Raw genomic sequence first — 109,865 nt, 5'->3', positions numbered from 1 at the left:
ACTCCTTTTTGGAACGTGACCCTTGTTTGTAAGGATCATGTTTAATGACTTGCTACCAACCTCGAATTTCTTCAAGGTGTCCTTAAGTAGCAAGTTTTCTTTTTGGAGAGTTTCTAGATCATGGCATTTTATGCATGGGCTTAACTTATCATGATGTTCAGCACTTAACTTATCGAAATTACAAATAAGACTATCATGCTCCTTTTTTAGCAATTTGTATTTACTACTAATAGTCTTACACTCATCAAACAGTTCATGGAAAGCATTTAATAATTCATCGAAGGATAAATCTGCATCTATTGAATTTGTTACCTCATCTTCGATGGCCATTAAGGCGTAATGAGCAACTTGCTCGGTGTTGGACTCCTCTTCCTCAGATGCGCTCGAATCATCCCATGTTGCTTGGAGCGCCTTCTTCTTTGTTGTTCTTTTCTTGACTTGGGGACAATCACTCTTGTAGTGTCCCGGCTTTTTGCATTCATAGCAGATTACTTGGTCCTTTTTGGGTTCAAGTTTATTTTTTGCATCATTCTTAAACTTGTTTCTTTTAAAGAACTTTTTAAACTTTCTTGTTAGAAGTGCCAAGTCATCATCACAGTCCTCATCACTTGAGTTTTCTCTCAAGTGGCATTCTGAAGTTTTGAGTGCCATATCCTTCCTGTTCTTTGGAAGGATGTCTTCTTGCTCTTCATGAGCTTTACAAGTCATTTCGTAGGTCATTAATGACCCGATTAGTTCTTCAAGAGGGAAATTTCGCAGATCTTTTGCCTCTTGAATAGCGGTGAGTTTAGGATCCCAACTCTTAGGAAGGGATCTTAGTATCTTATTAACAAGCTCAAAATCCGAAAAGGTCTTTCCGAGTCCTTTTAGACTGTTGACGACATCCGTGAAACGGGTAAACATGTCGCCAATGGTTTCACTCGGTTTCATCCGAAAAAGTTCGAAAGAATGTAACAGCAAATTGATTTTTGACTCTTTTACTCTACTTGTGCCCTCATGGGTCACTTCGAGCGTGTGCCAAATATCAAACGCAGTTTCACAAGTTGAAACACGGTTAAACTCGTTTTTATCAAGTGCACAAAATAAGGCATTCATAGCCTTTGCATTAAGAGCGAAAGCCTTCTTCTCCAAATCATTCCAATCGATCATTGGAAGAGAAGACTTTGAAAAACCATTCTCGACAAGATTCCAAAGATCAATGTCCATAGAAATAAGAAAGATTCTCATTCGGGTCTTCCAATAGGTGTAGTCCGTCCCATTAAACATGGGTGGACGTGTAATGGAATGGCCCTCTTGGTTTCCGGCGTAAGCCATCTCTCTTGGGTTTTAATCCTTTTGAGAGTTAACCGGGCTCTGATACCAATTGTTAGGATCGAGAGCACTAAGAGGGGGGGGGGTGAATTAGTGCAGCGGAAATCTTACAGCGATTTAAAACCAAAAGCTGCGTTCGTTCAATAAAAACTATTATGATGCAAAAACTAATTCTCAGTTTGTATCTAAGTGCAGTTTGCGTCTAAGCGCAGATTGCGTCTAAGCACAGTTTGCGTCCAAGCGCAGTTTGCGTCTAAGCGCAGTTTGCGTTTAAACGCAGATTGACGTCTAAACGTAGTTTTACGTCTAAACGCAGATTTACGTCTAAACGCAGTTTTACGTCTAAACGCAGTTTTACGTCTAAACTCAGTTTACGTCTAAAACGTCTAAACACAGTTTGGACAGTTTTACGTCTAAACGCAATTTTACGTCTAAACGCAGTTTTACGTCTAAACGCAGATTTACGTCCAAACTCAGTTTACGTCTAAAACGTCTAAACACAGTTTGAGCAGTTTTATGTCTAAATGCAATTTTACGTCTAGATGCAGTTTCAAAGGGAGATGAACTTTTAGAAACTGGTTCGTAAGAGCGCAGAAGACAGTTTTGCAGAATCAAGGCGTAAACGTAAACTGCAATGTAAATATCGTACGAAAACACTGGTTTACGTCTGAAAACAGATTCGGACAGATCAGCACTTAAAGACTTGTTCGTGAAGGCGTAGAAGACAGTTTTGCAGAATTAAAACGTAAGCGTAAACTGTAATGTACGAAAACACCGATTTACGTCTGAATGCAGATTCGGAAAGAACAGCACTTAGAACTTGTTCGTAAAAGCGCAGAGAGCAGTAGTAATGAAGGAGGTTTGCAGTAAGGATAAAGTGCTCAAAAGTAAACGCAAACCAGAGATTTAGAGTGGTTCGGTCAGTCTTGACCTACTCCACTTTTGGCTTCCTCCACCGACGAGGTCACCGACGTCAACTAGGGGCCTTCCTTCAATAGGCGAAGGCTAAACTGCCCTTTTACAGTTTCTCTCCTTTTGACAGGCTCAGGAGACAACCTTTACATACCTTTCTCTCCTCACTTTACAACTGAAAACTTGAAGAACAGAAGGAGGAGACTTAAAGGCTTTACAACACTTTTGAGCTCTTAGAATCACAGAAAAGATCAAGATTTCGGTGTTGGTCTATATCTTTTCAGTGCTGAATGGGTGGGGAATTTATAGGCCCCAACCCAATTCAAATTTGGAGCTCAAAACAATCAAATCCCGGAATTCTGGGATCAGGCGGTTGCACCTCTTGACTGGAGAGGTTGCACCGCCTGGCAGAGCTCGAAGACTGAGCTCAGGCGGTGCCACCTCTCTGCCAGGGAGGTTGCACCGCCCAGTCTTGCTCGAAGACTGAGCTCAGGCGGTGCCACCTCTCTGTCAGGGAGGTTGCACCGCCCAATCTAGCTCGAAGACTGAGCTCAGGCGGTGCCACCTCTCTGCTGGGGAGGTTGCACCGCCCAGTCTCGCTGGAAGGCCTAGCCCAGGCGGTACCACCTCCTGGCCTGGGCGGTTGCACCTTCTGGTGCAATCAGGGTCCGAATGGTTCATTCCATTCGGCCCAATTTCAGTCTTTCAGGGGCCCAATTGCCCCAAGATTAAGCCAATGGGATCACCTCCCATTTTCCAACTTAATCAACGTGCTAACTACGATTAAATCTAAGACAATTTCTGCAGCTTTGCTTCGGTGCGTCAATCGCTCCTTCCGGCGAACTTCCGTCGATCATCCGATGAACCCTCGGTGATGCTCCTGCGGACTTCCGGCAAACTCCTGGACTTTGCGACGATCCACTTGGCAAGTTCCGACGAGCTTCGCTTGGCAAGCTTCTGGACTTCTCGGATCTGTTCTCGCAGAACCTCCGACGACCGTCCGAACTTCCGTCGAACTCTCGAACTCCCAACGTGATCATGAACTTGACTCCGGCGTAACTCCTGCTGCTTGTCTATCTTTCATCGTAGTTAATCCTGCACACTTATCTCAACACATAGATTAGACAACAAATGACAATTGACTTCATCATCAAAATCCGAGATTCAACATATGTATCTATATTCTTGATTTTAGCCCCCTTACTTAGAATTGAGGGTGTATTTTTTATTTAACTTTGGAGAAATAGAATATTTCATAGAAATTTGATAGGGGAGGTGATTTATAACCGACTCGAATTGCCCTTTAGACTCCTACGAAATATTTCTATAAATATTTTATGATAGAGGTGGTTTGTAACTTACCCGAGCTACCACTTGGACTTCTATCTATGCGGGCATGCAGATGGTAGGTCATCTGGGCCTTTTTCTCCTACGGACCTCACGTGGCGCTTAGCATGATGAGTGATGGTTTGTTGATTATATATTTTCTACCATTTTTCCACCCCCGTAGGAGTGCTTCGGGGACCCTCATAAGAGGGGTTTGAGGCGCGTTGTTTAGTTTATCCATTGTGAGAGCATTCAAGATCTTATCTAGTGGGTCAGATTTTCCTAATTTAAGTATTTCGAGCACATAAGGCCTGTGTTTCTATCTTAGTGGAATTCTCTTGGCATGGGTCGAATTTCTCCTATAGTGGTATCAGAGCTAGGTTGGTCGTACGAAAGATTGATATGCAAAATCTGTAAAACAGAAAACTACGTATATTAAAGATTATGTTACTTAGAGAGATTATATATCTTTGAATCCCTGCAGATCTCTAGGAGAGAGTGAATGAAGTCAAGGGTCCTCCTCTCTAGTGGTGATCCACACAACAGGGTTATGACTACGACGATGCTCCTCGAATTTCTAGGCCTGCTATTTGAGGAGGAGAATGGGAGGAGAATAGGAGATGATAATTTAAAAAGGCTCTAACTTATGAACTATTAGTTCTCTCCTATTTATAGAGGTCCCATGTCAACTTAACCCTAATGGATCCTGCTTTATTAATTATTAGATCTCCATCCAACTACCCAAGCCTCTTAAATTAGTGGATCTCTATCCAATAATCTTTCATTGGCTCTTATTTGATCTCATCCATAGGATCCAATAATTCAGAGGCTTATTGGATATCCAATAAGATAGGGGCTCCGGTGGATCTCTCATATTTGAACTTCTACTTGTCGCAACGCATGTATGTGACTCTTTATGCCAAATATCAAGATAATCATAAGTCATACCTGTCAGAACACCTTCTAACTCAGTGAATTATTATCTTCATAATAATTCACTTGACTCATCGACTACGGATGTACTAGATTACTACGCCGCAGTCCTTAGACGATACAGGGGAATCCAATCTATTTGACATGTTTATCCTCGGTTACCATGTACCTATAGTTTCTCATCCATCTAATATCCCAAAGACCATATACCAGGTATGATACCGTCAGACTCATACGGTTTCTACTTAAGTCTCACTCTAATCGGATTCCCCTGGAGAAATCTTTCTCTCTTAATCCTAATGACCCTGGTTAGAGATTTATTTGCGCTAGAATATATGAGATGTTCCTCTCATGAGACTGAAAGCGGATGATCCTCTATTGACACTCAATAGTCCTCGTAAGTTTGGCTACAACTCCCGATGACTGGTTGTGCTGGATCTGGAACCTCTAGACCTATAAATCTGGTATCAAAGAATAGAGTACTCATACAGGACATCCTTTATATCTCAAGTCTAAGGACCAGATACACCAATAGGACTACAGAATCGTTGTTTGACAATAAGGCATCATCAACAATCCAGCATTCCGTAAGCGGATTAATCAATGAACTCATTCTCCAATGAGCACTTGTACTGTATCCATAGTGTCCCACACGAGCAACTATAAGACTAGCTGCATTCATCATATGAACGGATATATAGCACATCAATCTATCTGGTTATCTCGATGTCCCTCTCGAGTAACCTATGACTGAGATTATTTAGAATCTATATTTAAAGGTGAATCGGTCTCATTAGTGTAATATCATCATGATCTGATTCTCATTGCATAGATCCATGAACATCATAATATAAGGAACAGATACACCACTAGGACTACAGAATCGTTATCTGGCAATAAGACATCATCAACCATCCAACATTTCGTAAGCAGATCAATCAATGAACTCATTTTCCAATGAGCACTTGTACTGTATCCATAGTGTCCCCACATGAGCAGCTATGAAACTAGCTACATATATCATATGGACGGGTATATAGCACATCAATCTATTTGATTATCTTGATGTCCCTTTCGAGTAACCTATGACTGAGATTATTTAGTATATGTGTTTAAATGTGAATCAGTCTCATTAGGATAGGGATTAGTGAGGGTCCCCCCTACCCTTCTCATCATGGGCCATTAAATAGAGGTGGCTTATCAGCATGTCATTTTGAAGGCGACGTTGACACTAGGTGATCGTGATGGCGGTCCCTTTCTAGCCTTTTAGTCGCTTTGAGTCAAGTAAGGAGTGGTCCCTCCTTTAGTCATCCGAAAGTGAGGTGTGGGGGAGGTAAGCCATGCCATCGCTATTAATGTAGGGGCGTGACCCTTTCTTCTGTCAACGAGGAATGGGTCTTGTAGGCTCTCTTTAGGAAGTTAGGATAGGCAGGGATTGTGGGCTGATCCCCTGTCGGCGACTACAGAGAGTTGGTGGGAGTTCTCATATTTTTTGCTTAGGTAACCTTCTCGATCCCGGTGGTAGGATGAGTTAGTAGTATTAGTACTTTCCCTATCATTCGTCTCCCTCAGAAGGCGCGGTTCAAAGTTGATTTGTTGCCACCGTGCCCACTAGCTATAGAATTTGGCTAGTGCTTGTTTGTATCTCAAGGCTCAGAGATGCGCCTTGGCCCTTAGTTCTTTGATTATGTCTAGCCGGGCATGAAGTCCCTCCTTTGATGTGGCTTCATCAAATGCTTCCATTCGAGGGGTTGGCAAAATAACCTCAGGTGGGAGGATCGCTTCAGTGCCATAGACTAGGTTGAATGGGGACTTGCTCGACCTGGTCTTGGGGGTTGTCATGATGCCCACAAGATGCTAGGGAGCTCATCCACTGATGATCATTTAGCTTCAATTACCCTTCTCTTTAATCCTTTAAAGATGGATCTATTAGTAACTTCGACTCGTCCGTTGGTTTACGATTGTGCTACTAAGTTGAACTTTAGCTGAATCCCATAGAACCAATATAACTCTTTAAATTTTGAATTGTTAAACTGCGTCCAGTTGTTGGTGACAAGGGCTTTTGGGATCCTAAATCTAGTGATAATGTTTCTCCATACAATGCCCTCTACCTGCATTTTTTACATTATTTTCAGAGGCTCGACTTTGGTTCATTTGGTGAAGTAATATACTTCAACAATAAGAAATTTTTGTTGGTCAAATGCAGGTGCGAAGGGACCCAAGAGATCCATTCCCCATTGATTGAACGACTAGGCCATGTTTATATGGCTCAACGGGACCGTGGGTAGGTGCTGGATCTGTAAGTGTCTCTAACACAAGGCATCTTTGTACGAGGGTCGAGGTATCCTTCGGCATAGTGGGCTAGTAGAAGCCCTAGTGAAGCACTTTGAAGGTCAAGGTATGCACCCCTATGTGCTCCCCGCATATTCCTTCATGCACCTCAACTAAGACCCTATCGACCTCCCGAGGCAACAGGCATCGCAAGAGGGGTTGATTGTACACCCTTTGGAGTAGTCATCTATTCAGGATGCAATATCAGGCTTGAGTGTCTGATAGCTTTCGTGCCACAATGGGATCAGTGGGTAATGTCCCATCCTTCTAGTAGTGCAAGATTTCATCCATCTAGCTGTCTTCTGCCTCCAAGCTACCTATGTTCCTCCTTCCAATGGTTCTGGCAAGGATAGTTTCCACCGTTGGGTGGTCCTCTTCATTTGGGCAAGCGGAGGCCAACTTGGCCAGGGCGTCCGCTTATGCATTGTGGGTTGATGGGGTGTTGACTATAAACTTTATCGGCAAAGTCTTGGCACGAGGTTCTTCTTCGAAGATTACGTGGAGAGTCACCATCTCAAGAGGGGAGATGGAGTCCCTCATGAATCCGGTCAAGGAGGATGCCATCTAGTGGAGGTCGCACTTTGTCAACCCAAGCTTCCAGAAGGCATCAACATACAATATGTCGACTGAGCTGCCCGTGTCCACTAGACCCTCTTCACCCAAGCATCCAATATCCGAATCGAGATAGATATCGCATGTCTTGGGTAAGGTGGGCAGCTTCCTCTTCCCTGAAGAAGATTTGCGGTCCTCCCTCCATTCTTGAACATTTTATCCAGGCGGCCTAAGCGTACATCCTACATCTAAAGGAACTTTCTCTCTCCAAGGCGGATCCCTCGAAGATAATGTTGATTTGTTTCTCTTCTGGTCATAAGGAGCGGGGGTGACCATGGTGCCACGCAATTTGCTTCAATTCGCTAAGGGGCCTCCAAGAGGCCGGGCAAGGGTTCACCAGTCGAGCTTCAGGGGAAGGGGGTACCGACAATGGCTAAAGAGTGGGTCGCGGGTGTGCAAGGACTAAGGAGGCTTTGGACGGGATGAGTAGATATCCTGGAGGGGAGAGATCAGAGTCGTTGAATAAATACTAGTAGCATGCAAAAGTCTACGCCTAGGCGAAAGCATTGACTGAAAGGGGGACAGGTGCCCTCCTTCCTCAAAAGGGTCGAGCATTAGGGTTGTTTATCATAACTAGAGAGCTCATTGGTAAGAGTTGTGGAAGGACATTGTTGCGACATTTGACCCTCCTATCGCCAAAATGTTAGTACACTGAAGCCATCAACTGATAAGCCAACTTGGCTCAGTCCAACTCCGAAAGTGCAAGCCCTTCCTAGGGAGCTGACACGGATGACTGTTGTGGAGAGCTTGCCTGAGGCATGGGCATAGAGAGCTTCTCATCTATGGAGGGGGTGAACTGATCTTAGGAATATGGTCCACCTTATTAGTGGGAGTCATCTCGCAATGCCTCCTCAGATGCTTCGGGGGTCCTGCATGGCAGGTCAGCACCGAGGAAGGTCCTGGCATAGCCCCTCCGATACTTAAGTAAGAGAGATAAGGAAATAGTGATTTAACTATAATCAGAAGAGCGTGGAGTTCACCCGCTTGCCCTTGTTTGTCCTAAGTCTTAGTTTTTATACTTGGGTGTCGGGTAGCGAGGATAGGGATTGGTAAGAGTCTCCCCTACCCTACTCGTCAAGAGCCATTAAATGAAGGTGACTTATCGATGCGTTATCCTGAGGCCAACGTTAACATTGGGTGATTGAGATAGTGTTCCTTGTCCGACCTTTTAGCTGCTTTGAGTTAGGTAGAGAATGATCCCTCCTTCAATCATCCAAAAGGGAGGTGTGGGGGAGGCAAGCCATGCCATTGGCCATTAATGCGAGGGCGTGGCCTTTTCTTCAATTGTAGTGTAAGCGAGAAATGGGTCTTGCGGGCTCTCTTTGGGAAGTCGGGATAGTCAGGGATTGTTAGTTGATCCTCTATCAGCGACTACAAAGAGTTGATGAGAGTTCCCATATTTTTGCTTAGGTAGCCCTTCGATTCAAGTGGTTGAATGAGTTTGTAGTACCGGTACTTTCCCTATCATATAGAAATAGATTGATGACAATATAACAATATCATCAGATGCTGTAGATGAAAATATTATGAGATGATAGACACAAAATATAAAAGTTAAATTTATATTTAAAAGATGTATCTAGATCACCTTATTAAATGAAAATAATAATAGAGAGATCTTGAAAAAAAATTAAGAAATATAGGGATGGACAATATTACTTAACTCATTCCCTAAATACTAAAATAGAATTATATATTTCTTCTTCAACAATACATCAAGATGACTCTAAGTCTTTGAAATCGACTTATAACTAAAAATATCGTGATAAACAAATCTTAACATAAACTCCTTCTTCTACCTCATCTTGATCTTCGCTTACCAAATAGGACTCGAGTCTTCCAAATCTTATTGTTCAACTGATTAAAAAATTTATACCAAACTCACAAACTTCACCATAATAATATTTTTTAATATTATAATCTATGATTGAAAATAAACTAATTATTATTTTCATCAAGAAGATCTTCAAGGTACAAATCACCATTCTTATGGCTTAAAATAGTAAAACATAGTACGATCAGCTCAAAATCTAATATAAGACCAAATAAAAAAAAGAAACAATGGAGGCGAAATAAAAATCTTTATTGAACTTCTAAAAATATTTATAAGAATCTGAACTCCATCCGGTAATCCACTCAATTAGTTGTTGTATCGATTTATAGACATAAGATGACAGTTTAAACTAAGATAATCTTATCTTATTCACCAGTATTTGATCTTATTAAGACTCTACCATCTCATTTAACTAACTCTATCTTAATTGATGCTTTCAATTTCTTAGCCTCGAGTTACTGTAATCATAACATATTTCACATTATGGTTGTGTAAGATGGTCTACGAATCCCCGACATGATATCATCACAACTCGTCTCTTCTGCTTACACCGTCTGATCGACCATCAATTACACCGATGGGTAATCGACGGTGTCTGTAGCAACATTATCCTCTCTTCTGTGCACCTTCTATCACTTCATTCAACCATTCGATTGGATCTCAGGATAGAGTGCCACGCAATCCCACAGGAAATGAAAACACAAGCTTGCAGTAGTGCCGTGGTAAGTTGTTGTGCTTATCTCGTCTTCTCGATCTTGTCTCCACTCCATCTTCCTTGGTGGCCACAGGCTTCTGTGGTCGTACGGTGAAATTTGTGATCCAGAATTGAAGGTCGGACAGGGTGGAAGAGGTGAAGGGAAGAGATAGGAAGGCCACGCGAGGGCACACATGCATCATCCAATTCGAAATCACACTGTAAATATCTTACTGTACGTTTTCCTTCCTTTTGTTTGGAAGCCCATTCCTTGTTGTTTGTCTCTTGCACAGGTGAAGGTCCTCGAAACCGGTGGCTGGCGGACGTTGTCGGTGCGCTGAGACAAGTAACAATTGGCACGGAAACCGTGGAACCCTTTGCCTTGTTTAGTGGTGGACATTTACAAGGTACGAAGGTTGGAGCCATTTCATCGGGCAGCGGACAGGCGTGAGCCGCTGCAGCAAGTGGATCCACAGTAAGATGATGAGTGGGCTAATGGACGTCGCGGGTTATCACACGATCAAATTGTTTCGTCAACCTCGAAGCCTTCGTTGTGCAAGTCACGATCAGGTCATTCTTCAGAAAGCACGGGCGGAAGAGGAGCACAGTGGTCTTCCTCGTTCCATGTTGCTGCCATGGGGTCCTGCAGGCCATGTGGCCGCCCTTGGACTCTTCCCCACTGTCTAAACTTGAGGGCCAGACATCACTTGCAGCCTCGCGGACAACAAAACAAGACGTCTTTTTACAAGAACAACTGCTGATGGGACGAGGCGACGTCGACGGCGGCCGCTGTTCTAATGGGTTGGCGCACAAGACAGGATCCAATTTGCTTGTTTGCGGATTCTTTTTCTTTCTCTCTTCTTCTGTGATTTGTTTCAGCCCTGATAGAGAAGTCTGGGTAGGTAGCATCATGGAATCAAACATTCTGAAAGTAGCTTTCGGGTGCTCATGCAAATTTCACGAGGCGCGACCATCCTCGATCACACGCTGCGGAAGGGAAGCACTACTCGGAGACGGCAGCTGTTTCCGCCGTGTGTGGCGTGCTCGTCGATCGATCATCGTCACCAACGGTTCGCGAACGTTCCACGTCAGCGTCCCTGATGCGGATCAAGTACGGCTGAGGCCCAGATTTCATCGTGACCGTCGGTGCCGAATCGATGGAAGACGACCGCCTCCTGGGATCCGTGAAGGAGATGATGATGTGGCGTGTTATTACTGGATGGGTCTGATGACAGAGCGAATCTAATACCGGAAACGACGGCGGTTACGAGATATCCCTTATCATCACACCACCAATGATCTCTCATCTCCCACGTGATCGCGTGGCCCACCTCGACTTCTTTAAAGCTCCCACATTTCTTCCACCGAGCTGAAAGCTAGCGACGCCGGGAAGACTCGCTGAGGCTGTCAGAAGTTGCTGTTTCGCCCAGCATGGGTGAATCCTCATCGGCTTCCTACATCCGAATGGTAAGACAAACATGTTCGTCTTCACTCTTTTCTTTCCGCTGGAGTAGATTGATGCTTCATGGTCACCATGGTGCCTGTGTGTGTGGCTCTTCAGGTGCAACACTTGATCGAGCAATGCCTCGTCTTCCACATGAACAAGAACGAGTGCATGGAGGCCCTCGCTAAGTATGCCAACATCCAACCCGTCATCACCTCCACCGGTCTCTCTCTCTCTCTCTCTCTCTCTCTCTCTCTCTCTCTCTCTCATGTAGAAAGTTTGTTTGCGTAGCAGTTGATCTTGAGCATTACGAGCAAACGATAGCAGTTTCAAGAGCATGAAAGCATCACCGGATCGCACAGGAATATTTTGCATATCTGCACATATATACATAAAGGAGAATGCATAGCAAAATAGTGGAAAATTTTCAAGTAACCATATATATTTCGTTTGATTGTGTTTTTGGTGTTAGTATGGAAGGAGTTAGAGAAGGAGAACGAGGAGTTCTTCCAGACATACATGAAGGACCAAGAGGAGAAGGCTTTGGAGATGGAGGCTGTGGAGAGGAGGATACAGAAGATCCTCGCTGAGACGGCTGCAAAAGATTCGGACAAGGAAGATTAAGATCAAACTGTCCATTAAAATTACCTTTGTCCATCAGTCATCTTATATATGTATAGCCTCCTTAGATTCCAATACCACTTCATCTCTTCTTGTTTCTCCAAATCAAGTTTGAATGCTGCAATTTATAGGCTACAAAATGAAGGATTAAACTGTGGTGGCATTTGCATGGAATTTAGGGTGTGGTTGTGTGCACACGTGGAGGTGTGCATGGGGTTTTTGATCAGTCATGGAGAGTAGAACTTGGCGAGGTTTTGTGAGCTTATACGTTATCGTCATCAGATATGTCACGCTTTTCGTTGATTAGGACTTCAACGGTAGTTCTTCCTTCTTTTCCTCTCTCTCTCTCTCTCTCTCTCTCTCTCTCTCTCTTTCATATATATATATATATACAAAGTGAAATTCCATCCCTGGGTTAAAAGTAAAAGAAACTCTGATGAGACAAACATGAGTGTTCAACCTGATAATATATTATTGTACCTGTATTGTCTATTATGAAACATATTTATATATTTTATATGGTTGAAATATATGATTAGAGTTTAAGGTTTCTACATATGTCAACATATTTTTACTTGCGTTAACAAAGAAAAAGAATTAAATTTCATTACGAGAATAATAAAATATAAGAAATAAAACTCTTCACCGAGTTAACACAAACTCAAAGTCCCTATGCACTCTTTCACATAAATTCTGAAATTTTTTTAATCTTTTTTATACCTCCCTTAATCAAAATACTCAGATATATATATATGATATTTATTACACCAAATAATCTAGTTTTTCAAGCAATTTAGTTTTCTATTTAGAAAAATCCAATAGTACTTACCAATCCTAACAATATTTAGAAAAATCCAATAGTAATCTAATGGCCAATAACTTATTATTTTTAGAATCACTATATACTTCAACATGAATAACTAAGTTTACGATTTAGGAATAGCTACAGATATACTTCAACATGCACAGAAATGGCATATATATACAGTGATTGCAGGCTCTGACTTGTTTGTAACATATCGTGGTAACTGAGGACATAAAACTTAAGTTAGGAGTTATTAAGTCTTGAGTGTGTTGATCAGAGAGTCAACACGACCTGGTTGTGATTCAGGTATGAGACTGAGATAATAAATGGACTTTTGAGGTTTTGCTCGCTCGTGGTGATCGACTTGCAGTTCCTTAAATGTGCGGTTCATCTACCAAAGGAAGTTTGAAATCATTCCGAAGTGTGTCTTAGCCTAATCAGGGGATGGTTCGTGTCATCCCGAGATGTTCTTTGAATGCTTGGGAGTCCTATCAAATTGGTCACTGCTGGGAGACTTCTCGATTAAATCCCTCCAATGATTAAGTTAATAAAAAAAGTAACGACGATTTAGAAGGGCTCGAGAGAGATTTTTATGGTTTCTATTTTTCTTTTTTCGTGACTGGTTTCGGGGTTCGACTTTTATATCTAATTTGTCGATAAAAGGTGGCTAATTGCTTGTTCTCCTGTCTTCTGTTTTTCGTACCGTCGTGAGTTTATTTATATCAAAAGCTAGTGAACACAATAACATTAGGGAAGAATATGTGCCCAAAGAGTTTGGTCATATCATCAAGAATTAATGTTTTATGCAATTAATTATATGATCCCTTCTGAAATTTTGTTTTAATCAACAAAATGTGCAATCTCGGTCACAAGATAGTTCGCATTCAATACATCATAATGCAAGTGTGGTTAGTAGTGACAGCGTTTTGGATGGCCTCTCTCTCTCTCTCTCTCTCTCTCTCTCTCTCTCTCGGTTTGGCAGTCATTAAGATCTGCTCCAAGTCGAGGGGCACCTCTCCTTGTGATCGTAATAGAGATAGGAAAGGAGTGGTTTTCCATCAGTGTGGTCGATCCACATAGCTGTAAAGATTCTTCTTGCCTGCATGAACATTGATTCGTCAGCTGATGCTGCAAAAAATTCCAACCCTGCACTGTTTGTTGAAGAAAGCCTCGTCGTCCAATGGCCACTCGGTGCTTTGGGTCACACGTTCCTCTCTTTTGGAAGCAGAAACTTTGTCTTCCCTGACAGTGAACAGTCGCCTGCTTCTCTCTTGTACGAGCAGTTCACTTACTAAATATCTTCATTTTTCGATCTATTTTTTGTCTGTTGCGTCGTAGTCATTATTCTTCCAATTACCAGTATATTCCGACGCTCAAGTCAGAGTGTTCATCGTCCGATGCGGTGAACACTAAAAGCACAAGTTTCAATCACTGTGACAACATCTTTTCGATCTCAAATGGCAGCAATCACAAAGCTGGAGAAGGGCCAAAAGAGAAGTTGGTTGCATAGCAGAGTCATACGTTCAAGACTTGCAATTAACTCCAAGAAACACAGAGAGCTCGATCTATCGCTCAGGTAATCGTGGATGAGCTTTCTATAAGTTAGACTGTGGCAGAGAGAGCAAAACTTGGAACCAGTAACATCTTGAAGACAGTATGCACCATGAAGCTAATCATGGAATGCAAACAGTTCGATTGACCTTTAATCTATATAGCCATTTAAATGGCCGTAAGAAACAAATCCAAACATGTTCAGGGAATATTTCTTCTCAAACTCTCGAAATGTAATACCTTTCTCATAACCCCTCTTCAGATGTATCATCTAACAATCAAAACTCGGAACCAAACATTTATTTGAAGATAGAGAGTAGAGCATCGGCCACGACTTCATATCGATCACAAGGTCATGCTTTCTTGGGCACTCCGAGCCGGAGCCTGAAATCCTCCTCCATTAGGGGTAGACCTTGTCGTAGGGTGATCTTGGGCTCCCATCCTAGAAGTTGCTTTGCTTTTGTGATGTCAGGTTTCCTTTGACGTGGATCATCAGGGGTATTCTCAACAATTTCAATTGATATGGAGGGTTCAATTAACTGCAAAAAATATGGTAATGCTTGGTTAACTTCAAAAGGAGGTACAAATTTGTAATATTTAGTTATCTGGATGTCTCCATTGCTACTCTAGCCAGTATAATTTAAAGTCAAAATGAATGAATGATGTGTTGTACGGAAGTCTGCTTTGTCTTCCTTTCTACAACTAAAACATGATTAACCAAAAAAAAAGAAGTCAATGTTCATCTTTTTTTAACAGCAAAAAAAGGGGGAAAAAGGCCAACTTTCTGGCAGCAAGGATAGGAGAACTTACTTCCTTCACGATCTCAGCAAGTTCCATCATTGTAAATTCACCTTCAAATAATGAATAACCAATTAGAGATTATGATCAAGGCTGACAATTAACAATGGTAAGTATGGAATCACGATAACAATCAGGACTAGAAGATCTACGATGCACAGAAAAGACAGAGACAGGAACAGAGACACACACAGCATTGCAGATAGGTTTCTAAAGAAACAATATCAAATGCACCTCCTGTTTAAAACTCAAAAATCCATTTGTCCTAGCATGTTAAGGTTTCTAAAAATCAAGATCAACATTCTCCCCTCTTGGCTAGTAATATAGAAAGACATGGCAAACTGAAGCAGCATGTGTAATAAACAACTATAACAGCCAACCATGAAACTACAAGGTAATTATGGAAATTACCAGGGTTCCCTATGTTAATAGGGCCCGTATTATCTCCTTCCATCAGCCGAATTAGTCCATCTACCTGATGGTACATCAGAGAGATGTGTAACAAAACCAGATAAGACCTAAAAACTCTGTGCTCGGTTAAAAAGGCAATCAATGACATTTACCATGTCAGAGACATAACAGAAACTTCGAGTCTGTGTTCCTGGGGCTTGGACTGTTAAGGATTCACCACTGCATGCAATTATAACTAGATTAAGTAATCATGGTCAAAGAAATATGACATATATGTGTTGATGAAAGCACAGAGATTACCGAAGTGCTTGAGCTATAAAGTTACTGACGACACGACCATCATCAATGTTCATGCGAGGCCCATACGTGTTGAAGATTCTAGCAATTCGGATCTCTGATAAAGAATGACAATCCCAGATGTATGGTGAGAAATGGCCAAATTCTACGTTGTCAGTAATGAAACTAAAAATCAAATATGCGACTTAGATAACAACAATGCACCTAGGCCATGCTGTCTATGATAGTCAAACATTAATGTCTCTGCCACACGCTTTCCCTCATCATAGCAACTCCTCACTCCTAGAAATATTAAAATATTAAAAAATGATAATTTATAGAAAAAATATTTCATTGCTTAGACACAAAGTTAATGGCTACTTGCAAGAAAGAAACAAAAGTACCAATCGGGTTAACATTTCCCCAATACTCCTCCTTCTGAGGATGCTCCAGAGGATCACCGTACACCTCTGAGGTAGATGTCAATAAAATCCTGCAACATAGGTTAAAAGATGGTATGCACATTCCATATGCTTCCAATATTCTTAACTACACAAAAAGCAATTAGGCTATACCTTGCTCCAACCCTCTTTGCAAGCCCCAACATATTCATTGTGCCCATAACATTTGTCTTAATCGTCTATCAAAGACATTATTACAAGTTATTTTTCATTTCAGTTAAACTTTAAAATACCAAATGCACACAGCAAAGACAAGCAAGATGAACTAAAAGAGCAGCACAATATATGAAATGGTAGACCCATGGAACAGTAATAAAATCTTCTACAGCTAATAGGAAAATTAATTCCACGATTGAAGTTTCCTACCAACTTTAAATAAAATGGAGTATTAGTGTACTGATGTTGCAAAAACAATATGAAAGGTGTCACAAAAGAAGACTTGCAAGCCAGCTGAGGCAACAAAGGGTCACGTGTGCAGATATGATGACTTGGATAATATACTGAAGAAATTTGGCAAAAAAATAACTTAATCTCTTCAAAAAATTCAGGTATTTGAATTTCTAGGATATAGCACCATATATTGGTTTTTATTGATATATTCTTCAGCTAAAATCAGCAAATACGAGTTCAGTTACAGTTAACCGAAAAACTAGTGACTCTTTAAAATTGTTGAATTTACATAAATGGATTATTAGTGTTATGCAGGTATGAAAGACCATAGAAACCGACCCTTCTTCCAATGAAGAATATGAAACGTGCTATAATAAATAAATGGCATAGCCATAATATCAAGATAGGAATTTTCTATCATAGAAGTCAATTTGGACATATTCATGAAATCTCATCTATAAAATCTTCCCAAAATTCTCATATAGAAGACTTACCTTGACAGGATTGTGTTTATAGAAAATTGGCGAAGCAGGGCAAGCTAAGTGGTAGATCTGATCAACCTCCACCAATAGTGGTTCTGTGATATCTGACAGTATGGAGAACCAGGTTTATAGATATGAAGACAAGTTGTAGAAGTATTTGGGGACCAACTAAGTTTTTAATATACTAGCAGATTTATATTTCATCCACTAAAAATACAAAATTTAAACACATCGACCTAGTAAACCATGCTATACTCGAAAACTGCAGGAAAATGTGACATAAGTGAACTTGAACAAGAGTTCTGTAAGTAAAGAGGCTACAAAAAGGGAATAGTATTGCAGCATGGCTAAATTCTTTTTCATATATGGGAAAATACCATGTCGAATCAGCTCAAATCTTGGATGACCAATCCATTTCTTGAGATTGTCCTTTGAGCCAGTGAAAAAGTTGTCAGCAACGATTACCTGGCAACAAAAGGAAAAGCTCATTATTTGAGTACATGAAGTAAATAATTCAGAAAGTTTGTGCAAAATACTCAAAGGAAATACAGAAATATTTTTTTGACAAGGAAACAATTGAATGTTTAATTAATATTCAACAATTTTTTATTTAATAATGGATGAAATAGATAGAGTGGTCTATCAAAAGGGTCCAAGTGAAAGGAAAAGAAGACAAATTGTGCAAAAGGTTTTAGAAATGTGAGTTCTTCAAGAAAAACCAAGATTAGGATTGCTGTGAACTTGAAAATCTCTTTTATTGTCTTCAATCACAACGACAAACCCAAATATTGCAAAAGAATTGGCTAAAAGTAATCCAACCACATACCTCATTCTTCTCATTTTCCATCAACTTGTCCACCAAATGAGATCCAATGAAACCAGCTCCCCCAGTCACCAAGATTCGCAGATTGGACTATCAAGGAGAAAGGTCAAAGTCAAATTAGAATGTCTTCTACCATGGGGAGAAAAACACCACCACGCCGAAAAACCAAACAGCGTGAGATCTCAGAAATGAATCTCAATTTTAAAACATGAATCAAAATAAGAAATTTGATTATCCAATTTTGTACAGTGGATTAGACTGCAGAAAGCTAGATTCTTTGTTGACAAATGCTCTATAAAATTCAGTGGTGTGATTTTACTAAACATGGAAGAACTCTTTTACTGAAATCTAACAAACATAAGATCACGAGATAACTTCCTTATCTGAGATCTACCTATCTAGAATCCTCGGTGCTTAAAATTAAAACTAAAAAATGATTCCAGCCAGTAATGCAAAACGAAACAAAGCAAACCAGATTTTTATTAAAATAAAAAGAAAAACAACCTGAAAGAATTTGGAATTTCGCAGAGGTGAAGGGGTCGGAGGCTTCTTCACCACCACATGATTGTTGCCGTTGGCTGCTTCCGTGGCCATTCCTTAGATCCCTTATAGCCTGCACCGCAGGCATCCAGATCTCATTGAACATAGATGTGGAAAATCGAAAAGAGATAAACCAACAAAAGCAGTTCAAATCAATGCTAACGACCATAATAGCAGAGTAATTAGAACACAATGTAGATCTTTCACTAAAAAGGAGAAAAAAGAGAAACCTTTTTCTTCTCCCTTCAAGTAACCAGATCAAATTCCTTGCTTCCCTTTAATTCACGTCACCTCGCCGAAGAAACCCTCGAGATCCAAAGACCTTATATAGATCCGAACCACCACCACCAACTGATGCAATCAAGCACGTAAATCTCCATCAATAAAAAGCAAGGCAGTAAACAACCATGATCACAAAACCTGCTTAGAATACACGCAAAGGAAGGATCCGAAGAACCTTTCGACAGCGAAATCCCTCCCATACACCAACCAAACGATCCCGATTCGAATCCATTATTATACTACAACAACATCAAAAAACAGAACCACTACAACACTATTTCACTAAAGGATCAAACTTTCGTGGTCATGATGCCCTCGAGGGGATTACCGTAGAGGTATCCGAAGAATCGATCTGAAAACTTCGAGTGGGAGTAGGGAATTGGAAGGGGAGGGGTTTCGGGGGAATTAGGCGAGCTTTAAGGAGTGCTCGCCTCCGAGCTCGGTATTTGGGGGATTCTGCGGTGCCGACTGGCCTGTGACGATGGCGGACGTAATGATCTTTGATCCCAACCGTACGATGAGTGGGTCCCGCGAAATCATACGGTTGATTGGCATCAATTTCCTCTCAGTCTTTTAAAATATATCTTAAGAGATTTATATATATATATATATATATATATATATATATATATATATATATATATATATATATAATAATAATATCAATAATAACATTATCATTCTCTCCTGTTCATTAGGAAATTATTATTTGCAGTCTTTTTTTATTTACAAATATTTTAAATATTTTAAAATATATCTTTGTTATATTTACCTTTGATTTATAATTTAATTATAATAAATCCTTTTCACTCCTTATCAACACCTTTATTTTTTTCTTTCTTCTTATTTTCCTCTTAAACGTTGGATATAATGTAAAATAATAAAATAAGATGAATTGAAGATGGAAAAGAAAGATATAAAAAATAACCTTTGATATTTATTGTAATAATTTAATATTTTAAGATTATGTATATTTTATAATAGTCCAAGTCAATTGTATTAACCCATATTCTAAGCCTTTACAAATTGTCCAATAATAAAGATAAAAATTAAATTAAAGGGGTTATGAATATTAAAATATTATTTATATTAATTTTTTAAAGAGTCTAAATAATAAAAAAAACATATTCTAAGTAATAAATTCTTTATAAATAAATCTATGTGTTAAAAGGGATATGTTAATGTCATTGGAATCTTTTGATAGATAGGGGAGCATAGCAAAGAGGATAATAAAATGAAAATTATATGCAATCTCAGCGGTTAAATTAAAACTATCCAACTAATCACAACCATTCATTTCAATCATCTTCTTATTTTATAAATATTATAAATTGATTTTGATGTATGAGATTAAAGAATATATTTAAGTGTTATTCATCCTTATATAAAATGATAATAATATATCGAAATATTCTAACTATTTGGGATAGCTATATTTTTTATTTATCATTATGATATATATATATAGATAATATTTTTAATTAAAATCACTACCATAAAAAAATATCTTTTAATAAAATCTTCTTGCATGGATCGTTACTTTTTTATATACCAACAGTAATAATTATGTCAATTAAGTTGATGATAATCTTAAACTACTATGTATCTTTTTTAAAAAAATTAATACTTATTTTTGTACACCAACAATAATAATTGGCTAACCCTATCATTTTTATTTTGCTTTAGGCATTTATTTTATATTAAAAATTTATCGAGATTAAAATTGATTTATAATGATCGGGTATACTTCGATTAACTTCAATTTAAACATTTTGAATCAATAATTTAAAATAAATAAAAATAATAAATCATTTATCTCATCTGAATTATGACATATAGATATTTGTATTGATTGATTCTCCACTTCACTGTGAACATAGAAAGATTTGAACTCAATAGGGCTGTTGGGAGAAGGAAATGCATACATGTAGCATGGAAGCAAGAAGAGGGAGATCATGAAGTGTTGATAGGTGGGAGGAGGCTTGGCTTGGGGCTTGGCTTCCTTATTCTCTCATGAAAGCTGTGCCACACCAACCCAATCACTTTCCCAACAGCAGTGTGGTGTGGCGCACCAAACGAGGTTGATGAAGCTGTCGTTTGAGACTTCCTCTCCGCCTGCTTGCATCTACTAATTTCCCCATGCAAAGTTCAACATGGTGTGAAGCAGACGAATGTTCATGTTGTTTCTTTCCATGTTTCTGTTGTTGTGGTTTGACTAACATAAATGCGGAGGTCAAACACTTAGACATCACCTGCAGTTGCAGAAATGTGTGTGTGAAATGTTAGCTAGTGTCTGTTGTTGCAGAAATCTGCTTTCTTTCCTGGAAAGACTGATAAGGAGACATCAAGATGATGATGAAATGAGAGAAGAAGATAGAGAAAAAACCAAGAAAAGAAACACCTATATATAACTTGGGATTGAGATACTTCGCAAAACCTAAATATAATATTTGTTTATGTGAGACGAAGAGATATGAATAAAAAGGATAGTTTCAAATTAAATATACTAAATTTAGCCTGTAACTCACAAACCTAAACATAAGTTGAATTTATATCAAACCTAATATAATATCGTGTATTTAGAAATATAAGGATGATTATAATACAAGAAAGGAGTTTTTCTTTTTAATGAGATATCGATTGATGAAAGGAATTGATGTCACTCGAGGAACTAAAACAATGAAATTGATGTAGGTTTTTTTACGAAGAACATAGTGTATGAAGGGCAGATAATATCTCTACCCTTTTTTTTATCTAAATATTATTTGGTCTCCTTAAAAAATATAAGAAACTAGGGACGTAATTTTGAAAAAAAATCCAAAACCTAAGATGTTTTTTCTACAAAATTATTATTATTATTAAGGATAGACGATGAAAAAAGATATTTAAGACTAAATATTTATGATAAACTATTAATAATCTTTACCGACTAAGTTAATTGATATATTCAAAATATATCATAATTTTTTATTCAAAAATTATTAAATTAAATTAATATTTTTTACTAAAATTAAATTAATTTTTGGTTCAAAATAAATAAGAAATATGTTAGAATGTTAATTTCGATTTCAATTGTTCTCGGAACATCTTCGGAGCCACGTGTCTGTTTCTCGAAGTGATTTGCTCTCTCTCTCTCTCTCTCTCTCTCTCAGTCGATGACCAGTCATCAGCCCCCTCAGTGACTCCAACCCACCACCTCTAAAGCTACCTTATCTTCAGGTGTCGGCATGTTTCTGTCACTCCTTTTCCTTCCCTCACCATAAGAACACAAGCAATAACACAAGCCTTGCTTTTCATTAAGGTTGACATTTCAAGAGAGAGCACAAATATTATGACATTATTCTTAATGCTGCTAATTATGCAATTAGGATTAAGTTGCTACCAGATGTGGAGACCGGAGCCGGTGGTGACGTAGCAGGCGAGCCGGAACCCGGAAACGAGCGACGCGAGCGCCAGAAACGCGAACCCCGCGAACCCCAGCGCCACCGCCACGTCCGCCAGCACGCAGAAGCCGCCCTCCGCCGCGCACGCTCCCCCCGCCCTCAGCCGCCGCGCGTCCGCAGCCCCTGCTGCCCCGGCCGCCACCACCATGTACGCGAACACCTGCAGCCAACAGCCTTAAACTAGCTGATCCCGAGAAGAACATATGGTGGCGAAGTCGAAGTTTCAGGAGCAGGCCTGGTCGTGGGTGAAGTCGAAGCAGAGTTGAATGGGCTCCGGGAAGAGGGTGGCGCCCTTGAGGATCTCGTGGACGGAGGCGCACATCTCGAAGAGGGAGTAGGCGGCCACGATCACGTTCGCGGCGAAGACGAACCTGCATGTACGTACGTGAGACTTCCATGGTCAACCTCTCTCCGCTGAGGGTTAGCGTCAGGAGAGGGGATTACCGGAAGGATTGGAAGCGGAGCCAGGAGGGGGAGGAATTGGTGACGATGGAGATGGCCGCGGCCAGGGAGAAGCCGAAGGTGACGAGGCGGAGGAGCAAGATGAGCAAGTTGAGGTGGCGGCGGCGTTGGGGAGGATGGGCGTCACCGCCGCCGTTGTGGGGTGGAGATGGCATGGCAGTGGAGGAGGAGGTGACGAGTACTCATGAGAACAGAAAGGTGGGTGGGTGGTGCCGTTGTTGTAGTTGTTCTCATTGAAGGAGTGCGGTTGGAGGATCACGAGAGGAGAAAGGGAGCGTTCGACGTTGCCCTTCACCTTCTCTTCGGTGGAGGATGAGTGCGTGGGTTGAGGTTTGATGGAGACTGGCCGAGTGAGTCAGGTCAACGCCAAATCCGATCGAATCGGGGCAGTGCAATCTTGGGGTTCTCCTGCTACTAGAATTCGACATAAGGAGGAAATCATCCGTGAGAATACACACACCAATGGTTGAAATAGTTATTCCTTAAAACGCAGCAAAAAGTAAAGCTTTTGATCGGAAATGTACGGTAAAAAGTGCGTGCAAACATTACACAGTATCTAACAACGGCGGGCAAACGAGGAAACATCACACTTGACCTCAGCACACTCACCCTCACCGCCCGTTCATCTCAGCCGATGGCCATTGCCGACATCCACACTGCTCAAGAAACTTGCTCAAGCGCATATGCTTTGAAGCCCACTGCTCTGCAAGCTTCTGCTCCTTTGCTTCAGCATCCCTCCTCAGTCCCAATATCTGCTCCCTGTACTCTGCTTCGATTCGTTCAAGCGCCGCCTGCTGCTCCTCCCTCAGCGCGCGAATCTTGGCCTCCGTCTCCTCCATCTTCTCCCTCCGCTTGTGGGCCTTCTCCGCATCCAGCTGCAGCTCGACCCTCTGCAGCCTCCAGGCCGCTTCTTTCTTGTGTGACATCCACGCTCGATGCCCTTCTTCTATCTCTTTGCAGCACTCGACGAGGTCGGAGACCATGCGGCCATCCACCGCGGTGAAGCCAGGTGCCATGCCATGCTGCAAGCGTGACGAGCCCAAGCTGTTGTCGGCTGCTCGCTCGGTCGGAGGCCAACGTGCAGGAGCAGGGGGCATGGTGGAAGGCGAGAGAGTGAGGGCAACCGATGGAGATGCCGGTCTATGGGCACCGTTGTTGTTCGAAAGCCATGGAGGAAGTAGTGGCGTGGCCATCAGCAACGGGGAGATGTGGTGGTGATCTTTGACCAGCTTCTCGGCAAAGTTCTCAAGAATCTGGTCGTACTTGCTGGGCTCAATGGAGCACACCGCCGATCTGCTGCTGCTTTCTCGTTGTCGCCTCTGCTGCTTCTCCTTGAAGACCTCCCACCACTTGCCGAGCCGTTTGGCCGTGCGACCTGGGACCTCGGCGGCGATCCTTTTCCACTTGTTGCCGTACTTGGCCTGGAGCCCGATCACAACGCGCTGCTCCTCCTCGGTGAGCGACCCCTTCTTGATCCCGGGCTTGAGGTAGTTCTTCCACCTCTCCAAGCAAGACTTGGCATCCCTGTGCAGCGGCGCATTCATGCGCTGGGACACCAGGTGCCACTCCCGCGGCCCATACTGCGTCACGTATGCACACAAGATGGCGTCCTCTTCAGATCTCCACCGCTGCCTCTCCTTCATTGGCAGAGGCCAACCTCCATCCCACAAGATCCCTCATTACTATCTGAAACCAAAGCCGAACTGAGACTTCTTTTCACGATGCTTTTGCAGAATTCAACTCCAGCAAATGAGATTTATTTAAGAATACAGACCACAACATGTACCAAACTAAAACAAGTAAAATCTCAAGAACAGCCTTACAGTACATACAGAATACGAGTGTTTGATCCACGAGCAGCGTCGAAGAAACATCACTTAAAGTATGGTTATCTCACAGCGATTGACCCTGAGTTGCACAAAAGGACGACCATCCTAGATCATATTCGGGCACAGCTAAGACAATGACTCCACTGATCATGGCAGAAAGTAGTGAAAGCAATTACAGCAAAATTCGATGCTACAGGACACCTAAACACTGCCAACCTACAGAGACTCAATCTCTGCAAGCCGCAAGGTTAAGAGTTGTACAACATTTGGGTTGTCTCAACCTATACAAACTAGGTTGTCTCTGACGAAAATATAAGCATGGATCACAGCCTCTTCCTTGACATAACTGCAGAGAAAATCCGACTATGAAATACGAAATCCATTCTGATCTGGTGCTGATCAACTCAAGGAAGAAAGAAAATATAATACTGAAGAGAAGAAGTAACGTACTGCAGCCATCATAAATAACACCCTTTTTCCCAGTTAAAAGCCAAAGGAAACAAGAACCATCAATCTGAAGATTTAAGCCACACCGCTAACAAGCAGATAGATATGAACAACAAGCAATGCCAACCATACAGTCAAATATAAGAAAGAGCATGGCGTCAAGGCTGAGATATGAAGAAGAAAGAACAATGACTCACAGCGGCTTGCAAGTTTTGGTTATGACACCGCGCTGCTGCTTAGACGCGACCAAGCAAACAAGCTTAAGAGCAGAGACACAAGCAGAAAAGGAGAGAGGTGGAGGAGGAGGAAGAGGGAAGTGAAAAGAAAGAGAATAAATAGGGGTGGGGGGGCGGAGGAGGGAGGGGAGGATCACAGCAGCGTAAAAGAACGGCATGCGAAGAGTGGACAGGGAGAGAGAGAGCGTGTGTGGTTAAAAGAGGAGAGACAGGTGACGGAGGCGAAGGAAGACAAAAGGTGAGACGGAATTCTTTTGTTTCTCTCAGGCTCCGCCGTGTCGTTAAAGACAGGGAACAGGTGAAGGCACCAGGTGCTTGCGGGTCCCGCCACCGTACGAAGAGAAACGTGTTGCTTGCCGCGGCCACACAGTCGCTCCGAAGAGCAACGTTTGACCGACAATAATGGAAATATGAGAAGAATTCTTTTGTTTCCTTCGCTGTTCGGACCAAGACGGGAAGCAGCGGCGGGAGCCGTCACCACTTGGTCCGTCGGCACCGCAGAAGGAAAAGATTGGCCAGGAACCGTGTTCCCTGTTTTGATAACACAGGAGGAAGAGGCACGGAGACACAGGTGGCCTGGGGACAACAGGGGGAATGTGATGACGCCATGCGAGTCTGCGAACGGAAGGAAGGATCCCATCCATCACCAACAAATGAATCCCCCCTGACTCGATCTCTCTCCTCCTGTAAACAGTCAAAAATACCGGAAGGAAGAAGACAAGAGAGAGTTGGCATTGTTGATGAGAGAAGGGCGGATCTTAGTTACGTCTTCTCGTGATACCCATCTGAGGGACAGACAAGACGTGATAGAAAGCCAAAAGAGTGAGAGAGACAGAGAGACAGAGGAGCAGCTGGTGACGATCTTTAGCCCTCCAGTCTGAAACACCCACCTGCTACCGCACAAGCTTTTCCCTTGAGCTTTCTCTCTCTGCAATCGTCGCAGCGTCGTTTGTCCATTCACGCGGCATGGCTGTGGCCAAGATGTACGTACAAAGGATATGAGCAACCATGTGGAGGGCCAAAAGAGAACGAGATAAGAAGAGGAAGAAGAAGACGCTCTCTGATGCAGAATGCAAAAGGGTCTCATCAAAACCGTTCATACATAACAACTATTAGTCTCAATCGTCCGCTCACATTAACCTTCATACAACGGAGAAAGGGATGTGTCGTTGAGCCTTCTGCTTCTCTCTCATAAACCTTCATATGAACCCTTCTCATTCTAGTAACAACAATAATAAAAGAAGAGAGAGAGAGAGAGAAAAAGAGAGAGAGAGAGAGGACCACGTAAGGAGCTGCATGCAGTGAAAGCATTAAATCACTACAGTGGGAATCGTACAGAGAGTCCCCCTGTCTTCCTTAAAACTCTCGATAACCACTAGCCTCCCCTTGTCATTACTAGCTCATTATCATGTCTTGTCTCCATCTCTTCTCTTTGCTTAGAGAGTGGGCCAGCTGATCTCCCGCGCCGTTCCCACGCGCGCATGCTGCTGCAGTACGAAGGCCTGAATAATTGTGCTCATTATCATGTGGGGCTCCTCCGCCCCGGTACGACCGGGACTCTCGCTATCTCTCTTTGCATTAGCCCAAGGCATCATTAGAGTGGGAGAGATGGGGATGAAGGAGAGGAGCGGTGGGGTTATCGAGGGGAAGGTGGCAACTGGGAAGCAGTCGGTGGCGGGACCTGCTTCGGGGAAGCAGCGGGTGGAAGAGCATGGGTGGCAGCAGCAACAGTAAGCAGGGGAGAGGAGGAGGAGGTTGGGGGGGACTGCACTCCGCGTTTCGCGGCACCATGTGAGACCAGGCGATGGCGACTCGACCTCCTCTCTCTCTCTCTCTCTCTCTCTCTCTCTCAGTATTGGTGTCAGTGTCTCGTTACGTCTCTCTCTTTCCCTCTGTCATATATCTCTCTCTCCTCTGCATGAACAGCTGCCACCACCACCGCCTCCGGGCTTTTTGCCTTGGATGCCGTGGTGGCGCTGGAATCATATAAGAACCGGCGTCCTTCTGCCTCACGGTCACCTCCTTCCTCTCCTCCCTCGCTACGCTGCGCTACTGCCGCAGTGCTTGCTCCCAGAATGCGTCAGAGATCTTACTCCTCCTTTCCTGACGTGTGACGAATACCTACATGCCACGTCATCTATCCCCCGCGGACGCCCCCCCCCCCCCCCCCCCCCAACCCCCTCTTGTTGCTATTTTGCCAATCAACTCCATTAATAACACCCTACGATCATCGTCGTCATCATTGTCCTTGTGATTGCATTGATGAGTGCGATAAGTTACTCCGAAGGCATGTAGTTGGAGCAAATGGAGTTTGGACCAAAGAATTCATCACAGTTTGATAGCAAGAATGAATGAGAGAGAGAAGTCATTGGGCATGCAGGACTCCTCATTCACTTAGTTGTAGTTGTCACCGATGACGGCTGCCATGAAAGAATGAATCAATGGTCACCAGATCGCCTGAATCAACGAACACATTATCCAAGATAACAATCACCTTAATACATTTACCGAAGCTTATCTTATCAATATCCATATATATCATAAGCAAATTCATGAATGATTTGTGGTAGATTTGGGATGGTTGATCAGCCACACCTTTAGTTGTCTAAGGTAACATCCACCTGCAAGAAGACTAAGATTTCCGATACGAGTGTTGGGCTGATAGCCCATATTCAGCCCATGTGGGCTAGGGCAACCCACACCCCCTCTTAACCTAACCCTAATTAAGATTAGGGGGTGTGGTGGCTGAGTTTTAAAAGTAGAAAAAGACTATAAAAAGGTAGCAACGATGCGGATATTGTGAGCCACGAGATTCCAAAGAGAAGAATGAGAACAAGGCAGAAAAGGAAGAAGACAAGGACAACGCAGAGAGACTGAGAACAATCATTTAGCAGTGTTCTCATCTCAGGTTAGATCAAATTTACAGTAGACTCTTGCTGTGATTACTTTGGGAGGTTTTAGATATTGTGGGCAATGACGTGATCATTGTATCCCAATTATTCTCTTGTGGTTGTTGCTAAGGTTTAGGGCAAGAGATTGAGATTTGTATATTCGCCCCATGGTTTTTACCCTTCACATTGAAGGGGTTTTCCACGTATATCTTGGTGTTTTGTTTGATTGTGCTTCTATTTAATTCCGCTGCATATTATGGTCTTCTAGTATTTGTTCATATACAAAGGTTATTCCTCTTTATATCCCCATCAATGAGTTGGATTCCAGAGGCAGATTTTAAGGAAATATTCCTTACACCCGAATACTTTTTTTATTTAGAGTGATTCGATGATGTCTTTTTTTATGATTTGAATGTCATATGTCAAATCCAAGTGAATATTATCCTATCAAAGGATCACATCGGACCTCATCGATATTCTTAGGGATGTAAATATATGCATGTTGCTAAATCTAATTAAAAATATTTATTATGATACCAAAATAGGTTTTTTATTATAAATATAATATAGTAAAATTATATATAAATACAATGCTTGCAAAACAATTACAAGACTTAGGCAATTACAATACTTATATTATTTATTTATGATATATTAAGATAATACCAATTTTTTTATAGAAGTATATGCATTATTATTTTATTTATTTATTTACTTATTAATTTTAATAATATATTTTTGGACCGAACGACAATGTTCGTCCGGCAATCAAACTCTTCAACAGAAGAGTTCTTTTCGTCTTCTTAAGTCTTTAATAATTATTGTCGGCAAACCTAATGAATACGAACTTCCGACCGCTTGGTCAAATCATACCCAAGCTGGGCTTTTATGCTTTCTTTCTCACCACAAGAGTCTCTGGGCCAATCAATTCATCCTACTCGTAGCCTCCTCTCCTTTTTCGTTGTCCACACTCATCCAATAATTCAAGAGTCCGCCAGGAATCACACATCGACATGAATGCACATCGAAGGAATTTTACATATTAAGATTGTATTATTTGCTTTTAATTTCATCCTAAATCTGTATATTCTTTTTTTTTTACATTCTTTTTACGAATTTTCATTTATTTTAAAATTTTCTAAGATTTTATCATTGACTTTTTGATTTATGTCTTTGCTATTAATTTTTTTTTTCTTTTCATTCACAGACAATTTTCTCCTTTGGATTAGCTCTTTTCCTACTTTTATGGTTGATTTTTGAATTTTTATTATTTTCATTTAAGTATGATTTATTTATTTTTAAAATTTTTATTTTTAGTTTTTCACTTTTTCTCTTATATATAGTTTAATTTTTAATTTCTTATATATATATATATATATATAGTTTAATTTATAATCTTTAAGTAAAACATTCATAAAGCTCTGCAAGAGTCAACTTTCCATGAACAAACAAATGGACAAAACTTTTGGGTTCATACTCTAAAATAGCAGCCCTCCATAGTAGCAGCAGCAGGCACAACTGTTGGTGATGCACCTACTGGTCTACTGCTCTACCAACCATGAACAGAAATGGCCTCTTGGTTTCCTTCATGACTAAATACACTTTGAGAGAGAGAGAGAGAGAGAGAGAGAGAGCATAAATCACAGAGCTCAGTCTACAGAGTTCTACCAAATCCCACTGTGATCATCGATTAAAAGATGTCATACATCACAAACACCATATAGATAATAACATCATGGACTATACTATCAGACTATTTAGATAATATAGGCTGCTGCGGGCTACAACACACTCTTCTGTTCTGCAGCCACTTCAGCTGTTGCTACTGCTGCTAACCGGAGGATAATATACTATCATCCGATTCTATTCCCCACGCAAACACACTCTTTTTACCTTCTCAGCTGCATCAATCAAGCAGCTACTTTAGCTCTCCCAAGTAACAACAAACACATGCCACCACCGAGGTCAGACACGGAAGTTCTTGCCCTGGAAGGTCTGGCCGAACTGCCAGTTGGAAGGGACGATGTTCCAGGAGGTGGAGGTGCGGCGGTCGCTGCCGGTGACGCGGAAGGAGAGGGACTGGCCGACGAGGACGGCGTTGGACTGCCAGTTCTGGCCCCAGTTGCGGGACATGGGCATCCACCCGGTGCGGGAGCCCTTGACGCTGGCGCGGATGATGTCACCGGCGCCTGCCACGTTGGTGATCAGCACCAGGTTGAAGTAGTTGAACCCGTTGATGGTGAACCGGATCCCTCCGGATTTCCTACACGGGACCCTGTGACCCCCCCACCGGTCCCCGTCAATCGATCAAACACATAGACGACACAAATAGCTTTGCGACGAGTACAAGAAATAAAGAAAGGAGGAATAAATGCGTGAATAAATGCGTGAAGCAACAAAGGGGCGAAGGCGTGCCTTCGGTAGGAGACGGGGACGATGCCGGCGCGGTATTCGGCGATCTTGAGGAACATGGGCATGGAGAGGTCGAAGTGGGGGCGGGGCGGGTTGCACCACCCGCCGTTGTCGTTGGGGAGAGCGTAGTTGGGCGGGCAGAAGTTGGTGGCGGTGATGAAGATGGAGGGGCTCCCGCCGTGACACCAACGGAGGTCGTCCGCGCACTTGATCTCGAAGCACGCCCCGCAGCTCTGCCCCTCGTTAAACAACGCCGTGCTCAGAGCTGCCGTCTGCACCCCGTACCCCTGGCTGTACAGATTCCCATACCCACACGCCCCGCCTACCGCATCCATATGCCACCAAATAAATCTCATCAGCTTCTCCCAAGGCGAAAAGCAAGAGATAGGCAAAGAATTAGGCGAATGTGGCTTACCCATGGTGCCGGACGCGTCGCTGCCGCCGTAGAAGGTGGCATGGGCACTCTGCCACGGACTACCCGTGTAGGCGCCGGGAATGCGCCCTAGCACCGGCGGAAGAAGCGACAGAAGGGCTGCGAAATAGACAAGGGAGACCAACGCCATTGCTCGCTCGTTCCGTCCTGCACTTCCAGGGTTTGAGGGATGGGGTGATGGGGGAGGGAAGTGGGGGAATTTATGGACTCGAGGCGAGGGAGTGTGAGAGGGACCAAATAATGGCAGTGGGAGTAATTAATGCTGTTTTGCGCCAGTGAAAAGGCGAAAAGAGCGCGCGTGACACGCAAAACACAGATGGGGGGAGGCGTTTATGTTAAGCTTAAGGGATTGGCGAACAATGAGTAGGAACGCGTGGGGGCTACCGCTGTCCCACTTCATCATCACGCTTCCGGCTGCGATGTACCCCGTCCGATGGTCAATCGTCGGCTTTGATCGGCTCGTAACAAAGAGTGAGTCTCCAAGAGTCGCGTCCCGTAACGTGGGAAAAGAAATCACGGTCCACGAGCGCGATCATCTTCGATTTCGCTTCCGTGGCAGGTCGAGCCGCAACCCGACGGCTCTGATTCCACCACGCCGTCGCTTCGCGTTTGCGCTGTCTTGTACGTGAAGCGGCGGTGGTCTTTCTACGTGACGAGCGTTTCATCTCTGGCTTCTTGTCCACCTCGCTTTACCTCGTCCCTGCCTTCGCGGCTGCGCCACCGAACTGTCCACGTTCCGGTGGGTCATGTGGTCCGCTCCGTATTCATCGGCCGAGATTTCGCGGCCCGCCCAACCGCGAGGAGGACCCACATCGAGCTCGTCTCCCCATCTCTTCCGGCACCAACCAGTACCGGACCCTCCTTGCCCGTCCCGTCTCTCCCCCCCCCCCCCCCCCGTTGACAACAGCCTCCCTTTTGACTTGTGATCGATCTAACACCTGCCGAGGTACTCGAGTCGAACAGGTTGTGTGCAAATGAGGATGGACCAATACCAAAAAAAGAAACGAAAAGAAAAAGCGGAGAGAGAGGATGGACGCCTTCGCAGCACAATCACTTACCTAGCTCGTGATTGCAGATGAATTGTGGGTCCACGGCATGTGCGCGAGCGGGTGCAAATGAGGGAACCACATTTTGGGGAAAGGAGAGAGAGAGAGAGAGAGAGAGAAGAGGGAGCGAGAGCAGCGGCGTGATTGAACCCGCCTTAGAGCGTGATAGGTGCGGGAAAGCGTGACTCACCGCTGGGGAGTCGCCATCAGGTGGGACCTGTCCACGTGGCCATAGCGGGTACGGGGTAGTTGTGGGGTGACCAACACATTATAAATATATATATATATATATTTATAATAAAGATATTATCTATCCTACATCACCAACACGTGTCATTAGCTTGGGACCCAACAAGAGAGAATGCCGTACGGCAAGCGCAAGAGTTGTACCTACACGCACGGACGTGTACATGGATGGTGGCACTGCACCGAAGGAAGCTTCATGGTATTTCCACGTCTCCTCTTCCATCGTTGACTCTACTCTTCTTTCCCCGTGGAATGCGACGCCGAACATGCCGCGTTCTATGGCATCAGCTGCCGTCTTCTTGCAGCATTCCATCACCATATGTGATCGATGACAGCCTTGAGTTGACCTCCAACCCAATTTTAGTGCTACTCAAATTAAGCAAACACTTCCAATTCAGTGACACGGCGATGAAGTGATATTGGCAGAATTCGAAGGTAATTTATGTAAAAATGCTCTACTTGAATTTCAAAATTAATAAATAAAACAGAAAAATCCCTATTAAAATTTTGTTTACTTGATATCAATATTCAAACTAATAAATTATAATCTTAAATTTCAACTTGATATCAAGTTATGCGAGTAATTGGCTTATGATTAAATAAAATATATTTATTTACTTGTGTTAGTAATTTATCATAAAAAAATCATGTTCAAAATAGTCCCAAATGGTCAACGGGAAAGAAGTAGTCGATAGGTCTATAGCAACAATATCATCAACGTTTCTACATTCATTGTTATAAAATATGTCTCAACATTTTTAAAATATTTAGAACAATGTATTGTGCATTCTTTGCTATGTATGTAATGTAGGTCATTTTATAAACTTAATTAGCTTTTAATGAGTGCTATTACTTGTGAAGTTAATGTTTTCTTTTATTGATATACAACTTTGTTAATGTCTTCTTTTCATAATACATAACTTTATATAATAAGAATTATATCATGTGACTTGTTTTTAATTTTTAATTTTTAATTTTATTAATATTTATTGTGGTAATGTATTTTTCTTTTTAAGTGATTATATTACATCATTATTATTAATAAACTCTACTAAGTAATATTTTAATTTTTTATTCATAACAAGTAAGTCATTCTTTTTTTATTTTTCAAAGCATGCAATTCTAATGATTTTTTAAATAACCCACTATTAAGTTGAAGATCAAATGATTTGGAATCTTCACATTTAGTATAAGAAGTATAAGATGTTGACATATAGTTGTTTTACTTATTTTTTTATATATTTAATTCATTAACTAGTGAGACATGATTAATTTTTAGTAAACTATATTTTTACTAATATTTTTAAGTTCATTATATAAATCATAAAATGCTTTAAGTAATTTATCATGCGATAAAAAAGTTTCGGGAGAGTCAAATATCTCATTGTTGAAAGTCATTAAAATATAATTTGTCACTTCTTTTTTATTGATTTGCTCTTCACTTAATTTATTAATATTATTTTGAGTACTTTCTTTTTTTTTTGGGTTGATGATTTTTTTTAAATTATCGATAGTCGGGTTTAAAGTATCCTAACTTTTTATACTCATAGCATATGACTGTAGCTTTCTTAGGTTTACTTTTATTCTTAACTTCTTTTCTTACTAGATTTATCTTATTTTTCTTATGAACTTTCTGAATCTTTTTATAAGAAGTGTCGTATCTTCGTAATCATTAAAAATAAATATTATTTCATAACTCATTACAGTGTCATATCTTCTTCTTCATCATCAATCTTTTCGAGAATAATATATTTCCTTTTCTTTAGATTTTTTTATATATTATTTTATAAGTCACTATAAATTCTTTCACTGAAATATTGTTCTAAGTCTTTAGTTTCTTTGATTACTGTTACCTTTGGATCCTAACTTTTAGAAAGTAACCTTAAGATCTTATCGACTAACTCAAGCAATACTATCGCTTAGTTTACACCACTAGTTTACCCCACTAGTTTGGCCTTCTAATAAGCCTAATTTAGTTTAGCTTTAGTCCCAATGTCTTTACTAATAAGTGACCTTTATTTTGATCTAATACTCATTTAAATTGACCTAAAATAACCTCGATTAAGATCTTGACAAATCAACCATACATCCGACATATTTATAAAGCTTTAAGCACGTTATGCTCTTTTGGCAAATCATCTGATTTTTTGGTACTCCTCGAAACCATGATATATCGATCTTTCCATTGATATAACGCTTATTCAATCAGTATATTTTTTGATGTATAAACTTTTAGCACGATATTCGATTTTTGGCACGTTGATCAATTATTGACGTTTATTTTTTGACATCAAAAATTTTCAAGCACAACATTTGACTCTCCTACTCAATAATTGGCCATTCGATGATCTAAGCATGTAATCGAAGCATTTCTTACATCACTTATCTCAAAAGCATATTAATCAAATAAACTGATTAATTAGGTTGATAATCAAAATCTAAGATTTGTTGAATTTATCTACATCTCCGTTAACTCGATATCACTGTAGACACTTATTCATCTGATACGTCGATCAAAAACCACTAATGTATATATAAGCTAATAGTGTCCGACAATTCATAGTGATTGCTCAGATGAATAACTCTTCACTTAAAATAAAATTGTTACCTGAACTTATAATAAAAATGTCTTAGGTGTACTCCTTAAACATCTCCATAGTAGGTTAAGCTCAAAACTTTCTTTTTATGCTTTTTGAATCCTCTCCTAAAGTTTATGAGGGGTGGTTTTTGGAGGACACTCCCAACATAATATTTCGTAACTAAGATTATAATAAGCTAAGATGATGGACTAATTTGGTTTTGAAACAATGATGTTGCTGCCTAAAATTATTTTATTTAGAAATTAGGATAGCAAAAATAATATCGTAATCTACCTAGAAAATATTACATCTATTACTCGCATTTGGGTTTTAAGAGAACTAATATTGTTGATGCGAAGCTAGTGGATCGTGATATAAGTTATAATAAAGTCATATAAAGTTACGTTAATATTACTAAACATGACAAGACAATATACAGGAGAACAAAGTTAGTGATATAGGGGTAAGAATATGACCAAAACTTTAGTATCACATGATCAACACTTTGACAATACGTGGTTAACATCTCAAAACCATGTGATCGACACCTCAATATCAAGTATTAAAGCTGAATACACGTTATCATACGTTGAGTTTGTCATGTCATAATCGTAATTAAATCCAGAACAAATGTGTAAATCTCCCATAATTAGTATCAAACACGAGAATAATGATACTAAGAACCTTCTATAAAAGGGCTCCTGAAGTATATCGTCAGACACTTCTAAAATATTATAAAAAGCACGATCAGAATCGTCCAAACCTATACTAACTTGGGTAGAAGAAGGATATTGTCAAAAATGTCTGGATGTAGTTTTACAAGATTCAACGTATTAGAGTTAAACGAGTTTGGTGTTGGTAGAAATAAACCCGGTTCCAAATCGATAACCAACTTAAATAACCAGAATATAATTTATCATAATTAAAATAATATATTTATCGATATAATTATCCTTGACCCATACCTACTCGGAGAAGGGTGTAATGCTATAGAATACTTTCGAGGTAAAATGTTTATGAGTTATGATATATTTTCTAGCTAGCATATAATGTTCACTCAAAGTTCAGACCCACCATGCATCATTTACAATGTTTTGATGTCCTACGGATGGCTTATAGAAGTGAGTTGGGTCAAACATCCCTCTCTTGCTTGGAGACGCAGAGAAGAAATCCCCAAAGCAGAGCTTCACTACCAACCCTCCTCCGTCCACCTACAATTTCCGATATTGCTATCTACTTCTGAAATGAAAGCACAACGAAGTTCCAACTGCAATGTCAACTGTCGTGGTTGGTCACTTGACATCCAAGAATAATTTTAGGAGCCTAAAATTGGAAACAAACCTACCTCTCTTAAGCTCTTGCATGCAAACATTGAGTACCATATTAGATATCTTTTCTGATAATTTTCATGGAGGTAGGCCAACATGAGTCAAAGATACTAATAGAATATATGTGTCTACTTTGCCTACACTCTAAAGCTATCATGGACCAGCATCCCTTTCGGATAATCTCATTCACCAAACAAAATTACTACAAAGCTTCTGCTCTTCCTCTATATAAATACATCTCTCCATCTCTCATAGCACCACAACTCCTATCCTCCTTTCTCACACCTCTCTTGTATCGTCGCCACAAGGACCGGAATGGGTTCCTCGTCTTCTCCTTCATGTCTTCTCACTGGGGTCTTTCTTTTCCTATCTGTTTTGGTGTCTGCGTTTCCCAGTGTTGTACAAGCCGGCGTAACGAGGCACTACAAGTTTGACGTATGTTCTTCATGCTTGTATTCATGCGTACATTTGCATGTACTGCAACTTTCATTGTTGTTTGCAGGTACAAATGGCAAACGTGACCCGACTCTGCAGCACGAAGAGCATCGTGACGGTCAACGGGCAGTTCCCGGGGCCGAGGATAGTGGCCAGAGAAGGCGACCGGGTCGCCGTCAAGGTGATCAACCATGTCCCCTACAACGTCACCATTCACTGGTATGGTATTCTCCATCATGTTAATTAGAGTCCAAGTGAACGAGTAGCTGGAACGTACCAGTCCACAACCACTACCTCTTTTGAGCTCAGGCATGGCGTCCGGCAGCTGCGGAGCGGATGGGCTGACGGGCCGGCTTACGTGACTCAGTGCCCCATCCCGACAGGGCGCAGCTACGTCTACAACTTCACCATTGTGGGGCAAAGGGGGACTCTCTTCTGGCACGCCCACATTTCGTGGCTCAGGGCGACCCTCTATGGCCCCATCATCATCCTCCCCGAGCTTGGTGTTCCCTACCCTTTCACCAAACCCTACAGAGAAGTCCCTGTTATCTTCGGTACCAGCAATCGATCGTCTATTCAATACTGATTAGGACCAGCTTCGCTCAGTCATAAACTTGGTCACTCGTTTTGCACGCAGGGGAGTGGTGGAAGGCTGATACCGAGGCTATCATCCACCAGGCGCTTCAGACTGGCGGAGGCCCTAATGTCTCAGATGCCTACACCATCAATGGTCTCCCGGGTCCCTTGTACAACTGTTCTGCTAAAGGTAGGGCAACGAGAACAAGATAAGGAGTAGTATCACTTGCAGATGACACAACATGCGCGTGGTGCAATTGCAGATACGTTCAAGCTCAAGGTGAAGCCCGGAAAGACGTACCTCCTCCGCCTCATCAACGCCGCACTCAATAATGAGCTCTTCTTTAGCATCGCCAACCACACGGTCACCGTCGTCGACGTCGACGGGGTCTATGTGAAGCCCTTCGACGCTGAGACCCTACTGATATCGCCGGGCCAGACCACCAACGTCCTCCTCCACGCCAAGCCTTATTACCCCAACGCCATGTTCTTCATGACTGCCAGGCCCTACGCTACCGGATCCGGCACGTTCGACAACTCCACGGTCGCCGCCGTCCTCGAGTACCAAAATCCCAGCAGATCATCCCCTGCTGTCTTCACCAAGAATCTCCCGCTCCATAAACCAACCCTCCCGGCATTCAACGACACGTCCTTCGCCGCAAACTTCACCGGCAGGTTACGTAGTCTGGCAACGACTCGTTTTCCGGCCAACGTACCACAGACCGTAGACCGACGCTTCCTCTTCACGGTCGGGCTGGGGACGAGCCCGTGCCCGAAGAACCAGACATGCCAAGGACCCAACGGCACCAAGTTCTCGGCCACCGTCAACAACATCTCCTTCGCGTCGCCGACAACGGCTCTCCTCCAGGCGCACTTCTTCGGGCAGTCGAGGAACGTCTACTCCCCGGACTTCCCCGTCGTCCCTCTGATGCCGTTCAACTACACGGGAACCCCGCCGAACAACACGATGGTGAGCAACGGGACGAAGCTGGTGGTGCTTCCATTCAACACCAGCGTGGAGTTGGTGATGCAGGACACCAGCATTCTGGGGACGGAGAGCCACCCGCTGCACCTCCACGGCTACAATTTCTTCGTCGTGGGGCAAGGGTTCGGCAACTACGATCCGGCGAACGACCCGGCCAAGTTTAACCTAGTGGATCCGGCGGAGAGGAACACCGTCGGCGTGCCGGCCGGCGGCTGGGTGGCCATCAGGTTCTTGGCCGACAATCCAGGTCTGCCCAGGAGCCACCCTACGTGAACTGCATGCATGCTAATAGAACGAATGCTCATTCGATCTAAACTGGTACGTAACATAATTTGGCGTCTCTTGCAGGTGTGTGGTTCATGCACTGTCACATCGAGGCTCACATGAGCTGGGGTCTGAAGATGGCATGGCTGGTCCTTGACGGAGAACTTCCGAACCAGAAGCTGCCGCCTCCACCGTCGGATCTCCCGAAATGCTAATCTCGGTGGTGGATTCACGGTTCGACTAACTTTGAAGCTCTCGATCAAAGTTATCATTTTTAATCTCAGTTATCGTGTGTGTCTTTTGCCTTCACAGTGGTGAGAGAGGATTAAATGCTGGATTAACCAACCCGTCTGCTTTTTGTATCAATGACATGACGATATGAGCATTACCATATCATCCCGTCTTTTGCTTAATCCGATTCAATAAAACCTAAATTTCTTATTCTCATGTTTGATATGTGTAAAAGATTTTATAATTGTTTATTAAAGTCGTCTGAATATTCTGAGCCGTTCGATCTCTGTTTGTCAAAGGAGATCTGACCGTACGTGACCGATGATCCATGTCCGCTTCTCTCCTCCAATCGCACACGTCCTCGCGCTCATAACGCCCCTTCTTTACCATGAGAATCCTAAGCGGACGCCGAAACCTCTCGCCCCATGCCACACCGACCGTTCGTGTCACGTAGCGGCGGGCGGGTCCCATCTGATTCGCACAGTGACCCGCCTGATCTCTTCGGCCCGTACGGGCGTCGGTCCACACCGCTACAGTCTCCTCCTCGCCGACACGGCACCCGGGTGTTCTATAAACCGACAACCCCTTTCCTACCCGGTTCAGCGATTACCCGTGGACTTACCTGGCCCGATATTGAACACAATGTGTGGGGCCCGGGAGTTGATCGAATGGGAGGAGTAAAAGTCCCGAAGAAGGATTTCTCATTTTAATTCTTTTTAAGAAAAACCGCGCGAGTTGGCGGTGGCTTTCCCGCCTTCTCACCGACTCAATTCCCGCTGCTTTTTTAATGCGGAGGGAAACGCGTTTCTCGCCTTTGTGGCTTCCATCGAACGCCACAACTTCACTGTTTTCTTTTATCTTATATATTATTTATTTGTTGTTATTATTATTATTAATATAATTTTAAATGCTTCCTCTTTAAAAGCCTCGTAAACCCTTCCCTCCTACCATTCGTTTGAAAGCTTCCCTTTCTTGTTCGTTGGGCCGCACGGTAGGGATAGAGATGGGAATGAAGAAGGCGATGAAGATAGAGCGGCACGAGGGGGAGAGGGAGATGGGAGGGTGGGAAACGCCGAAGAGGGCTGAGTGTCGGATCCCCACGGCGATCCGTTGCCCCCCGCCGCCCAAGAAGAAGTCCCCTGCCATGGCGCCTGGCAAGAGGAGGGCTCCCCCGAAGAACGGATACTTCAACCCGCCCGATCTGGAGGTCCTCTTCGCCCTGTCCCAGAGGAGGGAGGCTTGCGTTTGAGCTCCGCCCCGCTCCCACCCGACGAGAGGTCCCCTGCTGCAGCATCCGGCGACCGACCATGAGCGGCTACTTCCACCCACCCGATAACGAGGCCTTCTCTTCCCTGGCGCCGAGGTGGTAGGTACTAGACGTCGCAGTTGTACTCTATCAGATTAGGTTGGTAGCATTACGGCTTCTCTTGGTTTCTATGAATCGATCGAAACCTTCTTCCTCTGTGATACTAGTGATTTTGATGCCTTTAGTGCTCTTAGCGTAGTTGTACTAATAAATGAAGCATTTATGTGCTGGCAAAGAAGGAAAATGTTGGTTTGGGGTCTTTATATTGTCGATGTTGTTGGAATGATGCAGTGATTGCAGCCTCCTATTACTCGTGGAGAGTGAAGTGACGGGAATATATGGCAATGCTTGCATTGGTAAGAGATGAGAACGATGCTTATTTCATCTGCTTGTCATTGTTGTTTCGCTTTGCTATACACGCACACACAAAGCTTGAATCCCCTTAACCTGTGAATACCCTTGATGATCTTGGTGGAGCACGAATCATGTGGCCCTGATGGATGAACAATTGAATCTTCCCAAGGCAGTGCTGAGTTTATTGGGCAAGTTTTGTCTCTTCTCTTGAATGAATCCTATGGAAGCAAAGATTTTGCTATATTAAAATATCAAAGATATTTGTAGTGGAAGAATAATCGGTATCTTTGATGCTTGAATCAATGATGAATTGAAGGTGAAGTAGTTGAGAGGTCAAAAAAAGAGGAGGAAAGAAATTATTTAGGAAAATATTATATGAATCAGAGATAATTTAAATAATATGTTTTTAGAAATGATTGCCAACATGGTAAATTAGAAATTATTATTGACATGTTTACTTGGAAAAGGATGTTTTGCCCTTATTAGTAGGAAATGCCATTAATTCTTTATGATTTGTTTTTTCATCGTTGAGATTGATGTGTCACTCAATATCAAGCTTATATTGTCAAAAGAAAGATGCATAGGAAATGTATCCTAATAAGATTTTTTTTTCTCTAATGTTTAAATCATATTTCAGATATAAATAAATAGTCCATTAATTGAAGAAGCCTTATATTAGAGGTCTCATTTTATAATGTAGATATTAAAGGGTCTTTCTTGGATAACACTTTTCTAATTAAGTTGAAATTATTATAATATATTTATTAGATTTTTATAAGTTAATCTTAGTCTTTATCATAAAATTTGATGAATTAATTATGTTAATTATTTTAATACGTGTACAATTCCCGATGTCCCTGTAACGAAGAAAACCACACCTCATCGTCAATCAATCAGTATTCTACAGATTTTAATATCGGCAATGAGCATCATGCAGTGTTATTGCTTTTAGTATCAGAAACAATAGGGGTAAAATTAGCACAAGTTAATTTACAATTTTATGCTAATTAATTTAAATAAGGCAAATGAATCCAATTATTAGTTTGTCTCATATGAAATTCCAAGAATCACATTATAAGATTAAAAGTTGTCCTCATTGAAATGAATTAATTATATAGGCGTTTTTTTCTGTGTAGCCACAAACTTGAGGACATTACTATCGCCCATGTCAAGTTGTTGTTTTCTTTTCCTATCACCCGTTGGCTAACACTTGCTCTTTGTTTATCTAAACTAATTTTATGGGTGCACATGAAATTGGAATCAGCTGCTACGTTTTCATGTTGATATGACACATCAAATTTGTCACCCAAACGGATCAGAGATAATATATATCATTCCATCATAGTCATATGTATCTATACATCATCTTGTGCTTCCTTTTGTCTTTTACACTGCTTACAACTTTTTCTATCTAGTGTTGTCAAATCAACTCAAATTTCAGCTTATCGGTTGTTGATAAATTGGGTGATATGCAAAGCATGCAATCCTCCACCCTCTCCCACCGCACCCCCCACTCTCTCTCTCTCTCTCTCTCTCTTTATATATATATATATATATATATATATCAACAAAAAAGTATTAATTTTATTTTTCTTGATTAATATTTTTTATTTATTTAAATAAATTATTTTTTATTTTCTAAAAGATAAAATTATCTTTAGCTTATACTTTGCCATCTCCCCTCTTATCATCGCTTATTGCTTTTGCTCTATTGCTTTGGTTGATCGTTATTTGTGTTTCATATCTTTTGGATATCTTTACTTTTATTTTCGTTGTCATCATCACTCGAATGTCTTTATTATTGTCTTTACCTGTGTATGCTTGTTGTTGTTCCCGTCCATGCATTTTTATCCTTCTTTTTATTTTTATTGATTTGGGATAAATTCTTATAGTTATTATCATACGTCTTGGCGAAGGATGTTGACACTAACTATGGAGGAGTTGGCTTTGGTCTCAAACTTAGGCTCACTCTCAATCATTGTTATTGTTGTCTTGTCATCATGCAATGCCTCGATAATTTTGTGTGCTACATGAATTTAATTTGATAAATAACTTATCCTCAAGGATTTGGGCTTCATCAATCGAACGACAATAGGGACAGTGAACTTAAACAGAGTTCTAGCGTTAAATAAATGACTACAGGTGAGGACGACGATAATGACACTCATGCAATAAGCTGATGATTGTTCGGGTGGAGATAAAATAATAATAATTTTATTTTTACAAAAAATAAAAAAAATTATGGAAATAAATGGAAAAAAAGGTATTAATAAAAAAATAGAATATATATAGGCAAGCCAAGCCAAGCAACTGGATCGTACTACTACGAAAATACTGTGTGTTGTCGCAATGTGTTTGCAATGCAAAGTCGGATTCCACAAGTGTGCGTCTGACGCATCATCTTCTACTGGGCGCGCGTGTCAGCCACTGCCACTGCTTTTACTGTTCCTTCAGTGGCCATGACGCTTGCTTCCAGTACTGTAGACGCACCAAGAACGACCAAGCACGCACTCGTCTCAACACATCTCGACTGCACGTTCGAGTTCCCTCAAGCTCGATGGCTGCGCCCCTCGGAAGTGTCAGCCGCAAATGGGTTCCGTTCCCTTTTCTCATGCTTGCTTTGACCGCGACACAACCGCAGATCTGTGGGCCGTGGTGGTCTGCTGCGCACGACGTCCATGGTGGCGCCACCCACCACCACAGCCGACGAGGAGAGCGTCCCAGCTGTGGAATATATGCAGCAGCAGCAGCAACGAGTGAAAAGGAAGCGTATATACTGTCACTGTTGTTCTGTTACTTCAACGAAGACCGAGTGGGTTAGATTCGCTCGGCTGCAGATTTAGTACTGATATGGCAAAGACAATGCCGGTGTTGGCCTCGGGAACAGATTCTTTTTTGGAGAAAAAGATTAGATTTCACATCAGAGGACCAGTAGACGGTAATGACGATAAGACATAAAGCACCCCAGAAGCAAAGGCTTCCTCTTTTTCCTCTCCTCTATAAATTAATGTCAGAGGAACCCCACAGCCACTTCCTGCAGTCCTCATCTCAATCACAGAGACTTGCCCTTTCTCTCCGTCTCTCTTCGGCTACGCCACCCATCTATATAGGAGTGCAGAATCGAGAAGGTAGGAAATAAAGCTGGTTTCAGTGCATGGATGAGAAGTGGAAGCTGTGCAAGAAGGGGAGCAGGAAAGAAGGCGGCACCGTTCGAGAGGGGAGGAGGTGGAGGAGGAGCGCGGCGGCGACGGCGTCGCGGTCGTTCTCGAGCCGGTGCGCGGGCCTGGTGAAGGAGCAGCGGGCGAGGTTCTACATCATGCGCCGCTGCGTCACCATGCTCGTGTGCTGGAGAGACTACCCCTGACGAGTCTCATATATTATTATGCTCCCTCCTGTTTTCTTCCTTCTTCCTCATCTTCCTTTCTTGGAGACGACCATAACTTAGTTGTCCATGGATGAAGGCATAGACACTGGATGCGAGTAACAACAGGACAGTGAGGAGAGGATCTGAAGAAGAGTTGGCGATGGCTTGCTTTGTGGGTTCCTTCCCTATGCACCGTTTATTTTCCCTTCTCTCCATCCATCGCCATGTAGCAGATATTGCTGTTGGGTTTCTCGGCTGTTTGTCTTCCATGGCTTTTGGCTATTAAAAGAACGAGAAGAGTGAGATCATAGAATTTGCTTCGGCTCTCGACATCTCCCCTAATAATCTTGAAGATAATAATACAGACCCAACATACTATGCAGAGTACACTGTTGGTGTCTGCATAAGATCATATATATTGAAGGAGAAACTGGGAAGAAATGATCAAAGATTTGAAGGTAAACAATTTGAGAAACTATTAGCTAACTTGCACTCAAAGAATCGAAAGCATCCGTGTGTGGTAGATGATCTCTTTCCGAATGTCAATATCTCACTAGATTAATGGATGACACTTAACCTTTAGGTTCTCATCCAGAGAGAAGGGGGTGTTAAAACTGATCTTAAAATAAACATGTATGAACATTGCTGCAATAATGAATCTTAAGCTTCTAGCAAAATTTAGTTTATCCTTTCCCTTGAGAAGCTGCAATTAAAAGGAATGTGAACCCTTACAGCAGCATATCTTTTAATCCTTAGTATGTATAAGACAGCTATATGTATTGATTAGTAGTTTATACGTCCATTGCATTTTTCGGTAAATCACAAATAACTATAATGCAATGGTGATATTGGTTTTTGAAGTCATTATCTATGCTAACATTAACATTTGTAGGGACAAAAGATTCTACCAATTTATGTCGAATTATTCCACGTATGGTTCCTCGAACTGTGTTTCGAAGGCAACAAAAGCTCATATGAATAGATTCTTTAACATATCTACTGAATCATATCACCATGTATACCCATCCTAAGTTTAATTCCTATGAAATGATCGATCTACAGTAGTTCATATATTTTATTGATCAATCCTTCCTAATTTATATTTTTTATAAAAAAAATCTTTTATAATTCTTCATATAACTACTCATGTTAATTCAAATTCTAATTGTGTTAATTCAAATTCTAATTGTCCGATTGTGATGTTAATTTAGAATCTAAGTGAGGTCATATTTCATATCTATCTCTGTCTCTAATTTGTGTCGAAAAATATTGAGTATTTTTTATTCTTCAAGGATTCGAATCCTATAAAATTATGTTTGTGGTAGGGAAGGGAGTGAAGCGTTGATTGTTTACCGACTTTAAGAGCTAAATACACAAAGAGCTTGTGAATTCTTATATGTATCGAGGAACTCACCTCAGCGAGTTTTATAGTATGACTTTAAATTTGTAGCATTCGAAGATACGGATTGATGTCAAAAATGATTACATGCTTCTCTCCTGGAATTATAATATTCCGTGTTAGTTTGACAAGTCTCACATAGTCTCACATCGGAAAAATCAAGCTTGTTATCTCTTATTGTAACTATAAATAAGGGTCTGGGCTTTGAAGTTAGATATACAATAAGGAAAACCTAATTATTTACTTTGGATTTAATTTCTATTAAATCCACATTTAGTTAAAATAGTCTGGGCTTATAGTTTGGGTTTTTTTTGTTTAGTAGTTTCAAGTGTTTTATAGCCTACGAATATTTTCCTAAGATATTTATAATTGTTCCTTTTTATAATAGAGATTTGTTCTTCTTCCGTCCGTGAACGTAGGTCAATTGACCGAACCATGTAAATCTGATGTCATTATCTCTTTTATTTTTTTGCTTCATTATCTTTATTGGATTGTCAAATTATCCTTTGGTAAATTTTCTGGACTAGCTCTAACATGCCGAAACATGTGACACTCATAATACGATTGTTGATAACATGTGAGGACCAACATCGTATGACATTGAAATGGATAAAGAATTGATCATATAACACGTAAGTGTTGGCCATTTAGTGTGTACCAAAGTATTTAGTTATACGACTAATAAGATATCGATCGTATGTATACAAAATCAATACTTATGTTATTCCAATACATTTTTGGAAAGGAAATCATTTGAGTGCAACATCAACTACATAAATAAATTTCAAGTTCAAGAATCCTAGTAACAGATCATTTAGGCTTAACATGAATGTGGATTTAAATGAAGAACTTTATATAAATTGAATTATATAGATACACTACACTTTTCTTATGAAATCATTTTTATACCAAAGGTAGAATCGAAAGTGAGGAGAAGAATGTCTCACCCAAGTCCTAATCCTCTGTTTTCTCCCAAACACACGAATCATCAAGAAAACTTACACGACTGAATGCCAAGGAGAAGCTTTTACCTCTCTCCGGAAGCTTATCCTGAAACCTAATAATTATCGATCGAAAGATATCAGTAATGCAATCCATAAAACATCCGATCAGTCGATCATCATTATTGCTTAGAACTGTAGATCACCTGTGCTACCACTATATTGTATATTTCCGATCGCTCTCTGCCAAAGATCAATGTTGTTTGCAGAGATACGAAATGTATTTCCATCAAATCAACATGTGATTGATGAAATAGAGAATGCTGTATAAAGAGCGAAAGACTCAATTTATACATCCAATTGCATGGCGGAATCATCGGCCGTCGAAAGCAACGTTGCTGAATGCGTTACGTGCGACGCGTCCGAGAAAGATGAATACGACATGAGGAAATCATCGAACGTTCGATCGTATCTCTGCTTGGCGACACTGCTGATGAGGTTTCCGGCCGTGGTCATCGGCAAGGGAGCATCGCCTTCCAAGAACCGCATCACCTGCTTCATGCTCGGCCTGGCCATGGGATCCGGGTGTGAGCAGAGCAGCCCGAGCTTAAGCACCAACTCCACCTCCTTCGCCGAGTAGTCGTCTCCCAGCTTGGGATCCCTCGCCTCCGCAATCGCATCCATCTTCCAGCACTCGAGCACGTAGTCCACCAGGTTCGGCGTGTCCGCCGGTGCGTGCACATCCATCGGCCTTCTCCCGCAGGCAACCTCCAGTAGGAAAGCACCGAAGGCGTACACATCCGTCTGTGTCGTCGCCTTGCCGGTCATGCTGAGTTCTGGCGCAAGGTAGCCCAGTGTTCCCACGATACGCGTGGTCTGGGGATTAGTCCCGTGATCATACAACCTCGCCAGACCGAAGTCTCCCAGTCTTCCGTTGAATTCTGTGTCCATGAGAACATTGCTGGCCTTGATGTCTCTGTGAATCACCATCTTCTCCCATCCGTCGTGCAGGTACAGAAGCCCTGCTGCCACTCCTTTGATCGCATGGAACCTCCGAGACCAACTTAGCGGTGGCCTCTTGAGGTCGAAGATGTGCCTATCTAGACTACCATTCGTCATGTAGTCGTACACCAGGAGGAGCTCCCCCTGGCGTCGGCAGTAGCCGAGGAGCCGAACCAGGTTGCGGTGCCGCAGCCGGCCCATGCTCACGATCTCCGAGATGAATTCCCTCATCCCCTGCTTCGAATCATGTGAAATCTTCTTGACTGCGATCTCTATCTTGGATGTCGGCAGGACGCCCTTGTAGACCCGACCGAAGCCTCCGACGCCGAGCAGGTTCTGTTCGTGGAAGCCCTTCGTCGCTCTGTAGAGATCCTTGTAGGAGAATCTATGAGGCCCGTATTCAAGCTCCCAGTCCTCGTGCATCTCGGAGAACTTCTTCCGTCTTCTGATGATGAAGGCGACAACGGCGGTGGAGATCAACAAGAGGATTATTGCAGCCAAAGTTAGCTCGATGGCCAAGACCTCTGTTGATCTCTTCGTCCGACCTCCTTGACGTGGAAGTTTAGGAAGCTTAGAGAGATCCAGCGGTGGAGCATCTCGATTGAGGCCGAAGCTCCATCCTAGAATGTAATGGCATCCTGTCGCGGCACCCGTGGCGGAAGAGAAGCCCACGTACATCTCGTCCAAGACGATCGATGAGAGGTTGATGGTGGAGGACACGAGCGGCACTGCAGGTTTGGGCTCATTAAGAGGAGCTACCATGACATCAAGCTTCGTCTCCCGGCCATGGTAATCGACCCAAACCTGCATCGGCTCGCCACTTATCAGCTGCAGGCTTTTGATCACGCCTTCTCGGGAATCGAAGTAAGCCACCGGCGACGCGTTCAGGGACTTCAAGCTATTGACATCGATGCCCACATGGTTTGCGTTGATATCATCGAAATCCACGGACTTCACCGTGTCGAGCTCGACAGCCACCACATGGTTGCTAGCTTGGCCGTGGTCGGAACTGTTGAAGAGGCCCAGATCTTGGCTGGGCATGGATCCGGGGAGCTCCCTGTTGGGGGCGAGAGCAAAAGCGATGCCGTGGCCGCTCATGTTCGGGTACACCGGCACGATGGCGAACACGAAGGTAGTCGAGAACGATATCGGCCTGCCATTCGTAGCGTTCTTGAAGTTGATCGGGGAAGGGTAGAAGGCATGTCCCGTCGCTTCCGGTGTGAAGTTGGTCAGCTTCAGGAGGCCGTCGGAGGTGACCTCGGCGTAGCCGTTCAGGCTCAGGTTCGCGCCGCCGGTGAATCCATCGAAGACGAATCCGACATCATAGGACGCCGCTGCGAGCTCCGCGAGAAGGACCAGAAGCGGCAGCCTGGATAGCAGCGCCATGCCTTCACAGAAGCAGCAGCCCGGCTTCTGGCTCCTGTACGCATCCCATCTTAAACGGGGCTCCAATTCAGAGGAGGGCATGAATTCTGCCTGCGGTAATCCAGAATGTGGTCTACCATCGGAGACGATGATAAGGACTTGAGTTGAACTCCCATTGATTATATGAGAACAGGAAAACATTCAGATAACGAGGCTGCTGCAATTGGTCATGGCTCAGGAAAATTTTCATCACGAACAAAATAGTTGCTTTCATGGCCGCCTGCCAACCTTGACTGTGTTCATGTGAATGGAAAGATCAACACAAATCTAACACAAAACGACCATCAATGGAAAGACATGTTGACACTGTGGACATGGAAACAGGAGAAGATTGATTGCATAGCTTGCAATGTGATCCATGCGTCAATTGGGTCATTTAAGAGAAGACAAAGACTGTGAACTGTGAACTGCTCACAGGGTGCACGGAACCTTTTTGTACTAGCCATTCATGAAACCTTGAATGCAGGGATCATGGAAGGTGACAAGTAGGTACTTGGTCATATTCTAACCTAATCAACAATTGATGTTGAACCAAAGATGTTTTGAATCAACTGTTCCACATGTTTGACTGAAATATGAGAAAGAAAGAAGAAAAATATTCTTTCCTTTGGCACATAATAACCTGTGGTTATTTCTACAAAGAAAAAAGATATTATTTCCAGAAATTCAATTATAATTTGGCAATGATATGTCATATTAATTTGATCAATACATCAACTCACTCGGCATCGACAAGAACGATGACTCAATATCGATGAAGACAATGACTCGATATTGATAAGATGTTATATTTGGTAGGAGCGTTAATATGAGTCGTTACTTTAGAATCGTAATATCTAATGTTTGAATGCATGATTTCAATATTAATATATTCGTATAGCTCGTGTAATCATTCACGATACTAATCACGGCCTTCGTTCAATGTCGCACCGTAAAAAATCTTCTAATATATTCTAGTCTTTACTATTCTCAAAATTTAATTTAAGCATCAAAAATATTTTTAATGGGTGGTGATCAAAGATCAACCCTCTTTTCTTAACACTTGTATGTATGACAAGTGCCAAAGTGAATCTTGATTGGATTCGAAATCCTAACTCGATTGCCTACAATCTAATCTAATCTAATTATCGAAAGAACATTTTTCTTAATCTACTAAATGCTCGTAATCATGCATGTTAAAGAATTTTATGCTACAGAAGAGATTAGACCGGGAGACCTGTTGCATCATGAAGAGTGGAACTCCAATGACCTCGAAGGTCTCTTTCGGTAGGGATCAATGCACTTATAATAAATGCTAGTGAAGCAAAGGCAAATGTGACAGTATCGTACGGGCGGAGGACTTTGTTGTGTGAATAGAAACATGAAACATGCTTGTCGATAAATGTTGGCAAATAAAAGGCTGTCTCATGCCGACATGACATGGTTAGATGTCAATGGGGCCACATTCCTATGAATAAAGAATGGGTTAATATAATGGGTGTTAGATGTCGATGGAAAATATACCGTTGATTAATCATTATCTAACACATAATAGTTTAGATTATCTTCTATTTATCTATCTACGTTAACAAGAATTCAAAATATATTTCATAGAGTATTCTTTCCTCTTGTCAAATATTTTACTCTCGTACGATCGAATTATGTTGGATTGATATAGACGTCAATAGCTTTTTCTCTCGTCAAATGTTTTGTTTGAAAATATATTAACGAGATGCAATTATTATTACCGATCATGCTTCTATCAAGTCAATTGCTTAGATATTAAATATATATATATATATATATATATATAAAGTCCATGTAACTAGATGAGAATACTGAAATAAATTTATGAGGAGTAAAATATATTTATAAGTAATTAAATAAAATATGAAAAACATTCATTTCAATCAAGTCATAACACATGACAATCTGCCAAGGCTTCGATTAATTATTGAATCATATGGATATCGATCGAATATAAAATGTTATGAGAATATCATATGATAAAATATTCTTTATAGTTGAATCGATTATAAAAATTCATCACATCTATAATCGAGGTCAAATACTGCTCATCTCTACTATATTGAGTTATCGACTTACGGAATTACGTTAGAAACCAAACCAACTTTGATCTTTGATCAAGTATTCAAGACATTCTTGACTCCACCTAAGGATTCTTACACATGTGGCTCGAACCAAATTAGATTGATATAGTCATTATCGATATTTTTCATAACATCGATAAAAAAATAAAATTAAGAAAGAATCATCTAAAATGATAATAAATGTACTTCAAGAAATCTTTAAATATTTAAACCTAAAAAAAATTTATTATAAACAAATGTACAAGCAATAATATTTTGTGCAAAGCTCAATAGTAAAAAAGATTAACATAGCCCGATCTTAAATAACTGAGACATCACAATTATAGTGAGGTATTGCCAATTTCTTTTTGGTATTCACTTTCCCATATTTCAATCTTTGCAACTTTTCTGTGGGCCAAAACACAAGAAAACTGAAATTTTCTTTTTTTTTTCTCTCCAATTTATTTTCCCATTCACCCAACACAACAATCTCCTATGTGTGAAGAAGAAGACTGCTCTTTCAAGTGTTGCAGCTGAGTGCACCCAACCATCCTCCCAAGCAATCCTACCGACAGCCAAACACAACCCCAGTGAGGCCACAAAGTTGAGGTGATAGGCCACCACCATCTTGATGTGTATTATTCTCTAAACTGGATCAGAATCTGTGTCATTATTTTATTAATCAATCTAGTAGGAGTATAAATCAGAGATCATAAATATATATATATACATATACATAAAGACTCTTATGGTGTCGGGTAATTAAAGCCTCTTTATTTTTGTTTCGTTGATAAAAATATTTATAAAGATAAATATAGTCTTTTGCAGGCCCTCCAATATCTATAAATATTTCTTAGTTTCTCGAGGTGATATTTATTTGTTTAAATGCTCAAATTGAATCGTGACGATTCCATGCCAGGGGATTGGATCGGAGGTTTAGGTTTCGTTCTGGATCATGGGGAGGTTTAGGTTTAGGTTTAGATAATAAAATGAAGTAGTCAATCGGAGATATCCGATAAAATTAGAACGATACAGATAGGTAGAGCAAATCTTTGTTTTTTCTACGAAGAGTGATGCCCAATTTTTAGGGTTTTTTTTTTTTTGGGTTCTCCGTTGAATTAGTAAAGAAAATTTCTTTTCAGTAAAAAGAAATACTTGGAAATTAAGGATCGACTGCTCTAACTTTAATGTTTTGGATGCGGTGTGGAGAGAAAAATATATTTTCCGGTCACCTTCGACGCAATCTCTCTTACCATAGAGTTCACCTTCTTCAAGCTGCTTCCGCAGGAGGCGGATAGAAGCTCCCAAGCTTGAGCTCAGCTCACCAACACAAACCAATCTGAGACATCGAGTTCACGTACGACTTAGTAGCTCCTCGATAGCACATCTCTGACTTCTTCTATATGGCACAGCCAATGAAGCATAACTCGTCGCTACATTATACTAACTTTCTGCAAAGAATAAGCTGATCCTACACCCACGTCTATAAGCACAGAATGAAGTGATCATCCTCCTCGGTTGATGATTCTGAATCAAACAAGGTCAAACCCTTGTGCCATGGATTAGAAGAGCAGCTGTTTGCTGATCCAGATCTTAACTGTGCACCTGGTGGAGAAGTTGCAAAGCCAATGACCTCCATAGAAATGGCAGGCAACTTGGAGCTCAACAAAGTACATGAGCTCATCCTTCAACCTTTCCAGTCGAGCAAGCTCAAGGCACAAAAAGGATGACACTTTGGAGGAGGAAATAGGCCATTAATCCACCAGCATTATTTGCATAGGTTTACTCCAAACTATTACAAGATTGCAGAACAAATTAGATCATTTAAGAGAAGACTGATTGCACAGTTTGTAATTTGATCAAGGCATAAATGAGCTCATTTAAGAGAAGATTTTAAGAGATTGCGTACTAGTCATAGGCAAATGGGTTATAACCTCTTCCTGAAGTGGACTGTATACATGGCTTTATATGCACACATGAACAAGCCATTCATGAGAACATTATATAGGAAAGGATTTCACTGCATGAAACCTTTAGCACTGTAGTAATCATGGAAGGTGACAAGTTGGTACTCAATTATTCTAACCAAATCAACAAATGATGTTAATTGAACCAAACCTTTTGCATATGTTTGACTGAAATATGAGAAGGAGGAAGGAGCTAAAGGAATCTCCAAAGGAAACAATGGCAGCTGACTGAGACTTTGTCTTCCCAAATGAAGACTACAGTAATGCCTGATGTATGACCCGAAACTGGATGCTCACAAGCTTTTACAAGATCGATCATGATCTCAAGCTCATGAAAGAACAGAAGAATTGTTCTTGAGGCATTGCCAGTAAAAGCAAATCATTGAAAGATGGAACTGGAAGTCCAACACAGGCATGCTAACATCATCCATGCATTAAACTGATAATTTTGAATGATTATTGTGTTGATCTTTGATTACCGATAGAGGAAAAAAGATTCAGGCACAGAATAATCAAGCATCAATCCTGAATTCTGAATTTGATGATCATCAAAATAAGAGTAAAGCACTGGAGATGATAGACACCCATATCGATATCGAAACTATGCATGAACTAATCTCAGAAAGAATACGAAAATTAGCACTTGATATTGCGACCGGGCGATGACAATAACATTTTCTAAAGAATAAACAAAACAAAATCTTGCATTGTACTCAACTTTGGGAATCCATATTGATGTAATACTATTATTTTCAGTGATGCATCTGAAATGAGTGTCTAGGGTTGGCAGTGCATTGGTATATATGAAACTGGAAATGTGTGTCACCAGCAAATTAAATCTAAGAAGATGCATATCGAAGTACAAACAGATGGAATCTATCTCATGAGAAACATATAAGAAAAAGAAACAACAAAATGTTGAAAGGAAGAGAGATCTAAGAAAATTGAGGCCTGTATACTGCACAATACATAGATTTCACATCATTAGTGCTTTATTAGCTCAATGTATGTAGTTGCAGTGATATTTAAGCAGATGAATTCAGGGTAGCAATAATGCTGAAAGTGCAGCAATCTTCTAACACACCCAAAAAACTTAAAAGAGTTGGCTTCAAGTTGAAAGAACAATTTTGTGCCAACCCTTGCAAGAGAATGAAGTTACCTCAAAAAGTCAGAGCTTTTGACTAAAATGGAAGCAGTGGATCTCAAAGTAGAATGAAAAATATCCATTATTGGTGTAAGATTTGGTCTTACAACTGCACAATGCTTATTTTGAAGTTATTTGAATGGCCATTATCACTATCTTTGGAAGAACAAATTTTCCGGAAATTCTTTATCTGCAAAAGAATGACTTAGCAATATGACACAATTCAGTCAAATAAGACTACATTTTTAGGTAAAGATTTAACAATACTAACATCAATGAATTTGACCGAATCCGCATTTAACAATTTAAGATGTGAATTATTTCAGATTTCATTAGAAATCAATTCCGACGATAATAAATAGCAAAGTTTTTGAACAGATTCTAAACCCAAACCAAAGTTCAAAACAAACAAAATTGAGGTTGCTACATATATGCATAAGTTTCTCTTACATTGAAATAATCTAAGATTCAAACTTCAGAAACCTAATGCTTGGCAGTAAGAGAACTTTGACCGAATCGAAACCCTAGTCATGATAAGCCATGAGCAAAATTGTTTCCCTTGAGCAATAATCCATAACTGTGCACACAATTTACGTACAGAGATTGTGTGCCTCAAAGCAACATCATCTTCAACTGAGCTGTGTCTATCAAGCAGGACAGAGATTACCTTGCAATTTGCTTGTCTTTTTAGAATGAAGCTCTGAGTATCTAATATCAGAAAGCCAGCAGCATCAATAGAGTACTTAACTATCCACAGGTTTTGGTTAGTGTACAAATAAAGGGCAAGAGTATATATTAACATGACAGAAGCAAGTCATATGGGAATTGGAAGAGAATTCTAAACAAATAATTAAAAGAAGAAACTACATTGATGACAATGAACATTCAGGCAAAGAACATCTTCCCTTCAAGAAAACTGCTAAATGAGCAGCAAGACTACAATCTAAAGACCAGAAGACAAAGACTATAGCAAGCTAAAGCAATATGTAGTCAGTCCAAAGTTACGAATGAACAAATGATCAGAACTTGTGTTTTTTTCCTTTTGAGAGAAGAATAAAATTCCAGCTTCAGTGCAGTATAACTGCAGAAAGACAAATATGTAGTATGTTTCATGCTAGCTTACTAAATAACCTCGGATAGGTCATGAAGATAACAAAGGTGGAAAGTAGGTATTAAAACCACAAGCTGCTGAGAATGATCAAACTGCAGCTAACAAATATGTTCACAGAAGAAAGAGAACGCGCATGCGCAATGACGACGAACAGTAGAAGCATAAGTAGTTATCAGAAACAGTAGCCAAACATAGATGAAGAGAAGAGACTTAGTAGGATGGTGGCGGCTGAGGAGTTGCAGCAGACGCCCAAGCGCCGAAAGCCTCAATGGACATCTCACCATTAGGGGAAAGATTCAGCGGTAGATTGTACAGCGGCGTCGACACACCTCCATCGCCCCTTTGGCTCTGCTGCAACTTAATTGCCTCTGTGCCTGGCGGAGCTCCCGCTGCCGCGGGTTCTTCTTCCTCGAGGGGTAGACGCTCGTACGTGGCGTTCGAGAATGTGGCTGCGATCACCATCACGGTGCCTAATGAAACCAATTCGCCCATAACATTACCTCCCACCACCTGCCCCTGGCCGCCGGCTAAGTAGATCGTGAGCCCGGTTGCCCCAGGTGGGGATGGCTCCGGAAGGAACGCCCCGGAAAGAGAGAGGATCTCGAAGCGGCCATGGAGGACGATGACCCCCGGCGGTGCACCTGGCTGTCGAAGCGTGACATTGGTGACGACCCCACGGCCGCTCAAGATGCAGACACCGCACTGCCTCCGGCGAGCGAAGGTCGCCACGGCGTCCATGATGTCCGTCCCGCCCGCGATCTCGAGGACGTGCGATCGGAGCGCGCTGGGGCTTTCTGTCGTGATGATTATGGGTGGCTTCGGCTTGTTCTTGGACCCAGGCGGCCGGCCACGCGGGCGCCTGCCAGTGATATTGCCGCTCGCTCCACCTCCTGCGCCAGCCTCGACCACCTCAAGGCCGCCTGCGGACTGGACGTCGGCATGGCCGTCGTCGTCGTTGAGGTGGTTGTTGCTGCCACTACTGTTGGTGGTGGTTAGCTCTTGCTCTCTTCTGCTGAAGTGGAGGTTGCAGTGGTCGTCGGCGCTGTTGGTGTTGCGGAGATGGAGGGAAGGAGCCGAGGTCGCAGAGGTGACGCCGAGATTGGCCCCTCCCATCGCCGCAGCTCCGGTCCACCACCGGTTCGCCAGCTCTTCAGTCAAGTATGAGCCCAATATTCGAAGAAGAAAAAGAGAAGGCTATCTATAAAAGAGGAAAGAAAGAAACACTATGTCAACTTCCTACTCTCTGCTGATAACCATCATCTTTCCAGCTTTTCCCCTTCACATTCTTTGCGGTGAAGATCAATCAGTGCCGCGTTCCCTTTTCTCTTGGTTGCTTCTCTCAGATCTGGTGACACGAAGGAGACAGAATCCAATCTCTACTAGGGTCAGAGGTGGAAACTAGAGAGAGAGAGCACCTAAACCAAACAACCGAAGGGCCGGCGAAACATGAAACTCCAAACAAGCAGTACCAGTTGCACTGCCGAAGGGTCCCCAAAGGAGAGACGATCCAAAAAAGCTCCAGAAGTGCAGATTCACAGGTTTTCAGTACATCGACAATCAACCAGAGGTGGCTCCTCGTTCATTTGAAGGGGCCATGTAGCAAGTACAGGATAACCCACCTCAGTGCTGCTGCCGCAGCTGCTGCCGCCGCCGCCGCTTATGCAAAGCTATCTTGCTCTTTGTCCTGATTCCTCCCCCATAATTAGAGACAAAGAGAAGACCACGACAGTTGTCTCCCTCTTTATCTAGCCGTTCCATGGCTCCTCCTGGTTATCTATGACTTTGATGCTCTGGTCTTCTTTTAATGAAATGAACGGTCGGGTGCTGGATTTGGTCAACCGCTCTATGTTTCCACCTCTTCTCCCTCTGGTGTATCTGTTGGCCTGCCCATCACTCGATTTATTGCGTTGCTGGATCTGAGAGAGAGACAGAGAGAGAGAGAGAGAGAGAGAGAGAGAGAGAGAGTGGGAACACCACGTCATCGTCACGAGTCCCGACACAGCATCGAATGCCCACAGGACGAGGGAGAGGGGAAGAGAGAGAACAACATATCATTCAGAACAGATCAAACCATGAATGCCGGCCTTCACTGCGACTGGCAGGCTACGACAAGGCCCTCAATCACCGTTCCTTGAACCCGAAGCAGTTCTCATTCCCCAGCCCCAGCCCCATGGCGGACGGAGCACGCCCCTCTCGCCTTGGTGTCTCCCTCTCGAGCTCTAAAATTCCATGGATTCATGCATGTGAAACCTGTACATACGGCGTATCATAAGCAGGCTTACCGCAAGAAGCTACGAGACTAACTCTTGACAGACAACACCATCGGAATCACGTCAGTCAACCTCTCGTTCATCGGAATCTGCTCCCGTCACCTTTGACTAAACTCATTCTTTCCCTTTGATAGAAACTTGCTAGCTAAGCGACCAACGCAAAGAGTTCTCATAATCCTCATTTTAATTGCCAGAAAAAGAAAACATAGTGTTTGACCAACATAAACTCATTCAAGACATGATACTCTTAACGATGGCAATGGAGAGCGTCGTTCTTAGCATTCATAGAGAATCTCCATGTCACGTATAGATTTTTGTGTGGTTGCTTAATATCCATTTGCTGGTGGGAGTTGACATCTCGAATTGACGCCCATTTTACTTGATTCCAGCTACGTGGACCCAACTCTCACAACCACGGTGTTATCCAAGCTTCCTCCTATCTTAGAGACGTAGGCTTAGGTTTTGTTGACGCCATACTTGCATCTGATCAGGTAAGAGGTGAACAAGTAGTAGTATAGTCAATAGCCTATAAAGACATCGAACGTGAAGCTTCGCACAGGGCTTTTGTGGGAAACTAAGTGAATGGTAAGGGTGAGCAATAATACATGCTCGAGATGATGTGGAAATGGCGATTGCATTTAGATAGGTTATGTAAGATTAAGATCGTGCATAGATTATCAAGTAATGATGATGTTTTGTGGAAATATTTATCTTATTTTAAATTAGATAAAGCATGCATGCAAATCCATAAGCTGCCATATAGGTTTCAAGCGAGTTTGCAAGCCATCAAGCACTAGTGTGATTTAAGAACCTATTTGAAACACACACACAAAGCTTCAGAACCAACTAAAAATTTTACTCAGGTAATTAAGTCGATTTGTATTTAGTTTTAATTGCATTGGCAAGAACAAAGGCAAAAGATAATTTTTGGAATAAAAAGAATAAACCGGAGATGATAGAATACCTCTCTCTTTCATTCTTTGTAATTACTGGACCTGAAGCCATATTCTACCACTTCCTCATCCTCTTCTTCAGATGAGAACTGAATGATTGAACGGCTCTTCTTCTTCTTCTTCTTCTTCTTCTTCTTCTTCTCACATGACTCTTACACCCTCCTTGTGGTAACTGTGGTGAGGTTGGAAGTGCCCATAAGCCGACACGGAGAGAGAAGAGAGAGAGAGAGAGTTCCGAGGCTTTCATTTCATTCACTTCACTAGCAGGCAGATCGAGAGAAGAGCGAGAGAGTTCCGAGGCTTTCATTTCATTCACTTCACCTGCAAACAGATCGGGATCAACGGCATCTGCCAGTCCACACTGTGTTCATGCACGCTTACGGCCGTCCACCCATTCCCAGAAAACTCGCAGTGCTCGCCACGATTTCCCATGTCAGTCAGTGTTCTGTCCTGTATTCACCCTTTCTTTTTTTTGCCTTTTTTGTTCTCCATGAATAAACAAAGCTTAAAAGGAGACGGAGATGAGATGTACTTCCCACGCGAAAGTGCATAGCTACATGTTGAATCTATGCAAGTTGATATTTAGAAGGTACATGAATTGTATAAAAATAAAATACTTGTTCCACGATTATCACATTTTGAGAGTCTATTCTTGGATGTTTCTTGAAAAAATAATTTTTTTTTCTAGAAAGCATTATTTATTTTTATTTTATTCTCCAATAATATATTTATTTATTATATTTTCATAAATATCCTTCCCTTCGTCTTCTTTGTTCATCACCTTTGCCTCACGGACATCGTTCACTCGTCACCTTCTACTCCCGTTATGAGACATAACGCATGTGTAATGCATTTGTCATCTTCGTATCATGCTCCTATCGCAGTGATGCCCTTCCCCCTACTCTCATTGTGCCACCTCTATCCATATTTTACTCATTGTGCTTGTTGCCTCCATGTCGTACCTATCACCTCTGTGTTTGTAGGCCCTCACCAGTATGTCATGCCCATCACTTTCACCCCATAGAGAAAAAAAATCGTGGATGTGATGGGCACAACGGACAAGAAAAGACCCATAAAGGAAGAGGTGACTGGAATGAGAAAATCCTTGTGGCGATGAACAATGTGTGAAGGGTAGGAAAGGGACAAAAGTGATATTATGTAACCAGTAAATAAAGACAACATGTGTAATGGATCAGGAAGGCATCACATAGAGGCATAAGTCCTCACAGTGGAAATAGGAAGCAAAGGTGATAGAGGTGATGAGTGGACGACACCAATGAGACGAAAGTGATAGAGACGACGAACAAAAAACGGAAAGGAATGATATTTACATAATTATAGCAAATAGAGGCACCATCTAGAAAAATGGAAAACAAGAAAACTTTCTGACAAAAAATAAAAAAAAAGAGACTTTTTGAAGGAAATCATCCTATAGTCTTTCTATTAAAATTTACACAAATAATATTGATACAACTTCCTGCTATTTTCTTTCGTCATATGTAAATCCTAATCATCACCATGTTATAGAGAGGATTTAGTAACATTTGGGGACATATTTTTTTCTCATTATCATGATTTACTCGATATTTAAATTATGTCAAAATTCTATATTCCTTTTTCCATTAAAATCTTAAATAAAATGATGAGACCAAAAATCTAAAGTAAAAGAAAGATTGTCATATACTTTCTTAGAATAGCTTAGGGCACGATACTAAAAAATGAATAAAAATAGAGCGCGTCACGCATACTCGTATGTTTAATTATTAATATCCTTTCCTTTAAGTGAGTGGTGTCCGATACTTTGATAAGTTTTTATAGAATTAATATGTGAACTTGTGAATCTAATCAATACTTAATATTACCTCAATGCACATCCAATCCTATGCCACCATTCTGAGATGACTAATGTTTTGTATCATATTTTAAAGAAAATAAGTTATGACACATAAAAATTAGGTCATTCTTAGATATTTTTACTCATTTTGATGAGCGATTGTTTTATAACCATGCAAACAGTTACAGTTCATATTTTTCAAACAAAAACATATAAAAATAAAGTAAAGCAAAATATATTATCAAACATATCAAACGTATGTACAAGCAAACAAAAGTAACGAATAATCCATTGACGATAGTATTGTTGGTGTACGACAATCGTCAGTCACAATCCGATAAACAATCAAGAATAGAGATTTTTTTTCGATGAAATATCCAAAAAAAAATAATTTAGATGAATAAAATGAGAACAAAAATATTAAGCTAAAATGAAATAAGTTTGGTAATCAAAGGTTGCAGATAAGTGACCCATCACATGACATCAGAAAAAAAAATTATGGGTGAAATTTAAAGCCTAAAAATGAAAAAGATTCGCTAACTTAAGCTTTAAACGTGTCTCGAGCATTCAAGCCCTCGTCAAATGTTCTTCGGTGTGTGATGCCACATCCAACTGCGAGTGGCCACCTTTATGTCGTTTGCATGCTTTTCTCTCTTTTCTTTTTTGAGTTGATGGGCGTGGACATACGTGTTTTCAGTTCCACTGAGGAGTCAATTCAAGATGACAACGCCATATTAGACTGTGCATCGTAGTGTCATCTTCATCATCGTAGAGAGAGAAGAGAAATGAAAAGACTGACGTACCATTAATGACTATCCAAGATCGATGAAAGGGATAAGATTGTGTGACGTGTTGAACTGTTGGGCTAATTAGGGTGCAAATCGTGTTAGAAGACTAACATAATGCCCGACCCCATCGAATACAAACTGTTTGTTCTTTTATTTAATTAGGCATATATAAATATATATACATACATATATATATAAATATATATACATACATATATATATATATATGTACATACATATATATATATATACATACATATATATATATATACATATATATATAATGTATTATGGTGGTGACAATGTGGCACGTTTGGGGTTAGATTAGCTTTCGGTTGGATCGATCATGAAATGGCATTTTGATTTTGGATTGATTATGTATTAATGCATGAATAAAAAGAAGAAGATGTATCGTATTAGATCATAGAAAAATAAAGATTTCTTTTTCTTTTATGGTGGAGCATCAGAGAGAATACAAAAAATCGAACTCGATTAAAATCTTTTTCTTCTCGTATCACTAAATATGACCAATCCAAGTATAATTCTAATTGACCCTTTCATTTGTTCTATACCTTAAATTATCATCAAAACATAATATAATATTCACACACATTGATAAAAAGAAAAGATATTCGGCTCATATTCACACACATTGATAAAAAGAAAAGATATTCGGCTCATATTCATTTGAAAGAGTTAGACTATATATATCGGGTTAATCGATATATGTAAGAACTTAAGAATCAAATTAAAGTGAATAAATAATCTAACAAATTAAACTTTTGAATTGAGTTAGTGGTAAATATGATGTATGTTAACTTCGATTAGCTTGATTCTAACACATCCTTATTTGATTCCCGACACATTCAAATTATAAATGAGTCACTGAAATTTAAATTTAGATAATAAGTCTATTTTTTTACTAAAGTCAGAAGCCAATCCTTTTACTAAAGTTAGAATTTTGATTTGATTTGATTTTTTAGAAATAAAAATAAATATAATATATTAAAAATTCAAGAGAATGAAATCAATGGAAAATTATAGGCTTTGAGAGATTATTAAGTAATTATAATAAATAAAAGTTATTAGTTAATATATCTCTTATTTTCAATTATTCTCTTAAATCGTTCTCGACAAATTTAATTTTGAAAATAATTTAATCTCCTCGATAATAAAAAGTGACATATGGAAAAATCGATCACACATCACCTTGTGGACTTGACGTTCAATTAGTACCAACAAGAAGGATGCTCATCTTTCCCGACATGTTAGATGAGAATCTTTCACATCAACACTAACATCGATCATCATTTTATAATCATAATATTCAACGATTTGATGTATGTTTTCATAATTAAATAATGATCGATAATTTTATGTAATCATCTCAATCTCACCTTAAAAAAATCCTTAGACATATCTAAGAAACTATATATTTCTATTTTCGAATCTTTTGAATCTTTACTAACTTCATAATCAGATGGGTCTTTATCGCATAAGTGTTCGATACAATCTTTCATAGGGTTACCTATGGAATCTTTTATTTGTTCTAATAACAAACTTGGATGCAAGACCTGAATCTTTGACGTGCTAAACAAAAGTAAGACTACTGAAAATAGAATCTTGAAAAAAATAAATAAATGAATAAAATATATATCTCAATGTGATAACTATCACAAAAAAGTATCCGATGTTTTCTTTGTTGTTTTCTCATCATCATGAATTATCTTTGTTAAAAGTTGATCCCACATTCAAATATATTCGATTAGGTATTTTTAGGCATCGACTCGATTAGCACATGATTCCAAAACCTAATATTCTATCGATATTCTTCTACTAACACAGATCTACACATCCAAATCTGTCGACTTTTGTGGTATCGAATTGGTGCTGAAGAACATCTCTCTCTCTCTCTCTCTCTCTCTCATCTCAACATGGAAGACAGATAATATGGCATAAGATTTGTAGACAAATGTGGTTGTTGGTATGATCTTAAATCAACTTTTGTCGTATCGGATTGGTGCTGAAGAACATTTCTCTCTCTCTCTCTCTCTCTCTCTTCTCATTTCAACATGAAAGACAGATAATATGGCATAAGATTAATAAGATTTTTGTAAATCCAACAAATCAATCAAAATGTTTGATTACTTGTAATCGTAAATAGGAGTTTCAGTGCCCATAAACACTAAATGTTCGATTTACATTTAATTTGTCTTCATTTGAATGTTTGTTTCTATATAGATGCTTTTTGCGAATGCAAATTTTCGGATGACCACAACAAATGAAATGATTTGAAATATTATATTATGTCTATCTAATTCATGTTTTATTTAATTAATTTGATATCATTTTATTATTTTTATTTGATATTATTTTATTAACATCAAATAAAAATAAGAAAATAATATCGAATTTATTCGATTATTTTTTGTTATTTTTATTTGATAAATTATACTATTATTATTACACATTATTAGTTTCATATATCAACGGTCAGGATCATCGCAAACATGATTCGCATGATCTCGATAGGACCGTCGGATGTAGGTAGGAAATTTTGATGACTTAAAATACAATACCCTAATCGACATGCTATTTGGTAGGGATACAACGTGTAGTCATTTCGCTATATATACCGACTCCGGTGAGTAGAAAGCCAAGTAGGGTTCGGTCGCCGCCGCCGCCGCAGGATTCTTATCTCTGCCCTATGATTCCTCCGTCTCGATCGAATGATCCAAGTTACTGACCCGTTCGATCTCTCAGCCGACGAAGACAACGACGACGAACCTTCTCATTTCATAGCCGCTCAATAGCAGAGGGACGCTGCCAAGAAGATACCCGGTCCTACAGGCACTCCGCCGGCGACCAGGTTCTTTTCTCTCCGGTTAGATTACTTAGTATCAGAACCGTCTTCAACTGAAAAATGTGATCTTTATTAAGTTTCCTAGCTAGATTTGTGTCTAAATCAAGACAATTATTCGTGTGTATCAGAAGCATTGTCGCACCACCTTCTCGTGCTGGAGCGGTCTTGAATATTGATTTTGAGAGCGGTGATGCAAAGAATGACGAGAAGGAAGATGAGCAATAACAACAATCGCAAGGGGGCCTCAGCAAACGAGACCGAAGGAAAGGAACCACCTTAGGTCAAGGTACCACCCTATTCTGTCCTCTTTGACTCTATGGGTATATCATATATACTTTAAGGTGTAATTACTTGGTCTTTCTTATAGAAGAAAGAGACAATGGGCAATTTGGTTGGATGATTCTTGAAGTTAAGTCACAATGAAGTCTTTTTTTTTGTCCATGATGATTGCGGTGGTTCGACAATCTAAATGACATGGGAAGGATCTTGCAGAACAAATTAGATACACGTTATTTCACCATCTTCAGAACAAGCTGAAGACTTATTGCCTTTTTTTTTTTGAACTCTTTCAATTGCATCATGTTACATTAAATTGGGCAAACATTCTCTATATCATTTTTGCCTTTGAGAGAACTAGGTGGCTTGCGATAAAGCTCTTAATGTACCACTTTGGTTCCGTTGCAGGCATATATTAAAGTATACTTACGGCCCTTTCTTTGAAAATTTCTTTAAGCAACAAACGTTGCTTGCAAGAAGGGCCTTGGAAATCTTATGCTTTCAGATTTTTTTCATATTTCTTTGTTGGGAAATAGAATTTGGGTGGACAAACCAAAAGTACAATTTGTCTGCAAATATGAGGCCTTTTTATGCATTAATATATCTAATGTGCTCTTATTTATGCTTATGGCCGATCCAAAGGGTCTTGCATGGTGTAAAACCAAGAGCATATGCAAGTGCTCCATTTCACCCGGCCAAAATGTATGCTTGTGGCAGCATCAAGGTTTTGGCATGTCTTCCAGGTCATGTATGATTCAGAAAGCTGCCATACATGTAATAAACATTTGGTCATGAGGTAATATATGGTTGTTGTGTGGTAGTTGGAAGCTTTTAAGAATGACAATGTTATATGATTGTTGTGTGGTAGCTAGAAGTTTTTAAGAATGACAATTCTTGAACAAGTTCAAAGCACCTTATTCCAGCACCAAACTTCTTACTCCTGAGGTGATGGTCGTAATCTATTGCCTTTTTTTACATTACATCGAAATGGGTAAATCTTCTCTATATTCAATTTTGCCTTTGAGAGAACTTGGTGGCTTGCTTTTAAGCTCTTAATGTGCCACTTTGGTTCCGTTGCAGGCATATACTAAAGTATTCTTACAGCCCTTTCTTTGAAAATTTCTTTGAGCAACATGTTGCTTGCAATAAGGGCCTTGGAAATCTATTGCGTTCGGCTTTCTTGTCTATTTCTTTGTCGGAGAATAGGATTCAGTGACTTGCGGCTAACGAATTCCACTTAGTTAGTAAAACCAAAAATGCAATTAGTTTTCATATGTGATGCCTTTTGGCACATTAAGATATCCAGCTTTGCTCCTTTTATGCCTGTGGCTGATCCAAAGGGCCTTGCATGGTGTAGAAGTAGAACTACGAGGAACAAGTTGAAAGCACCATACTCCAGCACTTAACTTCTTGCTCCTGAGGGTGGATGGGCATTACCTATTGCCTCTTTTAACTCTTTCAAGTGCATCACATTTCATAAAAATGGATAAATATCTCTATATTCATTTATGCCTTTGAGAGAACTAGGTGGCTTGCTTTAAAGCTCGTAATGTGCCATTTCAGTTCCGTAGCAGGCATATACTAAAGTTTACTTACAGCCCTTTCTTTGAAAATTTCTTTAAGCAACAAAATGTTGTTTGCATGAAGGGCCTTGGAAATATATCATACTCAGACTTCTTGCCTATTTCTTTGTCGGAGAACAGGATTCAGTGACTTACTGTTAATTAAGTCCACGTAGTTAGTCAAACCAAAAGCACAGTAAGCCTTCATATGTGATGTCTTTTGGGGATTAAGATATCTAAATTTGCTCTTTTTTATGCCCATGGCCGATCCAAAGGGTCTTGCATGGTGTAAAACCGATAGCATATGCAAGTGCTCCATTTCACCCGGTCAAAATGTATGCTTGTTGCAGCATCAAGGTTTCGGCATGTCTTCCTGGTCATGTGTGATTCAGAAAGCTGCCATACATGTAATAAACATTTGGTTATGAGGTAATAGATATGTGCTTTTTATATAGTAGCTAGAAGTTTCTAGCCATGGTATTCTTATACTCTTTAAACCTGCTCAAGAGACAGTTGCGCAATAGGTGTTCTGGCAATTTTTTCTGGAGGGTGCTGTTTCTGTGGGTTCTTACTTGCATGGACTCTTGTACATATCTGCTTCAGATATCCAAGTATTGTTATATGATTTGTGATGAGATACATTGGAACTGTTGGCCATGCTTCTGACATGCATTTGATTATGAATTATCTATTTGTCCTTTTTATTTATGATGAAACACTTCTACTCAGATATTTTGCTAGTAAGGTGGGCTCAGATATTCTCAAACAAGAGAATTTAATCAAAATATGTTGAAATATTGCTTAATTGTTTGACACAGAGAGAAAGAGAGATAAGTAGGTACCATAGAAATTTGTTGTTTTCATGAAAAATAAGTTCACATTTCAGTTAATTAGACTCTTGTAAACAAAGAATAGCACTAAAATTAATATTCCTATAACTGGGCAATTGAATAAACACATCAGAAGAATTTCCCAAATTTGTCTCTTAGTTGACTATGTATGCTACTGATCTGTTAGCAAATTAAACTTCATGGAACCTCAACCTCTAACCATTCTCTATGGAGAAGGTTAATCTGAATGAAAGAACCACTGAGTCTAAACAGAAACCAGACTCATGGAGCCATTTAAGATTCTAATTGATCACTTTCATGCTCAAGATTATGGTTATTTTTTTCCGCATGTGGTCTATAGTTGCAATTGAAGGTTTGCCAGACATTGAGGTGAGTGGCTTTCAGTTGATCATTTGCTCTACTATAGAAGGACCTTACTGGTATTTCCATATCATAAATGACTCAGTTTTAATCCAAGCTTTCAGTTCGGATATAGAGTGGAATCTACTTATATATGCTGCTTCACTAGAGTGAGATTATTCCTTTATCAATTTAGATATCTATATGTAAAAAGGAATATAAGTGAAAATCCACCACTGAGAGGAAGTATGATTAAACAAAAAGGAATCACAAAAAACATAATGTATCTTTTTTGCCTGTTGAAATTCCTCTTCAGATTCTTTTACATGTTGGGTTTCTTTTTCTGTTTGGAAAAAAGGCCTGCCTTTTTGTTGTTTGATGACATGGATGCATCTGATTGACTTGTTACACTGGTTGGTGTAAGAAATGACTCCGGAAGAGCACAAGAAATTAAAGGAGGGAAAACTAAAAGTGCTACTTGCCATGAATTCTGAAGTGAGGAAAGTCAAATTTGACTAGGATTTCGAGTCAATGCAACTGCTGTCTATCAGGAAAGTAAATAATGATGTTTTAATTAAATTGTTTAGCTTGGTTACATTGCCACTTTAGACTCCGTGTATGTAGATTCTTAGTTATTTGTTTTATATTTGATGATGGTCTTAACAGGGTTCTGAAGAGGTTATGGGAAGACAAGAAAGATACTGGTGATGCTCAGGGACTGGTCAAGAAGGTATTTTGTTTTCCTGACAATATATGAATCAAACAGTATCCTGATCTATTATGATGATATTCTATTCCCACACTATATGCTATAAGCATTATGGAGGCCTAGGTGACCATGGATCATTCTGTGGTGATTTGGGTCGCAGGGTGCTTAGATCTGTTTCAGTTCCTTCTATCGAGGATCCTGGAAAATTCCCAGTACCTTGTGGTAAGATCTATTTCAGTTCCTTTTATCGAGGATCCTGGACAATTCCCAGTTCTTAGTGGAAAGTAGAATAATAGTATGAGAAGGCCTTTGATCAGTTTCATCTAAGAAACTTGTCTACTGTATCTTTTATCTTCTTTTCATTTTCCAATTACAGACAGTCATCTGCTTCCTTCTCTGAGTGAAAGTGTTCTTTTGCATTTCCAATTTATGTATACTTCCTGGTCCTCTCTCATAAATCCTGATACATTCACATATATATATTCACTCAGATTGTCATGCATTTACAACTTGAAAACAACATAGTTGTTGTTTACTTCATTATTCTCTAATCCATATGAACCCAAACTCTGACATCTGAAATCTGAGGCAGCTCAATCAGCTATAAAAACCTAAAAACATATTGATTGAATCACATAGTTTCCATCTTGCAATTCCTACAGATCTCTTATCACTAATCAACTTTCTATTTGACCACTGTTTGTTTTCTAATATATTTATTACCCCTAATAACCCTATACTATACTTTCACTGATGCGATACATGGGAATCGAACTGGCTCAAACCGAAGGCTTTGTCATTTGATGGACTATGGATTCTTTATTATGGTCCATTTATTGAAATCTATCATCTATCTGATGATAGACATGACTATGGAAAGAATCACACTTAGAATCTAATGTGACCAAGAACACTAAATCTTCAATGCATAATATATGAATGCCAAATCTAATCAATTCTTCATTTATTCTCACTTATACACTTTATATACATGCCTTATTTTCAAATCACAAAAGCTTCTCTATTTCCTATTATCTACCAAAAAAAAGTTTTATCATTTTTTTTTATTCACCATTGAAAACAGTTGAAGTTGCATGCTAGCTTAGCGGGTAAGGATTTTGACAATTTATTATAATATTCTTGGTTCCAAACTCATCTTCATAATTTATTTTTTATTTTTAATAATTGATCATTTATAAAAATGAGAATCAGCTCTCCCATAGTTTAATTGGCATTCTTATTAGGGAAGAATCTATTTCACAATCCAAAATCTCACCTGTCATGTTATAGATCTGTCTTATGGACTTCCAGGCGTAGAGTCCACTGAGATTTAATATTCTCCACCTCTTATTATTTCCTTCTTGTTTGTTTTGCAGAAGATGAATTGTTAATTGAGAAGTTAAAACTTCTCAATAAGCCTGCAGTGAAGAGCATTAAGGTTGGCTTTGACTTCCATTTGTACTAATTTATGGGTCTTCTTTGTAGATTTTTACTGGTGTTTATGTTTTCATCTTTGTTTTTTGTTGATCTTTGTATATGTTTGGGTTTTTGTGAGAATAAATGAAGGAAAAATCTTTGCTCCAAAGATCTAAAATATATTTTGTAAATGTAGGCTTAGACTGTATAAGAAATATACCTATTAATTAACATTACTAATTTGTCTGTTGGTCCAAATCTGCAGAGTGAAGATGGTGACATAATAGATTGTGTTGATATTTACATGAAGCCACCTTTGGATCATCCACTACCCAAAGGTCATATCATTAAGGTTTGAGTTCTTGGCTTTTTTAATTATAATTTTCAGAAATGTATTGAAACTTTTGTTAGGAAGATAATAGATTTGTTTCACAAAGCATGCGACTTATAATGAAAATACATAAACATCTTATAATTCCCTTTTTTTTCACAGAACATAACTTTTCCTTGGATCATAAACATCTGATTATGATCCAAGGAAAAGCTGTGTTGAAGATGAGACCCGATGATGAGCATTCAGAAGAAAGAGATGGGGCTTCTTCCAACCCAACAAATGGCTTACTCACTCTAGTGTGGTAGAAGAGTCAACTTCCCCTGTGGAACCATACCCATCGTACGTGTCCAAAGCCATCACTTGTTGAATGCTCCTTCGATCCAAAACTACGGTAGGAAGCCATGGATTGGAGTTAAGAGACAGGTGGTTCGTTTGAACAACAGTGGACCATTAGGTTATGGAGCTGAAAACTCACATGCTGTCGTCCGTGTCCAAAGGCATCACTTGTTGAACACTCCTTCCATCCAAAACTATGGAAGAAGTGTTTGCTGAGCTCAGTATGGTGGTCTTCTTGCTACTGGCGACGACATTCTCGGAGCCAAAGCTGTCATCAACCTCTGGAATCTGTCGGTGCAGCAAGATTCCGAGTTCTCCAGTGCAAAAATCTGGCTCAGGAACCGGCCGACCGACCGTTCCAATAACATCGAAGCTGGATGGATGGTGATCCTTTTTGTCGATCTGCTTATGGAATTCCCCAAGTCTTACCCTATTCTGATCTTTCTCTTTTCGGTTTGTCTGCTCATAGGTAAACCCTAGTGTTTCTAATAATAGGACGTCAAGGATCTTTGCGTACTGGGCGGTAAATCGTCTTCCTCCACCTTGTTTTCCGCGCTGCAGTCGATCCTCGCATGCCTGAAACCTGTTTGACCTAGCAGGCCGACTCTGGGAGGACGACGACAGGCTGCTTCAACCTCCTTTGTCCAGGTTTCGTGCAGACGAGCGATAAAATAGCCCTGCGAGCCTCCTTCACTAACGTATCCACTGCAATTTTTTGTTGAAAAAAATTAAATTATTTTTTGTTAGAAACAGTATTTAAATACTATTCAATTATTTCTTTTTTTTTCTCTATATTTTTAAAATTTTATTACAAAATAAATCACTTGGTAGAAAGGATAAAGGATCTCTTATGATCATACCTCCTTCTCATCCGACTATCGACTATTTTAGAATTATTAGTTTCTTGATTGTTGAAATAGAAATTAATATCAGTAAAAATAATAGCACGTGTGATATATTTTCATCAACTGAATCGATGGAACGAAGAAAAATAAAATAATTTTTTTTATTTTTATAAATATAAATATCTTAATATTATTTTTTAAAATATAAAAATTAAAATACTATAAATAATTAATTATTAAGAATAATATATAAGTAACCTATCATGTGACGGCGGTCACCGAGGATTGCTCTACTCGGTGAGGCTTCCTGCCCAAAACACCGAACCCTCTCCTCTCCCACTGCTCCCCACCATTAAACAACTCGAACCCTCTCCTCTCCTTCCACGCCTTCCTTTTCCAAGGCGAGGAAAGGACAACTCCACTGTTTCTGAAACTTCGCGAGTGGAAGCTTTATTCCATGGCTTTGATGAACCGATGCCATCAATTCTGACATCCTGAAGAATCTATCCTCCTTTTCTTCTTCGTCCCTTTATGAAAGTGTTGTTGCAGCCACAGGCATTCCTTCCATCTTCATCATCTTCCTCTTTGGGAGAAAAGAAAAGCCAAACAAAAACCATCATCGACGGACACATCTTTGTTCTTTTCATGCAATCAAATGGTCTCTCCAATTAGTCCCCCTTCAGCCTCACTACACATCCTCAGCAATAGAAGTTGTGTTTTCTTGCTTAGATAAAAAGGAATGCAAAATATCTTACTTTGTCAGTAAATGATAGCTTAGAAAAGATTGGTTAACTAATCACTTGAGCTGATCACAGCTGTTCACCATAGTGGACTTTGAATTATGATCCCACTTTGTAAATGATAACGGACCATTTAACCCGTACGGATGGGAGTATCCATACAATTTTATCCTTTCAAAGTATGTAAACTTCAAAAGATACCTCTAAGGATAAAAGGAGATCTGACAAACTTATGAACAATTTCCGGACTTATGAACCCTTGATTCCCATATTCCTCAATTAATGTTGGTCTAAACGATGTTATCAATATATTAATTACTTACCATCTATAATATATATATATATATATATATATATATATATTTGTATAATTGGTCAATCACAATCATGAAAGATTCTCTTGGCTTTATTCCGTCATAAGAGAGAACTATTTTATGCATAAAAGATTCTTTTAGTTTTATTCTGCAATAAACTATTTTATGCACGTCTCTATTATCTCTCAATTTTCTTTTATATATATATATATATATATATATATATTTCATATATATATATTATTTATTTATTATATTTAATCAGATCTAAACGGGCAGAGAGTCGTTTACAGCGTTACGTGCAATAAACAGGTAGTTGATTACCAGTACTTATAGACCTAATAATACCCGTCGGAAGGGAGAGACGTGAATGCCAGTGTCTTGCTACGCTTTGCACTGTCATGGCGAGCTCGCGTGGCGGAGAGGCCCTGGCGCGATCGCCGGAGCCACACTCGCCGCTCCGCCGCTGCCCGCCTGTCGCGGCCGAAGGGGACGACGGGCGGGGAGGCGTCCGGCGGGGCGAGGACCAGGGTGCGGGAGGCAGTGTCTGGGCCGACTTCTCGCGCCGGGCTTCGGCGCCGGTGCATCGGAGGGTGAGGGAGAGCCCCTTGAGCTCGGACGCGGTCTTTAAGCAGGTGAATCGTGCTATCGACCCGATCTTTTCTTGGGTTTTTTCTCTGAGGATCCTTTGATTCGTCGCTAATCTTGGTGTAAGGAAGCAGAGGAGTCATCCATGAAACCCTTGCTGAAAACTTGGTGATAATAAAGCCGAAAATTTTATTCTTTTCCCCCTTCCCTTTCATGTCATTAACCTTATATTTTAGTGAATTCCTATTTAGTGTTGATGTTGCATCATGGCGAAAACGTTATTCAGGTGGAAAACATCAATACCATTTCGTGTCCTTTCTGATGGCGTTGACCAATATGTGCAATTCCGGTCCTACCGATGGCAATTATGACTCCTTTCAAACAACCTTCGTGTGCTTATGCTTTTTTTTCTCACTTCATACTTACGCTGTTTCCTACCACCTGAAGTCTGCTTTTTGACAGAGCCATGCGGGTCTTTTGAACCTCTGTATCGTAGTGCTAATTGCAGTTAATGGACGGCTCATCATTGAAAACTTGATGAAGGTTTTCCTTGTTCCTTCTCCTAATACAAGCAATGTTTTATTGGTCCTCTCTATGCTATATTTTTTTGTGCATATACACTTCTACAAAGATATGATTCCTCAGATGATATCATGTGTTTTTCTTTTTCTTTTATTTTTCCAGTATGGTCTACTGATAAGAGCTGGGTTTTGGTTCAGTTCAAAATCATTGAGAGATTGGCCACTTCTGATATGTTGGTAATGTTTCTGAATAGCCAAAATGCATGATGTCTAGCAACACATCCTAACATCTGAAACTTTCAGTGTCACTTTACCTGTTTTTCCTCTTGGTGCTTTTACGACCGAAAAGATGGCTCAGCACAAGTTCATTTCTGAACCAGTAAGTATAGTTCCTGATATATCTCTAACTTTTGTAAATACCCTGTGCGTTCGTCAAGATAATTTGGATCTGTGGGATTTTTGGGTATATGCTCATACAGAATGATATTCTGACAAATTATGTGCTTGCTGTATGGAAGGCGACATGCATGCTAATGCTGAATTTATATAATTGTGGAACAATTTAAAAATATCTGTGTTACCTCTCGGGCCTTCAAGCTGTGCTTAGCCCTTTAATTTTATGTGATTGTTGATGCTAAATGTTAAATTCAAGCTGATGAAGATAGTGTCAGTTATAAAGAGAACAAGAGAAATTAATAAATGATATCCATGGAGGTGATGCCTGGTTTTGTGTTGCTAGTCCCTCAAAAACTATGGTGCACTTATGTTCTATTTATGCTTAACTTGAGAGTAAATCGTCTTTTAGTCATTAGCTTATTCTGCAAAAGCCCTTCAATTCTTCTGTAGATGTCTTTCAGTCTTTCCAATACTCATTTATATCATTCCATTATTTTCAGCTTGTTATCTGTCTTCATGTGGTAGTTACAATGGCTTCAATCTTGTATCCAGTTTATGTAATCATCAGGTAAATCCTTCTCTCTTCCTCAGTTTTGTGCATACAGTTTGGTTAGGCTTAGATCATCTTTAAAAATATTTTTCATTGATATTCTCTTTGATAAATAATAACATGGATTGGATTTGACTGATCCAAGAATAACCATAAACAACAATGTAAAACTTTTATAAGACTTTATTCTATGTTGACTTTCAAATTAAGGTTTAGAAATATAAACCAAGAAATGTCTGCTGAACCCTATATACTAAAGGCCCAAAACACCTGTTTACTGTGTGCATTCCGCTATTTATGTGTACTTCCTAGGTGTTTCCTTGTATATACATTTGAAAGAATGCTGGTTCTATGTAAATCAGCAAGCTGAAGGCACAGTCTCTTTTGAACTGCTTTTCTGTATTTCCTTTCCAATTTTATGCAAGTTCAAAGTGGATAATAATTCTTCTGCTGCCTTCAAGAACAAAATTGTTTCCTATGTAATTTGCAGATGAGTATGTAGATAAAAAAGTTAAATAATATAAAGAAATTTGTTTATCTTTTCTTTTGAAAGGATATACAAATGTACATATTTTTAGTTTTTTTCATGGTGCAAAATTTTCTCTTTTCTAATTGCATAATTAGACTATAATTTTGGTGATCTTGTCATTGTATGTAATCTTCATCTGAAGAATGTACCTTTGCATCTTCATCTGAAGATGCATTAACATACATCTGTTATGATTTCTTTAATTATTTTTTAGTAACAATCAAAGACAACTCTTATGGAAATTGACATCAGAGTCAATTGCAATTTCCCCATGTAACTTTTAAGTGGTTGCATACTGTGCTTTAGTTAAATGATGGGCAGACTGTACAAGCTTTGAGAATGACAACTAAAGACATGGTGAAACTTTTTAGTTGCATTTGAGGTGTTTGCCAATAGATGTTGTTAATTTAGGCTCATCTGACTCCTTAAATGCCAGAATAACTTGATGATGAAGTATTGTAATAGTATATACTACTTTGGTACAATTTATAAATAATGATTTGATGAACTATTAAGATGCAGACTGACCCACATTGGTGGTATAACCCAAGTCAAACTGGACCATGTTATACCGACCGATGTAGGATAGTATGGTTCGTTCTGCTACATGTCCATACAGATCCACTATAAGTATATATATATTTTTAGTCATCCAATTTTAGACAGCTCATTTTTAATTAGGAATGCTGGCTTTGTCCATGTTTTTGATAGTCTGCTCAGTTTATTAAACCTAAGAGTCTAAGCCAGACTATGACATGAGAACAATGTCAATAATGTAATAGACCAAGTTATAAGTTCAATATTAATGACAGTATTGTCTTGGATTCTCTATACCACTTGATATCCAATATGATTTTAGGTTTATTCAGTGGCATTGTTTGGCTTTTCGAAACTTGATACAATGTGTTTACATATTGGGCTAACATGTATTTTTCAAAGAGAGATGATATATCGTAATGTATCTGTTTCACCGAAGTTTCAAATCTTGATCGTACTGGCTGGTGTTTACTAGTTTGATTGAGTATTAGTATAAAAAATATAACTCAATACCAACATATAATATTATTCATTTTTATTATTTTATTGTTTTTTTCAATGATATACGATGATGTGGGTTGTTATACCAGTATTGTGTACCGATCTGGTGGGTTACCAAAATCAGTAATGGACTGAGACTTGATTCTTTGGTTTCATGTATTATGGTATCACATTTTTCCCTTTGTTGATTATGCTCATTATTCATTATCATGGTCCTAGATGATATGTATAATTATCATATGTATCATAGATGACACATTATTTTTCAAAAATAAAAAATAAAAAATACATAACAACTCAATAAAATATCTTTTAAATTGGTTTAATATTGCACTGAGCATACCAACAGTAGATATGGTAGGGTACCAAAAGGGAATTTGTTTGGGCATGATACATGCTATGGAAATATTTGATCCTAAGCACAAGAAAATTGATCCATTGCCAGCTACATTTGGACATCAACCTTATAAGCGAGCTACTTAGACTCCATTTAACTACCTGACTTGTGTCTATGATTGGATCCTAAATGAGATGACTGTTTAGAGTCTTTAGACTACTACATGTTGATTGATAAACTGTAGCATGTCAGGTCAGGGTGACTTGTGATTTTGCCCAGAAAGTTGGGTGTAGATTGGGCAATGAGTAAATGCCCCTTATCAGCTCATGAATCTGATTTGGGTTAAGCAGACCATGGATTAAAATCTCAGTACCATATCGGCCAGCAGATTGGACCAGTATAGGGTGGTGCACTGATGCTCATTATGGATTAGTACCGGCCGATAATACATAGACCACAGAGAGAGAGACAGAGAGAAGATGAGGTGACAGGGAAATGGGGTGGAGATGAGGAAGAAGAGAGAGCATAATAGAAAGAGGCAAAGGTTACAGAAGAAGAAGGAAAAAAAGTAGAAAGAAAGACAGCAGTATTGGACATATAATACCTGAGATAGTGCATCTTTTTTCACCTGGGCCATAAGAGCCTAGAACATTTCTCCAAGAACTTCCTGATGGTACTATCATAATTAAAAAAGATAGCAGTATCAGACAGTAGGTTTATTGCCTGGCATAGGCTGATGCTTATCTGCTTACCACCCAATAAGCCTGGTTGGGACAGTGATCTTATCAGGCAAAAAGCTTGGTTTCAGGTCGAACTGGGTGAAAATTGCTCCATACGTACGGGTCAGTCTTCAGACTGGTAAATATCAGTCCATACTGGCCAGTGCAGCCAAACTTTAATTCTTTGAAGCTGAGCATACAGAGGAAGTTCTTAGAGAAATTAGGCTTTAACCTGAGGCTGGTCTGCAGAATCGCAGTTATTATAAGCTCAGGCTGCTTTAATACAAAGGTTGGGACAAGACTAATGTTTCAGTTAAAAGATAGATAGTGCTGGCCTATCACATTGAGATAGATACTGCAAATATGTTCCTTGGCAAGGTTCATTCAGCATTCTTTTCCCACTAAATTCATTCTCCTTTGGCCTCTCTCTGTAGAATGTGTTGTCCTGGTTGATGATAATATCCTTGATCTTCTCCAGACATCCCCATATTGTTTTCAATCAGAAATTTGTGACTGGGTGTATGTAGAATATAGATTACCTGCATCACCAATCAAAATACCAATGGATAAACCAAAAGAGGGAAAAATATGAATAGAAGACTATTAAAGTGATTTGTCCCTGTTCTTGTAGTATGTTGATTAAATTTTTAGGTTTTGTTATCAGAAAAAAAAAAGCCTTGTGCAATTATTCCTACATGTAAACAGATTTGTTAAGCCATCCACAAACATATAAAGGAAAATAATACCTGTGAAAAACAATGCATGATTATAAGTATGATATAAATATAAATCAACAAGCAGTTTAGGAATTTATCATTGCACATACAGAACATAACACTTATTTCATAGTGGACCCAGAACTGTACATGCTGTACACTAGAATGAATTTTTACTCTTCTGAAATTTCTTGTATGTCTCTAGTGTTTCAAAATCTTCATGATACTTACCAAAACTATCTTATAATTATAGAACCATGATCAGAATTAGTTTGACCTTGGACACTTTAAATGATTCTTTATTAGTTTCTGAAGGCTGTGATGCAATCTCAATAAAGAGAATAAAAACAGATTTTAAATTGTCCATGCAATAATTTACCAGAAACCTTTATTTTACTATAAGTAATTTCATTTGTAGTATTTTACTGATTTCTTAATTGGAACCATTTCAGGTTTGACTCTGCTGTTTTGTCTGGCTTCACATTGATGTTCTTTGCAATCATAGTTTGGTCCAAGCTTGTATCATATGCACATACGAACTATGATAGAAGAGTACTCTCCAAATCTATTCATAAGGTACTCATCATAGATAGCTTTGGTGCTTAGGTTGTAATTTTCTTCTTGGTTAGTTGGTGGAACTGATGATTGGTTACAAGAATGGATCTTTTAATGAAAAAGATAAATGAATGGCTTAAACAATCAGCTTTTGAAACAGCTTGGTACATGTTGAAACTTTAAAGCACGAGATGCATGTTGGCCAAGAAGCAGTTTGTTATATGCCAAGGAATGAAAAAGGCTTCTTGTCTAATTATGCTTTATTTATGGAAAAGGTTCATTCATGACAATAATGGCCAGAAACTCTATTACAGGACTCCTTTATAGATCATGTGGAAGGTCAATAACCTGTTATTGAGGACAATGAGATGCTTATGCATTTTATTGAAGGAAAAATGGTGATATCATCAAGAAGTTAGAGTCGTATGCAAAACATGAGTGCCATAGATTTTGAGAATCAAAATTATTTGTCTTCATCTAGATGCTAAACCAAAGACATTTGACTATGATTCACAGTTGCTATATATCCTATGAAAGCATTGTAATGTACCAAATTCTTGAATTTGTGATTAATTTGGTTCATAGATAAGAAAATGCCTAATCTGTCATTCTTTTATAGATGCAACAACCACCAATGTTTTTACATGCAGGTGTATCTTGCACTGTAGGCATACAAGTCTTAGGCCTCAAGCAAATGCAATATATATCATATTTTCTAGTTCAACTCTATAAACAGAGCCATTGTAGTTGTTATGCAATATTATTAACATAAATCTAAATCATGAGGATCTTTGGAGGCATTTAGTGAGGGTTATTCATATTTCATACAACAAGGTGATTGAGAGAGTAGGGTGTCAGAGCAACCTGCTGACATACAAGTTGATATAGAGTAATGCAAATGGTGCTAATTTTATATATCTGTGGTTTGGAGAATTGTGACCTGAATTTTAAAGAATGATACTTTTCAACTGTCAGTGACTCAGTAGCACACTTGTACTCATTATGTTCATGCCATAATTCATGAAAATTCCTGTTAATTTGTTTGTTCAAAGAGAGGGAATGCATTTCTATCTTCTCTATCTCTTCATGGATGAATATATATAACAAGGGCTGCAATTTCGGTTATTGGATCCATACCCATCACTAGCTGAATCAGTATGGGTCCACTATGCACCAGTGTATCGGCACATGATATGCTGGTATATGTCACAGTACCAGAGGGGAAGAGAAGGAGAAGAAGATGAGGCATAATAGGAGGAAGATGAGGACCATGAAGGAGAGAGAAGGGTGCAGCAGGGCTGTAAGACTTGTACCACACCTGAACTGCCTGAAAGGGTGGTCCTTATATTGCTTTATGATAGGACAGATAAATACCAGCCGGTACATACGTGTCTGAGGCTCTGAGCAAAATCATATTCCCTGCTTTATAGTACATAGGTGTATGCATATATTGATCTATATAATGAAGTTGATAAGTTGATCCCTGTCAGTGTCTATTGTTGGATTGATTGATGAAGGTTATACAACTCCCAAAGTGTAAAAATAATTACTATCATTCCAAAGGAGCAGACCCAAAAGGCGAACCATGATCATGGATTTAAGTCTCTGTCAGATATCAGTTTTTGTAATCTATTGGACTGATTGCTACATATATTCCCGATATACCAACCTGCACTGCACACTATCATAGAATAAAGTCACAAAAACAAAATTAAAATATATTGTATTAATATTAAGGTATATGTTTCGACACTGGTACTTGATCGAACCAAAAAAATTGGTCCATACCATATGTGACTAATGAAGATGCGGATCTCACTTCTTGTTGTTACATTTGGTTAGATTTTTCTGTTTCTTCAAACCAAAGTGAAGTTTCTATTAATCAATGTGGCATTCAACATTATTTTACACTATAATAATTTCTAATCTGTTTGACGCATCATCAGGATGATATACATTCCCATTTTCCAGAACTCGATGATTTAAAATGGGTCAGCTTCAAAAGTTTAGTATACTTTATGGTGGCTCCCACACTTTGTTATCAGGTACTGCTAACATTCATTTTTGCTCCCAAGATTTACACGATATTCATGCATGGGTATTCTCTGTTCATGCTAAGGTAATTTATTTAGTTATTCGCCTGCTTCTGATTGGCAAATATCTGCTCTATGTGTATCAATTTCATCATTCATCTTGGTCCTTCACTAAAAACATGAGAAGGGTCCCAAATCATCAAACACTAAAAATTTGCAGCAGTCAGCAAATCTAGTTCTCTAAAGATCCCTATTCTTCTGAGAAGAACATAGATATAAATAACAAGAGAGAAGAATATTTTTTTATTTATCTGAAAATAAGAAGTATAGATGACACGTAGAAATTATAAAACAATTTTTGAATCATGAATTTTAGAGACACATATACAGGGTTTTTCATGTGTGAAATGATTGGTAAGTTACATATGATATGCAATGCATTAACATCACATATCATGTGTGTGTGTGTGTGTGTATTATCATTCTGGAAACAGCATATTATTCATAGCAACACAAAATGATGGATATATAAGTTGAAAACTACGGAAAAAATGAAGCAATGGAAAATTTTACCCGAGCTCTCACCTGCTTGAATTGAGCTTAATACTGGTTACTAGAAATATCAGTATGCAGAAATTTGATGTATATTCCTACAATAAAATCTTAAATAGATGCTTATAACACACTATTGGACCAATAACAACTGCTTTTCGCCCCACTAAAGGACATAAAAGTTTGCTTACTGATTATTTTTCAGAAACTAATTAGAATCCCTTCGGTTTAGTTTGGTCTTATGTGAAATCAACATATCAAATCTAGGTCTGGTAATGATGCTGGTCCTTGTTTATACTAGTATGATACGATTACCTTACCATACCAAGTGATGTTACATGTTGTTATTGGCTGGTCTTGCCGATTTTAATTTTTTTATCTTCTAAGGCCTACTCTTTTGCTTGTATACTCGTCTCAGTAATGATTCAACATGTGTTGGAGACATTATAATCCATACATAACAAATGTACAACTGGAAAACTTGTAAATGCACAAGTTTTGTATGATACATATCATACCTTATTATGGCCGGCCTCTATTACCATCAAAATGTATGCCATGTCATGGTTAGAGATCACTGTTAATTTTGTAAAAGTCATGAATAACAATGCTATGCAATTGACTATATGGTTTTTCTAATTGGACTTTTTTATAATTTATTCTAACTTTTTCTAGTTTAACCATCAAGGTTGATCACCTAAGAGCTCACTCTGACATATTACCCATGTTATATGTAGCTAAACTATCCTCGTACAACATCCATTAGAAAGGGTTGGGTGATCCATCAAATTGTTAAGTTGGTGATATTTACAGGTTTGATGGGCTTCATAATCGAGCAAGTAAGCAGTTGTTTCCTTGTTTTATGTCCTACAGTGAGGTAATTGTTAAAAAATAATCTGCTGGAAATTCTTTTTTGCAGTATATCAATCCTATCATCAAGAATTCTCAACATCCTTTGAGAGGGAACCTTCTGTATGCTATAGAGAGAGTTCTAAAGCTGTCAATTCCAACTTTGTATGTTTGGCTTTGCATGTTCTATTGCTTTTTTCATTTATGGTAAGTCAAGGTGCATATCCATTTAAGAGAACCAGTACATGCTGCCTTTTATTATTTCATTTCTTTCACACACTAAAATTTTTTGAAGAGTTCTCCTGAGTCTGAGCTTCTGAGCATGGAATAAAAGCATAGATTCATTTCTTTTGGATTAAATGGAGTGCCTTCTGTGTGAATATAGGTTAAATATTCTTGCTGAGCTCCTTCGTTTTGGTGATCGTGAGTTCTACAAAGATTGGTGGAATGCGAAAACAATTGATGAGGTAGTTAGACATGTGGACTTACTGTCAATTTGTTTCCTTTCATGATGATTTTATAGCTTGTACTATAAACAAGCGAGGACTTACTTTCTCCACTCTATCTTATTTTTTGTCTGTGCACTACTGGACTACATTAGTATTGGAGAATGTGGAACATGGTATATCTCTTTAACCTCGACTCAACTTTTTTTTTCCATGTGCCTTCTTACATGATAGCTAAATTGAAAATAAATGCTTTGTTCACAATAAAATCAATTTAGTTGCTTCTTTTTTTGAAGCTGCAGTTTTTTTTCTATATTACCAATATTCTTTGGTTTCGCTATGAGACTATTACTCTCTTCTTTTAGTATAATTTTTCCTTCTCTGTAAACTGAAGAAAAATGGTAGATGTAGGTTTTGTAATCATGCCAATTCGCATGCTTTAAAAGATGCATTTAAGTCTTCATTTCTTCATCTTGCTTTTATGTCAAAGCAGTGATTGAAAGAGGCGCTCGGGCGCTCGCCTAGGCGCTTGGGCGAGGCGAGGCGAGGCCCGAGCGCCTCGCTAATGTCCCAGGCGGTGCGCTTCAAACAGGCGCCGCCTGGGCGCTTGCCCGAGCCCAGGCGCTGGGCGCTTCGGGCGAGCGCCTGGGTAAACCAAGTGATTGAACCCGGATTTTAGGTCTGGTTCGGTCCTGGTTCGGTCGTTAGTTGGTTCAATCGAACCAACTAAACCGATATAACCCTTACCCAACCCTAACCCGCTGTCGTTGCCGCTCCCGATCTCGCTGCTTGTCGCTGCTGCTCCCGCTGCCGCTACTCGTCGCTGTCGCTGCTCGCGCCTCCCGCACCCATTCCCTTTCCCGCTGCCGCCGCCGCTATCGCCGCTCGCCGCTGCTTCCCCATTTCTCCGTCAGGCTCAGTATACAGTATACTCTTAATATTAAGTTTATTTGAATTTTGAAATGATTAATTTTCAATACTGTTAATAGATTAATAATATATTATTTTGATTTTAATGTTAATTTTTATTTTGATGTAAAATTTTATTGTTTTGAATTTTGAAACTTTTTGTTAATGTGACATTGTGATTTTGTATCTTAGATTTTCTTAATTTAATAGCATATTTTTATTTAAAATTTTAAATAATTATATTTATTAATTATATTATATATTTTTATATTTTAGCGCCTCACTTCGCTCGGGCGAGCGCTTGGGCGAGTGCCTAGTGCCTCGGACGTTTTTGGACCTTGGCGCCTAGCGCTTTTTAAATCATTGTGTCAAAGAAATATGGTACCCCACCAATGACTTGAATACTATTATTTGGCTTCTTAAACAATGTCAATTAAGTAATAAGATTCTTTTCTACATTAGTTAGTAGTAATAATGTGAATTAGGTTCTGGATGCTTCAAGCCTACTTGTGCATGAGAACTTACTATGTCAGTAGTGCTTCTGAAGGACCTGCTCGAAGATGGCTAGATGAGTTTAAGACAATCCTAATGCTTCAGACAGTTCTATCCATAGACAAAACAATTAGACCATATGATTAGCTAATATTAAAATGACAGTGTTGGACTTTAATGGCCAACTTTAACTGCCAAAGACTGTCAGCCAACTTGTTTCAACTGTACAGTCGAAGTTCTCCATTTATGTTATAGATATACTGAAAAAGTTTTGGTAGAAGAATGAAGAACTGCATGCAAATATTTCATCACAAGTATGCTAGAGGATTGTGCAAAATTTAACTATTTCAGAACTTAGCTGAGATTAAATCCCCTCATTTGACAATCCACTGTAAAATCTGATTTTTAGCTAAGAAACAAAACCAAAGATATCCTATGTGAAAATCCATCAATATCAATAATATTTAGATCTGTTTGATTATTATTTGGTCAGTGTAACATATATGTCCCTTTTGTTTAACTTCAAAAAGTCACAATTTGAAAATTGGCTTTGGCAATGAGATGGTTTTTTCCTTCCAAACCTCTCGCTAACAAGTAACTCATCAATTATTAGTTGCATTAAGCTTCAAAATGCATATTTTGATAATGTCATATGACAGAATTCCATAATGTGTATATACAATGATTTATGTCCATCTTTTGATAATGTCATATGACAGAATTCCATAAAATGCCCATCTTTTTCTTCGTCCACTTGGGTTATAGTTTATTAAATTATACTTCATTTTTTATCCATCATGTCCTTCAAGATTATTGTTGATTTAGGTTAACTAGTTTAAGATTCAACTTTTTTTAACTCTCGTATGTTTTAACCATTAATCAAATTGTATGATTAGATACTTTGTATATACTGGTTCATTGGGGTTGGGGCAATGCTTATGAAAGAAATGATTTTCCACAAAATTATGGCTGATAACTCATTGGTACATTTGAATTTGTGGTTGTTAATTCTCATAATTTTAATATTTGACAAAAATCAAATGTATTATATCTTTTACTATCATTACTTATTTATTTCCCTCTGGAATTTTACATCTTTGACTGATGACAATGATTTATGTAGTCTATCATTTTTCTGGTCATTGATGAAAATTGATCATTCCCAGCCTGTCCACAAATGGATGATTCGTCATATATATTTTCCCTGCTTGCAGAATGGCTTACCAAAGGTAAGGTTTCTGTTATATTCATTGGCCTTTGATATAGTTATTCCTAGATGAACATCTTCTTAAGGTGTTTTCTCTACCAAGAAACTTTGATCCATACATGTCTCAACTCAACACTATGTAAGAGTTTGATCATGTGTATGTTAGAGGTGAAAAGTCAATTGAATTGACAATACACCATTTGAAAGACAGAAGACTTAAAAAAACATCTCTCAAAATCCTTCTGAGCCATTCCTCAAAATTATATGTTGAATACTAATCCATATCTGGGGAGGTCAAAGAATAATTTGATTTAGTAGATTATATTTATAGACCTTTTCATTTAATGAGGATTGCATTGCTTACATTTTACTGAACAGACTTCTTTGCAATTGTAATCCTTTGTGAAAAAAAGGATAAATGCCTTAAATACTTTATTTGAGCTGGAATCGCTTTTAGGTCCTTTGCTTTGAGGTATTTGCATTATATGACTGGATAAGCTTTGTTATTGTTTTCACACTGTTCTTGCCAGAGTGCTGGATCTTATCTTTTATTCAAATGTCTCCTTGCAGGGTGTTGCTCTTATGATAGCCTTCTTTTTATCTGCCATATTCCACGAGGTAAATTGTTATCTTACATGATTTTGCCTCTTAGAAGCTTTGGATTAGTATCTCATATGTTTAGTAGCTCTGTTATTCTACCAAAGGAGCTTTTTAGCTTTGTGAAATGGAAAATGTGTTGGTTATGCTACTTTGGTGGAATTAATTGAGCTAACCAACACATAGGAAGCTATGACACATAGGCACAGGCTAATGTATAATTTGTGACTACTGAGTATATGGTTGAACTATTTGAATAACGATGTTAGGTTTTGTCACTATATATGAGTTCACTTTGCCAACACACATTTTCGATCATTTATGGATGGTGAGGAATCCAACCCGCTTAATGGCAAATGATGATCGATGAACTGATGTGGTTGGTGAGCTGGAGTTTTAACCCGTGGTGAGTCAGTAGAATGTATTTGTGGTGGTGGCAAAGTTAACAAATGCCTGAGCCAGCAACTTAAACTATTGATCAATTCTTGAATAAACAGGGATATGATCTGTTTTTTTCCTTTCCTTCTCACATCTTGGATGGAACAGATTGGTATCTTAAGATTACGTTAGTTTGCATTTTTTTCATATAACTTGTAGCACTAGTATTGTTCTGAAGATGCATAATTCCTACTCTTTGCTTCCTCTGTTTTCTTTATTTTGCAACCTTTTGTTTATTTTATTACTTGCACTTTTAGGCCTTATATAATGTTGGTCTCAAAAAATCAAAATATGTGGCAAAAATAGCTGTTGGAATTAAGTTGTAGCACTCATGCTGTATGTTTATTGCTCGTCTTCTTGTCATTTTTTTTTTTCATTTTTCAGTTTAGTTGCTATTTTAAATTCTATGACAAAATTTAAATCGTATACAGATATGTGTTGCTGTTCCCTGCCAAATATTCAAGTTCTGGGCATTCATAGGAATCATGTTTCAGGTAACATCCATCAAGTCAACTTTTTGACAGCATGTTGAATTTGAACTATCCTTTTCTTAGAAGATGCTATAATTAGCTGACATGCACAAGAACTTGACCGGCATTGAAAAACAAGTTCAAACTTGCATAACTTCTTGGAGATACAATACCGAATTTTGATTTCATTGACTCGGTACTCACATGTTATCACGATGTTTGGCTGCAAACAGACTCAAGTTATTCTTTTCATGTAGGCTTTATCAAGCACCATGTGATTAGGAATCTCTACCAAAACCTGCCAACCGTTGTTTAGTTTCACCTTTCAGTTCATAACCTTGTCATTATCTTCCTCAACATGACTATATTATTTAGCATCTATAGTTTCATGCCAATTGTTAAAATGATTAAATTTCTTGCTTTCGCTTACTAGTTCCAACTTTGATAGAGAAAACACATGATAGATAACTATAGACCTTTTATTCCCATTCATATTAAATTTCATGCTTTGACTCTACTAGTTCCAACTTTGATAGAGAAAACACATGATAGATAACTATAGACCTTTTATTCCCATTCATATTAAATTTCATGCTTTCGCTCTACTAGTTCCAACTTTGATAGAGAAAACACATGATAGATAACTATAGACCTTTTATTCCCATTCATATTAAATTTCATGCTTTGACTCTACTAGTTCCAACTTTGATAGAGAAAACACATGATAGATAACTATAGACCTTTTATTCCCATTCATATTAAATTTCATGCTTTCGCTCTACTAGTTCCAACTTTGATAGAGAAAACACATGATAGATAACTATAGACCTTTTATTCCCTTTGGTATTATAAAATCCTTTGAGGGCATAACACGGTATATAAAATCCTGGATTAATTCAAGATAATGGACCTTAGAAAAGATTCATGCTCCAGCTATTTGAACCATACACTTCCAAATTTAGGTAGGGACTGTACATTCATTTGGGTTAGTAAATAGTGAGTTGTCTATTGATCCCATGGTTACATAAATTGAATCAATTAAGATGCAAAAGGAAAAGACCTAAGAAAATAATTTGAAACGAAAAGAAAAAAAATGCGTGACTATTGTTGGTATCATAAGAGATATTGTAAAAGATGGCCAAAGATCCACACCATGGCTTCTTATTCATAATGATCTTTATTTTTTCTATCATTGCTTGCCAGATTCCCTTGATCGTGTTGACAAAATATCTCCAGAATAAATTCAAAAACACCACGGTATGTTGAGTTCATAATCCTAGTCGATAAATCGGTTTTCTGTATCTTATTTTTTGTAATGTTGAACTTTAAGAAACCTAATCTACAATTTTGTTTTGATGTTTATCGGCCAGGTCGGAAACATGATTTTTTGGCTATTCTTCTGCATTCTGGGACAACCAATGTGTATCCTCTTGTATTACCATGATGTGATGAACAGGAAAGTGAAATTGTAATCACTTATAGTTGCTAAATTGATAACCATTGAATGCAATGCATAGCATCTTTGTGCACCTGACCATTTAAAAAGCCATTAAGGTAATTATAGGTTACTTCTTATTAGGGGAAAAGTCGTTGACGTCCTGGTTAGTCCAATGTAGTTTGAACCCAAATGCACAGAGTTGTTCAAGGTATCACCTACATGAAGGCTAATATCGGTAGAGGATTTTTTGATTCGATCCATTTGATGTCTAATATGGATGATTTTGTCCCATGTCAGCTCATTTGTCACAAAGGCTAATACCTAAACAAGGCTCCAGGTCATTAGCCCTAATATGACGTCGCATTACATCCTGATGTGTCCCGCATCGATGATTGGCAATAATCGTTGTATCTTATCAAGATCAGAGAATGCTTAGACGGTTCACATAATCTTATCCAAGGCCAGACAATAAGAAGTCCCAAGGATCAAGTATAAAAAAGAACCCATCAGCTCATACTGAATGGGGGGACTCTCCGCACACTAACTCAATCATATAGCTTACAATACTGACTTTTCCCATTTGCTGACTTAAGCATCGGAGGGCTCACAATGGGCAACTCTCGACGCTAGCCTATCATGCAAGATCGTCGACGGTCAGGAGGCGACTCCATTATCAAGACGTAGCCACGAGATAACCCTTCACCCGAGGATACTCGGACGACCCATCCTTAGGGAGGAACATTGCAACCAGGAAGATCTCAGACCGCCTACTTGCTTATCTAGAATTGAGTCCTCGCCAATAGAATGGCTTTCGACCAGACCGCTTATGCGGCCTCACCTCACCAAGTTTCCTATGTTAGTAAGGAAGAGACACCTGGGTGAGTTTGCACATTCGACAATGGACCAACTGTGCCGATTCACCAATCGACGGTACTCATTATACCATCAACGTCAAAGTTAGTAATCTGAAGTTTGAGAGTGCAGACGTTGGTGGTAAAAAAAGGTGACCTTCATCTTCCCTTTCCACCCTGAACACCACGTGGCGATTACGTGTCCAATAATAATTAGCTAACAGTGTACTCTCCACTATTTGTCGCCCCCTCGAAGGCATGCTTCAAGGCTCTTGTGAGAGGGGTTCAAAGTGCAACGTCTAGTTTATTTGGCACATCAAGATTATACATCTTCAATCCATTGGTGCATTAGTGGCACACTTAGCTCGTCCGACACGAGTTCATTTGGCATGTCCGTTCGGGATCACTTCCCCCGGCGGTGCTAGTGGCGCTCCATTATCGATATGTCCCTCATATCATCGAGGGATGCACATTGGTCAAACGAGGTCAGGTTTTCTGACCTCCTCATTTTCTGGTGGAGACAATAATCGAGCTTCCTGACCTCCCATGTCTCGAATAGAGGTGATCCCGATCTTGACGCCTTAGGTGGAGATGGCGATCGGGCTTCTTGACCCCTTGTCTTGAGCGGAGGTGGGGGTCGGATCTGATTTCCATTGCCTTGAGCAGAGGCAAGGTCAAGCCCCTCGATCTCCGTGACTTGGCCGAAGACGTGGCTAGGGCTTCCCGATCTCCACGCCTTGGGTGGAGGTGGGGCTCAGGCCTCCCGACCAACATGCCTCTAGCGCAAGTGAGGGTCGAGCTTCTTGACCTCTATGGCACGACGATGATCGTAGGTGGGGAGAGGGTCGAGTTTCCCGACCTTTGTACCTTGAGCAGAGGAGGGGGTTAGGCTTCCCAACACATGCCATCAGGGTAGAGGAGATGAGGTGAGCAACAGGTGGTGCGGAGGTAGGTTCCTCCTTTGCTCGTTCCTAGGGGACCCAAGTCCGACAATGGGTCCATAGTGGGGAAGCTGCGAAGCCCTATCGCCGACTTGCTCCTCTTCACCTCGACTATGAAAGGAGCTAAGGTGGGTTGCAGAGGTGGGTTCCTCCTTTTCTAGTCCGTGAGAAACCCACCTTAGGTGGTGGAGGCTCGTCTCTGCTTATTGTGATCATGTCCCTTTTCTTTCTTTCTTTCTTTCTTCTTCTTCTTTCTTTTTTTTTCTAAATAGTTTACTAATGAACCTTGAGGCCAATGGGCTATATTGTGTAGTGGTCTACCCACCTCGAGTAAAGGATGAGCCGACACTCAACCTCTCTGCTTCAAGATTCTTTCTCCACGGTGGATTTACTCTCATGTGGGTCAAATTTTTTTGACTCACGCATCTTGGACACATTCGGTCTTATGCCTTATATCATGTGGCAGATCTCTTGTTACATAAGTCAGGTTTTCTTAACATATGTATCTCGAGTATATTTTATCGTGTGCCTCCTACCATGACGAGTTTCTTTTTACACAGGTCAGATTTCCCGACTCACACACCTCATGCACATTTTGTCTTGTGCCTCCTGTTGTGATGAGTTTCCTCTTATGTGGGTTAAGTTTTTTCGACACACACGTCTCGAGCATATTTCGTCTTGTGCCTCCCGTTATAGCAGATTTCTTCTTACACGGGTTAGGTTTTCTTGACTCATGCACCTCGGACAAATTTTATCTTATGCTTCCCGCTGTGATAGATTTCTTCTTACGTGGGTCAGGTTTTCTCGACATGTGCGCCTCAATCACATTTTGACTTTTGCCTCTACCATGGTAGATTTCTTCTTACATAAGTCGGGTTTTTTTGACATACGTGCATCGAGAACATGTTGTCTTATGCCTCCCGCCATGACGGGTTGCTTCTTATGCGGGTTGGGTTTTCTCGACTCATGTGCCTCGAGCACATTTTGTCTTGTGCCTCCTACCGTTGCGAGTTTCTTCTTCATGGGTCGAGTTTTCCCGACTCATGCATCTTGGGCATATTTTATCTTATGCCTCCCACCATGATAAGTTTTTTTTTACGCAAGGCGGGTTTTCTCAACACACGTGCCTCGGGCATATTTTGTTTTGTGTCTCCTACCATGACAAGTTTCTTCTTACATGAGTCAGGTTTTCCCAATTCACATACCTCGGGCAAATTTCGCCTTGTGCCTCCTGTCATGACGGGTTTCTTCTTACAGAAATCGGATTTTCTCAACACACGCACCTCGAGTACATTTTGCCTTGTGCCTCTATTATAGCAAATTTCTCCTCACGTGGATCATGTTTTCTCGACTCACGTACCTCGGGCACATTTTGTCTTGTGTCTCCATCTTGACAGATTTCTCCTCATGTGGGTTGGGTTTTCCCAACTTACATGCCTCGGGCACATTTTACCTTGTGCTTCCATCGTGATAGATTTCTCCTCATACAAGTCGGGTTTTTCTAACTCATGTGTCTTGGGCACATTTTGTCTTTTACATTATTTCTCTTATTGCAGATCGAGTTTCCTCAACTTTCGTGCCTCAAGCACATCTTGTCTTGTCCCTCCATTGTGACGAATTTCTTCTCACGCAAGTTGGGTCTTCCCAACTCACATATCTACTTGTTGGGTGAGATTCAAGAACACCTCAACAAGGACGAGCAAGTGGCTCAGGGTTACCCCCGGGGGTGAGAGACTTGGATCATTAAATAGACGTTAGTATCACATCGACGTTTGCGCCAAGGTGGATGCGTTCATGTACGAAAAGGGTGGTTGCTATCCCGCTTGAGTGAAAGTACTATGAGTTGGGGGTAGAGCCTCCTCTATCGAGTGTTCATTGAGAGAGTCGATTGATGGCCTGTTACTATAACATTGGGCTCTCCTGTTAGGGGAAAAAAATATTAACATCCTAGTTAGCCTAAAGTAGTTCAGATTCATATATGCAAAGTTGCCTGAGGTGCCTCTAATGTAGAAATAAGCTCTCGAGATGCCACCCACACGAAGACTAAGGTCGGGAGAGGTTTCTCGATCCGATCCTTCCAACACATAAGTTAGTAATCCAAAGTTTAAGAGTGCGGGCATGAGTTATCAAAAAAGTCAAGCCCTTCTTTTTTCTTTGTATTAAAGGTGAGTTTTTATATCTTATTGTAAATGAACAAAATATTTCATAAAATATTATATGGGGAGGTAATATTTAATTACTTTCAATAGTCTCCTTTTTGCCTCTTATCCATATGAGCCACAAAGGAGGAACAATCTATAACCGTCTGTCTTGAACTCTTATCCACGGTCCAGGATGACCTTCATCTTCATCTTAGATATCGAATGATGATTAGCTTACTTCCTACTAGATTTTTCTTTTTTGTTGTATTATTAACGTCAAATCACAAGTTTTTGTTTATTTTGGTTCACTCTCACTCGATGATTATAGTAATCGACCAAAAGGTGTCGTCGACTCGTATTGTAATTGACGAACGCATGCACAATCCATTCTTGACTCGTTGAAGAGAAACCGATACAAAAAGTACGTCACGTACGCGATCATACCAATTCAACGTTTTGCATGGGTCACCCATCTCCCACGAGGTTGCGCCTCCAAAACGATCACCGCCGGCTACTCCCCGTCGGGTGACCGTGGCTCACGACGGCGTCTCGTCGGGGTGCGCGAAGGAGTTGTTCCGAGAAGTCTGCCGCGACCGTGGCGTCTTCGGGTGGTAGTGTCTCTGCCGGTTCCCGTTCTCGTCCACCACCTCTTCCTCGTCGTCGGTGGAGATCCTGTTCTTCTCGCCCAGGATGATGGTTTTCTTCCATAACGAGTCCTCCGAGTCGTTCCCCTTCCCGTGCCGCTCCCTCCTGCTGGTCCTCAGCCGCTCCGGCACCTTTCCGAAGCTTAGTGAAAGCTTCCGCTTCGAGGCCGACGCCGGCAGCACCGTCGGAGGGAGGGGCCCATGCGTCGCGACGTCGGGCGCCATCTCGATGACTGTCACTTGCTCCTCTTCCTTCTCCTCCTGCTTCTGCTGCTGCATCTCTTGTGCCGGGCTTTCGTCTTGTTCTTGCGCTGCAGCTGCAGGCGTAGTTTCAGCTGCAGGCTTCGCGACGGATTCGTTCGACGGTGACGACCGCGGAGAAGACTGCTTGCTCGAGGACTTGCGGTTGCATGTGGCGCAAAAGGAGAGGACGACGGCCATGACGGCTGCGATCCATGCAACTACGAGGCAGACGACGAGTGACGGGTGTAGTGACGTGTTGGCTTCCGATGGAAATGCTATTCTCCTTCCCATCGCCTCCTTATGAACAAAGCGAAATCTTCATTCCGATCAAACGATTAATTCTTACGCTTCGATAAGAAAAGTTACCTCTCTTTCTTGAACGGTGAAGGTAAGAGAAGAGAGAGAGAGAGAGGAGCAATGGGATGGTTATAGGTAAGTTGGGCTTCTCTTCCAACTGGAATTCACTAAAGTAGGGTTTATATGAGCGAAGAGAAGACATTAAATTGACAGGAGGAGGAAGAAAACAGCAACTGCTATCAGGTTGTCCTCCACATATAGATCGTCTATAAACACATAGTTGACTCGGTCTCCGTATTAACGTGGATTTGCTGTTTGTGCATAAGATTTGCATGGAGAAAATAGATCCTGTTATGATTATTATGGAAAAATGGGAACCGATTAGATTGCAATATCTCAATTAAGTTGCATTAGTTTGGGATTAATTCTTTACACTTCATACGCACTCTCATTGGACCTCATATCCATGAACCATGATTGAGCCCATTACGGTGTTGGGAGAAATCAGATCCCAAGAATGATAACCAACAAAATTAGCTAAATATGTGTCACATGAATAAGTTTTGAAGGATATAGCACCACCTAATGAAGAAAAAGAAGCTGACAACATAGTTAATGTCATGGAGAGTTACCTTAGTGCCTAAGAATATAACATATGCCATCATTATTATTGCCTCTGGAGATTGACCATCACACCAATTGGCACCTTATGAAATATATTCATTAGGGAAGCTCGGTCAATCTATTTAAAACCTTTTTATGGTCCTTTAAAAACCTATAAAATAGAAAATAAATTAAAAAATATTTTAACTCAGGATCTCATAAATAAATATTTCAGTAAATACTTGATAGACAATACAAACTATATATGCCTAACTCAATTGAACTAACTCGATTGCTTCGTTGGGTTGGACGATTCACACCTATAGCTCGATCTGACCGAGTTAGATTGACTGAAACTCAATTTGATATATTACGTTACTATAGACAATAACTTTTTATTTTTTTTTATTTTCAAGGATATATGCCTAGTTCGATTGGGTCAACTTACACCGCTTAGTTTATTGTTTAGTTTGGTTCGACGACTTATTTCTAGCTCGATTTAACCTAATCGAATTGATCATAACATGCCCCTAATGACCCTTTATTTTACTCACTCGTTCATAATTTATTTTTTATTTTTATTTTCAAGGATATATGCCTAATTCGATTGGACTAACTCAATCGTTTCGTTGGGTTGGACGATTCGCACCTCTAGCTCGCTCTAATCGAGTTAGATTAGTATACCTACTCTTTGATCCATTGAGCTCACTTCAACTCAATTATTCTCACTGTATCCAACTGGGGTCTAAATATGCCCCCATCAATTATTATTAAAAATTAAAGTTTCAATTAATTATCGGTTTAATCGCGATGATACATTTGCAAGTCGATAGATAGATCCGCAAGGCAGATAATATTCTACGCTTAAATGTCAAAGCAATAAATAATAAACGAAGGTTTGTTGGATTTCGGGCTTCGGATCCGAACAAGATTCCTCTATATTGTCAAGTTACTCGCCATATGTTATATTGGAATTTGGGCTTCGGATCCGAACAACACTCATCTGTTTTCGGATCCGCACAACCCAAAGCTCGAGAGCAAGTTGGGTGCTTCCGTGAGGGCTCAATAAAAGAAACCCCTCTCGTTCGATTCCTGCATCCGCTCTTCGCCCGATTCGCTCACCGTCCTTCTCAAGAAAGGTTGCTACCATGGCGGTCGCTTCCCCTTCCTCCCCCCAAACCCTAGACCCTAACGCCGACAGTTCCGACGCCGGAAACGTCCCTTCCTCGGCCCCCGCCGATCCCTCCTCCGCCCCTCCTCGCGCTCCCGGAGAAACCCCCGCCTCGAATCCGTCCAACCCCATCCCTAGCCCCTCCCCCATGGCTCCTCCGCCGCCGGCGGTTCCGTCCTTCGCGCCGTCCTTCCGGCCCCTGGGCGCCCCTCCCGTCCCTCATTACTCCGCGGTCCCGAATCCGATGGCGCAGAACCCTACTTTCCAGGCCCCTGGCATCCAGCCGCCGGGGGTCCCAGCCCCGGCCTTGATGATGCCTCCCGGTGCAGCGAGCGGAGGGCTGCCAGCTCGGCCAGGTGTTCCTTACCAGATGCACGGCCAGCCTCCGGGGGCGGCGCCTATGCCCTACGGTCAAGTCGGAAATGGTTATATGGCGATGCCTACACCACAGGGTCCGATGGGGATGCCTCCTCCGGGTGGGTTGTCTTGATCATCACAAAGCTCACTATTTGGTTTGAACGTCATCTTTGGTTATTCTTTGATCTGGCTAGATTCCATCGCCTTATGTGAAATCTAGCATTGGTAGTAATAATTCATTTTTGGCTTGATAATTCTTTTCTTTGAGGAAAAAATGTTTCCTGGGGTTTGTTTTGACATAGTCAGTATATTTAGTGCATTATGTAAATGGTGGAGCTTCATAGTTTTGCTTGCACTCTTCTTGCACTAGCATTTTCTCTAGGAAATTAACGAGTGGATGTGCTATACTGAGTTGATCATTGGGGTTAGTGGTGTTGGTAATTAGAAGAATAAAATGGGAATGGAAAAAAAGAACCCATTGGTGGGTTAGAAACTGGCTGCATCCGATACCAATGATCTTATTTTCTCCTACAGCCTCATCCAAAGGTTATTGGTGAAAAGACTGGCAGGCTTCCTCTTGCGGTTCTTAAAAGATCACTTCCAGTTATGTTGGTATGCTTAAATACTTCTAGTTACGTTGGATTTACAGCACCAGATTGTCTATTAAGTATTATTTTCTGCTTAGAGGTTGTTATTTAGGTTAATACAAAAAATATAAATTTTGGTTAGTGTTTGTGCTTTTTCATGTTACATCCTTTCGCTTTGTTGGATGAAACGGTGTCCTCTCCCTTCCGCTTGTCATGGATTCCTAAATGTTTCAACAGTGGATCTTGTTAGCATCTGAGTGATGGTTGCATCATTTTCCTAAGGTACACTGATCTTCTTTGTGCATTTGGCCTTATTATTTTTCTTATTTTTTTGGAAATGAACTAGTTTTACTTTTTCTTAAATAAGTTAAGTTATAGCAATGTGTTCATAGTGCTTCTAAATTGAATAGCACAATGCCATGGTCTGAGATCAGCAAATATAGTTCCTGGTGTAACTTCTGAAGATTGTTTTCAAGGATGTAGATAAGGTAAGGCCGTCTTCACAAATCTCCAGTTTACTTGAGATAGATTACATTTATTTGCATGTCCCCCCCCCCCAGGTTACTCTTACAGCTGGTCGTATATGCTATCTTTGTGGTGTGATCCTTTGTATACTTTTATTGTGTGGTAAAAATGTTTTTAAGTTTTCTTGTTTATTTTGTTCTCATGTTGTGAAATTTTAGTTGCTGTTTATAAATTTAAGGATTCTATCTGATAAGTTTGCATAGATATTGTCTGCTATTCTGCAGGAATGCCCCGGTACCCTGCACCTTACCCAACAATGATTCGTCCTGGATTTCCTCCACGTCCAATTCCACCAGCCGGCATGATTCCACAAATACCAAGGCCTCCTATTCCAAGTATTCGTGGTGTACCACCTGTAGTAACTCCTGTTATCCGGCCCTTTATACCTATTGTTGCACCTGCAGAGAAGCCACAAACCACTGTTTATGTTGGCAAGATTGCTTCCACAGTAGAAAATGAATTTCTCCTTTCAATTCTCACGGTACGTTATGTGTCCATAACTGCATTTGTAGATATGACCTATTTTGCAATGAAATTAGAACCAAGATGTGGATCTGTCAAAAATTTCTAATGCTTGACGTTCTTTACTTTCTTCTTTTGTTTGATGTGTCTTTGAAGCTTTGTGGTCCTGTGAAGAGTTGGAAACGTGCTCAAGATCCTTCTGATGGTACTCCTAAAGGTTTTGGATTTTGCGAATTTGAGTCTGCTGAAGGAGTTCTTCGTTCATTACGCTTGCTTAGTAAATTGAACATTGATGGGCAAGAATTGGTGGTATGATTTGACCCTGCGTGTTCCTTTTTCAGATGAATATACCTTTAGGAATGTTATCCTTTCCCTTTCTTGTTCTTTCAACTCTGGTGGCACTTGTTATTGACTTTTCAATTTATCTGATATTTTAATTGGGATGCAAGTCGAAGTTTACATCCTTGCTTCCCTTGGAATATAATTTTGAGACAAATGCATGACAAGGCTCATCATGACTGTCAGGAGGTTTTATAATTGATTATTTTCTAATCATGTCCATGCATTATCTTCCTCTCTGACACCATTTGTTTCTTTTATTTTTGTGATCAAGTTTGCTGGGGATCCACTCGCCCTTCCAAAGGATAGTCCTTGAAACCTAATTTAACAAGATAACATTGTCTGTTTGCTCCTCTTATTGCATCTGAATTTGCTTTTAGATGTTTGGTTGCTTTAGTGGAAAATTCTGCAAATATTGCTCAGTGTTTATAAATTTATAAAAAAGAAAACAGGAAAAAAGAAATACAATTTTCTTGCTATTATGTGTTTTGATTATCCATTAGCAGAAGATAATGTTTTTAGTTTTCTAGTTTCCATGTACTTTGGGTGTTATCACTTGGAGATTGTCTTTTCACTATTTTCCAACAAAAGTTGCTGACCTTTTGAACTGATTTTGTATTTGACATGTTAGTACACCAGAAATGTATGTTCTTAGTGAAATTAGTTTGATGGACTATTTTGTTGTATTTGAAAGCTACATGTGATATTTTGAATTTGTTGGTGTATATATTCTTCCATATAAGCTAATACTTGATGAGCCTTGTTTTATTATAACCGACCTGTTGAATTCCTGGAGCAGTTTCTTGCGTGAGTGCTAAAGTAAATGAAGAGGGTTAGAAGCAATATATAACCTAGTGTTTATGTGTGTGCTGCTTTATATTCCCTTGTTTTGTTTTGGTTCTAGCATCTTTATAGAATATCCATGAATTAGATTAAATTATATAATTCTTTCAAGGTCTTGAAAAAACAAACTACCATGCACATGGTCATGGCATCTTATTCTGTTTATGTTTTAGATGGCGAATTTGCTTCCATGCTGGAGTCCATTCACTTGGATGGATTTGTATAACTTGGTTAGAGGTTGCTGAGTATTTAGTATGAGATTAAAATTATGATAACTTTTGAGCTTAGTTTGTGGCCTTGAAGTAAACTAGTAGTTGATTTGTTGGATTTACAGTGCTTTATTATTAAAGTGGTGTGAGTTGTGCTGGATGAGTTACAAAGATTTATACATGACTTGTTGCATTCATACCCATGATTTGCATTTTTCGTGCATTCAAGTTCTCCATAATTTAAATCCTGGTTTGATTGATTAACGTGATCTCTTACATGTTCAGCTGAATATAAACCAAGCCACCAGGGAATATCTTGAGCGATATGTTGAAAAGAAAAGGGAGAAGATTAAAGAAGCAGAAACTGGAGGTCCTGCAAAGGAAAGTAATAGTAAAGAAGGTTCTGAAACACAAGATCCTACAAAACCAGTTGAAGAAGGAACCAAGAAAGATTCAGAAGATTCTGGGGATAACGAAAACCAGGATAGCAGCAAGAAATTTGGTATCGTCACAGATGAAGACCGTGAGGCTGACAGAGAAGCTCTAGAGAAGCTAACAAATATGATAGAGGAGAGATTAAAGAACAAACCATTGCCTCCCCCACCTATAGATGGGTCTGCTAAGTCGACATGTGAAGTAGGTTCCAAATCGAGGGATGGGGATTCTGATATTGATGTTGTCAGAAGTGGTAAGTTTAGTTTAATGTGTAGTTTTGCTGGTATAATTGGAGAATTTCCTGTTACTTGCTATCCTTGTTGGTATTCTTTTAGCAACAAATAAGAAAACGTTTTAATGCAGATGCTGCTGAAGATAAAAATGATGATGAAACCACAAGTGAAAACAAGCCTGGAACTGAAAGTGACAAGCCTGAAACCAGTTCACCTGATAAATCTAGGAGGCATGATAGGAACAGAGAAAGAGATAGAGAGCGTGACTTGAAACGGGATAAGGAAAGGGAGCTAGAGAGAGTTGAGCGAGAACGAGAAAGAGAGAGAGTTAGAAGGGAGAGGGAAAGGGATTTGAAGGTAAGGGAGGCTGAGCGATTGTACAAGGACCGTCTGAAGGAGTGGGAATCTAGAGAGCGAGAAAAAGAGTACCAGCGTCAGTATGAGAAGGAACGGGAGAAGGAAAGAGAACGGGAACGTCGGCGAGAGATTTTGCGGCAGGAAGAGGAAAGTAGTGGTGATGACGATGATGACTCAAGGAAAAGAAGACGCAGGAGTGTTATACTTGAGGAGAGAAGGAGAAAGAGGCAGCGGGAGAAGGAAGAGGATTTGGATGATAGATCGAAAGAAGAGGAGGAAATTTCTGAGGCTAAGAGGAGGGCATTGGAGGAGCAGCAATTAAAACTTGACTCAAGGTCTCCTGATCAGATGATTATTGAGGATGAAAATCCTATTGTGCAAGAAGAAGAGAATTTTGTTGAAATAAAGCAAATTGCTTCAGTCCAAGCTACTGAGGTTTCTGGAAACACTATTAATAATGGTTAGTTTTTGAATTTTATTTATTATGGTTGTTTTACTGTTGTATGTCCTTTATAATTACAAAATTATTTTTTATGACAGTAGATGGAATTTTTAGAAACAGCAGTGCTGATGACCTTAATATGGTGCCAGTTGCAACCTCAGACACCAAGCAGAACAACAATATTCCAGCTCGGAAACTTGGGTTTGGTCTAATAGGCTCAGGAAAACGAACAACTGTTCCCTCTGTTTTCCATGAGGAGGATGATGAGGATGTGGATGAGAAAAAAATGAGACCACTTGTGCCAATTGATTACTCCACCGAAGAACTACAGGCTGTCCAGATAAATGCATCTGCACCACAACCAAATTTGGTGGCTGCTTCTGAATTCGCAAAGCGCATCTCTGGTGTCAACCCAAAAGAGGAGAAGTCTGACGTGGATAGGGAAAGAAATAGACGTTCTAGTGACAAACTGAGCCTGAGAGAGCGAGATCGTAATGATGATGACAGTAGTCGTTTCAAAGATGAAAGCAGGGAGAAGATGCATGAAAAGAATGTTGATCGGGAAAAGGGTCGAGAAGATAAGCAAAAAACTGAAAACAAGAAGCTTTTGGATGCGAAGCAGTTGATCGACATGATCCCGAAGACTAAGGAAGAGCTGTTTGTCTATGAAATTAATTGGGATGTGTACGACAAGGTAAGATGTTATCTTATATGATATCCTAATAGAATTGCTCTTGCTGAAGAGTTTTTGCTTGCCTCTCAGATGTTGTGAATGTAAATTCTTATTAGATTATCTTTTTTAATTCATGGTGATCAGGGGATTACATGGTCTTTATGCTTCTCTAATCTAGAATATGATTAGGTCAGTGAGTGAGTTTTGGTGCTTCTTCGTTGTTGACCTGTTTCAGTACTATAGTATTTTGTTTGAAATAGATATAGCAAAAGATCTTTATGCTTCACTTGTCTAGAATATGATTAAGTAGGTGAGTGAAAGTTTGGTGCATATTGGTTGCTGGCCTGTTTCAGTACACTACAATATTTTGTTTGAAATAGATGGAGCAAAAAATATTTGGAGTTAAAGGGAACTTATGCCTATCATAGATGAACTTGGACGATCCTTTGTTTGTCTTCATTATGCAGTTCTCTAGCTGCTTGGTTTTTTTCATTGTTAATGATATATACCTTGATATCCACAGCATGAGTTGCATGAGAGGATGAGACCATGGATTTCAAAGAAGATAACCGAGTTTCTTGGAGAGGAGGAAGCTACTTTGGTGGACTATATTGTTTCTTGTATCAAAGATCACATACAAGCATCGACAATGCTAGAAATGCTTCAGTCTATTCTGGATGACGAGGCAGAAATGTTCGTCCTCAAAATGTGGAGAATGTTGATATTCGAAATCAAGAAAGTCGAAACCGGCTTATCTGTGAAATCAAAATCCTAGGCTGCAGGTTATATCTCTCTCAGTTTCGTAAATTGTTAATGTTTGTCAAATCTTCTTCAGTAGCCTTAGAGTCTGTGTCTGTAGACAACAATATTCTCCGAGTTATTGCGTATCCAGTACTAATCACTTTGTACGGCAATCAAACAAGGATTTATGCCTCTAATTAAAAGGGGTTTTCATTTTTTTCTCTGGCCGATATGTTTCCAGTCGTCATCTCACAAAGCAAGTTTTAGTGTGTTTCTGATGCCTATTCATTTAAAAAAAAATGCAGTAGTTCGTGATTGTAGTCATATAATGAGGTCAGAAACTATAGTGGCACTGTGCAATTAAACATTAGTGCATGGCTTGATAGTGACTATCTTTCAAATCTTCTGTATTGGGTCTCACTTGAACAATCATTTTCATCGGTGTAACTTTGGTGTTGCTGGTGAATTTATCATCTTGTTCATCGCTTGCAACATGGTTGTGATGTCTCCTTGTGTGGTATGTTGTGATCAGTAGTTGCGAAAAAGAGATGCTAAGTTGACAAACCTATTCATGTCTCTTAGCGAATCAGTTTGTGTTCCATACTAGGTTGTATGTATGTAGTGTTTGTTAAATATGAACATGCAATTTCTATGCACAACTGTGAATTTTGTTGGGTAGAAACAAATAGTATTTCTGTAGATGATGTCGCAGAAGTAGAAGCTTTTACTCGGCTTTCAATTTAGATCCTATCTAACAAAAGGAGCTTCCCAGTTATTGCGACTTCAGCAAGCTCCTCTTGAATTCACTTGTTGGAGGAAGTAATTGGTCCATCCTTGATTTATCATTGCAGTTTTTCATTGTACTAACTCCCTCGTTGTGGACTCCTAATTCTTGATTACAGTTCGATTCAAATGGGAACCAAACTATTCGTTGGTTTCAAATCAAATCAGAATCCAACTTGTTTATTGTTCCTCGCTTGTGAGAACCGGAAATCCGTACGCTGTCGTCGGATCAGCTGACCCTATCATAGGTATCGTTGCTCTTGGTGTGCGGTTGAGGAATCCCAACGCTGTGTCAGATCGGTGGTGGAAGATGAGTCTTTCTCTCTCTTTATCTCTCTGATTCGAGGGATTAATTATATATCATCTCATTTAGTTAGTTAACTTTAATATCTCAATCCTGTACTTTGAAAAGTTATATTGATATCCCTATAAATATTAAAATAAAATATCTATATATATTTATCCTAACATTATCAATTTTATCATAAAAAATAAAAAGATAATTTTAACATTCTATTTGATGATAATGAATGACGTTGATAGTGGTGGACGATGATATCAAGGACCACGAGTGATTGTTATGGATAAGGAGAGTGATGATGAGAGGTGACGGTTGCTCTACATTTATGTCGATTCCAACATAGTTATCGGCGGTCCTCATTTCTTGTCGTCATTCTCTTCATCGCGGCTCCTAATGACATCGTGTTTACCACCACCAATGTTGTCTACCATCACTAATTGAAATGTTAAAATTATCTTTTTTTGTCCTTTATTTTTATGTTTTTATTAGTAAAATTAATAATATTATAATAAATAAATTTAAATATTTTATTTTTGTAACTATAGAGATATAAATATAATTTTTTAAAAATATAAAAATCGAAATACTAAAGGTAACTAATCGTAAATGGTAATATATAATTAGCCTCATAGGTGTCATCTTTGATTTTATACTCAAGCGGAGTTTGAGTTTGATTTTGTACTCGAGCATAACATCCAAAATACAGTTTCACGTCGACAATAGTTGAAGACACATCATTATAGCTTATGCATCTCATCGGAATGCTTATTCTAATCGATGAACTTATTCATCGAAATATTTATTCCAAGATATATTCATCGAACACTTATAACAAGTCAAACCATCATATCTCATAATACAAAATGCCCCACAAGTAATGAACGCCACCTTAGAATAGCGTATCAGGTCAATCGTGATAGATTGTAAGCTGACGTCGATTAGATTGGACGATTAAAGTATTCGAGTCTCTTTAAAGAGGCTATAGATTCAAATCCTCTTGGACAGCGTAGCACTTGTTTGACCGAATGACCATCCAACGTGGGGGATTGCGTGGAGTGATGGGGCTAATTATATATTATATTTTATAATTATATCATTTTAGTGTTTCGGTTTTTAGAATTAAAAATTTTATATTAAAATTCTATAAAAGTAAAATAAATAACTTTATTTATCCTAATGTTCTCGGTACAGATAGAATAATAAAAATGATTGATAAAAAGATAATTTCAACATCCTAGTTATATTTTTTTATCGTGATGGACAATGATACTACTGGGAGCGACGGATAAATGAAAAAAGAGAGTGATCACGAGAGGTGAGACAAATGGAGAGAAGGAAATGGACGACATGCTCTACATATACATCGGCGTCACTCGATAATTGTGTCAACACTGATGCAAATGTAGAGTGGCATCGTTCTGCATTTGCATTTGTGCTGACAACGCTATAGTTGAGTAATGCCAAGATAGAAACATAGCGTCGACATCTATATCATTCTTTTCGTCACCTCTCGTCATTGTTATCCATTCTTATCTACAGCAATCACCCAAACTCCCAACGACATCATAATCAGCAATCATCAAAAATATAATTATGATAATAAAATTATCTTTTTATCCATCGTTTTCATATTTTCATCGTCGTAACTATAAAAATTACTTGTAATTAGCTCGAAGTGATGAGATGATGATGATTCTACTCGTATATACAAACTGGCCACAAAGCTGATTGAAATTTCTGATTTCAGCACATAAGAAACGTAGCACTGCACCAAACAAGTTGACCATGTCCAATTCAAGAGGCTGTGCAAACAATAGATTCAACACTAGCAGAACAAATTTGACCTTCATCACAACCAATTACGTGCAAAGAAAAGGTATAAAAGATGATAATAAACGCTCTTTATTTTACAGACAAATGAACCATCTCAGCAACAGGAATTCAACCAATTTGGCCTTCCTAAAGCATTACATTCACAGCAAAATTGGCAAAGGATGGTTCCATATTTACAGCAGTATTTACATTATTTACACCCATATGTACATGATGCAATAGTGAAAATCACCAATCTAGATATCGCGAGCAAGGGGATGATAAAGAATAAACCAAATTCAAAATGATCTGAACCTTTGGGATGTTCTACCACGCCGTAATAAACAACATCGCGAATCGATTCCAGCAGAATTTTTGTTTGCCATGAAACTTTTCCTTTTTTTTTTCTTTTTTTTTCGCTCGGTTTAACTATAGGTTAATCACAGCTTATGGTCTTCGGCACACCTTATAAGGCGAAGCTATCAGTAAATTTCCGCAAAGTCAGTTGCTTTGGAGAGAAGAAAGCCATTCTTCTATGTAATTCTTGCCATCTGCAACATTTAAATTGGAAACAGCATCAGAATAAGAACCAATAACATATAGCATCTTCAATGGAAATCATCTAGTATGCATCAGGGACAGAAGAAAGCGATCAATACGCATTTCTGCTACAAATCTAGCAAAAATCTATCTAATTCAAGCTAAGAAGAAAAAGATTAGTCATGATTAGTTTCCACAAAGTCAGTTGCTTTGGAGAGAAGAAAGACATTCTTCTATGCACTTCTTGCCATCTGCAACATCTAAATTGGAAACAGCATTAGAATAACCATCAATAACATATATCATTTTCAATTGAAATCCACTAGTAAACTATCTAACTACTTAAGCTAGGAATAAAATTTTAGTCATGAGTTATTAACTCCCAAAAGCCTTCAGCAAGATCCCATGCATTTAGAATAAGCAAGATTTTCATTAAATTCAAAGAAAAATAAAGATATACAGGGATAAATCAACATTGTACCAAATAGAAAAATATTATATGCCATTCACAAAAAAAAACTTTGCAAGAAGAAGAAAAAATCAAATAGTTCTTACAAGAAAAAGTTGAACTACAATGATTGTACTAGTGGTGTATTGGATGTAGTGAGACCATGTGGAAATTCCAATCTAATTTCGACATGCAAAGAGGGCATAGACTGCAATAGTGATGCAGTTGAGCATTGTTAGGAGAAAAAGACCAACATAAACTAAGGGCAGAAACAACAAGAAAGGATGCAGTAACTTCATCAGCACCAAAAAAAATGTTGTCTTTGATGCAATGTAACAGAGGGAAAGGAATGTTGTTTGTGCAACCAAATGGTTCCTGGATTGGTTTAAGATCTTCGAATGAGATCAGCATTTTGACTCACCAGAATGACGATCATCCATGCGATCGACAGCTCCCAAGACACGGGACTTGGAGCTCTCCGCCTGCTCACTACGACCACGGCCATAACACGGGACCAAGACGGCGAAGCTGCAGTTCTCCGAGTCGCTGTCGCTCTGGAACTCGGGGTCATGAGGTTCCAACCACCCAATCGACCAATCCGAGTCATCAGACTCGGACCCCGACATGCATCCGCCATCCGAGGGCACAAGGACGATGTCATACTCTTTATCGATCCGCCGCTCCTCCCGGCTCTGCCGCTTCTTCTTAACTCTCCTCGAACTGGTTCTTATTCCGGCACCATTAGCTGATGGAAATCTTAAGTAATCCTGCTCCTTAAATCCCCAAGGCAATTCGGGAGAGGAAATTAGGGACGGATTGGGGGATTCCTGATCTTTCCCACCCCAAATCCAGAAGGCGAAACTCGTAAAAGACACCGACATTTTTCTCTCGGCTTGCCCAAACTAAGAGAAGACACCTTTTGGAGAACTCGACCATCAAAAGACCAATTTTTTGCCGAAGAAAGATCAAAGTCAATGACTTTCCAACAAAATCACCTCTTTAGGATCAGAAAAATCTGAATTTTCTTTTCTCACGCTAACCATCAACAAAATCGAAATCTTCTGAACGATACGAATCGAAACAAGAATAAATATGAATCCACAAAAGATCTTCTTCCGAATAGAACAAGAATAAATATAAATCCACAAGTATTGCAAATAGAACTCCTAAAGAAACCGCGAGAGATGCGTCTCGGAAAAGAAATCCAAATCAAAAAGCAAGCTTTATTGTGTGCTGATTAGAGTCACAATCCCACATGAGGATAAGAGCCTCGGACGAAGAGAGATTAGGCGAGAGAGAGAGAGAGAGAGAGGCTAGCGATTGAGGTGGGGTGCGACTCCCCACCGCGTCGTCGTCGTCCGCTGGTTTATAGCTCTCTGACCGTGGCTTATCCCCGAGAACGCGCTTCCCTCGGTGATCGCTCCCGTCGAATCAGCGGGCCCCGTTAAGGCTGCACGAATCTGGAAGGTGGACTATGTCGTTTCCCGTGGAGTCGCGCATATGCGACCGTATGCGACGCTTTTTCATCCGTCCGATATTGAGATCGACGGTAGATATGTGATGAGGCCGACTCAACGTATTTTTTGAAGGCAGGATTACCGGTCCAATCACTGCGTATAATTGCGACGCAAGGAACTGCCACGTCGGCGCCTCGCCGAACGTTAATTCAAAATTAAGATCAATACTTCAATTACCAATTTTTAGATTAGCCGAACAGCCGCCCAACTTTTGATTGGAAGCCACGATGCTTTTTTCGGGGGACCCACATAAAGCAATCCAGGTAAGGATATTAGTATGGCTTCTAACCGCGAGCTTATCCCAGGAAACGCGCTCCCCCGGTGATCTCTCCCGTCCAATCAGCGGGTCACATGTAGAGCACACGAAAGGTGGACGAGATAGTATGCGGTGGAGTCGCGCATATACGACCATATGCGACGATTTTTCGACCGTTTGATTTTTGAGATCAACGGTTCACTGTGGTGGGACCGATGTAGCTAATATTTTAGTTGATTGCCCGTCCAATCACGGCTTAGAATTGCGACGCAAGAAACTGCCACGTCGGCGCCTCGCCTGATGTTAACACAAAAATAAGATCAATATTTTCGTTACTTATTTCGGCCTTTCCCGTTCCCTTACCCGCCTTTTTCTTAGACAGTAGCGTTGCTTGTTCTATGGGGCCCATACGAAGCAATCACGGTAACTTCGATAATGAGTCAGTTTTCGGCTTATACGTTTCACCCGAAAATAAGATAAACTCTTTAGCTACTCATTACCCCGTCACCATCACACGTGCCCGCCTTTTGATTGGTCAAAGCAATAGCTTCTCGTGTGGGGACTGCACAGGGAGCAAGCCAGGTAAAGCGTACGGTAAGTGAGTATTTGAACACCCGGTCCCACCTAAGAACAAGATCAACGTTTTGCTTACCCAGTTTCTGTTCACCCGTGTGACCTGCCCACCTGGCTTCGCCTATGGGACCCACATTAGCCAGCGAGGTATATAGCACGATAAAATAGTACATGAATAAATAGCACAAGGATCTTAATTACTGGCAATCAATTGCTTTGCACTTGAATTGGTTCACAAAATTTTTTTTCCTTTGTTCAGAACTTGTGGTGAATATAAATCAATATAACTCAAACATTGTTGTAGCTTCCACGTTATGGATTCTTATCAGCATCTACACACGTTAATGACCAAATCAAAAGAGTAAGGCACATTTCTTTGCAAACTAGAGTGTGTTTGACTCACTGTTTTAGTATTTTTATAGAATTTGTGGGTTTTTCTATTGCTTTTTCAGTAACTTAAACTTTGTGTTTTTGGTAGCTAAAAGCCTTCTCATGTGTTAGTAGTGGGGAGAAAGTTGCAGTGGAAAAGAAATTGACAATGATAATATCAATAATAACTTTATGTTTATGTTGCTCAATGAAAATATGATTTGCTCTGATATGATTATCCTAAATTTTCTTTGAGTTTGATACGCCAAGTTACCTCGAGGCCTCCAATCTGTGGATGCCTGCGGATTAATGCTGCAGGCAGGTTTCTCCTGATGTGGCCCTCATCTTTCCTGTCCAACTCAGTGCAAGCCATGTCTCCATCTACTGCGTGCAAGAGCTGTCGTTTGACCCACTTTTCATCATGCTGGATGCATGGAGAATTCAGTCAGTCTCTCCTCCTGTAGCTCTCTCACCATCGCTGAAAGGATGATGGAGAAAGGAAAGAAAACACTTGTCCTATCCGTCCATGATTCTTCCATTTGTTATGTTTCTGTCATTCCCGAGTGAAGAACATAATTCTCAGCCCAGCTTGATAGGATGATCCATGTTTGCTATCCTGATGGAGGATTAGAATATTAAGCAACCGAAGCTTGTAAGTTTTGCAACCCTGATCTCATCCGGTGTCAAACATTTCACCGAATCTATTTTTAACGTGTTAATAATGGCATTTAGAAGATAAATGAAAGAAGATAATGGCATTTAGAAAGAAATGAAAATTGAAAGATTAGACGTCGCATTTAGAAGATAAATTATTAGTGTTGGAAATGATAAGATATATTCTGGTACAACTCCTATGGTAACAATTAGCAGTCATGTTAGTGCTAACGTGGAGCCTCAATGCATTGTGTCGACGACGTCCGAGGTCATATGAGACGATGAGCGTACAGCACAAAGTTACTCCGAAAAGCTTGGAATAGTGTCGTGCGATGCAGATCCATGTAGGTCGATCGGTGCTCACACAGGAGGTACAAGTCGGTCATCCGAGAAGTTGATCGTCGTTAATAGATCAAATACGATCGACCCTCATTCGTAGGTATAAAAACCAACCCCCTGATCGACGTCAAGAAATCTCCCCTCCCGACCTCGGCCTGTGTGCAGGGGCCCGACGACGAAAAAGCAGGCCACTCACGAAGAGAGAATACCACACTCGAGAGACAAGGATCAAACTTAACTTGACTTGACATTCGATTCCACCACTCGAGCATCCACATGGGCAACCTCGTGCATCCGAGATTTGAACAAAGTCGTGTTGACACCTTATCCATGGCGTAAAGGTTCACTAACAAGAAATAATCCTCGATCAGATCGTTGTCACATTTGAAAATCAAGTCTCTTCTCAAAACTTTTTTTTTTAGCTAATGAATCCTACAAAACTATACTAGAGGTATTTTTTTAAATCATGAAATTAGTCAAAATAAACTTAATATAGCTTTCTAAAGTCTTTATAAAAATGGTATGTGATTCATGAGAACCAGAATTTGCAGACTCCACCACACACTATCCATTGCACTCATAGAACAACATGCTGGAGTATTAAAAAATAGTGAACAAAGTATCTACATGCATAGAAATTTCTTGAAAATTTGTCATGATCTATTTTGGCATGATGGATGAAACTAGAATTTTAGCGTATGGAGAGTGCAAAGAGTTTTTTTTTTTTTTTTGCTTTTATATTTCAAAACAAGCAATAAAATAAATGATGATTACTACTATGGGATTATATTTTATTTAGTTTTAATGACAAAACATATGAGCAACATACTTTGTTTTTAGAATTCTCCTCCTTATGTTCTTCAATACCTTCCTATTAATAATTCCTCCATCGATTTGATGTGAAAAACCTAAAAAATAATTTATTAGTTTAAAGAATAACACATGATTTTTCAAATTACCATACCGCCCTCAAGCATGCATATAAGCAAATCCTCATTCGATGGGCATTGAGATAATTTCATCTCATTTGAATTTGCATTTAGTGGGAAAACGTCAATTAAATATTAATTCGTCATAGGGGCATTATCGTCATTTGGTTCCTTCGAACACGAACTAAATGGAGACCGACGACTGACCTGCCGCCCGTTCCGGTCCTAATTTTCGAATTCGTTAAGCGTTCGCTCTTACATTCCGGTCGGGAAGTGAAGAGGGGCGAACACGCGAAGCCCTAATTCCCAGTCTCATTCCCCCTCTTCTCCCACTCCTTCGAAGGTGACGATCAACCCCTAACGTTTTCGTCCCTGTGGTTCCTCTTCTGGTCTGAGATCCTGCCTCTTCGCTCGTAGGTGTTCGAGGTTTCTTGGCTCGTGATCCTGCCAATGATGGAGAGCTCGGAGGAGGCCAAGGCGTTGCACAAGGACTGCGTCAAGGTAGCCGTCAACGTCCGGCCGCTCGTCACCACGGAGCTTCTCATGGGCTGCACCGATTGCGTCACCGTCGTTCCTGGGGAACCCCAGGTCTTGATTTCGCAAACCATGAACTTTACGTCCTTGCGAGAGAAAAAGTTCTATTGTTTTTTTTGTTTGTTTGTGTCATTGCCTGAGAAAAATATGAAGGATGTGTTTTTTTCCCCCAAGTTCTGGTGGTGAATAAGTTACTTCGTGATAGACCGCTGTATTTCCAGAATATTTTGTGGTTTTCTAATGGTGGTCCTCCTCCCTCTATGTTCTTTTTAGTTGGTCTGTGCTACGCTTCCGATAAAGGTTTCACCTTTTCCACTAGGTAGAGGTGGTTTTAACTGGCGCTGATTCTAATCCTAATTTTGAATCCTAGCAGCAGAGCTTCTTTAGGATTGTATGATCAAGTTTCATGATAACATCAATAACTGCTGATCCTACTATGTGCAACATACAGGTTCATATAGGAGCACATGCATTTACATTCGATCATGTTTATGGGAGTTCAGGATCTCTCTATTCCTCCATTTTTGAAGAGTGTGTTCTACCTTTGATTGATGCACTATTTCATGGATATAACGCCACCATTTTTGCATATGGACAGGTAGTTTGTTATATATCTAATTTCACTTTTGATCCATTTTTGATGTTTCTTCACATTGTTCTAACATGTGATTTGATTGTTTTGTCTACAGACAGGTTCAGGCAAGACCTACACAATGGGAACTAACTATACAGGCGAAGGTGATAGTGGGGGTATTATACCAGAAGTAATGGACATGATATTTAGAAAGATTGATGCCATGAAGGACACAACAGAATTTTTAGTTCGAGTATCTTTTATTGAGGTATGTCAGAGTTGGTCCTTTTCTTTCACCATTTGATTTCTCCTCCATGTATTGGTTAACTTGACCTTGCACCAGTCTCAGCCATGATTTGTCTACCAATTACGAACAAAAAACAGTATTGGTTTATTTGGTTTCACGTAATATTGTGACCTGTTGCACCTCATTTGCAGTGCTTTCTTCAAATAGGGAAGATGCCTGATTAGTCTTCTCACCGAATTATTTTCTAAAATTTTATTTTTCACTATGCAGATATTTAAGGAGGAAGTCTTTGATTTGTTAGATCCACAATCTCGAACTGATGG

General features: G+C 39.8%; 13 protein-coding genes and 1 long non-coding RNA gene across 33 annotated transcripts in view; 6 read left to right on the top strand and 8 right to left on the bottom strand.

The window, feature by feature from the left end:
* The first annotated feature begins 11,290 nt into the window (after positions 1 to 11,290).
* LOC135593936 (uncharacterized) lies at positions 11,291 to 12,098 on the top strand. The gene is made up of 3 exons (XM_065084288.1): positions 11,291 to 11,420; positions 11,515 to 11,620; positions 11,870 to 12,098. The coding sequence occupies exons 1-3, from the start codon at positions 11,385 to 11,387 to the stop codon at positions 12,019 to 12,021; spliced, it is 294 nt and encodes a 97-aa protein (XP_064940360.1). The 5' UTR covers positions 11,291 to 11,384; the 3' UTR covers positions 12,022 to 12,098.
* Positions 12,099 to 14,466: 2,368 nt separating this feature from the next.
* Positions 14,467 to 19,302, bottom strand: LOC135593935 (UDP-glucuronic acid decarboxylase 6-like). Its single transcript, XM_065084287.1, has 14 exons — positions 19,166 to 19,302; positions 18,786 to 18,906; positions 18,520 to 18,628; positions 18,019 to 18,105; positions 17,570 to 17,657; positions 17,205 to 17,296; positions 16,435 to 16,499; positions 16,264 to 16,352; positions 16,085 to 16,162; positions 15,884 to 15,977; positions 15,736 to 15,802; positions 15,584 to 15,647; positions 15,185 to 15,225; positions 14,467 to 14,913 (listed from the first exon to the last, which is right to left on the bottom strand). Exons 3-14 carry the CDS (start codon positions 18,607 to 18,609, stop codon positions 14,728 to 14,730), a joined length of 1,041 nt encoding a protein of 346 aa, XP_064940359.1. The 5' UTR covers positions 18,610 to 18,628; positions 18,786 to 18,906; positions 19,166 to 19,302; the 3' UTR covers positions 14,467 to 14,727.
* A 1,401-nt stretch (positions 19,303 to 20,703) lies between these two features.
* LOC135593934 (CASP-like protein 4C1) lies at positions 20,704 to 22,924 on the bottom strand. The gene is made up of 4 exons (XM_065084286.1): positions 22,725 to 22,924; positions 22,516 to 22,651; positions 22,220 to 22,440; positions 20,704 to 21,089 (listed from the first exon to the last, which is right to left on the bottom strand). The coding sequence occupies exons 1-4, from the start codon at positions 22,895 to 22,897 to the stop codon at positions 21,086 to 21,088; spliced, it is 534 nt and encodes a 177-aa protein (XP_064940358.1). The 5' UTR covers positions 22,898 to 22,924; the 3' UTR covers positions 20,704 to 21,085.
* Positions 22,925 to 23,018: 94 nt separating this feature from the next.
* Positions 23,019 to 25,598, bottom strand: LOC103999275 (protein rough sheath 2 homolog). Of its 4 annotated transcripts, XM_065084283.1 has the most exons (3): positions 25,216 to 25,378; positions 23,352 to 24,428; positions 23,019 to 23,156 (listed from the first exon to the last, which is right to left on the bottom strand). In XM_065084283.1, the coding sequence occupies exon 2, from the start codon at positions 24,383 to 24,385 to the stop codon at positions 23,354 to 23,356; it is 1,032 nt and encodes a 343-aa protein (XP_064940355.1). In that variant the 5' UTR covers positions 24,386 to 24,428; positions 25,216 to 25,378; the 3' UTR covers positions 23,019 to 23,156; positions 23,352 to 23,353. The 4 variants fall into 4 exon arrangements, with proteins under 4 accessions (XP_064940355.1, XP_009419262.2, XP_064940357.1 ...); XM_009420987.3 differs by lacking the exon at positions 23,019 to 23,156 and having other exon boundaries at positions 23,206 to 24,428; positions 25,216 to 25,598; XM_065084285.1 differs by lacking the exon at positions 23,019 to 23,156 and having other exon boundaries at positions 23,206 to 24,424.
* A 4,209-nt stretch (positions 25,599 to 29,807) lies between these two features.
* On the bottom strand, positions 29,808 to 31,168 carry LOC135593932 (expansin-A7-like). The gene is made up of 3 exons (XM_065084282.1): positions 30,973 to 31,168; positions 30,561 to 30,879; positions 29,808 to 30,420 (listed from the first exon to the last, which is right to left on the bottom strand). Exons 1-3 carry the CDS (start codon positions 31,118 to 31,120, stop codon positions 30,111 to 30,113), a joined length of 777 nt encoding a protein of 258 aa, XP_064940354.1. The 5' UTR covers positions 31,121 to 31,168; the 3' UTR covers positions 29,808 to 30,110.
* Positions 31,169 to 36,469: 5,301 nt separating this feature from the next.
* Positions 36,470 to 38,826, top strand: LOC135594425 (laccase-4-like). The gene is made up of 6 exons (XM_065084810.1): positions 36,470 to 36,624; positions 36,692 to 36,843; positions 36,934 to 37,178; positions 37,262 to 37,390; positions 37,464 to 38,432; positions 38,534 to 38,826. The coding sequence occupies exons 1-6, from the start codon at positions 36,505 to 36,507 to the stop codon at positions 38,662 to 38,664; spliced, it is 1,746 nt and encodes a 581-aa protein (XP_064940882.1). The 5' UTR covers positions 36,470 to 36,504; the 3' UTR covers positions 38,665 to 38,826.
* A 7,374-nt stretch (positions 38,827 to 46,200) lies between these two features.
* LOC103999271 (L-type lectin-domain containing receptor kinase IV.1-like) lies at positions 46,201 to 48,835 on the bottom strand. The gene has a single exon (XM_009420983.3). It carries the CDS (start codon positions 48,610 to 48,612, stop codon positions 46,393 to 46,395), a length of 2,220 nt encoding a protein of 739 aa, XP_009419258.2. The 5' UTR covers positions 48,613 to 48,835; the 3' UTR covers positions 46,201 to 46,392.
* A 5,773-nt stretch (positions 48,836 to 54,608) lies between these two features.
* On the bottom strand, positions 54,609 to 56,640 carry LOC135593931 (AT-hook motif nuclear-localized protein 23-like). The gene is made up of 2 exons (XM_065084281.1): positions 56,232 to 56,640; positions 54,609 to 56,107 (listed from the first exon to the last, which is right to left on the bottom strand). Exon 2 carries the CDS (start codon positions 55,873 to 55,875, stop codon positions 54,973 to 54,975), a length of 903 nt encoding a protein of 300 aa, XP_064940353.1. The 5' UTR covers positions 55,876 to 56,107; positions 56,232 to 56,640; the 3' UTR covers positions 54,609 to 54,972.
* Positions 56,641 to 63,215: 6,575 nt separating this feature from the next.
* Positions 63,216 to 70,079, top strand: LOC108953754 (uncharacterized). 5 transcript variants are annotated; one of them, XR_010479896.1, is made up of 7 exons: positions 63,216 to 63,476; positions 63,599 to 63,756; positions 66,923 to 67,228; positions 68,584 to 68,645; positions 68,889 to 68,975; positions 69,117 to 69,677; positions 69,763 to 70,079. It is a non-coding gene; the product is annotated as an uncharacterized LOC108953754 (long non-coding RNA). The 5 variants fall into 5 exon arrangements; XR_010479897.1 differs by having other exon boundaries at positions 63,838 to 67,228; XR_010479898.1 differs by having other exon boundaries at positions 63,599 to 67,228; positions 69,763 to 69,816; positions 69,893 to 70,079.
* A 1,444-nt stretch (positions 70,080 to 71,523) lies between these two features.
* On the top strand, positions 71,524 to 86,663 carry LOC103999268 (diacylglycerol O-acyltransferase 1-like). Of its 4 annotated transcripts, XM_009420977.3 has the most exons (16): positions 71,525 to 71,827; positions 72,243 to 72,323; positions 72,465 to 72,538; positions 72,605 to 72,680; positions 73,198 to 73,265; positions 77,039 to 77,162; positions 79,088 to 79,186; positions 80,464 to 80,565; positions 80,646 to 80,782; positions 80,961 to 81,042; positions 81,177 to 81,197; positions 83,589 to 83,651; positions 84,200 to 84,247; positions 85,096 to 85,158; positions 86,338 to 86,391; positions 86,505 to 86,663. In XM_009420977.3, exons 1-16 carry the CDS (start codon positions 71,594 to 71,596, stop codon positions 86,604 to 86,606), a joined length of 1,428 nt encoding a protein of 475 aa, XP_009419252.2. In that variant the 5' UTR covers positions 71,525 to 71,593; the 3' UTR covers positions 86,607 to 86,663. The 4 variants fall into 4 exon arrangements, with proteins under 4 accessions (XP_009419254.2, XP_064940352.1, XP_009419252.2 ...); XM_009420979.3 differs by lacking the exon at positions 81,177 to 81,197 and having other exon boundaries at positions 71,524 to 71,827; XM_009420980.3 differs by lacking the exon at positions 83,589 to 83,651.
* Positions 86,664 to 91,004: 4,341 nt separating this feature from the next.
* Positions 91,005 to 91,849, bottom strand: LOC135594424 (uncharacterized). The gene is made up of 2 exons (XM_065084809.1): positions 91,759 to 91,849; positions 91,005 to 91,689 (listed from the first exon to the last, which is right to left on the bottom strand). The coding sequence occupies exon 2, from the start codon at positions 91,681 to 91,683 to the stop codon at positions 91,042 to 91,044; it is 642 nt and encodes a 213-aa protein (XP_064940881.1). The 5' UTR covers positions 91,684 to 91,689; positions 91,759 to 91,849; the 3' UTR covers positions 91,005 to 91,041.
* Positions 91,850 to 93,383: 1,534 nt separating this feature from the next.
* On the top strand, positions 93,384 to 99,889 carry LOC103999267 (RNA-binding motif protein 25). Of its 10 annotated transcripts, XM_065084277.1 has the most exons (10): positions 93,799 to 93,939; positions 94,355 to 94,432; positions 94,645 to 94,689; positions 94,818 to 94,895; positions 95,157 to 95,413; positions 95,551 to 95,703; positions 97,071 to 97,473; positions 97,584 to 98,270; positions 98,351 to 98,946; positions 99,449 to 99,889. In XM_065084277.1, exons 5-10 carry the CDS (start codon positions 95,159 to 95,161, stop codon positions 99,698 to 99,700), a joined length of 2,346 nt encoding a protein of 781 aa, XP_064940349.1. In that variant the 5' UTR covers positions 93,799 to 93,939; positions 94,355 to 94,432; positions 94,645 to 94,689; positions 94,818 to 94,895; positions 95,157 to 95,158; the 3' UTR covers positions 99,701 to 99,889. The 10 variants fall into 10 exon arrangements, with proteins under 10 accessions (XP_009419246.2, XP_009419245.2, XP_009419244.2 ...); XM_009420974.3 differs by having other exon boundaries at positions 94,818 to 95,413; XM_065084276.1 differs by having other exon boundaries at positions 94,550 to 94,689; positions 94,818 to 95,413.
* A 2,725-nt stretch (positions 99,890 to 102,614) lies between these two features.
* Positions 102,615 to 104,900, bottom strand: LOC135593928 (uncharacterized). The gene is made up of 2 exons (XM_065084274.1): positions 103,972 to 104,900; positions 102,615 to 103,113 (listed from the first exon to the last, which is right to left on the bottom strand). Exons 1-2 carry the CDS (start codon positions 104,429 to 104,431, stop codon positions 103,064 to 103,066), a joined length of 510 nt encoding a protein of 169 aa, XP_064940346.1. The 5' UTR covers positions 104,432 to 104,900; the 3' UTR covers positions 102,615 to 103,063.
* A 3,520-nt stretch (positions 104,901 to 108,420) lies between these two features.
* LOC135593927 (kinesin-like protein KIN-4C) overlaps positions 108,421 to 109,865 on the top strand; it is a 13,907-nt gene continuing 12,462 nt past the window's right edge. Inside the window, exons 1-5 of the mRNA XM_065084273.1 lie at positions 108,421 to 108,530; positions 108,605 to 108,775; positions 109,173 to 109,319; positions 109,411 to 109,563; positions 109,813 to 109,865. The exon at positions 109,813 to 109,865 is cut by the window's right edge and continues 186 nt beyond it. Of these exons, the coding sequence (XP_064940345.1) occupies positions 108,638 to 108,775; positions 109,173 to 109,319; positions 109,411 to 109,563; positions 109,813 to 109,865 (491 nt within the window). The 5' untranslated portion in view covers positions 108,421 to 108,530; positions 108,605 to 108,637. The remainder of the gene's footprint in view (positions 108,531 to 108,604; positions 108,776 to 109,172; positions 109,320 to 109,410; positions 109,564 to 109,812) is intronic.

Source organism: Musa acuminata, chromosome BXJ1-9 (assembly GCF_036884655.1).
Source record: "Musa acuminata AAA Group cultivar baxijiao chromosome BXJ1-9, Cavendish_Baxijiao_AAA, whole genome shotgun sequence".
Classification (NCBI taxonomy): domain Eukaryota; kingdom Viridiplantae; phylum Streptophyta; class Magnoliopsida; order Zingiberales; family Musaceae; genus Musa; species Musa acuminata.
The sequence above is the reverse complement of the archived record's forward strand: the minus strand, read 5'-3'. Positions and strand labels throughout refer to the sequence as shown.

Bases quoted from the DNA above. Each gene is read 5' to 3' on its own strand.
- LOC135593934 (XM_065084286.1), bottom strand. From the start codon at position 22,897: ATGCCATCTCCACCCCACAACGGCGGCGGTGACGCCCATCCTCCCCAA. The intron at 22,652-22,724 runs GTAATCCCCTCT...ACGTACATGCAG, and splicing joins CTCCGCTTCCAATCCTTCCG to GTTCGTCTTCGCCGCGAACG. The intron at 22,441-22,515 runs GCCTGCTCCTGA...TGTTGGCTGCAG, and splicing joins TCGACTTCACCCACGACCAG to GTGTTCGCGTACATGGTGGT.
- LOC103999267 (XM_009420969.3), top strand. From the start codon at position 93,441: ATGGCGGTCGCTTCCCCTTCCTCCCCCCAAACCCTAGACCCTAACGCC. The intron at 95,704-97,070 runs GTATGATTTGAC...TTACATGTTCAG, and splicing joins TTGATGGGCAAGAATTGGTG to CTGAATATAAACCAAGCCAC. The intron at 98,271-98,350 runs GTTAGTTTTTGA...TTTTTATGACAG, and splicing joins TGGAAACACTATTAATAATG to TAGATGGAATTTTTAGAAAC.
- LOC103999271 (XM_009420983.3), bottom strand. From the start codon at position 48,612: ATGTTTTCCTGTTCTCATATAATCAATGGGAGTTCAACTCAAGTCCTT.
- LOC103999268 (XM_009420977.3), top strand. From the start codon at position 71,594: ATGGCGAGCTCGCGTGGCGGAGAGGCCCTGGCGCGATCGCCGGAGCCA. The intron at 77,163-79,087 runs GTACTCATCATA...ACGCATCATCAG, and splicing joins TCTCCAAATCTATTCATAAG to GATGATATACATTCCCATTT. The intron at 86,392-86,504 runs GTATGTTGAGTT...TTTATCGGCCAG, and splicing joins ATAAATTCAAAAACACCACG to GTCGGAAACATGATTTTTTG.
- LOC135594424 (XM_065084809.1), bottom strand. From the start codon at position 91,683: ATGGGAAGGAGAATAGCATTTCCATCGGAAGCCAACACGTCACTACAC.
- LOC135593928 (XM_065084274.1), bottom strand. From the start codon at position 104,431: ATGTCGGTGTCTTTTACGAGTTTCGCCTTCTGGATTTGGGGTGGGAAA. The intron at 103,114-103,971 runs GTGAGTCAAAAT...TAAATGTTGCAG, and splicing joins CATGGATGATCGTCATTCTG to ATGGCAAGAATTACATAGAA.
- LOC135594425 (XM_065084810.1), top strand. From the start codon at position 36,505: ATGGGTTCCTCGTCTTCTCCTTCATGTCTTCTCACTGGGGTCTTTCTT. The intron at 36,844-36,933 runs GTATGGTATTCT...TTTTGAGCTCAG, and splicing joins TACAACGTCACCATTCACTG to GCATGGCGTCCGGCAGCTGC. The intron at 38,433-38,533 runs GTCTGCCCAGGA...CGTCTCTTGCAG, and splicing joins GTTCTTGGCCGACAATCCAG to GTGTGTGGTTCATGCACTGT.
- LOC135593936 (XM_065084288.1), top strand. From the start codon at position 11,385: ATGGGTGAATCCTCATCGGCTTCCTACATCCGAATG. The intron at 11,421-11,514 runs GTAAGACAAACA...GTGGCTCTTCAG, and splicing joins CGGCTTCCTACATCCGAATG to GTGCAACACTTGATCGAGCA. The intron at 11,621-11,869 runs GTCTCTCTCTCT...TTTTGGTGTTAG, and splicing joins ACCCGTCATCACCTCCACCG to TATGGAAGGAGTTAGAGAAG.
- LOC103999275 (XM_009420987.3), bottom strand. From the start codon at position 24,385: ATGAAGGAGAGGCAGCGGTGGAGATCTGAAGAGGACGCCATCTTGTGT.
- LOC135593935 (XM_065084287.1), bottom strand. From the start codon at position 18,609: ATGGCCACGGAAGCAGCCAACGGCAACAATCATGTGGTGGTGAAGAAG. The intron at 16,353-16,434 runs GTATAGCCTAAT...CCTATGTTGCAG, and splicing joins GCAAAGAGGGTTGGAGCAAG to GATTTTATTGACATCTACCT. The intron at 16,163-16,263 runs GTACTTTTGTTT...TAATATTTCTAG, and splicing joins GGGAAATGTTAACCCGATTG to GAGTGAGGAGTTGCTATGAT.
- LOC135593932 (XM_065084282.1), bottom strand. From the start codon at position 31,120: ATGGCGTTGGTCTCCCTTGTCTATTTCGCAGCCCTTCTGTCGCTTCTT. The intron at 30,880-30,972 runs GTAAGCCACATT...TGGATGCGGTAG, and splicing joins CGACGCGTCCGGCACCATGG to GCGGGGCGTGTGGGTATGGG. The intron at 30,421-30,560 runs GCACGCCTTCGC...GGGGGGTCACAG, and splicing joins GTCCCCGTCTCCTACCGAAG to GGTCCCGTGTAGGAAATCCG.
- LOC135593931 (XM_065084281.1), bottom strand. From the start codon at position 55,875: ATGGGAGGGGCCAATCTCGGCGTCACCTCTGCGACCTCGGCTCCTTCC.